General features: G+C 43.0%; 2 protein-coding genes, 1 long non-coding RNA gene and 1 other non-coding gene across 6 annotated transcripts; 1 reads left to right on the forward strand and 3 right to left on the reverse strand.

Annotated features, from left to right (window-relative positions):
* Positions 1 to 27,784: 27,784 nt before the first annotated feature.
* Positions 27,785 to 42,198, reverse strand: LOC132210130 (ral guanine nucleotide dissociation stimulator-like 1). The gene is made up of 7 exons (XM_059649560.1): positions 40,242 to 42,198; positions 39,543 to 39,602; positions 37,668 to 37,824; positions 35,661 to 35,876; positions 32,135 to 32,249; positions 30,594 to 30,708; positions 27,785 to 28,056 (listed from the first exon to the last, which is right to left on the reverse strand). The coding sequence occupies exons 1-6, from the start codon at positions 40,298 to 40,300 to the stop codon at positions 30,596 to 30,598; spliced, it is 720 nt and encodes a 239-aa protein (XP_059505543.1). The 5' UTR covers positions 40,301 to 42,198; the 3' UTR covers positions 27,785 to 28,056; positions 30,594 to 30,595.
* Positions 42,199 to 42,811: 613 nt separating this feature from the next.
* On the reverse strand, positions 42,812 to 95,134 carry LOC132210129 (MOG interacting and ectopic P-granules protein 1-like). 2 transcript variants are annotated; one of them, XM_059649558.1, is made up of 18 exons: positions 94,352 to 95,134; positions 88,700 to 88,830; positions 85,665 to 85,723; positions 84,232 to 84,305; positions 80,180 to 80,379; positions 65,859 to 65,921; positions 64,374 to 64,454; positions 61,946 to 62,023; positions 59,604 to 59,681; positions 58,690 to 58,770; positions 57,550 to 57,636; positions 56,816 to 56,893; positions 51,460 to 51,653; positions 50,702 to 50,829; positions 48,352 to 48,567; positions 46,229 to 46,332; positions 45,363 to 45,441; positions 42,812 to 42,898 (listed from the first exon to the last, which is right to left on the reverse strand). In XM_059649558.1, the coding sequence occupies exons 2-15, from the start codon at positions 88,819 to 88,821 to the stop codon at positions 48,418 to 48,420; spliced, it is 1,473 nt and encodes a 490-aa protein (XP_059505541.1). In that variant the 5' UTR covers positions 88,822 to 88,830; positions 94,352 to 95,134; the 3' UTR covers positions 42,812 to 42,898; positions 45,363 to 45,441; positions 46,229 to 46,332; positions 48,352 to 48,417. The 2 variants fall into 2 exon arrangements, with proteins under 2 accessions (XP_059505541.1, XP_059505542.1); XM_059649559.1 differs by lacking the exons at positions 80,180 to 80,379; positions 84,232 to 84,305; positions 85,665 to 85,723; positions 88,700 to 88,830; positions 94,352 to 95,134 and adding exons at positions 70,301 to 70,378; positions 72,636 to 74,795 and having other exon boundaries at positions 65,859 to 65,927.
* Positions 95,052 to 110,548, forward strand: LOC132210131 (uncharacterized). Of its 2 annotated transcripts, none has more exons than XR_009446336.1 (4): positions 95,052 to 95,263; positions 98,912 to 99,065; positions 104,041 to 104,137; positions 109,673 to 110,548. It is a non-coding gene; the product is annotated as an uncharacterized LOC132210131 (long non-coding RNA). The 2 variants fall into 2 exon arrangements; XR_009446337.1 differs by having other exon boundaries at positions 95,062 to 95,263; positions 98,912 to 98,953.
* Positions 110,549 to 113,749: 3,201 nt separating this feature from the next.
* On the reverse strand, positions 113,750 to 113,941 carry LOC132210290 (U2 spliceosomal RNA). Its single transcript, XR_009446517.1, has one exon. It is a non-coding gene; the product is annotated as a U2 spliceosomal RNA (small nuclear RNA).
* Between the last annotated feature and the right edge of the window lie 30,238 nt (positions 113,942 to 144,179).

Below are 144,179 nucleotides of genomic sequence, written 5' to 3' on the forward strand. Positions count from 1 at the left end.
GTTGGAAGGGATTCCCTGATTCATCTGCTTTCTGGAAACACTGATCTGCTGCCACTGGAGAGAGGTTATTCACCTGCTCTGAGATTTTTTTATTCATTCATGGAATGAGGGCATCGCTGGCTCGGAAGCATTTATTACCCATCTCTAATTGTCCAGAGGGCAGTTCAAAGTCAACCACATTCCTGCAGGTCTGGAGTCACATGTGTTGCAAATCAGGTAAGGATGGCAATTTCCTTCCCGAAAGGACATTAGTGAACCAGAATGGTTTTTCCAACAATCAACAATGGATTCGCAGGAATGATTAGATTCTTAATTCCAGATATTTATTGCCAAAATGGGATTTGAACCTGTGTCCACAAAGTGTTTATCTGGCTCTCTGAATGAATAGTCTAATACCACAGGCCATCACCTCCTCAATGGCAGTAAATTCTGCAGATAATTCACCCTGATGTATCACCAGTGAGTTCCCGCAGGGAAGAGGCCCCCTATTTGTTACGAGAATAGTAAAGTATTCTCACAGTTATCCAACCTGCACATGCATCGAGTTCACACTGGGGAGAGGCCATTTACATACTCAGGTTGTGGAAAAGAACTCACTCAGCCCCAGTAAGACACCAGCGCAACCATACAGGGGAGAGGCCATTCAAATCCTCCAAGCGTGGGACGCGGTTCAGAGATTCACCTGGCCTACAGGTACACCACCGAGGTCATACTGTGGAGAAGCCATCCATATGTTCTGAGTGTGGGAAAGGATTCAGTCAGTCATACAGTCTGGAGAAGTACAGGAAAGTTCACAAATGGTCATAAGAGTTGTATCTGCTGTTAATCTGCATTATATGTGCTGTTAGACAGCACATTTCAAACAGACAGCATCTCGTGTCCAGAAAAAATAAATGAAGCGATTACATGGGACAGTGAGCACCTGCATGTTCTTCTCGACCTTGCCCACCATTCCCATTAAGAGGATGTTAGAAAGGGAAGATTTGCAGACAGAAATCTCAACATGAAAACCGAATAGAGTCACCGAAATAACTGAGACTTCAATATCATAATCCTCCATATTGGCTGTTGCTTTACTCTCAATGATTCAAAATATAGGAACTTCTCCCAAACAACATTGTGGGTGACCCTACACCTCAAAGACTGCAGTCCCAGAAACCAGCATCTTCTAAAGGAAGACGACTGACATGAGCAATAAGTGCTGACCTAGACATTGATACTATATCCCATGAATTGATTTGAAAATGAGGGAAAATCACATCCAAGACTGAGCCACGTTCATTCTGACAGTGAGTAAAGTGGGAGGGTCAGAGGGTTCCTTCTGCTGGACTGGTCGCTCTCACCACTTTGCTCCCAATGGAGATAATGCTGTTTGAGCCTGGGTTTGCACATTCCCAAGGAAATGATCCCCAAAAGCTGATGAAGGAGATTTATTTTGACCTGGATATGAAATAATATTTTCCTCACCACTCCAATTAGATTAGAAGTAAATATGTTTGTCTTTGTTCTGCAGACTCTCGAGCCCAAACAACTCAATTAGGCTCCATCAGTATTAATGCTCCACATCCTCCCCTTTCATCTTCCCCATCAGCAGATCCTTCTATTCCTTTCTCCCTCACGTATGCATCCAACTTCTGAAATATGTTCCTCTGTTCACCTCCATCTTGTGCTCTTGGCGTGAATTGCACATTCTGACCTGTCGCAGGGTAAAGAGGTTTCTCATGCAATCTCTTGGATTTTTAAACAACAATGTTCAAATGATAGAGAGGTGATAAAGAGAACCACACCCCTTCAACGTGTGGTCTGTAAATATTCAGTTTTGGTTTTCTTGCTAATTAGCATATATTAATTTAAATATGATCAGTATTTTGTTTGCTTATAAGTCATTGGCATTACTGGGTAAGGCCAGATTTATTGCCCATTGCTAACCACCCAGGAGAGGATGGGGCGAGCTCGATCCCAAGTACTGTTGGTGGATCAACAGTGCCATTCAGGGAGACTTCCAGGAATTTGACCAAGCAACACAGGAGGAACATGATATTTAGCCAGGTCAAAATCAGAAGACACACAACACCAGGTTCAAATCCAACAGCTTTATTTGAAATCATAAGCTTTCAGAGTGTTCCGCCTTCATCAGGTGAAGAGCTACTTTATTACACATCATAAGAAAGTAATAAAGTCAGGTGGAGCATTCACAAAGCTTGTATTTTCAAATAAGCCTGTCGATCTATAAGCTGGTGTCATCTGACTTCTGAATTTGTCCACCCACACCATCACCAGCATCTCCACGTTATATTTCCAGGTCAGCACGGTATGTGGCCTAGAGGGGATCTAGCAGGTGGTAGCGTTCCCATGTGACTGCTGCCCCTGTCCTTCTGGATGGTAAAGACTGCAGATTCAGAAGGTGCTGTTGGAGGAGCCTTGCTGAGTCACTGCAGTGCATCTTGTAGACGGTACAGTCTGTTGCCACTGAGTATCAGTGGTGTGGGGAGTACAGGGATGTCATTGAGGTGCAAATCAAAAGGGCTGTTTTGTGTTCAATTGTATTAAACCTGATGGAAGGCTTTCGACATTAAAAAAAATGTTGTCATATGAAGCTGTCCACAAACTGAAATACTTGTTTTTGACAGTTACCTCTGGATCAGACAAGAGAACGGAATGTAGTCAAGATGGAAAATGATATCAAAGTGGAAAGAAAAGACACGTCCGGGCGACATCAGAAGAAAGTGATAAAGTCTCAGACGAGACTACTTCAGAAAAAAAATCTTCCCATTGACAGCACTAACCCCTCTTCATCCTTTCCTGGCCAATACATCTATGTTACGTGCCGATATTGAAAATGAAAATCAACATGTTGTCAACACTCCCCATGTCGTCAACGTTGGTGAAATATAATTTCTAACCCAGACCCTTCTCTCACGTCACCCTGGCGCATTCTGTGTGGTTACAGCAGAGGCAGGGACAGGCTGCTCATACCCCTGCTCCCACTGGGTCTCAGTGTTGTACGGCTACGAAACACTGCTTTATCTTTACCAATGTAGAAGAAACCCAAACCTGAACCTGATGGTTCACTTCCAGTCAGGAACAGGTCATTGATTTACACGAATCTCTGATTTGAAGCACATTTCCAGCATTCACCGTTGTTCTTTCTATGACTCTAAATGCAGTTGGAATTGAGATTCTGTCCCGTGCCTGGGAGCTGTGACCCATGGAAGACAGTAGCTGGGACACATTTCTTACACACAGCAGGATTAACCCACACTGTGGCTTGGCTGTCAGTGAAGAGAGACATGAAAGAGTAAAGTGCCATCTGACCCCCTCAGTGTGAGCCTGAAGGATTTGCCCCGACTGAAGCTCTATTGCTGTGCACGATTCCCCCTACCCCCCACCCTGAGATTGTCGTTTCTGAGCTCCAGGTGCTGTTCAACCCTCAGGACAAATACAACAATCTACAGTGATGTGCTTGAAGCAAAGCTGACTTATTTTACATTTCTCTCGGATACGAAACTCTAGCTCAATTTTAGGGTGATAACCATCATCAGAAACACAACTGCAAATGTCAGAACAAAAGTAACAGAAAATTACAGTGCAGATCGAGGCCTTTTTTAATTCATTTGTGCGATGTGCGTATTGTTGGCTGGACAGCAGTATTCACCCTTGGCCCATCATGTGTGTGTTGGCTGGAATAGAACGAGCCAGGCTTTACAGCTTTCTGGCCTCATCATTGAGATGAACAATTTCAGACTGTGAACTCTGCCCCAATTTGTTTACATTTCTTGTTTCAATTTGTGTCTGGGTCCACTGCACACATGGCTCCAGGCACATCTTTTGTTTATTTGTTTCTTTTCCAGCCCTAACTCCATTCCCTGCAGCCTTGAAGAACTAATACCATTTCTGCAATTTAATCTCTCCTGCCTTCCCCCGTGACATCTGCATTTTTGCCCCTGCCTCACCACCACCTTGCTCAGAATCTGTTACATTTCTGGTCCCAGGCCTCTGTCAGCTCACCGCGTCCCCGGGTCAGAGTTTTAAATTCGCTTCCTCCAGAGAGAAACTGAAATTGTTGTGGCTGCAGCTTTCCCTAGATTTTAATTTTGGAAACAAAAACCATGAAATTGTTTCAGAGTTGATGTTTTTATTTGAGCCTAAATCCACAATCTCGCCAATTTAGAGCTAAACTGTGATCATCCCATAGTCCAAATATGCAAGTTAGGTGGATTGGCCACGCTAAATGGTCCCCGAGTGTGCAGGTTCGGTGGTTGGGTTAGCTGCAGTAAAATGTGGGGTTCATGGGAGTAGGGTGAGATAGAGAACCTGTGCAGACTAGATGCACTGAATAACCTCTTTCTGCACTGTCGGGATCCTGTGAACGTAAACATTTGTGATGATGGTCAAACTTTCTTCATGACAGCCCACACATCACCATGTTCATTCAGCTCAAGCTTTCATACTGCCTTTGTGCTTTGAGAAGCTCTGTTGTTGGAATGGGAGCTTTCTTTGATGTGGACTCTCCTCATACTTCCACCCACTTCCCAGTTCACTGCATTAATTCCAGCTTTCTCTCATTTTCCCAAATGGGATTGTTGAAAAGATCAAAAGGCACGTGGACTGAAATTGAGAAATTAAACAGCCAGAATGAAAGTGGAAGTGGAATTTATAAACCCGTTTGGTAGATCCCAGGGGAGTGAGGAAAGGTCGCAGATGCTAGTCCTGCTGAGCTATTCCAGCAACTTTGTTTTTTTTTCAGAAAAATGAGACTCCAGGACCCTCCTGTTGTGACTGTTCACACAGTACTTTTTAATTAATTTGTGGGATGTGGGTGTCCCTGGCTGGGCCAGCATTTCTTGTCCATCAGTAGTTGCCCTTGGGAAGGTGATGGTGAGCTGCCTTCTTGAACCGCTGCAGTCCTCGTGCTCTGTGGTGACCCACAATGCTATTAGGGAGGGAATTCTAGGATTTTGACCCAGCGTCAGTGAAGGAACAGTGATATATTTCCAAGTCAGGATGGTGAGTGACTTACAGGGGAATGAGGAGGTGGTGATCTTCCCATATATCTGATGCCCTCATTCTTCCAGATGGAAGTGGTCATGTGTTTGGAAGGTGCTGTCTCAGAATCTTTGGTGAATTTCTGCAGTAGAGACAAAATTCTCTGACAAGAGTCAAACCCGGGCAGGCGAAGATGGAGCACTGAGTAGTAACAGACTTAGTTCAAACACAGGAGATTTGTTCAGCCAGTAATAGCGTGCAGTGTAACAGTCATGGATGTGAAGTGAGCAGTGAGGGGAAATATTGCCACTAGATGCAGATGGAAAACTTTTATTGGAACAGGAGTAGACCATTCGGCCCCTCAAGCCTGTTCTGTCATTCAGTCAGAACATCGCCTGATCTGTGGCCTAACTTTCAATTTTCAAAACCGACCAAACCTATCACTGAGGCTTCTCTGAAACAGACAAGGTCAATAATGAAAAACATTTAAAAAACTGCAAATGCAGGGAAATCAGAAACAAAACAGAAAATGCTGGAAAAATTCAGCAGACCCGGTAGCATCTATGAAAGAAATCCAAGTTACCCTTTCAGGTGCAGTGACCCTTTGAGTGACCAGATACAGTTGACATCCCCCCTTTCCTGAAACACTCTCTGGAACAGATGGTCGTGTGAGGGCCATGAGATTGTCAAGAACAACTGAGAAAACATCAGGGCATGCTGAATCAGAATAAAACCCATTTTGGTCTTTCACTTTTAAATCAACTGCAACAATTTATTCACTATTGTTTCAGAAACAGGACAAGAGACCAGAAAATCAAATCAGTGCCATTGGGTCTGGGGGCCATTGTTATTCTGACCTCCATGTGAATCCATGCTATAACCATTAGTTTGCTTCTGAACCATCCTCTGAGCAGTTAGAGTGGATGATAAAAGTTTTCTGAGCTTCTGATGCCATGGCCCCATGGACAAATAAAATAAATATCCAATTACTGAAGTTACTTGTGAACCCACTCGTGTTTCTTCCAGCTATATGACTGAGTGAATTTTCTTCCATACACAGAGTAGGTGAATGATCTCTCCCCGGTGTGTATTTGCTGGTGCACAGTGAGGGTTGATGATGCCCTGAACCCAGCCCCACAGTGAAAGCTCATGAACGGTCTCCTTTCAGTGTGAGCATGTTGACAGTACATCGGTCCCCTTGAGCTTTTGTGGCACTTCCCACAATCTGTACATTTAACTCTGTTTGATGATGACACAAAGGTTGGTGGCATGCTGGGTAGTGTGGAGGGCGGTTGGATGTTGCAATGGGACATTGACAAGATGCAAAGCTGAGCAAAGAAGTGGCAGATGGAATTCAACCTGGAAAAGTGTGAAGTTATTCATTTTGAAAGGTGGACTTTAAATGCAGAATATAGGGTTAATTGCAGGATTCTTGGCAATGTGGAGGAACAGAGGGATCTTGGGATCTGGGTCAATAGACCCCTCAAAGTTGCTACCCAAATTAATAGGGTAGTTAAGGTGTATGGTGTGTTTGCTTTCATTGGCCAGGGAATTTAGTTTAAAGGCCGCAACGGTATACTTCAGTTGCTTAAAACCCTGGTTCGGCCACACTTGGAATATTGTGTTCAGTTCTGATCGCCTCATTATAGGAAGGATAGTTTCCGTGTGGGTGCAAAGGAGATTTACCAGGATGCTGCCTGAACTGGAGGGCAGGTCTTATGAGGAAAGGTTGAGGGACCTCGGGCTTTTCTCTTGAGAGTGAAAAAGGATGGGCTGTGACTTGATATAGGTAAATAAGATGATGAGAGACATAGATAGCATGGATACCCAGAGACCTTTTCCCAGAGCAGAAGTGACTATTATGGGGATGGGGGGCATACTTTTAAGGTGATTGAAGGAAGGTATTGTGCAGATGTCAGAGGTAGGTTCTTTACACAGAGATTGGTGGCTGCGTGGAATGTGCTGTCGGCGGTGGTATTCGAGTCAGATACATTCGGGACATTTAAGTGAGACCTGGGCAGGTGCATGGATGATCATAAAATATAGAGTACGCAGGCTAGTTTGATCTTCGAGCAGAATGATATTTCAGCACAACATTGTGGACCGAAGGGCCTGTGATGTCCTCTTCTATGTTATATTTGTTCAATTCACCTAAGCTGCATACATTTAGACCGTGTGAAGAAATTGAAGCACTCAGACACGGACATGGTGACAACATGTAAACTCCACGCAGGCATCAGCTGAAGTTGAAATTGAAGCTGGGTCATTTTTGATGAAAGGCCCCAAAAATGCTTGGCTCAGGCCTGGTAGGAAATTGAACCCCGGTCTCCCTCGTGAAAGGTGGGGATACTAGCGACAATACTAATGAGGGCATGAGGTGCAAATGCCCCTTAAGCCCTTTACGTGTGCACAAATCAAATATAATTGCTTAAGTTTCCAAATTCTACTTCTGTTGCTTAGCCCACAGTCATCAATACCATAGCATCACAAATTCACATCTGAATGCTTCTTAATGTCATCACGATATCTGCCTCTGGGACACTTGCAGGCAGTGGCTTCCAGATTCCAAACACCCACTGGCTGAAAGCATTTTTCTGCAAATTTACTCAAAACTTCCTTCCTCTTACATTAAATCTATGGTCTCTGGTGCTCGATCCCTCCATCAATGGGAAGCGATTACATGAGTTTACCCAATAAATATCACTCATTGTTTTGTACATCTCCTCTGCTCTCAGGAAAATGACCACAGTCTGTTCGATCTCACTTCATAACGGAAACTCTTCAGCTGAGACAATATCCTGGTAAATCTCTTCGGCACAGTTTCTGGTGCTATCACATCCCACAATAATGTGAATTAATGAACTGCACACAGTACTCTGGCTATCGCCAAATGAGAAAATACAATAAATGATCCAGAAAGCCACAGAAACTGGTCTTTTCAGATGCAGTCCATGTTGCTCATTATTGCCATGGGTCATTTTGCTAGGCCTGATGTTCCAATAATCACTGGTCCATGTCAGTAAAAGCTGCTCCATGAGTCTTGATCTGACCGTCCCAGTATCTAAATATTTCATCTGGTTTAGAGTTCCTGGTGGTGAGACAGGCCACGTTCACTCAGCAACACAGACTGCAACAAGACAGTATGAACAATGTCAATGTGAAAATGGATGTTAGATTGTGCAGTGTCTCAGTGAAGTGTAAGGAGGGACGTAAAGGAGAGTTAGTGATTGTGGGAGGGAGAAAATTCTCTCAGTGGTGGGTTTGAATTCTGACACATCAAATGCAGTTATGTGAGAGAGCCGGGGTTGGGAGATGAAAAAAGAAATATTCACGTAAAAATGTTTGCTATTTGCCACATTGCTGTGGCCCATGGCACAAGGATTAAAAAGAAATACAGCAAGCACGCACTGCCATGACTCGGATTTGAACCGAGGTTGCTGTGGCCACAATGCAGCATACTAACCATTAAACGATCACGGCACCACATGAGTTCGCTGGCGTGCAACAAGCAATAACTACAGTGGCAGGGGATACGTTAGGAACAGCACCAGATTCACAACAGGAATTCTTTCCACCCAGTGCGCTGAAATGTGGCAATTCACAGAGGGCTGGAATCTGTAATTATGATGCTACCAGAGACTGTGAAGATTCCATCAATGGGTACATTGAAGACTGAGATTGATAGATTTCTACAAAATATCAAAGACTCAGTGTATAGTGCTGGTTATTGTTGAAATGTACCTTTCAATAGTAATCTAGTTTAACATTGGATATTTCATCAGATCACTCACACAAGGAAGTAACCATTGCTGCATATGACCATATAATCTCAGTTCCCAGGCCCCGAACCAGGGAAGTCAGTGTCCCAGCTGTGAAGATGTAACCGGAAATGGGGATGGCAATGAGCGTGCAGACATGTGCTTTGATAATAGATGACGGGATAGTCTGTGCAATATGAGCCAAGACAATGTGACAAAATCAAGATAGAGCCATGGGGATGATGTGCAGAACGATGAGAGATACAATGGTGAATCAGACAGTGACCAGGGTGATACAGACAGAAGTGACACAATCAGTGAGCGCGCGGTCCTTCTGTGACAGTATAGAGGTGCGTGAAAAACCGAGTCTGTGAGCTCCAACCTCACCCGGAGCAGCTTCGATTGACATGGAGCAGGGATTATTGGGACCTCAAGCTGTATGAAAAGATACACAGCAAGTTTAATCTGAGGCAAAATAGTTTTTGGAAGCACAGTTATTTGTGGACTGAGTGAGGATCTGTCCATGAAAATGTCACAATTATGATGAAAAATGCTACAAATATTCAACTTGTCAAGAGAGAAATCTGTGCTGGGAGAAATGGAGGTAACGTTTTTGCTCTCTTACTTTTGTCATATGGCTGACCCTGCACTGAGTTGAACTGTGGGAAGGGCTTTTTTTCACTCATTTCATATTATTCAATTTCATGCAAACATGCACAGGTCACTGAAGTCATCTAAACTTCCGAAAAAATATCGTTAATATATGACGTTGTGATTAGGCTCGAGTTTACGTCAGGTTACGGTGGAAAAGCAGGAAAGCGGAGTTGACATTTATCAGATCAGCAGCGCTCTCATTGACTGGCTGAGCAGACTCGATCGGGTGAATTGTAGCTTCCTGACGACAAATGGCAGTGAAACTCACTGCGTCACAAAGGGGAGACAATTGAATTGAAGTGGCGACTGTGATTATCTTTGCTGGTTGTTTATCTTGTGAATGTTACCCTCACTGCTGATGTCCCTGCTAACAACACAACACAAAGGTGAGTAGCCTGACTGAGCAGTGACGGCTAAGGCACCTTTCCCCTCTTTAAGCGGCTGGAATATGGACCTTGATGTTCTCGGGGACAGGAACTGACATTGAAAGGATTGCAGACAGAGCTGCACTGCCTTTGCGTTGTCACCATCAAGAAAAATAAAACTTGATTCCCTGACCGGGAATCAAACCCGGGCTGTGGTAGTGAAAGCGCCGAATCCTAGCCACAAGACCACCAGGGATAGTGGTGGATATGTGTGCATCGTTTCTTAATGATGCAACTCCTGGCTTTTTTTTTCTGCGACAGTAGTTTCTCCTCCAAAATGACTGAATCATCATGTTTTTACAGCACAGAAAGAGGCTCAATGACCCAGTTTCCAGCCTTTGCCCATAGCCTTGTGTGCTACAAGGCAATGGGCCAGCTGTTTGAGATATTCACGTTCCCTTGGGGAAATGGACCACATATTCACCCTCAGAAGGTAACACTCAGACACATTTCCCAGAAGGTGACAAAGGCCTCAGCAGAGACTAACCCCCAGAAAGTAGAGTTTCAAACATTTGGGTTCTACAGTCCCATTTCACACTTCAAAACCAGAATCTGATTACAGCAAAGAAATAAAGCATTCGGCCGCTCCCCTCTCCGTGTTGGTCCCCCATTGTTTCCTTGTCAACCTACAGTTTATAATACCTCACCACACCTCACTGCTGGCCTGTGGAGGAAATGACACTGGCATAATTTCAGACAATATTGAAAGTCCTCTTTTAGATGTTGGATGCCGCAGTTGGACAAACATTCTCATCTCCTCCAATTCGAAGTAACCTCATGACTGGTGCTTTACAAGACCATTGCTTTCAATACTGCACTACAGAGTGAAGGCTGTGCCCTGTAAGGTGGGGTTTCAAGCATTAGAAACTGCAATGTAATAGATGGCGGGATAGTCTTTGCATTATTAACCAAGACAATGCGACAACACTGTGATGGAGTTGACGGGATCATGTGCAGAAGGATGAGAGACACAATGCTGAATCAGGCAGTGACCAGGTGATAGAGATATACGTCTTCCCTCGCAGTCTGCTGATTAGGATTCAGTGCCATCACTGCCATGGCGTGTTCGTGGTTAAAATTTGCAATAATAACTATGAAATATTGACTGATCTTTGGAAGCAGAATTATGCCATCAACCAGGCGCTATCGCTTCAATCTATATCCCAGTTCTACATCAGCAATGACAGCTGCAATTGCCTGATGCACCATTTGTTTCAGACAAGAACTGCGGAGGTCAAGAAAAGTGCAGGGCAACGGTGGTTTGTGAGAGGTGACTGTGGGCCTCATGGAGCCAGGCTCAGTGTGGCTGCTGAAGCCTGGTTGTTCCTGTTTACCCTGGCATACAGATCACTCTGGAGCAACCAAAGTATGTCAGGATGGCTGAGTGGTCTAAGGTGCCAGACTCAAGGAATAGAGTCCCCCCACTATAAAGCTGGGTGTTCTGGTCTCTGACTGAAGGCGTGGGTAAGAATCCCACTTCTGACAATGACAGCCCTTTCATTTTGTTCCCTTTGCATATCTTACCTAGGCTCAGTGTCCTGATGGGGTCTGCCTCTTCCAAAGAAATTTTTACTCCGGTCAGTTTTGCAGCTTTATATCAACATCATGCATTTCAGAGGAGAAAGAGGCAACTCAGCCCATCAAGCCTGCTCTGCTATTAAATGAGTGGATAATCCTGACCTGATAATCCTGAACTGCACTTTCTTGGATTTCTCAGTAATCTCGGATACCCTTGCTGCTAAAAATCTTTCAAACTCAGCCTTAAATCTACTTCGTGGCCCAGCTTCGACAACACTCTTCTGTAAAGGAACCCACTGATTCACACCATCTCAGAGAATAAATTTTACCTCGACCCTGCCTTAAATGTGCGACCTCCATTCTGATATTAGATACTCCCTTCCCAGATGGTCCCAGAAGGGAACGAGCCTTTCTGCATCCAATCCGTTACATCACTAATAACACCTGTATGTTTCAATAAAGAGCATTAATGTAGTACTGTTTCTGAGCTGATGAAAGCAATGGATTTCAGTGCTTCCTCCCATTTAATTAATCTCTGATGTGACACCCTCACTGATTGTGACAGAGATTATCATTATCACTGAGGAGGCAGGGTTGGGCAAGGTAATGGGGCTAAATGTAGACATGTCTGCTGGCCCTGATAAAATGCATCCCAGGATATGAAAAAGAGGTGATGGGGACATAGCAAATGCACTAATAATTATTTACCAGAATTCACTGGACTCTGGGGTGGTTCCTGCAGATTGAAAAACAGCCAATGTGCCGTCACTGTTTAAAGAAGGAAGTCGACAAAATCAGGTAACTATAAGTCAGTTAGCTTAACTTCAGCAACGGGGAAAATGCTTGAATCTATCATTAAGGAATAAACATCAAGACATCAGGACTTAAATTGTCCCGTTTGGAAAACCCAGCATGTGTTCATGAGGAATAGGTCATGTTCAACTAATTTTGTGGAATTCTTTGAGGACATTATTTGCAATGTGGACAATGGGGAACCTGTGGGTGTGGTGTATCTGGATGTCCAGAAGGTATCTGACAAGGTGCGACATCAAAGGCTGCTATAACAGATAAAGTTGCACGGCATTACAGGTAAAGTATTGACATGGATAGAGGGTTGGTTGACCAGTAGAAAACAAAGCGTAGGGGTAAATGGGTATTTTTCTGGTTGGCGGTCAGTGGCTAGTGGTGTGCCTCAGGGATCAGTGCTGGGACCACAATTGTTTACAATTTACACAGATGATTTGGAATTGGGGACTAAGTGTGGTGTGTCAAAATTTGCAGCTGACACAAAGACGAGTATGGAGCAAAGTGTGCAGAAAACACTAAAAGTCTGCAGAGGGATATGGATAGTCTAAGTGAGTGAGCAAACGCCTGGCAGATGGAGTTCAATGTTGAGAAGTGTGAGATCATCAATTTTGCTAGGAATAACACAAAATGGACTATGTTTTAAATGGTAAAAAATGCAGCACGCTGCTGTGCAGAGGGACTTTGGTGCCCTTGTGCAGGAATCGCTAAAAGTAGGATTGCAGGTGCAGCAGGGAATTAAAAAGGCAAAGGGAATTTTGGTGAAAGGGAGAAACTGATCTGCAGCCAAAATGGTACAAAATAAAAAGTCAGAAGCAGTGTCGGTGAGAAAAGATACAAGAGTCTGAAGTACCCTTCCTGGAGGTGCAGCGGTTAGGATTTGGTGCTTTCACCGCCGCAGGCTGTGTTCCGTTTTCGGTCAGGGAATAGGAGTTCTATTCTGCTCGTTTATTGTGATGCCTGATTTTCAGGAGCAGGAAAGAAGCTCTGGAGCTGGTAGATGGGCTGATTTGTCTCAGAAATTATTCAAGTTAACAGAAGTCAAAGAACTGCAGATGCTGAAAGTCTGAAAGAGAAACAGGAATTGACCGAGAAACTCAGCAGGTCTGGCAGCATCTGTAGAGCAGAAGAGAGGTAACGTTTCAGGTCCACAGATCGTTAATTGGAACTAGATTAGTTACGCATTTCAATCGTCATCTGAGGCAAAGTTATCAGGTTTATCTGTCAAATCGAGATATTTATCAAAATTTCTCTCTCTGAGTGGCTGACAATTGTTAATTGTTACAGTTCACAAAACCGCAACAAACAAAACAGCCAGTTGGGTTAAGCTCAGGTAAGTGGAGTGGGAGCAGAGGAATAATAATGCACTGAGTTTAAACACAATAAACAAGCCATTTCAGCTTTCAGGAACCAAGCAACTGGCACTATTTACAAGAGGTTTGGACAAGATACCGTCAATCTAAGCCACAGGCACCTGTGGGACTCAAACCACAGCTATGCTGATTATTAGAAAGGCACATTAGCCAACTAAACCACAGCACCACACAAGCTGCTTCAGCACCACACAAGCTGCTTCAGCTCTAATCCATATGTTCATGAACTTAAACACCCGAACACAGAAACTTTTTTTCTATCTCAATGTTAATCAGTGAGAATTTAAGTCAAGCACCTTTTTTTTTAAAAGACAGGCAGTTCACAGCTGAACATTTCCGGTGAAAATGCACAGAAAGATACAATCTCCTCTTACACTGCTTTAAAACCGATATTTTCATAATTTAAACTGGCGGAATAAAGCGGATGTGTTCATCCTCTCTGTACCCATGAACCACGTTAATACACACAGACGAAACCTCACAAACTTGCATTCAATCTTCTTCTCCCTGCTCAAGGAAAGATGAAAGGGTTTACAAAGATGCTGCCAGGGTTGGAGCAGATGATCCGGAAGGAGAGGCTAAATAAAATCGGGGTCTTTACACTGGAGTGTTGGAGGCTGAGGGGTGACCTCATCGAAGTTATTAAAATCATGAGGGGTAGTGAGCAGGTCTTTTTCCCAGGATAGGGGAGTCCAAACTTGAGGTGATCGGTTTAAGGTTTAAGTGTAAAGATTTTAAAGGGACATAGGGTGTAATGTTTTGACACGCAGGATGCTGTGTGTATGGAATGAGCTGACACAGGAAATTGTGCAGGCTGGTATAAACACAACATATGAAAGGCATCGGCATTGATACATGTACAGGAAGGGTTTAGCGGGATATGGGCCAAATGTTGGCAAATGGGACGAGATAAATTTTGGAAATCTGGTCGGCATGGACGAGAAGGACCAAAGACGCTGTTTCTGTGCTGAATATCTCTTGGACTCGATAATTGCTTTAAGTTTAGAAATGGTTCACTCAAACATCCAACCTGCTACACACCAGTGAGATCACACTTAGCAGATTTAAATAAATGCTCCAAGTGTTGGAAGAGATCTAGCCAGTCTTTCCATCAGGTCTCACACCAGTGAATTCACACGGGAGAGAAACCAATGCATTTGTTCCGAGTGTGGGAAAGGATTGGATCAGTTATCCCACTTACTGAGACACCTTGGTAGCCACACAGATGATAAATGTTTTAGTGGCCTTGACTGTAGTTGTTCATTTTTATCAAATATTGTGTACACATTCTTTGGTGACTGGAGAACTAATAACTAGACACGAACAGACACAGAGCGGAGTAAGGAACTACACACCCATAATGTTGAACTCTGTAAATAATCTGTGCCAAGAAAAGAAGGGCTTCTGATTTTTGCTACTCTGTAAAGCCCCCTTTTTTAATGAAGGTGATAAATTTCAGAGAAAAATGTTTCCATAACTGTTCAAAGAGGCAAAAGATGCATTTGGGGTAGGATGTGGGATGTGGCTAATTTAGTTCCGGTAATGTACAATGTGGCAGGTTTATTGAATTACATCAAGTTAAAAGATCTCCGAGAGAACAGTGCCCATCAAATAGTGTACATTATAGTCCGATGGGTGAGTTGTGGGGTGTGGGTATTTCAACACGAAATATACCCTTTAATCCCGATTCTGTGTGTTCTGTTCATTAAACAATAGGAAGTCCATGCTCAGTTATTAGCCAACACCATGAACTCTGACCTTGTGCTATGACCTTTTTTGACCCCTTTTTGAGTGCTGTGGAAAATTCAAGTCAACTTCATCTACGGGCTCCCTTTATGAACTCTGCTGTTAATAATAACAAGCAACTCTTGGTTAATTGTGAAGGCAAAAAATTTCAAATCCATTGGGGTGTTTTTGCACGAATTCATATCCTGCTGACTGTGGGCAAAAGCTGGGAATGAATGCGAGGGCTGTTTGCTTCCTCTGTTTTGCTTGTGACAGGAATCAAAACAGCAGGAAAAAAAATTCACTCAGACTACCAACAGTGGCAAAAGGTAACTCACTGCCTGTCATGGCAGAACCAGCACAAACCTTCATAAAAGTTAAAGAGCTTTAAGATATCCACTAGCCAGGCCAACAGGTGAGGCTGTGAGCCATGTCCTGGGAAATAAGTGTAAACAGGCAGTTCTGAGAAAGATTCACCCAACCCAAAACAGTATCCCTGATTTTCCTTCACAAATACTGCCAGACGTATTGAACTTTTCCAGCAATTTTGGTTTTGTTCCAAGAACAATCAAGGTCAAGGGATTATGTTCAGGAAACTGTTTGATCCTTGGAATTCGTGAAGCATTGTGGGATGTACGTCACACAAAGCGAGTCCCAGCTGGTTGAGGATTGGCCCCTGTGGTCTACAGATGGCTCGTTGGTCCAGGGGTATGATTCTTGTTTTGGGTCTTACAGCATTTATAAACGCCAGAAGTCCCAGTTTTACATCTAAACAACCATACGTGTTTTGCCAAAGTACCCAATTAATTATCTCAAAAAGCAACTTCGTGAAATGAAGTTGAACTGCCTGACTTTGGTAGAGGTCCCATTGCAGCGAACACGGCCTAGGAATACACTTTTTCAAAGGAAGAACAAGAGTTTTAGAATGTTAACACAGGCAATCCGACTCTGAATGAATTCTTAGGCTGAAGCATTGCTCAATCATGAACATGAAACCTCAGAAAGTGGGAAAGTGAAGCGATTGGGGATAGTGCTGAACAGGCTCATGTGAATCGTAGACAAAGAGGAGACTGGAAGAACAAAACAGTCCAGGCCACATCAAAAGAATTGTTTCTGGAGGCAGTGAAGGTGTTGTGAGTAAGGAGCATCAAAGATGGGTCCAAATATTGAAGGTTTAAAATGTAGCTGTATGTCAGAAATGAAGATGGGTTGGAAAGTTGAGACAGTTCTCCTTGGGGAATAGAAGGCTGTAAAGTGATCCGAACGAAGCTTTCCAAGTCACGAGGGGTCTAGTCTGTGGAAATAAATGCGTGAAAGTTCTACCACACCACGCCTGAAGGGATTGAGAATGATTAGGCAGATATTTGAAGGCATGAGGAAAACGAAGTGAAAGCGACTTGAGGAAGAACGTTCTCACACAAGGAGTGGTTCGGGTCGGTAAATCACGATCTGACAGCAACAGAGGCAGATTCAATCAACAAAAATGCAATTGGACCGTTATGTTAAAAGTACCTGTGCAGATGTTACAGGGAGAAGGCAAAAGATTGATCCTGAAAGTGATAATCAGTTGCTTATTGGGGAGACGTGGCATAACTAAGGCAGGGTGTATGGCCTCCACCTGAGCTGTGACAAGTTTTGTGATTCTGAGTGAAATCATAAATCGACCAACAGAATGTGGGAAATTAGACAAAGCTTATATTTACACAGCTGTGACACTTCTGTGCACGACAGTGAAAAGCTTTGAACATCGTCATCGAATGGAAATGCTGCACTCCAGATGGAAAGCTGAATACTTGCCTGAGACACGCATCGCTCGTGGTAGCAGAGTGGCGCAGCGGAAGCGTGCTGGGCCCATAACCCAGAGGTCAATGGATCGAAACCATCCTCTGCTATTTTCTATTGGTCAGTGCTGTGGCTTGCAGTGAACTGCACTGTGCATTTTCATCAGTTGTCTACTTGCCTCAGCTTCATGTATCTGAAATAAATACCTCATGTTGATGCACTGGCCAAGGCCACACAGGAGAGCTGATACACTTGCGAAGATCTGATACACTTGCAAAGATCTGAATGGTCTTCTCCTGTTCTCAGTCGGTCTGCTCCAAACGGAACGTAAAACTTCCTCTCTGAGATGGGAATAAACCGGTGAAGTAGAAACACATCGCTTGCAATATTTTTGTCACAGCGAGTTTTGAGAAGATTTGTAGCTCAGGTTGAGTTTCTGGATGTGAGTTTGCTCGCTGAGCTGGAAGGTTAGTTTTCAGACGTTTCGTCACCATTCTGGGTAACATCATCAGTGAGCCTCCGACGAAGCGCTGGTGTTATGTCCCGCTTTCTATTTATCTGGTTAGGTTTGCTTGGGTTGGTGATGTCATTTCCTGTTCTTTTTCTCAGGGGATGGTAGATTGGCTCCAAATCAATGTGTTTGTTGATGGAGTTCCGGTTGGAATGCCATGCTTCTAGGAATTCTTGTGAATGTCTCTGTTTGGCTTGTCCTATGATGGATGTGTTGTCCCAATCAAAGTGGCATCCTTCCTTATCTGAATGTAAGGATACGAGTGATAGTGGGTCATGTCGTTTTGTGGCTAGTTGATGTTCATCTATCCTGGTGGCTCGCTTCCTGCCTGTTTGTCCAATGTCGTGTTTGTCACAGTTCATGCAAGGTATTTTGTAGATGACGTTCGTTTTATTTGTTGTCTGTATAGGGTCTTTTAAGTTCATTAGCTGCTGTTTGAGTGTGTTGGTGGGTTTGTGGGCTACCCTGATGCCAAGAGGTCTGAGTAGTCTGGCAGTCATTTCAGAAATGTCTTTGATGTAGGGGAGAGTGGTTATGGTTTCTGAGCCCATTTTGTCTGTTTGTTTGGGTTTATTGCTGAGAAATCGGCGGACTGTGTTCATCGGGTACCCATTCTTTTTGAATACACTGTATCGGTGATTTTCCTCTGCTCTGCGTAGTTCCTCTGTGCTGCAGTGTGTGGTGGCTCATTGGAATAATGTTCTAACGCAGCTTCGTTTGTGGGTGTTGGGATGGTTGCTCCTGTAGTTCAGTATTTGGTCCGTATGTGTTGTTTTCCTGTAGACGCTGGTTTGAAGTTCCCCATTGGCTGTTCGCTCTACTGTGACATCTAGGAATGGCAGTTTGTTGTTGTTTTCCTCCTCTTTTGTGAATGTTATGCCAGTAAGGGTATTATTGATGGTCTTGAAGGTTTCCTCTAATTTGTTTTGTTTAGTGATGACAAAGGTGTCATCCACATAGCGGACACAAAGTTTGGGTTGGATGGTTGGCAGAGCTGTTTGTTCGAGTCTCTGCATTACTGCCTCTGCTAAGAACCCTAATATCGGAGATCCCATGGGTGTACCGTTGGTTTGTCTGTAGGTTTTGTTATTGAAAGTGAAGTGGGTGGTGAGGCATAGGTCCACTAGCTTGATGATGTTGTCCTTGCTGATGAGGTTGGTGGTGTCTGGTGTATGTGTCTTCGGTTCTTCTAATAGTGTCATCAGTGTTTCTTTGGCCAGGTTGATGTTGATGGATGTGAACAGGGCTGTTACGTCAAAGGAGACCATTATTTCATCCTCTTCTATCTTGGTGTCTTTGGTGTTCAGGAATTCTTGGGTGGAGTGAATGGAGTGGTGGGAGTCTTCTACTAGGTGTTTTAGTCTTTGGTGTAGTTCCTTGGCTAATCTGTAGGTTGGTGTTCCAGGTAGCGACACTATGGGCCTGAGCGGGGGGCTTCTGGTTTGTGAATTTTTGGTAGTCCGTAGAGGCGTGGTGTGTTGGATCCATCTGGTTTCATTTTTTGGAAGTCTCTCTTGTTTCATTCTCCAGATTTTTGAAGTTTTTTTGAGTGAGGCTGTGATTCAGTTCTCTAGTTGTGGGGTCGGGTCTATCGCCACCTGTTGGTAAGTGTCGGTATCTGCAAGCAGTGCGTTCGCTTTCTCAATGTCGTCTGTTCGGTTTAAGATGACTGTCAAGCGTCCTTTGTCTGCAGGTAGGATAACGGTGTTTTTATCTTTTTTGAGTCCTTTCAGGGCTTTCCTTTCTTGTGTATTGAGTGTGTGTCCTTCCTTTTTCCTGCTTAGTGTTGGTGCGACTGTCTGTCTGATGGTTTGCTGGGTTTCTTCTGTGAGTTTGTTGTCTTTCAGTGTTGTTTCTAACGCTGCTAAGAAATCTTTCTTGTCCGCATCCTGGAAGTTGTAATTTAATCCTCTAACTAAGACAGCTTTTTCAGTGTCTGTTAATGGTCGGTCAGAAGTTTTTTTATCCATGTTTCTGTATTGTTATTTTGTGTGAGTTTGTCTGTTTTTTTTCGTTTTCTGTGTTTGCCGCTGCCTGATGTCTATGGCTCGTTGTGCTGTGCCTGTCCATTCATGGTCTGTCGCGTTAGTGAGTAAAGATTTTTGGCGCGAAATTTCCCAGTTGTATTTACGGAGTCTGTTGGCATCATTGATCACTTCTCAAAGCATTCTGTGGCTGTTTTGCTCTGCTATTCTTTTGGCTAGTGGGGTGTTAAGGGGAGGCTTGTATTTGAGACATTTAGGTAGTACCTGTTTCGTTAGGCATTCATGCAGCATGTACAGCTGTTCGCTGGTGGCACTCTGTCAGATGGCACTGGTTTCCCATCTTCGGGCCAGTTTTAGCATATTGCGCCCATAGGTGCGAGCGAGTTTTGAGAAGATTTGTAGCTCAGGTTGAGGTTCTGGATGTGAGTTTGCTCACTGAGCTGGAAGGTTAGTTTTCAGATGTTTCATCACCATTCTAGGTAACATCTGAAAAGATGTATTTCCAGTTCTCAGTCTAGCCGACATTACCACAATTCCCACATGACCAATTGGGAAATCTCAAGGAGGTGTAAATGACAGGAGGTCATCCAGGAAACTAAACTGTTTAGAGCATGCTGCAGAGATAATGGGAACTGCAGATGCTGGAGAATCCAAGATAACAAAGTGTGAAGCTGGATGAACACAGCAGGCCAAGCAGCATCTCAGGAGCACAAAAGCTGACGTTTCGGGCCTAGACCCTTCTTCAGAGAGGGGGATGGGGGGAGGGAACTGGAATAAATAGGGAGAGAGGGGGAGGCGGACCGAAGATGGAGAGTAAAGAAGATAGGTGGAGAGAGTGTAGGTGGGGAGGTAGGGAGGGGATAGGTCAGTTCAGGGAAGACGGACAAGTCAAGGAGGTGGGATGAGGTTAGTAGGTAGCTGGGGGTGCGGCTTGGGGTGGGAGGAAGGGATGGGTGAGAGGAAGAACCGGTTAGGGAGGCAGAGACAGGTTGGACTGGTTTTGGGATGCAGTGGGTGGGGGGGGAAGAGCTGGGCTGGTTGTGTGCTGCAGTGGGGGGAGGGGACGAACTGGGCTGGTTTAGGGATGCAGTAGGGGAAGGGGAGATTTTGAAACTGGTGAAGTCCACATTGATACCATATGGCTGCAGGGTTCCCAGGCCGAATATGAGTTGCTGTTCCTGCAACCTTCGCGTGGCATCATTGTGGCACTGCAGGAGGCCCATGATGGACATGTCATCAAGAGAATGGGAGGGGGAGTGGAAATGGTTTGCGACTGGGAGGTGCAGTTCAGCATCTCAGGAGCACAAAAGCTGACGTTTCGGGCCTAGACCCTTCATGAGAGATGAAGATGCTCTCTGATGAAGGGTCAAGGCTCGAAACGTCAGCATTTGTGCTCCTGAGATGCTGCTTGGCCTGCTGTGTTCATCCAGCTTCACACTTTATTATACTGGACTATTCGTTTTTTTTCCATGCAGTGTATTTCAATGGCAAATAACTGTGGACAGGACAGATACAAACCATGTGCAACCTGCCTTAGCTGCAGTGAATCTTACTTATTTTCTGATAAAAGCTTGAAACATATGTTGTTTGCTGTTCCAACTGTTTCAGCTGCCTCTGCAGAAATGGACAATACGTGCTGTGACAATGCGATCCTCTTCCAAATTATTTTTGGTTTTCAGTTCTTCATTCGTTCACTACACCAAATCACTATAGAGGCCAAACCAACTCTGTATGAAGAACTGAATATCCTGCTTACTGCAACTCACATATTCCAACAGAAATTTAACAGGGATGAGGAATGACTGTTTCAATAGTTAAGGGTCGGCTGTTGAAAGGCTGATGTTTTCCAAGCCATTTGATATTATTGGGACAGTTTTTTTTGTAATATGCAAAAAACAATTAATCAGGCCTTTCACAGGCCAACTCAACATAAATGTAATTAAGCAAAATACTACAGATGCAGGAAATCAGAATGTGGGGAAGTTGGGGAAAACAGAAAGTGCTGCAAATACTCAGGCAACATCTGTGAAGAGACAAAGCTAACATTTCAGGGTTCAATCCTTCACCCTGCTTTGGTCCTAGATGCATTTTCCAATAAAACAGCTGACCCACCTCAGAGCTCAGAAACTGCAAAAATGAACATGCAGCTTTTGTTTCAAGAAAAGGGAACAAGATGTAAGCAATGAGCATCAAACATCATTTTGATAAAGACCTTGTGACCAAAGCTTCTTCACCACGGGGTAGCTAATGCTCTAAACAGAGCTCAGTATACAGAAGTTATAAAGAGCAGAATTCAACTGCTAATCTTGAAGAATAATTTCTACTTTGCAGAAAATATTAAGGTTGTACGGACAGGGAGCCTTGCTGAGGAATTCAGTAATGAGCAGGAACTGGTTGGGGAGCTTTATCAAACATATTGTGAACATCTGATTTGACAAATACCATAATTTGCCTTCATGTACCTGCCATTTGTGTTCTGAAACTGTGCTGATGACTGCCAAGCGTGATGCAGCGGAGATTATACAAATACACCCATGTTGGAATTATTGATAAAGTCCCCCATATCAGCTGCCATGGGTCACCTTCACAACTTAAGCAATTAGCTGGTTCCCCTGTAGAACAGGACACATCACATTTGCCACTGCAGCCAAGTTAAATCTTTCAGTGGGGATGTCTGAGCTCAGATTTTTGCAAACATCTGTATCAGGCCATGGGAAACATACATTACTGAAAGCAAGTTTGCATTTCATATTTCCCCTTAAGGATTGCAGGAATATCCACTAGTTCCAATAATGAAGGGTGGTAATATAAACATTCAACCTAGAGCATTTATTAGAGTCTCAGAGTTATACAGCACAGAAATAGACCCTTCAGTCCAATTTGTCCGTGCTGACCAAGTTTCCCAAACTGTACTAATCCCATTTGCTTTCATATCCCTGTAAAGTTTTCCTCTTTGGGTAATTGTCCAAATGTCTTTTAAACTTTGTAATAAGCAGAATTCAGCTGTACATGTATGCGCCAATTCCTCTGGCAGTTCATTCCACATGCGATCCACCCTCTGTGTGAAAATATTGCCCCACAGGTCCCCGCTGCTTCCCTCATGCAAATAATGCGTTTGGGCCTTCAGAAAACATCAGTAAGATTTTGAAAAATATAATTAAATAGGTTATTACTCAAAATTAGAGCTCGGGATTGGGGTTAAATATCAACACTTGTTGGAAATTTCTTAAAGGACTTAAATTTGACACCAGGATTAAACAGTTTTGTTTGTGGATGATATGAGGGACTTAAGGGGAGGAAAGAGAGGAGGGGGAGTGGTGATTTTGGTTTGGGATAACATTATGGCTGTACTTAGGGAGGATTCCTGGGAGTTTGCCCAAGGAAATTATTTGTGTTGAACTATGAAATAAGAAAGGGATGACCATCTTGTTGGGATTGTACAAAAGGCACCCGCAGTAGTCAACGGGAAATTGAGATGAAAATATGAAAGGAGATCTCAGATATCTGTGAGAATAACAGGGTTGTAATGGTTGGGGATTTTAACTTTCCAAACATAGACTGGGCCTGGCATAGTGTTAAGAGGTGGGATGGGAAGGAATTTGTTCAGTGTGTGAAAGAAAACTTTCTTATTCAGTCTGTGGATGTACATACAAGAGAAGGAGCAAAACTTGACCTGTTGGGAATAAGGCACGCAAATGATTGAGGTGACAGGAAGGGAGTACTTTAGGGCAAGTGATCATAATTCCATCAGTTTTAAAATAGTTATGGAAAAGGACAGACTGATCAAAAAGTTAAATTGAAAAAAAAACAATTTTCATGGTATGAGGCAGGAACTTTCAAAAGTTACGAAAACAGAAATTGCTGGTAAAGCTCAGCAGGTGTTGCTGCATCTGTTGAGAGAAATCAAACGCTCTTCAGTGACATTTAAGCAACTGCTGGACATGCACATGGACAGCAGTGAATTGAGGGTAATGTAGGTTAGGTTATTTTATTTTGTATTAGGATTAATCCACAGCACAACATCGTGGGCCGAAGGGCCTATACTGTGCTGTACTTTTCTATGTTCTATGTTTCAGGTCAATTGACCCTTCCTGAGCTCTGAGGGAGTTTCAATCGATCTGAAACGCAAACACTGATTTCTCTCCACAGATTATGCGAGACTTTTCCAGCAATTTCAGCTTTTGTTTCCAATTTAGAGCATCCGCAGTTTCTTCGCGTTTTTACTTTCAAAATTTGACTGGGAGAGATTATTTGCAGGTAAAGATTGGGAATCAGGACTCCTTTAAAAAAGAGATAAGGAGAGTCCAGAGACAGTTTGTTGACGGTAATGTGAAGGGCAGGGCTGGTAGGTGCCGGGAATGCTGAAAATAGAGAAATTGAGGGTCCGCTTAAGAAAAACGAAGCAGATGTTGTGTTGTGACAGCTGGGATTGAGTGAATCCCTGGACGAGCATAGGGGCAATAAGTGTATATTTAGGAGCGAAATCAAGCGTGCATAAAAGGGACATGAAATAGCTTTGGCAAGTACAGTTAAGGAGCATCCAAAGAGATTCTAGAACAATAATAAGGGCAAAACAGTAATGAGGGAGAGAGTAGAATCCTTTAAAGATCAACAAGGCCGTCTGTGTGTGAAACCGCAGGAGATGGGTGAGATACTAAATGAATATTTCACATCAGTATTTCCTCTGGAGAAAGACATGGAAGCTAGGGAACCTGGGGAAATAAACAGTGATGCCCTGAAAACAGTCCATATTACAAAGGAGGTGCTGGAGGTCTTAAAATGCATAAAGGTGGATAAGTCCCTGGGACCTGATCAGGTGTAACCCAGAGCTTTGTGGGAAGCTCGGGTAAATTACTGGGCCCTTTGCTGAGATATTTGTATCATCAAAAACCATGTGCAAGGTGCCAGCAGACTGGGGGTTGGCGAACGCGGTGCCATAATTTCAGACAGGTGGTAAGAAAAAGCCAGGGAACTATAAGCTGGTGAGTCTGACTCCAATGGTAGATAAGTTGTTGTAGGGGATCCTGAGGGACAGGATTTACAGGTATTTGGAAAGGCAAGCACCGACTGCAGATGGTGAACATGGCTTTGTGCATGCGGAATTGTCTCTCACGAACTTGTTTGAGTATTTTTTAAAGAAGTAATGAAGAAGGTTGTTGAAGGTGGAGCAGTGGATGTTGTTTATATGAACTTGTCAGGCATTCAACAAGGTACTGCATGGGTAGACTGCTAAGCAACGTTTGATTACGTGGAAAACGGGGACAGCTAGCCAGTTGGGCACAAAATTGGCTCAAAAGTAGGAGACAGGGTGATAGCAAGTTCATTTTCGGACTGAAGGCCTGTGACCAGTGGTGTACTACAAGGATTAATGCTGGCTCCACTGCTTTGTCATTTATGTAAATGGTTTGGATGTGAACACAGGAAGTATGGATAGTAGAAATGTGGACGACACCGAAATTGGAGGTGTAGTGGACAGCGAAGAAGGTTACCCGAGAGTACAACAGGACATTGATCAGCTGGGCCAGTGGGCCAAGGAGTGGCAAATGGAGTTTAATTTAGATAAAGGTGAGGGTCTGCATTTTGGAAAGTCAAATTACAGCAGGGCTTATAAACTTAGCAGTAAGATCCTGGGGAGTGTTGCAGAACAAAGAGACATTGGGGTGCAGGTGCATTGTTCTTTGAAAGTGCAGTTGCAGGTAGATAGGATAGTGAAGAGGGTCTTTGGTGTGCTTGCCTTTATTGCTCAGTGCATTGAACGTAGGAGTTGGAAGGTCACGTTGTAGCTGTACAGAACATTGGTTAGCCTACTTTTGGAATACTGCATCCAATTCTGGTCTCTCTGCTATAGGAAAGATGTGAAACTTGACACGATTCATATACCTGTCATTACGAGGATTCATTACAAGGATGTTGCCAGGTTTGGAGGGTTTGAGCTATCAGGAGGGGCTAGGGATGTCAAAGACTGAGGGGAGAGATTTTTAAAAATCATGATCGACATGGGGAGGGTGAATAGCCAAGGTTCTTTTTCCCAGGGGAGGGCAGTTGAAAACTACAGCACATAGGTTTAAGGTGAGAGGAGAAAGATTTGAAAAAGACCTAAGGGGTAATGTTTTCACGCAGAGGGTGTTGCATGTATCGAACAAGCTGCCAGAAGAAGTGGTGGAAGTGGGTACAATGACAGTTAAAAGGAATGTGGATGGGTATATAAATAGGAAGGTTTAGAGGGATATGGGCCAAATGCTGACAAATCGGACTCGATCAGTTCAGGATATTTGGTTGGCATGGACAATTGGACCAAACGCTCTGTTTCGGTGATGTACAGCTCAATGACTCCATGAGTACCAGAGACCAAAGTCCTCCTCACCTCAGGCTTCGGCTGAGGAGGAGGACCTGTCCACTTCTTTTCTGTTTCTTCCCTCCTTTTTTCTTTTTGCTTCTTTCTTCTCAGTAATGTCCTGAATGTCATGCCTCAGTGTGGGTCCGGCAAGGTGATCTATCGGCTGACATGCCCTCAGCATGGACTTCTGGCCTTGAGGTGATTCCAGAGCAGTCTCCCGGCCTCGAGAGGCTCAAAGTGAAGCCTGGCATGGTCGGGTGTCAAAACTCAAACTGGAAGCTCGGTGCCAGCGCGAACTGGGTTAAAACGACTGACATTCCGAACTTTACATTTATATTTTAAAATTTGTTCGTATGATCTATCATGGTGATTTTTTTAAAATTTACTGTTCTCACTTGTTCCAGGATTATAGATCAGAGGAATTTTTCTTTCTTTATTTTTCTAATTGTCTTCCTGACCAAGAATTTGTACTTAAGAATCTTAATCTGGGTACCTCTGTACCTAAAATGGCCCAGTACGTGGCATTTGAGTATATAGGACAATAAAGCTACTTCTCAGATTCATTTCTAACATGGCACCTTATATTTGGGGACTACGCCCTCTGGTCATATAGTCTCCCATGAAGGGAATATCCTTTCAACATTCACCCTGTCAAGCCTCTTAAGAATCCTGTACAATTCAACAAAATCACATCCTCGTTTTTTTTTAAATTCCAGACAGTAGTGTCCCAATCTGTTTAGCCTTTGCTGATAAGGCCATCCCAACACATTGGAGATCATCTAGTGAACCTTCTTTGTGCTGCCTCCAGTAAAATGATATCCTTTAAATAAGGGAGGAAAAACTGCTGACATAGTCCAAATGTGTCCCACCAGCACACCTCCCTCGTCTTACATTCTAACCCCTTAAAGTAAGGGCCAATATTCGATTCGTCTTCATGTTTACCTGCTGCATCTGTGTGCTAGCTTCCTGTGTTTTGTGCACAAGGAACTCAATTACCTTTGTTGCAGATTTGTTTTTTTTTCATTTGAATAAAACAACTCCTTTATTCTCTTTCCAAAAATACCAAATTTGCACTTTCCCACATTATACTCCATTTGCTTTTTGTCTACTCAGATAGCAATATTTCATTGTGAACTGTTTGTATCTCTCTCACAACCCGCCTTTCTACTTATTTTTATGTTTTCTGCAAATGTTTGGCCTAAAGTTACCTGCCTTTTGCCTTCCTCTCTTTTTGAATAGGGGTGTCACATTGGCAGTTTTCCAGATACTTCCCCAGAATCCAAAGATGAGGAAAACTACAACAGTACACCCACTATTCCTGGAGCTAACTCTTCTATCTGTCCCACCAATGCTTGTGCCAGCACGAGTTGCCCCACAGCGCTGATGTGACAGTCACTGCAAACGCCATTATACAACAGTCTTGCACAGAAATTCTTTGAAAGTGCATCTAGGCCAATGTGGCCTTTGCACTGAAGCTTGCATTTTACAAATGGCATAGGGTCAGTGATGCAAGTGAGTAGATGGATGTCAGAGGCCATTTTTACTGGAGACACCTTTCCCACATATTGCAAACAAACTGTTCTAATCCTGGCAGAGCCATTATTTGTTCAACCAGTTTCTCCATCAGCTGCCCCCCCCCCCCACCAATAGAGATTTCCTGTGTGGTGCCAAGGTACCTGCCTTGCTCTCTAGGATTATGACTGTCAATTGCCCCAGATACATGGTTCGTGGAGGTGAGCTCTCAACACAAATTGCTGATAGGAGCTTATATTTAGTGAAGCAGCACTAATTAGAGATGAAGTATACTCCCTCAGCCCAGAATTTGTCTTCTACTTCAAAAGAATGAAACAAAAGATTGCAATTTAAGTTTTTTTTAATTTAAAACAAATGTACGAATATTGAAAACATTTACTGAACACTATTTTTAGAAACGAAACTTAGACAAAGAACTGAGATGATTTCCTCTTCTACCTGTGGCTGGCATTGTTGGCATAGTCTCGATGTTGAACCATTTTAGTTTTAAAGTGGTTATGTGTAAATGTCTAATTAGTGAATCCTATATCGAGCACCAAGCGATTTACAGAAGGAGAAGAAAATAAAATACATCCGACCTCTCAAAAATCAGGGCGGTGAGCTCCTTCAAGCCCTTCCTCACTAGAGCTCATTGATTCACATTGGGAAGGAGGCTCGAACATTGCCTGTGGAAGAAAGGAATGCCAGAAATGTTAAAGTGTTTGTTGTTCCTGGTGTTAATTTATACATAGTGCAAATGTGAATTTGATAGAGACGCAAATACTGTTTAAAATTCCTGACATTTTGCTACTTTGAATGGATTATTGTTTTGGATCCATTTGAAAAGTGAATATACATAACCAACGTCCTGCATGTGAGATGTGATTGCATGAAGATGAAAAGGTCAATGAGTGAGTTTCAGATTAGGCTGTTAAACAATGAGACCCACTTGAAACAATGACAGATCTGAGTAATGGAACATGAGCAGATAAACTGGGAACAACAAGTGTATTACAGTATTCATGTCTGAGGTGATCTGGACCCCTGTACGTCTTTTAAATACCTGCTATCCCCAAAATGGTTCGCACTTTACAAATATATATTCTCTTACACACGCGCGCACATCTCACAACATAACCATTCAAAATAAATTCGTTATAAAGCTGAGCATTAATTAAAGTCTCAAACAAGTGCGATACCACTAGCAATAATAAACAGTGCTGTTATTTCTTGCAGCTGCAGTGAGTTAAAAACATATCAATGGTTTTTTAAATCCAGAATTAGTTAAAACTGCTGGAAACAAAAGGTTGGCTGGAGACTTTAAAGGCCGAGCCAAACAGTCCAGCTGAAGTACTCATCATCCCCCCTAATGGTCTGGATAAATGGTTAGTTTGTTAGTTTTTTTTCCCCCTGAGATGGCATGCACTTTACTGATATATCCTCTCATACACACACTCTCTCACTCTTACACTCTGACAGTTTCATTCAGTCTCACACTTACGCACATCGTCTCACTCAGCCTGTTATAGTCACTCACACACACTCAGTCAGTCTGACTCACACTTCACGCAGCCTCACTCACACTCAGTTTCACTCAAAAATAATCGACTCATTCACACACGTGGACTGACTCACGTCCCACACACTCTCACACAGTCTCATTCACACTCAGTCTCACACAGTCTCAGAAGCACAATCTCACACACCCTCACTCATACAGTGTCACGCTGATTTTGCAGTTTCACTCTCAGAACTAAACGCATACACATCAGTCTCATACGTAGCCTCAATGACTTTTTCACTCACACACATGGTCTCAGTCTCACACATACAGTCCCATACTGACTTTGCACAGTCTCATTCTCACTTCCTACAGTCTCACACACGTAGTTTGACTCACTCCCACACAGACACTGACATTGTGTCACACGCACAAACTCAGGGTTAAACACACACATGCTCAATCTTGACTCTCACACACCAACTCAGTCTCACTCACACAGGCTGTCTCTGACACTCTTAGTCAGTCTCACTTTGAGTGCGCAGTCTCACTCGAACACAGCCCCACTCGGACTCTCTCACTCACACACACATTCTTAGTCACACACATGGTCTCACTCTCACAAATGCATGGTCTCATTCACATACAAATCCCGACTCTCTCTCTCAGAGTCTCACTCACACATATGGTTTCACTCACAGTCTCACTGACTTCATACAGTGCCACTCTCTCACACCCACTCACACAGAAACTCTCAGTATCGCTCACACACAGTCTCATACTCACTGTCATTCAGTCTGACTCACACACATGGTCTTACTCTAACTTCACACAGTCTCACTCTTCCACATCAGCTCACTCTGACTCTCACTCACACAGTCTCATTAATGCATACCGTCTCACTCTGACTTCCCACAGTCTCACACACTCACTCACACACAGTTTCACTCACTCTCACTGACTTGGCACTCACTCACACACATGGTCTGACTCGTACTCTCACAATCTCACTCACGTAATCTCACTCTCACACACTTGGTCTCACTACGTAGCCCGTATAATAATTTTATATTCAATTTCTGTAAAATTGAACATTAAGTAAAAACAGTTAAAGTCTCAAACAAGTGCAGTATCACTGGCAGTAATAAATAACTCTATTATTTCTTGTAGTTACCCTTTGTTGAAGGCATGTCAATGGCATTCTCTCCAAATTAGCTTAAATCACTGGAGAAATAAAAATATTGAAGGCAGGAATGGAGTACTGAAGAGTTTAAAGTCCAAACCAAACACTTCAGTTGAAGTATTCGTCATCCTGCCATTGGCTGAACAAATGGCTGGTTTGCTTTGTAACCAAACAACCATTGAGGAACCAAGGAAAATTCAATTACAATTGGTCAACAAGATTGATATGTAAAAGATTCTTTTTCTCATCCAACCAATTGATACATGACTGTGATGTTCATAGAAGACAGGTAGCAGGGTTCAATTCTCCAGCCCTCCAGAAAAAATAGCTGATGTGCAAGATGTTTGAAAAGAACAAACAAGCACTGGACTCAAAAGTTAATGTTAAGCAATTGTCTGAAGTCAAGTCACTCTATCCAAATTGTCCAATAATTTAAAGTAGAAAACTGCCAAAGTAATTTATTCATATATTGCAGGGTTTTTGATACTGAGCAGAGATTTTAGATCCAACACAGTCCCATGAAACATTATATTTCTTACAGCTAAAACTTGCATAGACATGAAGATCTTCTTTCGGTGAATCTCAGGATGAAGTCATGATTCACTTTCTTGTTCATTGCGTAATACAGGATGGCATCGGCCGGAAGTATGAGCACTGAAAAAGCAGAGGGAAAGCATATTATTATTCACACGTGTTTTCATCATATTGATTGTGCACAGGTCCAACTGCTTCCTGGATATGGAAATATCAATGGCTGGGAGGAACAGAACAAATGTACTGCAAGGATTCAGAATGTATTACAAAACACAAGAGAAAGTCTTGGAGTTATACCATCCTTAGGTAAACTCAATAACTGAAAACCATTATATCTGAGACCCATTCTAAGGATGAGCATTGTTGGCCAAGAATAAAATCCATTTCAAACCCCTCGCTCTCCGATGGCACAGGCCCTCTTCATGACAGTTTGTACAATTGACTGGCTTTATTAGGCTACATATGAGGCTATGAAGAGTCAGCCAAGCATACAGTAGCCCAGGTAAAGATGTCAGATTTTCCTCTCTTTAGAACAATGCAAAACCCCAACTGATTCACGAATGACCCAGCAGCTACAAGGTCACTTCTGCTGATACCAGCATCAAACACAAAAAGGTGCAGTGTGTTCAACGTGAAAACACTGAGAAAAGCTATCCTCTCCTTCAGCATTGTGTTGGAATCTTGAAATTAACACCACTGAGGGCACCTAAATCAAACACGAGTTAGTGATCCAGTGTATGGCCATTTTCTGAGGGCAATGATGGATGCAGAATAAATATCAGCTTTGTCAGTGAGACTTGCATCCAGGGGATTGATTTTTCTTTTCTGTGAAAACTGACAGGGATCGCCTGCTGCAAAGGCATTGGGACCTTCATTTTCATAAGGCATTCTGCTTAACACAGCCTGGATGGCACGTATTAAACCCATGAGTCCTCGTTTCTACTTTTCATCAGGAAATGGAGTTGGGGGAGGGTTGCGACAGATTAGCAACTTGACAGCAGGGACCCCATCCATGTTTCTGGTCTCTCAGCCACGGGCCAAAAAGAGGGGAAGAACAGATTAATTTCAGCAACAGGAAACATTTATTTTGGAATAGCTAGTTAAAATAAGAATGAACAAAGCAATGTGAATAATGCCACAACCAAATCCTGATGTACATCCTTCACTCAATATGGCTTTAAGTAGCTTTACAAAGGGGCTACTAGACTCCAAACACTAACCCTGACTTCTCTCTACATGTGCTGCCACTGCTGCTGTGCTTTTCCAGCAGTTTCTGATTTCCAGCATTTGCGGTTCTTTGTTCTGATTTGGCTTTAGGGCAATCTGATGAAATAATTTGCTTTTATTAGGTGCAGGTATTAGTAGTTTATTGGCTTTACATTCCTCGGACTTGAATCCTGTTGAACATGGTTGGATATGTTCAATGATACAAATTTAGATATCTTCACCTTTTTGGTGAAATCAAAAGAAAATATCAATTCCCTTGCAGTGGCTATGCTGTTCAGAAATAGATTTAACTTAAATTGAAGCAATTTCCACTGCTCACCTTTATTTGATTCAATGATCTGTGCTAGAGCAAATTGCTGAGGACGCTCGGGTTCAAATTTGAGCGCGGTCATGGCTTTGTTGAGAACTTCAGATACACGATCTTGATTAGTCACCTAATTAAAACAACATTCACTTTTCATTAATGCATTATACACACACACACACACACCAAATGAAATATGTAAAGCCTCAATTTCCAAAGGGCTTATAAATATAGCTGCTTTCACCCAGAAAACTAATTGGGACATTACACTGAAAGCTGTAAAAGTTACATTAATAAAATAATATCTGGTGGGACTGTTGTTGTAAAATCTGCATTCGATGCTCCATAACACAGTTACTGTGAACAGTAAAGGGTGGAATTTGAATGGAAACAGAGCCCAGTGATCAAGTTTACCTATACACACAGTTTGAAACAAGTAACTAGTGATGAAATTCATAAGTTAAATAATCTACTTCGATCCCCTCCCACCCAAAACCCCCATACCATTTGAGATAATGGGAATTGCAGATGTTGGAGAGTCCAAGATAACAAAGTGTGGAGCTGGATGAACACAGCAGGCCAAGCCGCATCTCAGGACCACAAAAGCTGATGTTTCGGGCACAGACCCTTCAACAGAAAAGCTTTGTTTCAAGGCTGAAGAGATTACAAGAGAGTTGCAGTGGGAAAGAGATCCACTGAGGTTTGTCCGGAGGGAGGAGGGTAACTTCTTCAGGTTAGGCATCCCTGGAAGAGGCTTCGCAATGAGGTTAAAATTGTATCAGAGATAATGGGAACTGCAGATGCTGGAGAATCCAAGATAACAAATTGTGGAGCTGGATGAACACAGCAGGTCAAGAAGCATCTTTGGTGCACAAAAGCTGATGTTTCAGGCCTAGACCCTTCATCAGAAAAGGGTCTAGGCCTGAAACGTCAGATTGTGTGTTCCTAAGACGCTAAGCTGCTTGGCCTGCTGTGTTCATCCAGCTTCCCACTTTGTTACCCCCATACCATTTGCCTGCTTTTAACATTTATTGTCATGACAGCAAATGGCTCAATGTTGTTTGTGAAGTCTGACATTTCCTAATGCAATGCTTATTCGTATAAATTATTCATAAAATTGCTTTAACAATTTGAAACATTTAGCAATTTGTGATTTGAAGACAGTGCAAATATTTAATATTCAATCAATGTGGCTGTACAGGAATAATATTTGATAGGCAGGATATTGAGAAGACCAACTTTTTGGGGCAATTGTCTGCTTTTGTTTAATTCTGTGTTATATTTGGAGATTGCTTTTCTCAGCTCAAATTTGAGCAATGACCTGGAAGATGAAATGCACTCGCAAATTTTCTGTTTCTTCTGGAGAACTCCAATGTTTTCTGGTTGAGCAGACTCACACTTAATTCTACTTTAATTGTGCTATAGTTCATGGTGAAAAAAATTACTTTTGCCACCCAGTCAAAAGCAAAGATCATAATAAATATATTAATGAATAACAAATCTGAAAAATCCAACAAATGTAGTGGAATTAAATTCCTGAGGAAGTGGCAGATGTAGACACAATTACAATGTTTAAATGACATTTGAATAAGTACATAAATAGGAAAGGCTTGGAGGGATATTTTGTTCGGTATGTCTCTACAATTCTATAAGTGGCAGAGTCAAATATAACACAACTAGAGATTAGATGAACTACATTATCTTTCTAAAGAAGAGTCTAGGCCCGAAACGTCAGCCTTCCTGCTCCTCCAATGCTGCTTGGCCTGCTGTGTTCATCCAGCTCGACACCTTGTTATCTTACATGAACTAACATCCCCTAAAGTGATCTTTTTTGAATAACCAATACCTTTTCCACTCTGTATGCTCACACTTTAAATGATTAATCACTAATTTTAGTGATTAATTAGTGATAAATTGGATTTTCTAAATTATGTTCGAAGAAGTGCCACACAAGTGTGCAAGCAAAATTGAAGCCTGTGGAATGAAATGGGCAGTGGCGGTATAGACACAAAATTGGGTAAGGATTAGAACATAGAATCATGAAGAACAGTCATTTACTCAGGCTAACTAAAGTAAATGAGGGAAACTGTTTACTGGTCCTTCTGACACTATGTACCAAGGTCAAAATCTAAGGTCATTGGTGGGGAGCAAAAGCAAAAAAAAGAATTCTGCTTTTTCCAAACCGCAATATCTGAATAGGTGGTTAAAGCAGATTAAACTACTTTCATAAGACGACTGAATAATTACATGGAGCAAAATTTGGTGGGCAGGGGTAAAAAGGGCAATGGTGGTGGTGGTGGGTGGCAAATTTAGCTACTTCTTACTGAGATTTAGCACAGACACAATAAGTCAAGCTTTTTTTTTGCTTTGTGATAACATTCCGCGATTCTCTAGTTGGCCTCTCATGACTGTGTTAGTTGGCAACAATTTGTTGCACATTCATCAGGAGACATTATTGTCATTTTGGTTGAGAATTTTGTTTTCTGTGTTTCATAGATGTCCAATTTAAATAGGCTGTTTGCCATTTGCTTATCCAAATTCTGCCTCAGATCTTAGGCTGGTTCTGCCCCATCTCCAGCTCACTGACAAGCTAACAAATATTCTCTTTACCAGAGTAAAGAGGCGCTGTTTGTCAACAATATTTAAACACCAGAAGCAATTTCCACGCATCACACTGACCTCTGTGGAGGCACAATCAGAGTATGACTGATCCTTTCAAGGAAAATACATGATCAAACAAAACAACCTATGTGCCTTCTAATTTGGCCAATATTTCTTCGGCTTTCCTGAACTAGCCAGTAGGCAACTATTCTGTTTTGGATTGCACTCTTGCTATTGGAACACTTTGCCTGCAACGGGAGTAGATTCGCCAACTTTAAGTACATTTAAGTCGACATTGAACAAGCATATGGATGTACATGGAATAGTGTAGGTTAGATGGGCTTCAGATTGGTATGACAGGTCGGCACAACATCGAAGGCCGAAGGGCCTGTACTGTGCTGTAATGTTCTATGTTCTTCTCCAACCCATTTTTGATGTGCTTTCTTCCATGTACCAGCCTTTTAAATTTCACATGAGCCAAAACCAGGAAAGAAATATTCAATATCTCTGCTAATATTACTCGATTAGTTCACAGATGGGCCAAAGTGCTTGTGGTCAGCTAACTGAAGATCTGGTACCTCCTTGCTGATTTATTGTACAGTTAATGATACGTGTTAATTTGTGATATTTCCTCTTCAATAGTTATCGGTTCATCCACAAAATGGGGCAACAAATGCTGCACCTTGCCAGGAGAAATGCAAGGAAAATGTGTTCAGGCCTAAAACCTAAACATTGCTAGTGCATTACAAAACAGTATCAAAATGACGGTCAAAGCACTCCTATTGACCAAAAAAGACTTCAGCAATGTGGAAAATACACAATGAATATGACTGCATGGCAACAAATAATTGGGATTAAAAAATCCTCTTGCGATACTGGCAGAAAGCAATGGCAATTATTTGGACCGAGCATGACGAGAGCAACCAGTCCAGGGCCTTACCAAAATCATTTTGATTTGTTGTGCTCTGTCCTCCTCTAATCTGACTCGGATGAGGCAGCTTTTCTCATTCTGGCGGTTGTCCCTCCGACGTGTTGCACACCAGCAGCTGCCCAAACCCGCACGCCTGCCAGACTTGGCTCTGTCATAATTTGGTTTTGCTGGTGCACCACTGTTGGATGAACCTCCAGAGGAGGCAGTATCCACGGATTTTAATGACTGTGGAATAATTATTTTGTTTAAGAAGACGTTTGTCAATTGTTGCATATTAGAAACTTCCCCCTTTCCAGTTATATTTATTATTACACAAAATATGCTCTCCTGCTGCCCACAAAGGTGAAGGCATTCTGCGCAGGACAGCTTAATTGCAAGAACATGATGTTGTACATGAATTCTTGGTCATTGCTGTCTTGTGAAATTTTTTACTTGCAGTTCTTTCCTCTACCAGGAAAGATCACTTCTGAGGAATTATACTCCCGCTTGTGTTTACTAGCTGTTCAGTCAACATCAACAATTCAGTACTTAGCATGCCCATAAATTACTAATTAGTTTCCCTCAGCACAATAACATTGTGGTCATTTCACTTGACCATGTAAACTGGTGCTTCAATTCTAGGTTTGTCAGATAAACCCTTTGGGGTTTCAGTTTGCACTCAGTATGTGAACATGCTTACATAAATATTTATTTGCCCACTTCACCCTGCTACGCACAGAAATCTTGAATACAACTACAATGTTTGAAGTTAAAACACACATTTATGAAGTGTGGGTGACTGCGAATGGGCCAACAAGTGTATGGTGCAGGTCAGAATGTGTGCGGCACAGCACCACTGGCAGAAAGAAAGAGAGAGATAGCAACAGCAAACCACACAGAGATAGAGAACTAAAGAAACCGGAAGCGAAATCATCCAAGTCACTGCAGCTCTTAGTTTATTATTAATATAGAGGCAGTCACAACACTAAACAGGAGAATCTATAAAAAGGAAGAGGGTATTTTAAAACAATAAATACCACTCCAAAACACCCAAATGTGACCTAATAATACTTAGCCCAATTCGTGGGAGAATACATTGCGAAAACATTCCTGGGACAAGTCCTAGACATATTCTAGAAACAATAACCATAACACAACTCTGATAATCATCCAGAATACAATGGTGTTTGGAAGAGAACACACTAATCAACAACTCAAAGCCCAAATATTGAAGAAAAACAAAACATGCAGTCACGAGAACTCCATGCAGAGAGCTGCATTACTTTGTTGCAATTGGTGGATCAAGACCTGGCCAACATACTCTAAATACTGTTTTTGTGGACTGTGCGCTTCAAGCTGCGACAGATGTACCCCATGCACTAGAATTTATTGTGCAGAAATTAAACATGCTGTGAATAATTAAAGATGAAATATTTTGGTTATTGATATGGCGATCTTTAAAAAAAACACGTACAGCTTCCTTTGTACAATTTTAAAACCATATAAAATATCTAAACAAAACAAAGCAAACCACATCTGAAAAAAAAAATCAGCTCTCACTTCATGAGCGAATAATACCTTTTCTGGAATCAAATGCTTCAGTAACCAGCACAAAGGTTGAATTTTGCTGGGAATTGCACAGCTGTCTTGCCTTTGTTCTGAAAGCAAGTAACCCAACTTTGGCAAGTGGGACCTCGGATGGAAAATTGCTGGCAGCAGCCAATTATGAAGATGCTTGATGGAACGGCATTCAAATTAAGGATTTCAGTCTGGCTGAAACATCAAAATGGCTATTAGGCTAATAGCTCTTAAAAGGAGAAGGAGATTGGCCAGGCAGTCATCCAGTTCCAGTGGCTGGGACGTATCACTGAGTACCCTTGTGTCCTCTTGACTGCCAAAGTGTAGTCAGGATAATAGACGGCAGGAAGACAGAAGAAAGGAAGGAAAGAAAGAAGAAAAAAAGTGTCTGGGCATTATTAAACAACCAGTGTCTCCAAGAACAACATATTTTATGTGATGAGTGCCTCACTGTCTCACCTTTTCCAGCGCTTTTTGCGAGGTGCTTGGCTCTTCCATTTCCAAGTGTCTGGCTGAGGTAATGCTCTCGTCTGAATCCTCATTCCGAAGGGATGCTGGCTGCTCAGAGCTTTTAGTTGGAGCGCTGTGTACTTTAACACCTCTCCTTGAAAACAGGCTGCACAAGGGAAAGGGGACACAACAAAAATATGGAAACGTCATTGCATTCTAGACAAACTGTCAAAAAAATTAAACTAGAATGAAGGTATATTGATGATGAGAGTACCAGGAGTTTGATGTTCGCCACATTTGACCTGTGAGAAATTAATAGTGGCACACTCATACCAAGAGCTAGCATTACTAGTATTGAATATTGTTACATTGCCTAATTGTTAAGGAGTATATGAATAGGTTACAATGTTTGCATATTTGAGTGGCACAAGAATCTGGACTTTTTGCAATGTTATTCAACCTATCAACCTCAATCTTATGAATGGCAAAATGTGGATTTGAACACCCACAGGGTGGAAAATTTCCCCCAACCTGGCCACATGCTAGTGTGTACATAATTTCTTCCCTAAAGCTGAAGTTTATTAAAAATAAAACATAAAACGTAAAACAAAGTAACACCATTGATAATTGATAGAAAACTGTACACAGCACTTTGTAAGGTAGGACAGTGAACTCTGAATTTGGCCTTCAGTATATTGGTACTGCAAACGTTAGGATTTCTATTCAGCAACTTGCATTTATATTGCACGTTTAACATAGAAAATTTTCCAAAACTCTCAAAAGAAGTACAGCAGATGGCATGATAAAAAATTCCCACACTGAAAATCCTGATTGTTGGTATATTGGGCATTAAATAGTACAGGGAGCAAGAGCAGACGGCTGCTGAAATGTGAGATTGCACACTAATGCTGCAATGTTGATTGCCTGCACTTCGAGAATCACAATTAAGCCGCAGAAGCCTAAATCACATCCATGTAACATCCACACTCATGTAAAGAGAAGATATCCCAGGAAGTGAATAAGTGTTTCCCTTCTCTTTCTTGGTTTCTATATAATAGTCACATGTCACAGTCCAGATCACTGCAAGGCACAACACAGCAACAACGCATGGTTTTTTCTCTGAAACTCTACATGGGTAGGTGGGAGAAAAACCTGACTTTGCTGAGTTCTGGTCAGTCCTTGCCTATTGAACAGAAATACAAGATAATATCTCCAACTCAGGAACATTACTGAAAACAATAACTTTGAAGTCTTTACACATGTATGCGTGACAACACAAACACATAATTTCATGTCAACTTCTACATGGAAAGAGATTTGAGTTTTGAGGTGGAGTTTCAAATGTGAGAAGCATGGCTGATAATTTTTCAACAGAAGATATTTCTGCTGCCTGCTGACCCACAAAGTAGCACACAAATCTGATTTTTCACTCAAAATTGTTAAACATTGCTAGTTTTCATTATACAGGCCCACAAATATGCAAATTTAATTCACTGCAACACCTTTTTTGCTTACTTGTCTCTCATAAACAAATTCATAAATTTAGCCACGGTGCAACAAACTTCTCAGTGGATAAATGAGAATCGCGAGGCAATACCAAGCTCATCACAGGTCCACATTCTACATTCATGGCCATAGCAAAGAATCTGTATCAATCAGTCTACACTAGACACATGCACGAGGTGAGAATAACACCACCACTCCTTGCATCGTCTCAAATTACTCGACCAGGTACTAAAAACATCCCACTCCAATGAAACAATAATGACCACGCATCAAATGTCTCTATTTGTCAAGGAACAGATGTACTTATCTTTCTGTCCAATCATCCCGATAAAAAAGGAAATAATGAGATATCTGAGGTGCTTAACATGGGATACTTACCAGCTGAGGCGCTTCAACACACTCTTTTTGGGCTTTGGCGGTTTCTCGAGTTCAGAGGAGCTGCAGGACAGCAGATAAACATGTTCAGACAAGATTCATTTAAAAAGAATCAGGTGCCTTTGTTCAATACTCTGAATATTTTTGGCAAAATGAATCATTTACAGAGAATTGAAACTGCATGAATGATAATTTTGTTTGCAAAAGGCACGTGTTTTCAGGCAAGAGAACACGGAACATTACTTTGACTAATGAGCAACAAAATCTCTTCTGTGGGCACATCAATCTTTTCTGCTTTATGAACAGCAGATCAAGACAATAAGAATTCTGAAGAAGTGTCACCAGACCCGAAAGTTAACTCTGCTTTCTTTCCACAGATGCTGCCAGACCTGCTTAATTTTTTTCAGCAATTTCTCTTGGTGTTTCTGATTTCCGGCATCTGCAGTTCCTTTGGGTATTTTTTTTTTACCAAGACGATAACCTTCTTAGTCTTTTTGCAGAACACATAGAATTGAAAAAAATTTGATGCAACACGACAGTATTGATTCATTGAGCAACTGGCTTTATCCTCATAGGTCAGAATTCATTGTCAAAACTTTGAAACCAAGGAAAAGGAAGACAGTAAGTAAACTGGCAGCTCACTAGCATTAAACAGCAATTATAGCTAGAGACGATTTCACACACAACCCTTAACTGTTTTACCTGCACACTCCTACAATACCAGTTACGTACTCGCTATCCTCACTTAAGTATTGTTGCATAAAGAACGAGTCTAGAAAATTCTCGTTTGAACGAAGGGTGTATGATGAGCAAGCAAACTGCAGGGATTTGATACCCAAAATTATTTCATATTCCTGAAAGAACACAAATAAATAATGAGCTGTTAAAGAAAGTTTAAACTGCTATAATTGTTCCTGCTAAATCCTAGTCCGTGGTATTTTGAACAGCATCGATAACTTTATTCAAAGTGCACAGTACATCATGTCACAAAAATATTTCTGCTTTGGAAATAAATGACACGAACGTGATTTTGAAGGAGATATTTCTGTACAAATTATCCAGGATGGTTTCAGGACACTAATTCCCAAAACAGTGTTTCAAAGATGGATTTTTTTTTAAATGATTCACTCAAGAACAATATGCTGATTTCGGGTGAAGACAAGAAAAGTTATGAAAGATCATTCATCGACGCAAAGGAGGTCTGCCAAGTACAAAATAAGTGGCTGATCTATAGTAACTGGTACCAAGACAGACGGGGAAAATGTTGAGTTAATTTTTCAAAGTTGCACCACCACGAAATTGAATGGACCATGAGCAGCTTGAAGTTACTGGACTATTTTCTTTCAACCACAGTGGCTTCTTGGTTGAATCTTGTCACAATTTGACATGTAAAAAGGGGCAGGCCTCTCTAAGTCAAACTCTGACAACATGTTACTGCCAAGTTGTAAAGTCCCAGCCAGTTTTCAACAGGTCAGTGAAAATAAACACTTCACTACATCCACATCAGCCACGACAAATGGCGGGCCATTTGACAGATTACATTCCGAGCTGGCGAATTGGAGTCACACAGCGTTGGATGCCTATTTTGCCACCCAGCTGATTTTACATCACATGGCCCAGTTTGGCAAATTCAGCATCAGCTGCTTCTGATCGGAACCTATTCTATTCATAGGGATCTCAAGTTACAGCTCTGTTTGTCATAAGGTCAAATTCCTCTCAAATTAATATTCCCAGGTTGCCTGCTGAATGTTGCAGTACAAGACGAAAATACAATCTGTGTGGGTTTCCTCTGGGTGCTCTGGTTTCTTCCCAAGGTCCAAAGATGTGCAGGTTAGGTGGGTTGCCCATGTTAAATTGCCTGTCGTTCCCAGGGATATTTACGTTCAGTGGGTTAGACGTGGGGAATGGGTCTGGGTGGGACGCGCTTCAGAGTGGCCATGTGAACTTGTTGGGCCACATGGCCTGTTTCCACACTGTGGGGATTTGATGATACCTTCAACAGTAACCATGGCAACAGGGATGTTTGAGAATTTGGTATTACCAAATTCAGAAATATGGAGTAAAAAATACTGCCCAGTCAGTGAGAACCCCAACAGCTGCAATCCCTCAATTTTTTGACATCCCATGACGAAATGATGTCTCTCATCTAAAGGAAAATACTAATATGGAGAGATTGTTTACCCAGTGTCTTCAATAATGAAACAGCTTCCATGACACTGAGATTAATTGAACAACATCTTCACTCACATAACGCCTGGCATATCCTGTACGTGGCTGTGACTGCTCAAAGGTAAATTGCAGCACATTAGCAGCGCAAAAGCAAGCCATTTGGCTGAACTGCTCCATGCTGATCTTTACACCTCTCCCACCTTGATTCAACTCTTAATATGCCTCTTTGTGTCCTTTCTGACATCTAACTTTCTCTCAAACTCATCTGTGCTCATCCTCTCAACGAGTCCTGGTAGCAGCAGCTTCTGCAATCTGGCTGCTCTGAGCAACAAAGCATCTCCTTAATTCTTTATTGGATTTATAAGTGACCATATACATTTAGGATGCAGTTGTAGATCCACCTACACTCCCATCAAGCAAATAAAGCAGCACATGAGTGAAAAGCATGCTTTTCCCCTTTCAGACAATTCCAAACATTTTGCACAATGCAATTTTCAGTACTAACTTTTTGTCTCTTGTCAAAGTAGATCCAGCCATTCTGTAAGAGATAGACAAGGACAAAGAAAATTAATTCAATATGGACAAAGATCAAATGGTACTACACGATCATGAAATTTAAAAGATCAGAAGTGAAATACAAGCTCTGTAAACTTGGTTCCATTTTAGGATATCGTCAAAGGTCAATCACAAATGATCTATCATACCACTAGGTCCAACTTTGGACATTACATAGAGCCCTTTGCTCCAGTCAAGTAGGTCAGTGCCAAGCTGGTGGCATTCTCAGCTGCTTAACTGCTCAATAGGCAGGGACATCCAGGTACCAAATTTAGCTGTACAGAATAAAAATGATTTGCAACTTATCCAACTTTTTGTAAAACTAAACCCATATTCAATTAACTGCAAAATGAATTGAATGTTCCTTTGTTAACAAATTGTTTGATTCACAGCACAAAGCATCAAATTATTCTGATCAGGGTGATTAATCAAACTCAATTGTTTTTTTCTTGTTGCTTTGATTCTCATCTACAAGCAGTTTGCAATGAAACTGTAACAATAGTGGTCATCAGCAAATAAGGAATCCAAATCTTGTAAAAGAGACTTACTGAATGGTAATTAGGGAAAGCTGAATCCAGCACTGAAAACTCTGTTAAGAAAGTTCCCAGGTACGGCACAATTCCCTGAACTATATCCTAGAAAAAGAGAGGTGAATTTGTTTAATCCATTGTGAATTCAGTGTCATATTTCCCAAACATACGACTCCATGTCTTATTTATTCCCTTGATCATGCAACTAAATCTATTTAGAATCAAAACTTAGAACTCAAAATTTCAGACTGTCATACGGTGGAATGCAAAGTTGGAATTATAAAGGCCAGACAAGTTCAACATTTGATCCCTGATCTGTGAACTGTAAACCAAACTCAATATTTGAGTAACTTCATCATTTGGAGATTGGACATTTTCTACGTAATGTGCAATTTCGCTTGAAGATAAAAACAATTTACCTCACCAGATCTCCAAAACTTTGTCTCAACAAGTTTAAATGTAATTTTTTTCTAAAGTCAAGAATATAATTCTTCTCAATGTCTTTTCATAGGACACCTCTCTTACCCAAAGAAATAATCTAATGGTCTCAGACGGTGGGTTGGTTCAGAACCTAAGAGCCTAGGAGATTGATCGGAATTTGCAAATTGGAACCAATATTGGGTTTGTGGCAGGAAGTAAATGCGATTTTTGAGGGGCTTTTCGGCAACTTGATGCTTTCATCCAGCAGCATACCAGAGGGTACAGTAATAGTTCTTACTGTGCGTACATTAATGTTGAAGACACGAAAGTTCCAAGTATGAACAGCCAGTTCACAGATGACACAAGAATTGGACAGGTGTAAACAGCAAAAAGCCTTAGTCTCTCGGGTTACACATATGGGCTGGTTAGAAGGCTTGAACAGAGGCAAATAGAATTCAATCCAGAAAAGTGTGAGGTGAAGCATTTTGGGAGTCTAATAAGTCAGGAGAATATATGTTCAATGAGATAATAAGATGTGGAACTGGATGAACACAGCAGGCCAGGCAGCATCAGAGGAGCCGGAAAGTTGATGTTTTGGGTCTGTATGAGAGAAGATCAGAAGGACCTTGGTGTGTGCATAAACATATTCTTGAAGGCAGGAGGACCTGTGGATAAGTTGGTAAAATATTGGATACTTGCCTGAATATAACAGCAAAGGGGTAATGATGGAACTGTAAATAACATTAGTTGAGCCACAGCTGGAACAATGTGTGCCTCAAAACTAAGGCATTTTGCTACTTACTACCGCTCCAATTCTTGTGTCATCTGTGAACCTGCTGTTCATACTTGGAGCTTTTGTGTCTTGGACATTAATGTACACACAGCAAGAACTACCACGGTGCCCGGCACCACTGCCAAAACACATTTGTGTAAGATGCTGAAAGATTAGCAAACGATGCACTGTAATTCACTGCATAATCTGGGAGAAAGCTTTATGGAAGTTATACAACTGTCCAATCATGAACTCACATTTTCCCCTGTATACTTACAGAATTTTGCACCACAAAAACAATCATCATGCAGAGCACACATTTTTGATTATAAAAGCAAACCTACTTTTAGATTCAATCTAGATCAGAAAAATATGTTGAAATTCTGTACAGTGCACCAATCACAACACACAATAAACAAAGTGTGACAGCAGGGCAGTAGAAATTCTGGGGCAAACATCTGGAAAGCTATGTAAAAATATAGTTCACTGCAACTAGAACATTGAGCAGTTTGAAACATGGAGTGTCTGTCAAACTGACAACATGCTAGCATGATTACTGCATTTCTCCCTCTTCAAATATCAGCTTTAAAATGCTTCAATTCCATCTAAGAATGATTTAGAGAATAAGAAAACTTTGACTATTTTCTGAGCTGGACAACTAGTTTGGTAAAGTGGCACCAAAATATTTATATCTAACCAACTATTTTGTTATTTTGTCAAATTCAGGAGCAAAATGAGTGGACAAAGAGCATGATAAAAGGAGTGAGGAGGAATGGCTAGAAACTTGTCAGTTTTCGTCCAAGCTAGTTGAAACTAGATAGTTGATGTCTGAAATATTGAACAAACAAAGAGATATGAATATCTCTCCATTCCTACGCAGCAAATAGTTCTTACTGCAGAGAACAAGAAAAGGAAGACATGGTAATTGAGTAAAAACACTTATGAGAACCAGTTAAATCTCTTAATGTTTTGCCTTGGCCTTTATTAATTACAAGGCCCTTGAAGTGTACAAAGCAAAAGAAAAAGAAATTGACACATATCGCACTTTAGACATTGCTTCAGTTCAAATTTCCAAGATAATGAACACTGAGAAAGATAATCTATGAAGGCTGCATCACTGCAGCATAACCAAATTAGATGTTGATTAAAATGTTAACTGCAATATCATCAGCAATTATAAGAATCATGACAAAACAATCTTGGAAGACTTGAGCCAAGCCAGACCACCTGGACTGCAATACATATATTCCTGTTGCAGTATTGATTGACAGAATCTGTATGCATTCAGTCACCAACTGAGTTCATTGCAGATATTTTACTAGAAACTATTGATCATGGCCTGAATATAGTCACACTGGGCCAAGTGCAACACCTTACCTCCATTAGCAGCTCTCTACTTGCTATAAAGTTATCTTCTTCATTGTTTGAAAGGTCTTCAAATGTTATCTTACTGCTCCTAGTCAAGAGAATGAGACAAATTACTCATGGCAGAATAGAGTCAAGATAACAAACAGCCGACATAGAATCTGACAAATAAGCAAGTAATACAGAGAGTGAACGGCAGTGAAGCATTTTTACAATAAGTATAGTTATGTTAACCAAATTGTTCAGAAATGTTTTGGCAATCTCTGGGGCAGGTAGAACTTGAACCCTGATTGTTTCAACCCAGGGATGGGGATACTGCCATTGTGCCGCAAAAGCTCTTGAGTGCAGTCGTTTTCGTGAATCTCATTGCAGCAAGAGAGATTTCATTCCCAAGCTGCCTACAAAAAACAACCATGATCAAATGGTCTGAGGCACACGAACATAAACTACAGGTGTGCACTTCAAAGTGTTATAGAGTGCTTTCTTGGGAGATTAAAATAATTGTTGTCTTTGTATTTTAGTATCCCACACAAACCTCCGGCTTATATCACCCCATCACAGCATATCCACAGGAAACTGTGTTCCGTTACATCCAACAGCAGATCAGTTTTGGAACACGATAGTTAAATATTTCAAGTTGCCAAACAGTTTTCTTTTTCCACTTAAACAAATTAACTCTTCGCTCCTTCGTGAAAGAATGAAAGATTCTGCCAATTAGCCAATTGTTAGGATTGCACTGTAGTGCCTCTGGTAATCCTGTTAATGCACCGAGCGTGTGAAGATCACTTGTGCAAGTAAACCTGGAGGTCAAACCTGCAATTTCCTACCTCATATTTATTAAATAAATATTACAAGGCTCTTTCTGAACAATGACTTACTTTGACACGGCTGCCCAAGTCTTCTTCAAATTGAACACACTATTCGATTGCAATGCAGTGGTAATTGCATGCACTGACGAGAAATTCTGCAAAGTTCTACATTCCTGTCAGAGAAAAAAAGCCATGAGTTCTGTGGAAAAAGCAGTGACTCCCCATTACCCAACACCTCAGACTTTTTAATAAGGTTCTATCAGAAAAATGTTAGCTGAGAAAATAACAGCATTAACAAACAAACTTTTTGAGGGAAAGAATTCCATGATTCTTGGCAACTCAAACCTTGATATTCGTTTTGTATCCCTCTGAGACAACCTTTTCAGTTCACTTGCTGCCAGCCTGTGACTGGTTAGATTTGATTACTGACACCAAAGGAGAGCTCAAAAAGAGTAGGATTGACACATGGACATCTGAGTGGTAGAAGTGGCGAAGGTAGGGGGGTGGGGGCGGGGTAATCATCTTTGTTATATCCATCACATTTAGCTCATAAATGAATGATAGGTTGTATTATCTGTCAGAATAGGAGGGCAGGACCAGTCAAGTGAGATACTCATTCGAGGGGAAACAGACAAATCAGGAAATTGGGTCTACTTTTATGAATCACTACGTTATTGATACTGAGTTAACTAATCTTACCTAGATTAGCAGCTGAATGTCCTTCATCTGTTTCCACCACCCCCCCAACCTGTTGGAGGTAGGGAGAAAACTGGATCAAATCAAACCTCCCAAATGTGTACTTTGGGGTGTGGTGGAGATGAGGAGGAAGCCTGCGAGTGTTTGTTATCAGGTCTCAAAGCCACATCTGCTTGGGGAGGAAGGCCAGGGAGGGGCAGGGTGATCACACCATTTGGGATTTCTTTGAAGGTGCGTCAATTGGCATAATCATAAGAGCCTTATCTGATTAAGGCCAGCAGGTAGGTTCTCCAGCCCAGAGTCTTCCGGCTTCAGGGAAATAAAGCTGCTGCAGTAAAATGGAAGTAATGGAGGGCACTTCAACATGGAAGCCACTCCTTGCCAACTATTGTAAAAACGCAACATCAGAACTAGAAAAGTCAGCCAAGTGATCAAAGTAAGGTGGTGATTCCTCTTCAGAATAGCCTTTGATAGCACCAGTGTATATGTCAGCAACTCTTTCATCCATGTCTACTACTGGGAGTCAGCCTACATTCGGTTGAACTGCTCCATATTGTAAAACTGGAGACAGACTTTCAAATCCCCATCAAGGTCCCATTAATGCCTCAAGACTCTTAACAAGTCAAAACTGATGCAGGCAGTGTTGCCAAGACCCAAAGCAGACTTCTCTAAATTAGCTGGCAACAGAATTATTGTGAACTTTCATTCCAAACCTTACTAATGAATGAATATTTTGTTGTCACGTGTATACGGGAAAATACATTGAAAGTACAGTTTTGTTGCAAAATCCAGTGCAATTTTGGATTATAAAATCAGTAAGAATCAATTACTTCCTTTACTTAATTAGTTAATTACTCGGTTCCTATCCTGACCCTTTCCAAATGTACGAGTGGGAATGCCACATGTTGGCGACAAGTACAAACCTGGTATCAGATCTGACAGCCCTTCCTCACTCTTTTCCCGATTGCTGACTAACATGCTGAGACAAATTCCTTTGGCAAACACATAAGAAACAGACAACCAGGCAAGTTACTGGAGGGCCATCATGTAGGCACACAGAATGCAGAACATTGGGAATAAAATGTACACTGTTTCATAAACTGACTACAGCTTGGAAGGGAGGCAAATAACACTATGTAATGCCCAATAACTAACTTCATTTTTGAAGGGCCAGTAAAACTCTGAAATCAGTTTGCCTTTTTTATCCACATAAATATTTTTGATTAGAAAAAAATACATTAATATTTCAATGCAACTGTAAACTGAGGCAAGAACTATTAGCAGCCAGCACTACAGAAATTATGAATGCTAGGGTTTTCCATGAAGCATTCAACTCTTATTCAGAAAAGTATTCTGCTCGCCAATTCAAGAGGCTTTCAAACCTTGGACATATCAACACATACTGTTCATGGCTTGCTCTCTTCCACCATGGTTGTTTCATGCACTGTGGACTTTAACATGTCACAAAGGCTAAAAACCAATAAAGAATAGTGTACCTGGGCAACATCAATCCATTTCTCAATGATTTTAGCCGTCTGCCGTGGTTTCAGCTGTTGAGGTCTTCATATGGTGCTGGTGACACATTTTGTAACATTATTGAACTGTGTAATGGTGGCCTGGACGGTTGATACCAGATGCTGTTTTTCTTCCTTCCCTCGTTGAGACCAGATGGACCCTAAACATTGGCTGGGCACAAGTTTCCGAAAAAGATCCTGATCAAAAATAAAAAGGAAACAAAGGTTAAAGGTGTCAGTCGTGCCATGTTTTAAGCAATGAACGACAAACAAGATTTGTCCATCCATGGGTACATTCGTCCTGCTAGTTTGCAATTGTACATTAAAACTGCATGCTATATTGTCAACGACTGGCTACGTAATACTCACATTGATGCACAAGGGCACATTGGCTATTCAGACAAATCAAAACCCTCAAATTTTCAGTCATCTGCTTCCTATTTGTATGTTAGATTTAAAATTACCGGTTATCTCCACCCAACTCCGACTGTTGGCTCCACGCACACCATCAATGCACGGCTCTGCTGGCAATAGTCACTGCTCCAGATGCTCAGCCCTGGTGGCCCACAGGCTAGACAGGCTGGGCATCAGTATAGCGGCCCTGCATCATGTCTACTTCTCGCACCAAGGCAGGTTGACAGAACACGATGGCAGCCCGGCCCTCTGTTGGTTCAACAGACCTGAATATCAACACTTCCCCACTATTGGTTTCATGCTGAACACAAATATTGCCAAACATCCAAGCTTGTCAACTGGCCATTCAGATTGCATCATGTCCTTCTGTGTCCCTCTTCAAGATGAGCAACTCCCATCAACAATTATGCTCCGACAGTGGAAGTTAACACAACCGGCAAATAGCTCCTTCAGATCCCCGTAAACTCATTCAGAATGGAGAAATTTGTCAGTCTCATCACTTTCAAAGCCAGAGTTGGCTGTGACAGGTTGGAGTAGAAAGGAATGCTCAGAAACCATTGAGTGGGAAACTGTTGCATGTTTATGCAAGCATGGTGGGCTCTCACTTTTAACAGTCTGATCACGTCACAATGATGTCAGCGATCATTTCCGGCAAGGAATAGCTTAGGCTAACCCTGCTGCCTCGACAGTAAACTACATAATAAAACTCCTGCTGTTTAACATTCAGCCCCCTGGCCCTGCATGGTAAAGAAAAAAACTAGCGATGAGGATCAAAAAAACCGCTTTGATATTCACCAGGTCAAACCACTGATTTGAAAAAGACTCACAGCCCTCACTGCAGATCTCGATGGTTCAACAAAAGAAAAGCAGCTACATTCCTCAACAGACACCCAGCTAGGTTGCTTCCCACCAAAAATGGCTGTTGTCATCATTATGTCACATGATTAGACTCTAAGTGCCTGTCGGTATATACATACACATATGCAACAGAGACTGCAGTGAAAACAGACTGTTACCTTTGGAACTCTGTGCAGAAAAGCAGCTGCCCCTTAACAAACTGAGATAACAAAGTGTGGAGCTGAAGGAACGCAGCAGGCCAAGCAGCATCTTAGGAGCAACTGTGCTCACCCAGCTCTGCACTTTGTTGTCTCGGGTTCTTCTGCATCTGCAGTTCCCATTATCTCTTATCCCATAACCAAAACCTACTTTTGACAAAGTGGTCACTTCCAGATGAGATCGCTGCACCCCTGTTCTGAACACTAACATATGCTTGGGATTTTTGAGATTGAGAGGACTACTCACATTCTAGAGTCACACCCAATGCTGTCATACAGACCACTGAACTTCCACTTCAAGCCTAAGCCTATGACCAGACTTTGACATAACTCAAATTTTGATTCAGCAACCACGAGTCTCATTTTGTAGAGGTAGGCATCAAGCCACCTCGGAGACTAGACTGGAATACCCCATGGCTGATCCCACTCCAGAAGATTCTGGGAAAACAACAAAATTGCCATACTGGATACTTCAAACAAAATCAGTGGACTCTTGAAGAAACAGTGACTGTTATGATGAAACAATTAAACTTTTACCCTGAAATACTATTCATTTTGTAAAGGTTCAACACTAAGTTACAAAGGATTTTCAGTGCTCTCTCGGGTCACTTATTTCACATGGCGTTCATTCAAAACAAATGACAAGTGCTGAAGTTTTAGTTGGCAGGTATTTCAAGCGAGATACTGAAGTTACACATCAAACAACACATTTTAACATCTTGGAAGGCTGCATTTTTAAGGGAATTCAGTTATAATGACTGGTGGAACAGTAATAGCAGTAAATAATAGAGAGATTCAGATGCATACTGCTGACTGAAATATCTTATTCAGAATGACTGGGCCCCAGATTCCTGTTTACTCACAGCATCCATAAAAGTCAGCTGCTCTGCAATGAAGCGTGATGGGTAGGACAGGAGCTTTTCGTCAACTTGTTCGATGGTTTGGTCGTGTTCTTCTCCCACACAGAATCTGACTCTTCTCCGGTAGCCTTCTGTGCAAGTGAAGATAGACATTTATTTTGTGCCCAAAGTTCACACTGCTCTAAAATATCTCACAAACTTGTGACTAGAAATCATGCATTGGTTTACAATAGTTATCTAATATTCATACTTCTAAATCTAGACTTGGTGAAATTAATATGATATTGCACTGAAATCCTCTTGTTGGGAGCATCTCAATTGCAAAAGAAATTGTATTTAATGAAAGATTCCCATCCCAATTTCTGGCTTTAGAAAATCTTCTGAATCACAATCTATTGTTTCACAATAACTTGCAAAACTATTACATCAGATTATAAAATAAAATGTCATCGACGGCAACAGTTCAAAAGGAAATTGTCCAGAAAGTTGGATTACATGCTGCTGGGTCTTATCGGACTATATTAGAGTATCAATTCTATGCAGAATTTGGTCTTGTACATCATGCAATTAGTACAGGGGTAATCACTCAGCCATAATTTTAATTAACTTCGTTTAGCCAAAAATTTGGAAGTAATTTTGAAGCTTGTCAAAGGAAACCAAAATGAACTAAATCCTGAGACAAAGGGGCAAGCCGCACACAAACTTGTAGGGAGGCACCCTGAATTAAAGCCACATTTTTGCAACATAATTATAAATCTTACTGAACATCTCTTTCTCCGCTGTTTCCTCCACCAAAAAACGACTCAGGAGTTTCTGGGCCCGTAGTTCAGCATCTGACCCTGGCACTGTCTGGTTCAAGTAGGAAAGTACCTTCCGCAGACAAGAGTAAGTTGGAACTTGACGAAAGTCTTCGGCAGACTCTTCCAGCCAGATTTCGAGAATTTCAGGTATAGCACTGGAAATAAAGTCAGAGTTAATAACAGTTCATCGGGGAAGCTAAACGTGTGGGGAAAAAAGCTTCTAATTCTACAAATGTAAATGCAACAGATTAAAGTTGGAATATGGGGTCATCTTGTTCGCACAGGAGATGAGCTGCCACCTTGAACTGCTGCAGTGCACATGGCAATGGTGATTCTGCTGTGCCATCAGAGGGGGGCTGTGTGGCACTTTGACCCAATGATGAAGAAATGACTGTCCAAGTTAGAATTACACTGGCCATGGATGGAAACCACAAGTTGGCCATGTTTCCAAGTTTTCTTCTTTGTAGATTGCACAGGTAAGCTTAAGGCTCACGTATAAAGTGATTTCACATGTGTCTGAGGTTACTTATTACACCAGCAGGACCTCTTGGTGTTTAGAGTTTGCTGGTAAAGAGAAAGTGAGCTTTAACAAAAAATCTTCTTTACAAAAGTCAAATGGGACAAATCAGATGAACAAAGAAAAACACAAGGATAATGATGATTTGTTTGTCTTTGTTCTGGGAGTTGCATTGCCAGTGCTTGGATACCTCGGTAACATGGATAAATTGGGTCCAGCTGAGGATGAATAATGAAATACTCCAACATAGTCAGCTTTCAATTCACTTATTTTAACTGCCTGGCTAATACTGAGAGGCCACGTAGCATTATTTCACAGGTAAATCAATGGTTACTTTTTTGCAACAAGACATCAGCTGCACAGAGAAGTCATCACACCACTGAAATCGAACCCTATGCACAGAAAAACTCCCCAGGGCACCTCACAGCAGATTAACCAGACAAAAACTGACAAAGGAGGCGATATTCAAACAGGTGACCAAACATTTGGTAATAGTGACTCTTCATGAGTTTCTTAAAGGCGAGAGATGGTGATGTCTCGAGGAAGGAACTATACATCTGCAGGAAGTAGCACTAACGGTGGTGGGCTGATGAAGAAAAAAATCAAGTAGTACACAGCACACTGGACTTGGCAGAACAGAAAAGTTCCAGGCAAAGTTTGGGACCTAAAATAATTCCAGACAAAAGCAAAATAAGAACATGAAAGGATGTGAACACAAGAATTGAAAGTTTTTTCGAAAAAAAATCTAAAGTTCAGACACTGGTCAACCGAGAGACAACGTGGGCCAGCAAACATCAGAATGATGAGTCTTGTTGTGAATTGGGAGATGGACTGAGTTGCAGCTATGGTCTATGATGCAATAGGCAGGAGAAACCTTTGACGTTCCAAAGACTCCAAAAAGTAAACATTTGTTTGATTAGCATCCCCAATTTACATGGAATATTTTACGCTGAAAGTGCTGTTCTAGTTTTTAATTTGGAATTTCCTTATCTGCAGCCCTACACTGAAACAGATGATCACCTATTTGAGTCCGTTCATCATAGATCATTACAGCACCGAAATTATATGATGTGAAACATTACACACAGACATTGGGGCTTGACTCAGACTTTAGCAGATCCATTCCTGTTAAACAGTGGTTGGTGTAGGAAGTGCTAGGCAGCCATAGTGCCATATGCAGCAATAGCCTCTTGTTGTTTGAGAAAGATATACGACTTAGAAATAGTTTACACTGGAGGGACTATTTTGAGTTCATCTGCTTTCAGATCAGTTGGCATAGGTCGTACTCTTTTGCAATGATTCAAAAACACAGCTGGCCCACACTGTTAAGGTGCTGAATGATATTAACTGGTGAACATGGCAAATTATGAAATGAAGTGACTCATTTTTGGAAATGTCAAGAGATTGTTTTTCAGTGAGGTCAGAAGAATTATGAAAAGCTTGACAAAAGGTGAAGTTTTTCATCAGCTTTTTTTAAAAAATGGAGAAAAGCATGCTGTGTATTTCAGATTTTAGAGTCTAAACAGCTGAAGCCATGGCTGGTAACAACAGGACAAACGTAATCTGGGATAGGCAAAAAAGTGAAACTGGACAGGAAAAAAGAGAAACGTCTGAAGTGGACACAAGGAAATTGCAGAGATGGAGGGACAAGGCTGTGGAAATGTTATTTGTTATGTTACCTCTCGGAAACAGTGACTAACTGAAACACACTGGAAATGTGACCTAAGGAAGTTGCCTGGGCTCATTTGGTCCTGAATCTTTCAGAAATGCTTCGATCACATTACAAACACTCGAACAGTAACCCTCCAAAAATGTATATAAAGAAAAATCAATTCAAAAGATCACAAAACCAAAAAATTCCATATCCTACTGAAAGCCTTCGTGACTGGGAAATAAGTTGCTGAGCTAAAGAGCCTCTACCCTGCTGACAATATGGTAGAACTTAATTAGTACTGTGCAGAGTCCAAAATTTGACCCAAAACACTTTTCTGTCGTCCCACTAGAATTAAAGTCTCTGTTTCCAATAGATTCATTAACTAGTTACTACATCCCTATCGAGTAATCTGAAACCTCTAATCAGCTGCAGTGTACAACATCATTTCATTTAATTACTCATTATCATCCTTCCACCATCTAAAAGGATCATTTCCTAAAGCGAGCACAACATAATCTTAGATTGCAATGGCACTGGAGAGAAGTGTATTCTTAAAGTATTAGAGTATTCCAGAATTGAAATAATTATGTATGGGTGCACTTTTGTCTTTCTTTTCAATTCTGGCCACTTGCGCATCTGAGATTAATTGTTTCATCGATGACAACTTCACTGGATATATTTCTGCCTCTTCTGCCCTCACTCAAGATGTTCCTTTAAAACCATGTTTGGACCATGCTTTTACTCAACCCCTCAATATCTGTGTTTTCTTCAATGTCAAACTGACAGGTTGTAAGCTACTATTCTGTAGAAAACAAAAATGATAATTTTCTACTTTACTCAACCCAACAAAACTTGAATTCAAAAGGAGATTAACATACCAAATAACATGCCAAAACAGCACATTACTTTCATGAGGATTACACTGTCCTCAATCGGGGATCAGGATAATTTAGGTTCCTTTATACACTTCATCCCTATATGTCTCTTGAGACATTAGTACAGGAATATTGTGAAATTAATCAGGACCAATTTGGTATCCACAATTAGCTGTGTTCATCCAAACACAAATAGCTAGGTGTTGGAGAAGAATTTCCAGATAACCACCAAGCTCTGTGGCTTAGATTTCTAAAACTTTGTTTCATTTACCCAAAAAGACAACTGGGTGGGTTAGAGTGAATAGCAATGCACAAGGCATCCCAACTGTGTCCTGAGTTAGTAGGTACTGCTGATGCTGGAGTCTGAGATAACAAGGTGTGGAACTGGATGAACACAGCAGGCGAGCAGACTGGGGGCTCAGGAAAGCTGGCATTTCAGGTCTGGACCTTTCTTCAGAAAATTTCTGCAGGAGGGCCCAGACCCGAAACATCAGTTTTCCTGCTCCTCTGATGCTGCCTGGCCAACTGTGTCCAATTTGTTTGATTAACGAGAGGGATTTTCCTTTGCTGCATTTTTCATAAATTGTTTGAGCTTTATTTCAAACTTCAGTGCAGCCCAGTTGTGAACGCTTGCTATTGTATCTGAAGTAAAAATATTCCCTGAAAATCCTCACTCCCTCAAATTGACCATTTTTCTCAATGCAATACTGCAAAAATTTGCCTTTGTATTTGCTCACAAGTAATTTATCTGTGCTTGGCCCTTCAGGCATTGGCTTTCTTGATTATAAAAACGACAAACAATATCAACTCAAGAAAACAAAATAAATGAATAAGCAAACCATGTACAAAAGAAAATAAATCACTGTATATATAAAGATAAGAATTTCAAACTTTAAAGTCCCCAAGTCCAGTCCAGCACTCAAATCTATTGGATAAATGTTCTTTCGTCTTAATCAAAAAACACAGAGCTTAATCGAACGGCCAGACAAACCAGAATAATCCCATCTTTAATCCCATGCTGCCAAAGTGTCATGCAGGGCAGCATGGTGGCTCAGCGGTTAGCACTGCCACCTCACAGCTCCAGGGTCCCGGGTTTGATTCCAGCCTTGGGCGACTGTCTGTGAGGAGTTTGCACATTCTCCCCATGTCTGAGTGAGTTTCCTCCAAGTGATCCAGTTTCCTCCCACAGTCCAAAGATGTGCAGGCTGGGTGGATCAGCCGTGTGCTAAATTGCCCTTCGTGTTCGGGGAATGGGTCTGAGTGGGATGCTTCAAGGGACAGTGTGGACTTGTTGGGCCGAAGGGCCTGTTTCCACACTGTAAGTAATCTAATCTTATTCAGTGCAGTAAAACAACCTCAGCAATCTGGTATAGCTCAAAAATAACTAGAATTCCTGTGAGAGATGCATTTGTGTGATGCTTTCTACAGTCAAATATCTTTGAAAGCACTTAGTTAACAAACTTCAAACATGAAAAATCATTTCACAAGATCATTTAGATTTCATAGATTCAGGAAGTATTAATTCAAGATCGATTACGTGCAAAACGTACAACAGCAGCACAGAGTGGGAGGGCTACCAAAGTCAGGACACCACAAACAAAACACTTGCCAAGTATCTGACTGCTCTAGATAGCGGTATAATTCGGTTTCAACTATTCACAGGAAGTTTGCAGGATAACTTCTAATAAAGTGGTGTGAAGAGGAAAACCATTCCTGCAATAATGCATCATTATCACAAACTAGACTAATGACAATCTGAGATAAACAACCCCAAAAGCGTGATCATGTAGGACAAACAATTCCAAAAGACAAAGAATTTTGGATGATTTACACTGAAAAATATTAACAAGCCAATCTCTAGGAATAATGCAATCATTGGACATGCAAGACAAGCAGCTTCTTTAATGCAAAAACAGAGTTAACATTTCGGGTCCAGCGACCCTCCCTCAGAACTGGAAGGGTCACCCGGACCTGAAACATTAACTCCGTTCTTACCTTCACAGATGTTGCCAGAAATGCTGATCTTTTCCAACAACTTTGTTTTTGTCCCTGAGTTGCAGTGTCCGCGATTCTTTCGGTTATTATTTAGCTTCTTGGATGTGATTGTTATGGGTTGGAGTGCTGTTTGCCATCCTGTTCTGGGTGCCTTATATCCTCATGACAAAGGCTCTACATTATTTTACAGGTCTTTCTGGCTCTCCAGCAATTCTTCTCACATTCTTAAATTTCACATTGAAAATACAATTTCACTACATGTCAGATCAAACTTACATTTTCATTGGTGTTTCCTTTTCTGCAGGACTGAAATTATATTCTTCTAGAAAGCTTGATCTGTTGAAGTCTATGCTTCTGCAATTGATCATAAACCACAAAAGAAAAAGCAAATTAAAATGGTGTTTGGGTCTACAATTGCTTGCCAGCCATAAAATAAAAAATGAAGTCTCAAAATTCAGCATCCTAAGCCGGGATCAGCTAACTTTATGAAACAAGGTCACACTCGAAATGTAAAACTGCATAACATAGTGAATACGTTCTTTAAATTTCCTCAGGAAGTTTACCAGAAATGCCCTTGAGGGCCTAAGCAGCTCGCCAGCAGTGGTGGTGGCTGGTGGTAACAGGGGAAAGGAGTAGGTGCAAGGAGTGAAGCCACTTCTTCAATAGCTTACATTTGCTATTAGTCCAGAAATTTCAGTCTGAGATAAACTCAACACCTTCACACGCAACTGCTGCTTGTGCTTTCTATTGCTTGTCCCTCAGAATTAGGGAGAGAATAGGCAAAGAACTCAGAAGCTGTTTCTTCATCCATGTGCCATGATCTGGAATGATATCCGTGTTTTTGTTTCTGTGGTATGTCTTACAGAGTCATACAGCATGGAAACATCTCTGCCTTCATGAAGAGATTTCTGATTATCCAACCTATGGCCACCAGCTCTCCAGCCATTCCCTTTACACACTACTGTATTGCAAATGAAGCATAATATGGTCACATTTTGGATCAAACTCACTTCTTGACTGTCGCTCCCTTCTCCGGTGAACTTAAATTCTGAATTTCATCAGAATTCGGACAGTGTTCGGACTCAACGCTTTCACAGCTGCAATTGAACATGAAGAACAATTTAAAACACATCAAGCAAACCCTTTCATCTTCAGTTAAATCCATTAAAATACCCATGAAAATTGAAGATTCAGAATTACAAGCCTCCATCAGATGGTTTTATTAAACAGGTTACACACCAGATGGTGAAGATTTCTGAGTCAGCATAAAATGTTAGCCCATATGCTCCCCAAGTATTCTTGCTTGAGACTGGGATTACAGTTCCTGTGATGCTGTCCCACCAATAAGATGAATCTAGTTGCTGGATTTATCCACACACTTTTGAACATAAACACAGTACATGTTGTAATCCTCCAGTCCTCTGATACCACCCCTGCATTCAAACAGCATTAGGTTGTTGTGCAAAGTGCCACTGCAGCCTCAAGCTATTTTTTTCTTTCTCAGTATCCTCAGTTGTCTGCAATTCACTTCCTTCTGAGTTCCCAACACCAAGGACAACCAGCCATTCTAATCAAAGCAGAAATTGCTGTAAAAGCTCAGTGGTTCAAATTACTCAAAAATGTTAACTCTGCTTTCTCGCCACAGATGCTGCCAGACCTGCTTAGCTTTTCCAGCAATTTCCATTTTCGTTTCAGATTTCCAGCATCTGCAGTTGTTTAATTTTCACATTTCTAAAATGCTGTCTAACCTCAGCTCATCCTTGTCTCAACTATTTAGTTTTCATCGTGAATTGGACATCAACTTCTTCTGAATAGTATCTCAGCCAGGCCCTTACGTCTGTGAAGATTAAACAGTGGATTTATGATCATTAGCCCCACTTTCGCTACCCTTTCACTGCTCACAATGGAGGACGACATTCGGATTCCCTTTTAATATTAGCTGCCGGTATCATTGAGTTCAACACTTCCTTTCTGAACTACTTATAATTAACTCGGTACACATTGGGGTCATCAATAATCCTCATCATTTGTACCATTTGCCACTCTTTCCTGCTTGTGGAAACATTCTGACACTGTCACTAAACAACCTCCTGCTGTCAGACGGACTATTGTTTCATTGTAGTTTTGCCTAAAATTGTGTTCAAACTTACTTGCTGCAAACGCCTTCTTGCTCCTTTTGAAGTTGGACCTCCTCCAAATCAAAATTATTCTGGATTGTTCCTTCCTCTTTTCTGGAACCAGAATAAATATCTTGTGATATGGTGCTTCCTGAAATGATCCATGTCTGATATTTGATCGATCGTGTGTGTGTGTATGTGTGTGCACAATAATTATGGAAGTGGTAGTGCAGGTTGAAGATATCATCAGGATTCTGAACTTTAAAAATTGGAGCATTGTATGAAAAACAAGTACATTCAGACAAATTATGATTAAAAAAAAACTCTTGATTTGCCCTCAACTCTGGTATTTATCAACCACACTTCAGGAAGGGATTTGAGAGGGTGCACAAAACATTCACAAAAATATTACCAGAGATGACAAACTAGACAGCCCTGTGGAGAGGCTGAAGAAGCTCGGGCTGCTCTTGGAGAAGACTAAGAAGTGATTTTAAAAGTGTTCAAAATCATGAGGGATTTGGTTAGAATGGATAAGAACAATCGGTTCCTTGTGACAGAGGGCTGAAGAAGAAAAGGACACTGATTTATGATGATCAGCAAGAAGAACCAATGGTGACAAGGAATTCTTTTTTAAATAGCATCACTAGGAACTGGAAAGCTCTGCCTAATAGTGTGGTGGATGCAGCTTCAATTGAGGTCTTCAAAAGTGAACTACAATTTTCTAAAGGAGAGGTTTCGCAGTGTTACACAGTAAAAGGACTTAGGAGCGAACGTAAGCAAGTTCCTCTTTGAGTGCTGGTACAAACATTATCAAATCATTGTCTCTGGGCTATTACCAATTGATGGCTGTACAACATTGCACAAACTGCTAGCTCCCCAGCTATTTCCTACAGCTTTGTCATATTCTGAATAATGATTCACTTTGTCATGCATGCAATTAAACTTACTGAGCAATTATTTCGCTTGATCCTGAAGAACCACAACCTGCATTTTCCTCACCATTTGCACTGTCAACATTTCCAGAACTGCAATTGATCAAAGAGGACAAATTAAGTCATTTGGAATAGGCAAACTCGTCCAGAATTAAATCCAACTCAATTCAACAACAAAAAATCACAGTCTTGAGAGAGGGGTTCTTTGGACTTCCACAGGATGCCCACAGGCCTTCATACTGAGGCAGTGCTGGGGTGGGGGTTGGAAGAGACAGAGCAGGGCAATGAGGAGAGAAAACCATTTCTTCAGTATTTCACCCTTGTTGAAAGCCGTTCCTGCGCTGTGCAAGAACTTGATACTGAAAGACAAGCAAAATTCAATCTACCATTGAAAAGCTTTGAAAGCTTTATGCCAATTCAACATTATCCCATCTCTCAAAATAAGCCAAACATTGCAGAAGCAGTCAAGCAGTTGCTTCATGTGATTGCTATTGTCTGGATTGGTGCTTACTGCACTGCCAATTGGGGTATCTTCCTGAGGCAACCCTGACATAATCTTACAGCAAATCCCAACAGTTTCCTTTCACAGTATTAGATTCCAAATACCATACAACAGGTTTAATCTGTCGTCACATCAAATTTACTTGTCAATTACTCTTTCAGTTTCTGACAAACTTAGGTTTCCACCCTCTACACAGTGTGACATGTCAACATTTTCACAGCTGCAACTGGTCACAAAACACCAAATAAATCACTTTACTTGTGCATATGATCACAATTTTAATTTCTGGCACTCTTATCAACATTGGGATTTTTGTCTGTGGGGGAGCCAGTGGGTAGATGAGGAGTGAAGATGTCAAATAAAGAACGTCTGCACTGGGACAGACAATAAACATCCCAAAAGAGAGGATTTAAGTTTAACTTCCTCATCTCTGAAAAAGAAACACAAGCTCTTTACAGACTATTGACAATTCAACCCTCACAAGCACAGCTTGTTACTCATAGTTTGATTCGGAGCACTGATGTCGGAATTTGTCATTGCTCAAATTCACTGAAGCTGAATGTCAGATTAGTCACCATTGGCTGTTTTGCTGAAAAAAAATCATTTTTCTTTCCTGCTCCTTTAACAGTTCTGAGTTTCATTAAAGACCTGGACGGAATAAACTCAGGATTAATTCCAGGTCTCTGCCTGACCCCATGGATACAAATGGCAGATGGCCAACTTAGATAATTCAAAATGCAAATTATTCAATGGCAACATTGTATGGGAGAAATACCAAGGCTCGGACATGGGGAGCAGGTCACATTCTTAATTGAAGACATATTTCTTCAAATGTCACAGACGTTTGGAGGACACTTCAATGAACTTGGAGGAAGTTTGTGGGGAGGGTGCAGCTGAAGCAGGAAAGCGGAACAAAGAGAAGTGCTGAGGTGGAGTAGAGGAGATGAACCCATTTCTTTAGTATTTTTACCAGAGCCACATTGTCCAGAAATATAACCTAATATTGATCTGAAAACAATTTCCCATCTAAGTGTTTTGGATGCTTCAACGGTGATGCTATCATTTAAGACAACTGTCTCTGTTATAAATTTTCTCGGGAGGCAGCCCAGCAGACACTTTAATGTGAGTGCTATAGTCTGGAGTGGCATTCATCACATTGCAACAAAAATTTTGAAGAAATCAATGATTCTCCATCATTCCCTTTTCACACTGCTGCATTCCAAATGCAGCATAATGAAAACATATCAAAATTATTTCCGATCAACCTTGCTTCCTCTTGGTTACACAGATGCCTGGCAAACTTTGATTCCCACCCACCCGACAATCTATACGGCCAAAATATCTGCTGCTGCAAGTGCTCATTAAGCACAAATTAAGGAAAGGATCTGCATCTACAACTGACTTGTAAACATTGAAAATAAATTTTGAATCCCAAAATGCTATGTATTTCAAGTCCTCGTTCAGTCAAAGTCCAGATGAATGACTACACTAGATGGTTTGCTTTCCAAATTTTCAGAGAAAATATGTAGGACACTCCAGTTACATAGGCTGGTGCATTTGACAGGAGGTGGGAGGTTTCACAGTTTAGCATTGTTGCAAGTTAGACCACCAAGGTCTGGATGTTGAGGGCCAATCAATTTTTCACTGAACATTTTTAAATGACTTCTGTCGATCAAAGGCTGAAATGTGTCATTGACTTAATTACTGTCAATGGCCTCAGAGGGAATAAAGCTGTTTCTTTAATGTGATTTTTTCCATCTTAAATGACGACATAATCTTTCAAGAGCTACTATATTCACAGCAATTTCTTTTCATGTTATGTACTATGAATGAAGCACAGAAGGATGAAGCTTACTTTGAAATTTCTGCCATCGCTTTTGGTGAACTTGGTTCTTCAGCTTTATCAGAGTTTGGGCTGTCAAAGGTTTTGGACCTGCAATTAGTTAAGACCATAAGACACTGGAGCAGAAATTAGGCCATTCGGCCCATTGAGTCTGTTCTGCCATTCAGTCATGGGTGATAAGTTCATCAACACCATTCTCCTGCTTTCTCCCCATAACCCTTAATCCCCTTGATAATCTGTCTCAGTTTTAAATGTACTCAATGACCTGGCCCCCACAGCCTTCTGTGGCAGTGAATTTCACAGATTCAACACTCTCTGGCTGAAGAAGTTTCTCCAAATCTCCAATTGAAAAGATCTCCTCTTTATTCTAAATGTGGGCCCTTGGGTCCTAGTCTCTCCTACCAATGAAACCATCTTCCCAACATCCACTCTGTCCAGGCCATTCAGTATTCTGAAAGTTTCAATTAGATACCCCTCATCCATCTAATCTCCAATGAGTATAGTCTCAGAGTCCTCAAACGTTCCTCATATTTTAAGCTTTCCATTCCCTGGACCATTCTCATGTACCTCCTCTGAACCCATTCCAGGGACAGTGCATTCTTCCTGAGATAGGGGGCCCAAGTCTGTACGCAGTACTCCAAGTATGGCCTGACCAGAGCCTTATAAAGCCTCAGAGGTACAGCCCTGCTGTTGCATTCAAGTCCTTTCAAAATAAATGCCAACATTTCATTTGCCTTCCTGACTATATAAGGCAAAAATTAAAGACATTATAAACAAGCACTTGCACCCAGAAATGGCTTCCTTACAAAATGAACATTGAAAAATTTCATGTGGAATCCATAAGACCATAAGATATGGGGGCATAAATAGCTCATTCGGCCTACTGAGTCTGTTTTGCCATTCGATTCTGGCTGAGATCTTTCTCAAGCCCAACTTCCAGCCTTCTTCTCGAAACCTTGATCCTCTTATTAATCAAGTACCCTTCTCTCTCTCTATCTTAAATAGACCTAATGACTTGGCCTCCATGGCTTTCTGCAAGGTTTTCCTCAGATTAGCCACTCCTTGACTGAAGAAATTCTTTCTGACCTGAGTTCTAATGGTTGGTCTCTTCACTCCATGACTGTGCCCGCATGTCCTAATCTCTCCTACTCGTGGAAGCATCTTCTCCGTTCCACGTGCAATCATTCCAGGCCTCTCAGTATGCTGTAAGTTTCAATGAAATTCCCTCCCATCCTTCTAAACTCCATCCTGTACAGAACCAAAAACCTCAACCACTCTGCAGATGACAAGCCCGCTCAGGTTTTCAAGTGCTTATCAACTGGATTTGTTAAACAGGCAACATTTTTTGATGTACGCAACTACAATAGATCGTGATTTGTTTTTCCCCCTCCAAGTTTTAACTGGTGGTATACAAGTGATTGTGATTAAGTCTGGAAGAGTAGCTGGGGGAAGCTGCAAGGAAGAAGGAATTTCAACTTTCACACAAGTTTTCTGAACACCACGGTCTGTTTATTTTTGGGCAATGGTGGGAGGTGGGGCATGTAATAACACTGGAAAGCAGAGAGTTGGAGAGTCAAGTTTTTCAATACTTTTATCTGCATTGCACAGTCCCATGTTTGGAAAAGAAACATTCTATTAAAGACCGTGTGTAATGCATGCCCAATTATTCACTGGCAATTAAATTGGAGGTGAGAGGATTAGGATAATGGCAGGGAGGGAGTTTGCCACCAACACATTGCAAAGCCAAATTGACATGGGCCAGTTCTCTTTGACACCTGGACTCTCCTTGACTTCTAAGGACGGCCTCCCTCATTTCCCTGATGGTGCCCACTTACACAACCTCAGTGACAATCAGCACTAACAGTTGGGCTGAGAAACATGCTGATCTGCCATCCCCTTCACTGGACTAGCAGCTGTCAAAACTGAGCCAAACCGTCAACTGGTGAGTAACGCCGGCCGCAATCTCTGTATTGGTCACCGCTGGAATCGGCCAAGGCCTCCAGGTTTCAGATCCAGCAGATGGCCTGCAGCAAGAACCACAAGCTTCCATCTAAAATTTCTTTTTACAACACTCGGAACAGAGCAAATATTAGAACAACAGCCAACTGTTTCTTTAATGTAAAAAAAACAAACTACGGACACAGACAACCTGAAAGAAAAGCAGATGTTTCTGGAGAAACTCAACAGGTTTTGCAGCATCTGCAGACAGAAAACAGAGTTCAAGTGAAGCCAGGTGACACTTCATCAGAGATGTGAAGTTCTGAACAGGGGAACCTTAACTCAAAGCGTCTACTCTGCTTTCTCTCCACAGATGCTGCTAAGTTTCGGGAGATAGCCTCTACGTAATGCTCCGGAAAATGCCAGACCTCCAGCAATTGCCCTTCACATAGTTGTATTCCGATTATAGCATCATTTCCTCACACATTGGATCAATACTTACTTTCTGATCTCAGCAATTGTCTCTGGACAAATTGGATTTTCAAGCTCCTCACAGCTCGGAATGTTATCATTGTTTCCGCTGCTGAAATTAGTTGTGAAGAATGTCATTTTAAACAAATACTTGTACCCAGTAATTCTTAGCTCATCGGCAGTTTCCTTTGTATTCCTTGTACTCTGAATAAAGCAAAACCTTAACCACTTATTGTATTCAAACTTACTCTTTCATGACAGATTTTAGAGTGCACGGTCTCCCATCTACCTTGTAGTTTGCACTTTCAGGTGATCTGCAAATGGTCTGAAAAGTGTTATCAAGTAAATTTGAGCAAACATCCACATCCACCAGAAAATTATCTCCATACACCTGAAAGACATTGAGTCGGCATTTTGTGCCATTGACAGCTAATTTTCTAACAACGGGTCAAGACGCAACTACAGAATATGGTCATTGGTCTCCCCGAAACCCCCAACGGTAGTTTGCAAGATAAGACCATGAGACTGGAGTGTGGAAGTAAAGAGAGAGAGAGAGGGAGGGAGAAGGATGCAACAAATCCATTTCTGAAACATTTTATATTTGTTGCAAAGTCTAAAAATATCTCAAACAATGAGCTCCAGGCCCAAATATAGAAAGGCAACCAACTTTCCAGTGAATAACTTCAGACAGCGTCTCTACGTACAGGGCTGAATGTCTCAAGTCAACTGGCCTTGGCCTGAGACATGAAATTCTTGGCAAAGTGGATGGGAGTTCAGGAGGAAAGCTGAACTCTCTTCTGCACCATTATACTGTATTGTCAGAGGTGGGCAAAGTAGGTGGTTTAATGACTCACTGGGCATGAATCACGTCACCAGCTGACAGCCACTTGCGTCTGTCTGTCTCTCTGGTAAATATTAGAGTTCCTCAACTCCCGCAGTGGACATTGGCCTGCAAATCTCTTTTCTATAAGCTCGGCAATGACAATTGTAATGACAGCAAAGAAAAGATTGCAGCTCTGCCTCTATTTCATCATTTTGTCAACTGTTTTTATGAAGAAAGATCACCCTCCAGATTTAGTGTGTTCATGGACAGCAGTGGGTTTTTCTTCAAAACCTTCACAGGAGATTTGAAAGACACCACAGGCAGACTGAGGGTAGGGGATGAGGTAGGAACCTCAATTCTTCAACATGTTGTATCCTTAATTCAGAGTTCAGCTATCTAAATGTTTGGCGACAAATGAAGATCTGAATAGTGAATGGATGAGCAATTTTTTTTCACTGAACACTTTTGGATCTTTTCTGTTGATACAGCTTTTCTTTTTAAACAAACAAAATCTGTGTAGATTTTTGATACAATCAAGCAACTTTGTTAATGTGACTGCTGCTGTCTAGTGTTTGCTGCATTGCTGTGGGAGGAAGGCCCTCCACAGATCTTACAGGAAGTGCCAGCAGGTTTTTTAACATTGTTGTATTTTGGATGAAACTTAATTAAGTCACACATTAGACTAAAGCTTACTTTGTGCTCACTGAATCGATTACTGGAATCTCTTCTGCCTCTGAGGTGTCAAAGCTTCCATATCTGCAACTGGTCAGACAGCACAAACTCAGTGATTTTCAACAAGCTTGAATCTACAATTTGCATTCAGCCACTGAAAAACATCTGAAGGTTTGGGATTTCGGCATTTGAAGCCTTGATTACCGAGTTTGTTAATACTTTGCATTGAAACTCCAATTTGGCATTTTACAGCATACCTGCCACATCCCATACAACAGAGAAGAGTAAAACATTCAATGTGGTTCTGTCTCATCTGATCGTAACTTCAAATCTACATTCCTGCCTATCTGAGTGACCTTTCACTCCTTTGCTCTCAACAAGTATCTATTTATCTTTGCATTTACAGTATTCCAGCGCTCTGCTTTTACCATCTTTTCAGGAAGAAAACTTAAAAGAATACCCACATTTTGAGATATTTTTAAAAACCACTGTTTTAAGTTGACAACCACTGAATTTTAGACACTCACCCTTCATTCCAGTCTCTTCTGTAAGAGGAAACACCGTCTGCATATCTACCCTGTACAAATGCTCAGGTTTTTTTCTTTCAATCACATTGCGCCTTCCGCCCTAAACAACGACTGATGCAAGCCTTGTCTGTACAAATTTTCCTTGTGAGGCAAGTCACTTAGTCTCGGTATTATTCTGGTAAACCTGTTCTGAACTGCCTCTCATATATTTACTTCCATCCTTAAATAAGGCTGACCACCACAAAGAAAAACATTCAAGATATGGGCTCACCAGTGATCCCTAATTTTGTGTTTAAGTTCCTTCATGATAAAATGAAAACATTTATTTGCTTTCCTAATTACTTAATGTATCTGTACATAAGCAATTTGTGATTCATGCATGAGGATACCCAGAATCCACTGTATCTCAGAGCTATGCAATCTCCTTCAACAAAAAAAAACTGCTATGCTTCCTGCCAAAATGGACTTCAAATTTACCCATGTACAACTGCCTTGGTCAGATCTTTGACTACTTGCTCAACCTCTCTTTCTCTGCAGTATTCCAATGTCCTCTGAGGTTAATTTTTTAATGCATCTTTGTCTCTTCAGCACATCTGTCAGACATAAATTCATTCCTTCGTAAGTCATCGACTGTTCGTCAATACTTCAAAAACTTGGCCAGAAACAGATTATTAAAATTATATTGAAATTATGTGATCCGAACAATTTTGAGCTCCAGTTAATTCTCTGTCTCAAATAAACACCTAAGTAAATGAGAACACTCATGCAAAAAGGGATGAATTCCTTGGATCTAATTACAGAAAACTAAAATAACTGTAGCATTGAGTCAGCCTGTTTCTCCCTTTCACTACGGATATAGGAAAATCTTGAAATGTAGGATGTGTGTAAGGTGAATGGATACTATTAGCATCCGTTGAATTATGATGATCTTTTAGCCGAATTAAAATGGTTGGCTCAAACACTAATCTTAAACACAAAATCTGTCCAATTGGTAAAATGGGTTTGAACTTTTGAATGGCATGGAAGCCATTTTGTTGTTGACTTTTTAAAAACTCGCAAGGATCTCCCTGCAAATGGAAACATTCACCAAAAGACAATAGACAAGTCAGTGATCTAAGCAGCCAAAGTAATAAACAGTTACACTGTGAAAGGAGGAGATAGTAAATATAACAGATGATTGTCTGAACCAGAACTATCTCAGAGCTTAATGAGAACCAACCTCCTCAAATTTCAACAAACCACATTTTGCTGAGATTCCTTCGTTTTACAAATTTTTTCGCTTGACCTTTAAAGGAATACCATCATCTAAGATGACTACAGGCACAACACAAAAGCAAATAAAAAAGTAATAACCTGCGAAGAATCTTTATGCACTATTGAACCTCTGAGAGATAATGTGAGACACATGAGTGAGCTGTCATGTTTAAAATTCAAGGGCAAGTATGGGTCATCTTTTTCTTTAAAACTCAAAAGCTTATTGCTGGAATTATTCTGCTGGAACATTTATTTACTTGGGCAAAGAAAGAGAATATTTTGGCCACAGGCAAAAAGAGAAACCCAAATTCACTTTTGAAAGGACCAGCTGGATCATTTCTGCAATCCATTGGGTTCATGAAAGCCAGCTCATTAGCTTACTGCTTTGAAGAAAAATCTAATCACCTCTGGTTATTTGCTGATCTTCTCAAATTTTATAAGCATAGCACATTTGTGAAACTTTTCCTACCCAGGGATATCCCTATAATGTCAGAGGCACATCAATTGAAGGTCAGCAGTGGTGAGAATCGCTTTGTCTCTGAACTGAGTTTTGATCAGTTACCCCAAAAAACCATTTGTGAATTGCATAAGCTGTTAAATACTCACCGACATTCAGAAAACTAATGTATTAAAAAAAACTGAGGTGACAAGAGAAACCATCACTAATGCCATTTGAAAAATATGCAACCCATTATTACAGAATTGCGGTACTCCTGCATATTTCAGTGGTAAACAGACATTCATTTGACCAACATTTCAGTTTTGCAAAAAGGCTCCTCATACTGCATTCAGCTTCCAAACTTTTATTGTTATGCCCAACACAGACTTACAGAAATTGATAGATTTTGTTCAATTAAAATAGCACTCTTCCATTCACTACATGCAGAAACTTAGACATCCCAAACATTGTTTCAGGAAGCTCCAAACTACATAAAAAGCATTGAAGCAAGTCAACGTTACATTTTATCCTTAATCTCAAGGTCTAGTCATTGTCCTAACACATTCACCGCACTTATTAAACTTTGTGTTGTACTGGGTCAAAATCATTTCATTATTGCGAAAAATTAATCAAAAATACTTTGCCACCTGTCTCTGTATTATGTTTTGTGAGTATGTTTTATTCACTTTTGTCCCAAACCACTAGCGGGGTGCTTAATCATGATTTGTGCCACCATTTGGGATCAGGGATATTGGAAGGGGATAGGGGCACAAAACAGGAGAACTGAAGGACTGCTTTGCCTTGTTGTAAACAAACAAGTTCATCACAGGATGTTGTCAAGGATTCCTGCAGGAAATGGGAGAGCCCAAAATAGTTACAAGTTCATCTTCGAGAAAATAAAATCTAATGTAAATGTCGGGGAAGCAGAATGAACGTCACACACTGGATTTCCACGTCTCTTTTCTTTTCATTTTGAAAATTAGAACAGTTGTGTATTGCCCGTGAAATCATTCTGACTGCATTAATATGGCACAATATTTTGTGGGTCCTTGAAATCTCTTATGCATGCAAATCCACATTTAGCAAGAGATTACTGAATGCTGCAAGGCACCTGAAAATGTTTGCCAGTCTCCTTTCCTTCTACACTTCCCTTCTGAAGTACCTATATTTAACTCTGTACACATTGGGGTTATCAATAATCCTCATCATTTGTACCATTTGCCACTCTCTCCTGCTTGTGGGAACACTCTGAGACTGTCACTAAACAACCTCCTGCTGTAAGACAGACTGCTGTTTCATTGCAGTTTTGCCTAAACTTGTGTTGAAATTTACTTGCTGCAAACGCCTTCTTGCTCCTTTTGAAGTTGGACCTCCTCCAAATCAAAATTATTCTGGATTGTTCCTTCCTCGCTTCTGGAGCCAAAATAAATATCTTGTGATATGGTGCTTCCTGAAATGATCCATGTCTGATATTTGATCGATCGTGTGTGTGTGTATGTGTGTGCACAATAATTATAGAAGTGGTAGTGCAGGTTGAAGATATCATCAGGATTCTGAACTTTAAAAATTGGAGCATTGTATGAAAAACAAATATGTTCTGACAAATCATTATAAAAAAAACTCCTGATATGCCCTCAACTCTGGTATTTACCAACCACATTTCAGGAAGGGATTTGACAGGGTGCACAAAACATTCACAAAAAATATTACCAGAGATGACAAACTAGACAGCCCTGTGGACAGGCTGAAGAAGCTCAGGCTGCTCTTGGAGAAAACTAAGAAGTGATTTTAAAAGTGTTCAAAATCATAAGGGATTTGGTTAGAATGGATAAGAACAATCGGTGCCTTGTGACAGAAGGCTTAAGGAGAAAAGGACACTGATTTAAGATGATCAGCAAAAAGAACCAATGGTGACAAGGAATTTTTTTTTTCAATAGCCTATTCAGGAACTGGAAAGCTCTGCCGAATAGTGTGGTGGATGCAGCTTCAATTGAGGTCTTCAAAAGTGAACTAGAATTTTCGAAAGGAGAGGTTTCGCAGTGTTACACAGTAAAAGGACTTAGGAGTGAACGTAGGCAAGTCCCTCTTTGAGAGCTGGTACAAACATCAAATCATTGTTTATGGGCTATTACCATTTGATGGCTGTATAACATTGCACAAACTGCTAGCTCCCCAGCTATTTCCTACAGCTTTGTCATATTCTGAATAATGATTCACTTTGTCATGCATGCAATTAAACTTACTCAGCAATTATTTCGCTTGATCCTGAAGAACCACAACTTCCATTTTCCTCACCATTTGCACTGTCAACATTTCCAGAACTGCAATTGATCAAAGAGAACAAATTAAGTCATTTAGAACAGGCAAACTTGTCCAGAATTAAATCCAACCCAATTCAACAACAAAAAATCACAGTCTTGAGAGAGCGGTTCTTTTGACTTCCACAGGATGCCCACAGGCCTTCATACTGAGGCAGTGCTGGGGTGGGGGTTGGAAGAGACAGAGCAGGGCAAAAAGAAGAGAAAACCATTTCTTCAGTATTTCACCCTTGTTGAAAGCCGTTTCTGCGCTGTGCAAGAACTTGATACTGAAAGACAAGCAAAATTCAGTCTACCGTTGAAAAGCTTGGAATGCTTTATGCTAATTCAACATTATTCCATCTCTTAAAGTAAGCCAAACATTGCAGAAGCAGTGAAGCAGTTGCTTCATGTGATTGCTATTGTCTGGATTGGTGCTCACTGCACTGCCAATTGGTGTATCTTCCTGAGGCAACCCTGACATAATCTTACAGCAAATCCCAACAGTTTCCTTTCACAGTATTAGATCCCAAATACTGAACAACAGGTTTAATCTGTCATCACATCAAATTTACTTGTTAATTACTCCTTCAGTTTCTGACAAACTTAGGTTTCCAACCACTACAGAGTGTGACAATGTCAACATTTTCACAGCTGCAACTGGTCACAAAACACCAAATAAATCATTTTACTTGTGTACATGATCACATTTTTAATTACTGGCACTCTTATCTTATTTTGGCAGTGAGGGGGAGCCAGTGGGTAGATGAGGAGTAAAGAGGACAAATAAAGAACCTCTGCACTGGGACAGACAATAAACATCCCAAAAGAGAGGATTTAAGTTTAACTTCCTCATCTCTGACAAAGAAACTCAAGCTCTTTACAGACTATTGACAATTCAACCCTCACAAGCACAGCTTGTAACTCATAGTTTGATTCGGAGCACTGATGTAGGAATTTGTCATTGCTCAAATTCACTGAAGCTTAAGGTCAGATTAGTCACCAGTGACTGTTTTGCTGAAAAAAAAATCATTTTTCTTTCCTGCTCCTTTAACAGTTCTGAGTTTCCTTAAAGACCTGGACGGAATAAACTCAGGATTAATTCCAGGTCTCTGCCTGACCCCATGGATACAAATGGCAGATGGCCAACTTAGATAATTAAAAATGCAAATTATTCAATGGCAATATTGTATGGGAGAAATACCAAGGCTCGGACACGGGGAGCAGGTCACATTCTTAATTGAAGACATATTTCTTCAAATGTCACAGACGTTTGGAGGACACTTCAATGAACTTGGAGGAAGTTTGTGGGGAGGGTGTAGCTGAGCAGGAAGGAGGAACACAGAGAAGTGCTGAGGTTGGGTAGAGGAGATTAACTCATTGCTTTAGTATTTTTACCAGAGCCACATTGTCCAGAAATATAACCTCAATATTGATCTGAAAACAATTTCCCATCTCAGTGTTTTGGATGCTTCAATGGTGATGCTATCATTTAAGGCAAATGTCTCTACCATGAATTTTCTAGGAAAGCAGTCCAGCAGACACTTTAATGTGACTGCCATAGTCTGGAGTGGCATTCATTACATTGCACAATAAGTTTAGAAATCAATGATTCTCCATCGTTCCCTTTTCACACTGCTGCATTCCAAATGTTGCAGAATTAAAACACATCAAAAGTATTTCTGATCAAACTTGCTTCCTCATGGTTACACAGATGCCTGGCAAACTTTGATTCCCACCCACCCGACAATCTATACGGCCAAAATATCTGCAACTGCAAGTGCTCATTAAGCACAAATTAAGGAAAGGATTTGCATCTACAAATGACTTGTAAACATTGAAAATAAATTTTGAATCCCAAAATGCTCTGTATTTCAAGTCCTCATTAGGTCAAAGTCCAGATGAATGACTACACTAGATGGTTTGCTTTCCAAATTTTCAGAGAAAATATGTAGGTCACTCCAGTTACATCGGCTGGTGCATTTGACGGGAGGTGGGAGGTTTCGCAGTTTAGCATTGTTGCAAGTTAGACCACCAAGGTCTGGATGTTGAGGGCCAATCAAATTTTCACTGAACATTTTTGAATGTTTTCTATGGATCAAAGGCTGAAATGTGTCATTGATTTAACTACTGGCAATGGCCTCGGAGGGATTAAAGCTGTTTCTTTAATGTGATTTTTATTGTCTCGAATGGCGATATAATCTTTCAAGAGCTACTATATTCACAGCAATTTCTTTTCATGGTATGTATTACGAATGAAGCACAGAAGGATGAAACTTACTTTGAAATTGTTGCTGTCTCTTTTGGTGAACTTGGTTCTTCATCTTTCTCAGAGTTTGGGCTGTCAAAGGTTTTAGACCTGCAATTATTTAAGGCCACAAAACCGTAAGACATAGGTGCAGAAATTAGGCCATTCGGCCCATTGAGTCTGTTCTGCCATTTAGTCATGGCTGATAAGTTCCTCAACCCCATTCTCCTGCTCTCTCCCCATAGCCCTTGATCCCCATGATAATCAGGCACCTGTCTGTCTCAGATTTAAATTTCCTGGCCTCCACAGCCTTCTGTGGCAGTGAATTTCACAGATTCAAAACTCTCTGGCTGAAGAAGTTTCTGCAAATCTCCAATTTAAAAGGTCTTGTCTTCATTCTAAGGCTGTGCCCTCAGGGCCTCATCTCTCCGACCAATGGAAGCATCTTCCCAACAACCATTCTGTCCAGGTCATTCAGTATTCTGAAAGTTTCAATTAGATCACCCCTCATCCTTCTAAACTCCAATGAGTACAGTCTCAGAGTCATCAACCATTCCTCATATTTTAAGGTTTCCATTCCCTGGACCATTCTCGTGAACCTCCTCTGAACCCGTTCCAGGGACAGTACATCCTTCCTGAGATATGGGGCACAACTCTGCACACAGTACTCCAAGTATGGCCTGACCAGAGCCTTATAAAGCCTCAGAGGTACAGCCCTGTTTTTAGATTCATGTCTTTTCACAATAAATGCCAACATTGCATTTGACTTCCTGACTATAGAAGGCAAAAATTAAAGACATTTTAAACAAGCACTTGCACCCAGAAGTGGCTTCCTCACAAAAGGACCATTGAAATATTTAGTGTCAAATCCATAAGACCATACGATTTAGGGGCAGAATTAGCTCATTCGACCTCCTCAGTCTGCTTTGCCATTCAATTCTGGCTGTGATGTTTCTGAAGCCCAATCGCCAGCCTTCTTCTGAAACCCTTGATCCCCTTATTAATCAAGAACCCATCTCTCTCTCTATCTTAAATAGTCCTATTGACATCGGCTTCCTGCAATGTTTTCCTCAGATTAACCACTCCCTGACTGAAGAAATTCTTTCTTACCTTAGTTCTAAAGGTTGGCCTCTTCACTCCGCGACTGTGCCCGCATGTCCTAATCTCTCCTCCTAGTGGAAACATCTTCTCTGTTCCATGTACAATCCTTCCAGGCCTCTCAGTATTCTGTAAGTGCCAATGAAATTCCCTCCCATCCTTCTATACTCCATCCTAAACTGAACCAAAACCCTCAACCACTCTTCAGATGACAAGCCCTCTCAAGTCCTATTCAACTGGATTTGTTAAACAGGCAACATTTCTGATGTATGTAACTACAATAGATCAAGATTTGTTTTTCCCTTCCAAGCTCTAACAGGTGGTTTGCAAGTGACAGGAGTTGAGTCTGGAAGAGAAGCTGGGGGAGTTGCAAGGAAGAAGGAAATTCCACTTTCACACAAGTTCTCAAAGCACAATGGTCTGGGGTTTTTTTGGGCGATGCGGGGAGGTGGGACATGTAATAACACTGCAAACAGAGTTAGAGAGTCAAGTTTTTCAATATATTTACCAGCAGTGCACAGTCCAATGTTTGGAAAAGAAATATTCCATTAAAGACTGTGTGTTAATGCATGGCCAATCATTCGCTGACAATTAAATGGGAGGTGGGAGGATTAGGAAAATGGCAGGGAGGGAGTTTACCACCTACACATTGCAAAGCTATGTGACATGGACCAGTTCTCTTTTTCACCTGGGCTCTCCCTGACATCTAAGGACTGCCTCCCTCATTTTCCTGATGGCGCCCACTTACACAACCTCAGTGACAATCAGCATTAACAGTCGGGCTGAGAAAGGTGCTGATCTGCCATCCCTTTCACTGGACTAGCAGCTGTCAAAACTGAGTCAAACCGTCAACTGGTGAGTAACCCGGCAATAATCTCTTTATTGGTCACCGCTGGAATCGGCCAAGGCCTTCAGGTTTCAGTTCCAGCAGAAGGCCTGCAGCATGAACCACGAACTTCCATCTAAAATTTCTTTTTACAACACTAAGAACAGAGCAAATTTTAGAACAACAGCCAACTGTTTCTTTAATGTAAAAGAACAAACTACAGAAGCCGACAAGCTGAAAGAAAAGCAGACATTGCTGGAGAAACTCAACAGGTTTTGCAGCATCTACAGACAGAAAACAGAGTTCAAGTTGAGCCAAGCGACACGTCTTCAGAGATGCGAAGATCTGAACAGGGGAACCTCAACTCAAAATGCCCACTCTGCTTTCTCTCCACAGATGCTGCTAAGTTTCAGGAGAAAGTCTCTAAATAATGTTCCTGAAAATGGCGGCCTCCAGCGGTTGCCCCTCACATAGTTGTATTCTGATTAAAGCATCATTTCCTCACACATTGGATCAATACTTACTTTCTGATCTCTGCAACTGTCTCTGGAGGAATTGGATTTTCAAGCTCCTCACAGCTCGGAATGTTAGCATTGTTTCCGCTGCTGAAATTAGTTGTGAAGAATGTCATTTTAAACAAACACTTGTACCCAGTAATTCTTAGCTCATCGGCAGTTTCCTTTGTATTCCTTGTACTCTGAATAAAGCAAAACCTTCACCACTTATTGTATTCAAATTTACTCTTTCATGACAGATTTTAGAGTGCAAGGTTTCCCATCTACCTTGTAGTTTGCACTTTCAGGTGATCTGCAAATGGTCCTAAAAGTGTTATCAATTAAATTTGAGCAAACATCCACATCCACAAGAAAATTATCTCCACACACCTGAAAGACATTGAGTTGGCATTTCGTGCCATTGACAGCTAATTTTGTAACAGCAGCTCAAGACGCAACTACAGAATATGATGATTGGTCTCCCCAAAACCGTGAACGATAGTTTACAGGATAAGACCGTGAGATTGGAGTGTGGAAGGAAAGAGAGAGAGAGAGAGAGAGACAAAAGGATGCAACAAATCCATTTCTTCAACATTGTATATTTGTTGCAAAGTCTAAAAATATCTCAAACAATGAGCTCCAGGCCCAAATATAGAAGGGCAACCAACTTTCCAGTGAAGAACTTCAGATACTGTCTCTACATACAGGGCTGAATGTCCCAAGTCAACTGGCCTTCGCCTGAGACATGAGATTCTTGGCAAAGTGGAGGGGAGTTCATGAGGAAAGCTGAACTCTCTTCTGCACCATTATACTGTGTTGTCAGCGGTGGGCAAAGTAGCAGGTTTAATGACTCACTGGGCATGAATTAAGTCACCAGCTGACAGCTGCACATGTCTGTCTCTCTGGCAAATATTGGAGCTTCCCAACTCCTACAGTGAATATTGGCCTGCAAATCTCTTTTGCATAAGCTCAGCAATACCAACCGTAATGACAGCAAAGAAAAGATTGCAGCTCTGCCTCTCTTTCATTCTTTGGTCAACTGTTTTTATAAAATAGATCACACTCCAGATGTACTGGGAGTAGGTTTTTCTTCAAAACCTTCACAGGAGATTTGAAAGACAGCACAGGCAGACTGAGGGAAGGGGAGGAGGTAGGAACCTCAATTCGTTGACATGTTGTATCCTTAATTCAGAATTCAGCTATCTAAATGTTTGGCGACAAATGGAGGTCTGAATAGTGAATGGATCAGCAATTTTTCACTCAACACTTTTGGATCTTTTCTGTTGATACAACTTTTCTTTTCAAACAAACAAAATCTGTGTAGATTTTTGATACAATCAAGCAACTTCGTTAGTATGACTGCTGCTGTCCAGTGTTTGCTGCATTGCTGTGGGAGGAAGGCCCTCCACAGATCTTACAGGAAGTGCCAGCAGGTTTTTTTAACATTGTTGTATTTTGGATGAAACTTAATTAAGTCACACTTAAGACTAAAGCTTACTTTGTGCTCACTGAATCGATTACTGGAATCTCTTCTGCCACTGAGGTGTCAAAGCTTCCATATCTGCAACTGGTCATACAGCACAAACTAAGTGATTTTAAACAAGCTTGAATCTGCAATTTGCATTCAGCCGCTGAAAAACATCTGAAGGGTCAGGATTTCAGCATTTGAAGCCTTGATTACCGAGTTTGTTAAAACTTTGCACTGAAAATCCAATTTGGCATTTTACAGCATACCTGCCACTTCCCATACAAACAGAGAAGAGTAAAGCATTCAATGTGGTTCCGTCTCATCTGATCGTAACGTCAAATCTGCATTCCTGCCTCTCCTAATGACCTTTCACCTTATCTCCCTCAACAAGTATCTGTTTATCTTTGCATTTACAATATTCCAGAGCTCTGCTTTTACCATCTTTTCTGGAAGAAAACTCCAAAGAATACCTACATTTTGAGAGATTTTTTAAAAATCACTGTTTTAAATTGACAACCACTGACCTTTAGACACTCACCCTTCATTCTCGTCTCTTCTGTAAGAGGAAACATGGTCTCCATGTCTACCCTGTACAAATGCTCAGGTTTTTTTTGTTTCAATCACGTTGCCTCTTCCTTCCCTAAACACCAACTGATGCAAGCCTTGCCTGTGCAAATTTTCCTTGTAAGACAAATCATTTAGTCTCGGTATTATTCTGGTAAACCTGCTCTGAACTGCCTCTAATATATTTACTTCCATCCTTGAAATGCACTGACCAATACAAAGAAAATCATTCAAGGCATGGGCTCACCAATGATCCCTAATTTTGTGCTTAAATTCCCTCATGATAAAATGAAAACATTTAATTGCTTTCAAAATTACTTAATGTGTCTGTACATGATCATTTTGTGATTCATGCACGAGGATACCCAGATTCCACTCTATCTCAGAGCAATGCAATCTCCTTCAATAAAAACAAAACTGCTATTCTTTCTGCCAAAATGGACTTCAAATTTACCCACATACAACTCTGTTTGTCAGATCGTTGACTACTTGCTAAACCTATATTTCTCTGCAGTATTCCGAAGTCCTCTAAGGTTAATTTTTTAGCCCATATTTGTCACATCACCAAATCTGTCAGTCATCAATTCATTCCTTCAGAAGTCATGGACTGATCGTCAACACTTGGAAAACTTGGGCAGGAACAGATTTTTAAAATTATACTCATACGATACGATCCTAACCATTTTGAACTCAAGTTAATTCTCTGTCTCAAATAAAAACCTCAGTAAATGAGAACACTCACGTTAAAAGGGATGAATTCCCTGGATCTAATTACAGAACACCAAAATAACTGTAGCAACTAGTCAGACTGTTTCTCCCTTTCACCACGGATAAAGGAAAATTTTGAAATGTAGGGTGCGTGTAAGGTGAACGGATGCTATAAACATCCGTTGAATTATTATGATCTTTTAGCCGAATTAAAATGGTTGGCTCAAACACTAATCTTAAACACCAAATCTGTCCAATTGGTAAAATGGGTTTGAACTTTTGAACGGCATGGAAGCCATTTTGTTGCTGACTTTTTAAAAACTCCAAGAATCTCCCTGCAGATGGAGACTTTCACCATAAGACAATGGACAAGTTAGAGATCTAAGCAGCCAAAGTAATAAACAGCTACATTGTGAAAGGAGGAGACAGTAAATATAACAGATGATTGTCTTAACCACAGCTACCTTAGAGTTTAATGAGAACCAAACTCCTCAAATTTCAACAAACCACAGTTTACTGAGATTCCTTGGTTTTACGAAATTTTCGCTTTACCTTTAAAAGAATACCATCATCTAAGATGACCACCGGCCTAACACAAAAGCAAATAAGAAAGTAATAACCTGCGAAGAATTGTTGTCCACTATCTCACCTCTGAGAGATAACGTGAGACACATGAGTGAGCTGTGATGTTTCAAATTCTACGGCAAGTATGGGTCATCTTTTTTTAAAAACTCAGAAGCTTATTGCTGGAATTATTCTGCTGGAAGATTTATTTACTTGGGCAAAGAAAGAGAATATTTTGGCAACAGGCAAAAAGAGAAACCCAAATTCACTTTTGAAAGGTCCAGCTGGATCGACTTCTGCAACCCATTGGGTTCATGCAAGCCAGCTCATTAGCTTACTGCTTTGAAGAAAAATCTAATAATCTCTGGTTATTTGCTGATTTTCTCAAATTTTATAACCATAGCACATTTGGGAAACTTTTCCTGCCCAGGGATATCCCTCTAATGTCAGAGGTACATCAATTGAAGGTCAGCAGTGGTGAGAATCGCTTTGTCTCCGAACTATGTTTTGATAAGTTACCCCAAAACACCATTTGTGAAGTACATAAACTGTTCAATGCTCACCCAACATGCAAAAAACTAATGTATAAAAACTGAGGTGACAAGAGAAACCATCACTGATGTCATTTGAAAAACATTTCACCCATTATTACAGAATTGCGGTATTCCTGCATATTTCAGTTGGAAGCAGACATTCATTTGACCAACATTTCAGTTTTGCAATGAAGGTTCCTCACCCTGAACTCAGCTTCCAAACTTTGATTGTTATGCCCAACACAGACTTACAGACAATTGATCAGAGATAATGGGAACTGCAGATGCTGGAGAATCGAATTAACAAAGTGTGGAACTGGATGAACACAGCAGGCCAAGCAGCATGTTCGGAGCACAAAAGCTAGGTCTCGGCCTGACACTCAGCGTGTGTGCTCCTAAGATGCTGCTTAGCCTGCTGTGTTCATCCAGCTCCACACTTTGTTATTACAGAAAAATAACATTTTTCCATTCACTACATGCAGAAACTTAAACATTCCAAACATAGTTGTAGGAAGCTCCAAACTACATAAAAAGCATTGAAGGAAGTCAACGTCACTGTTTATCTTTAATACCAAGGTCTAGACATTGTCCTAATACATTCACCACACTTTTTAATCGTTGTATTGTACTGGTTCTCGATCGCTTCATTATTGCGGAAAAATAATCAAAAATACATTGGCACCTGTCTCAGCATTATGTTTTGTGAGTATGTTTTATTCACTTCTGTCCCAAATCACTAGCCGGGTGCTTAAACATGATTTGTGCCACCATTTGGGATCAGGGATATTGGAAAGCGATGGGGCCACAAAACAGGAGAGCTGAAGGACTGCTTTGCCTTGTGGTAAACAAACAAGCTCATCAGTCCCACTGCAGTCTCTCTTTATGAAGGATTTCAAGTCTAATTACTTTTAATCAAGTTATTCAAACTTATTATGACACATGACATAGGAGATAGAATTTGAATCTGGACCTTTTGGGCAGAAGGTGGAGGATAAAACCATCTGTGTGGAGGATAAAATCCTCCAGAATACTTTAAAAAATGTGGACTTTTCTGATGAAACTGGATGAAAGTTAAAGCCCAAATTTGCAGAGCTTAATGTCCAAGGGATTGGGGTGCAGGTAAGTTCGTGTCTTCAATGAACAAAAAATAGTCTCCCTTACTGAGGGTTGGATGGAGATTCTCAGTTTACTGAGAGTTGTTTCCATATGGCTAGTTTCAGCGATTCCTTGCCAGAAGGATTAATAACAAAAATTACTCAACAGAACATACTTTTCTATGATTACCATTAAACAAAGGAGATGCTCATAAGATTTATGCTCACTTGTCCAGGAGGATGTACAACACACTTTCAGCAGTGGTATATGCTTTGTATGTCGAAAAGAATGTGCGGATGTAGAAACGCTCCTTGTTCATGAGAGCGATTACAAAATTTTCGACGAGTCTTTTTGAGGTCTCAGAGTTAAGAATTTGAACGTTGGAGGTATCGACAGTGAGATGGGATGGAAGCTCATCTCCTGATGCCTACAGAGCATACAAATTTAAAAAGTAAATGTGATGCAGGAACGTTTATTTGTATCGATCTCTGACATGGTAGAAATATTTCAAAATGCTTCACATTTACATAATCATTTAAAAATCGCTCCAAGATTCATGAAGCTAAAACTAGGGCAGGTCACCAAAAGCTTGGTCAGAAAGATTGGTTTTGAGGACAAAGAGGAGATGTTTTGGAACAGTGTCCCAGAACTGGGTAGCTGAACACACCAATGACAGAATAAAGAAGATCAAGCATGCAGGCAAGATCAAAGTGGCCGGAATTAGAAGTGCAAAGATATGAGCATTGAAGGGTTGGAGGGGAATACCATTGATGAGGAGATACAATATGTTCAATCCAATGATAAAGCAGCTGGTCACTTCATGTATTGCTTGAACCATTAAAAAAAACACAAAGTTAAAGTCAAAACATCATCACAGAAACATGGCCAGCTAGATTCAGACAAAACAGAAATTTGAGCCTTGGAGTTATTTTGTATCGATCTCAAGAATATTAAACCATCATTTTAAGTAAATAAACATTTAATATTAAATCCCTTCAGCTGACTACCCACTATTTCTCAATTTCTACTTTAATCCAGTCATCAGACGGGCCAGAAAGTTTCCACAACAGACAAAATGTGGAATTATGTGCAGCAACTTCTGTCTACAGCTCGAGGCCACAGCAAGCAACAGGAAACAGAACCTCACCAGGAAACATGACAGTCTGGCTTCAATCCTGTTTGAATTCTCTGCTAACAATATCACTGACTTCACATTTCTGAACAATATTGTTTTGAGGAATCTAATTACTCTTGAAAGCAAGCTTACATAACTGCAAGGAAAGCAGAGAGGTGTAAAATGTTTGCTGACTTGGCGGAAAATAGAAGGAGGGAGAAACTGAAGAAAAAGGAAACCTCTGTTTTTTTTGTTCCACAACTCGTGTCATGCAAGGTTTCTTCCAATGTGCTGCCTAAGGTTTATCATACTTGATACTGTGGAGTGTGCAAAAGAAATTAAGAACTCTCACAAAGAACTTCATAGTTCAAATCACATCAAGCACCCCTATATCAAATTCACTTTCCTTCATGTCAGCAGATGAATATACCTTTGGGATTGGGCAGGGGTCCGGGTGGAGCATGTCAGCAAAGGAGGGAATTGGAGCACTCTTGAAGGAGCCTGATTTGAAATTTGAAATCCAATGTGAACCTCTCAACTTTGCCAGAGTAGCTGGCCGGTTCTGTCAGAATTATGAATCGTCTGTATTCACAGGAAATGTATTTCCAAGACTTGTTCCAAGTAATAGAAAATTGTACAAAATGTGTTTCAATTAAATGAAGTTGCCGTTTTAAGAACTTTACCCCACACAAGTATAAAAAAGCATGACTGCAGAAAAGCATAACCTTCAAACAAAGATAACAAAGTGTGGAGCTGGATGAACACAGCAGGCCAGGCAGCATCTTTGGAGCATAAAAGCTGACGTTTCGGGCCTGGACCCTCCATCAGAAAAGGGGGAGGGGGAGAGGGTTCTGAAATAAATGGGGAGAGAGGGGGAGGCGGATCGAAGATGGGTAGAGGAGAATATAGGTGGAGAGGAGACAGACAAGTTTCGAGGCAGGAATGGAGTCAGTAGAAGTGATTGTAGGTGGGGAGGTAGGGAGGGGATAGGTCAGGCTGGGGAGGTCGAATAGGTCAAGGGGGTGGGATGAGGTTAGACAGAAGAAAATGGGTGTGTTGCTTGGGGTGGGAGGAGGGGATAGGTGAGAGGAAGAACAGGTTAGGGAGGCGGGGACCAGGTGGGCTGGTATTGGGATGCGGTAGGGGAAGGGGAGATTTTGAAGCTCAAATTGTTTATGTGTCATCATATTTTGATCCAGTAAGACAAATAACATTAAAAATAAATTGATGTTTTATGACCATGATGACAATCTCAGTAAGAGAAATTATGTAATGTCCATGTTTAAATATTAAAAGAGCAAAACTATTGAATGTTTGCAATACATTACTAAAATAAAGGCTACCAGCTGTCAATACATTGCCTTCAACATTTTTAATGGTGAAATCTCTGTTCCTTTCTCTCTCACCCTACTACTCATTCCTTCCATCTGTTCTGCTGTTGTGGTAAAAGGCTATCAGCTCCCCTACTCAAATTTACTTCCTAATCATTCTTCCCGCTCTTTTCCTTCCCATTCATTGCACGGTGTAACAGAAGAAAGGGCAGGATATCTATGGAAGGATGTGCCCTCCAGTTTTCACAAGTTTTCACAATGCCAGCAAAAAGGAAAAAAAATACAATCGAGCGCAGTAAATCACGGTCCCTCAACGCACAGTTTTTGCGGCGATAAATCAAAACTGTTGTGTTTTCTCAGTATATTGTACACATGCAGTCAGTAAGCAATCAACAGGCATGGAGGAAATCTCTCAAGCAGATATTAATATGTCAATAAAAGCAGGATGGAACAGTTGAAGTTAATTATGCAGCGGAGAGAATCAACTGAAGTGTGCACATTCAGGTTTCAAATATTAAGTAGAGTTCCGCATGAACATTGTTTTATTTCCCTCTCGTCGTCAAAATGCCACAACACACTAGCTTGCCTGACAGATGACATGTTCTTTTCTTGTTTCGAATTCAGGAATTGGTTTGCAAATCTGGTTCAAATTTGGACTTTGTTCACTGAAGGTTGCCAGGCACAGCATGTTCCAGAGCAGTGGAAAGTGGCCAGTGATTGAATCACCATCTAATGCCCACTCTTAACCCCTATTAACACACTCCAGTTTGTGGCTATAAGTTAGTTCTAGTCATGATGATTGTCAAAAATTTATGAAAAACATGACAGTTATTTTCACCAAACCCACTACACTACATCAAAGGACACAATTCCTCTTCATGATTATATCGTTGCTCTATGTTCATCACGAATGTAAATTGGGTGACTATTCTATCTCAGTCTTAAATTGAAAAAAAGAATTTGCACGTCGCTTACTTAATTAATACCAATTAGAAAAGTTTGAACAGATCTCTATCCTACTACACAGCATACTTTTGTTACTCCATTTGTCTTACAGTTTGCTTGCTGAATATCTCAGAACTTAAACTATATTTTTTGAATTCATAGGAATAAGGTCTCTTGAGCTTGCTCCATTGTATCACATCATGATGCATTTCTTTCTTAACTCCACTTATCCATTTACCGTGAATACACTAGCATAACATAAATGGCAGTCTTGAAGTTCTGAATGAACCCAACAGAGTCCAACTTCAGAACCTCCAATGGACAACATTTTTTGGAAAAACGTCTGTCGCCAGATTTCACACCCATCGGACGTAGCTCGGATTTGAAAAGTGCAGCAACAGATATTTCCTGACATAAACAGTCAGTGATTATCACAAAAAAACCCAGCTTGTCTGTTCCAAAGTGACCCACCTTCGAAAAAAAAGTCACCATTACCACACCACATCATTGGGCTGTGCTCACATGAGCAAGAGAGAGAGAGACAGCTGGTGATTGTTTAACCAGCATGTCAGGCACGGGGAGACGTTGATAAGGACGAACCCTCATGGTCAACACAAATGTTTATTTACTCTTTCAATATCACCTTGCTCTTCCTTAGAACGATTGAAACTTTAAAAGGCCAAGTGAGCAGATCAGAGCATCAGCCTTCAAACATTTCAGCTCCCTCAAAATGAAACGGGACAAACCTGTGACCAAATATATAAAACATCTTGCACATCGTGGAAGAATGTGCGAGTGAGTGAGTGTTGGATGGTATCTAGGAATATGAAGAATAAGTAATCAGGGGATTGGAATTTGTTGTGTGTGAAAAAGCAAGGATAGTACATACCATTTTTATTCTGAGTAGTATGACGGAAATCTGACTGCTTCGGCAAGCTGACTGACCGGAAACAACAGTCAAATCTGTAAGATAAATGAAAACATCATGGGAGACAAAACCAAATTCAACATGTAAAGAGAAAGGCTGCCATAAAAAAATTAAATCCTGGACCAAAAAAGATAAAATGCTGACTTCAGTGTAGTTACATGTGTCCATGATCTATTTGCTCTTCTGATACCATGTTGCTCTTGCTCAGAAAACAAAACTTTAAAATCCTAACTGAGCCAACACGGACGTCAGGATTCAGACTTTTTAGGCCACTCAAAATAAAAATCAACAAAGCTTTCACATCAATTATGAATAAAAAATCACTCTACACACCCTGGAAGCACTGTCTCAGAATCTAAAGGGAGTAACCCAGAGTCAAAGCAAGGGAGGCTGCCTTCATGCAGGATAGGTTCACCAAGAGCAGTCTCTGGCATTAATACAGGGTAATGGGCTCTGCCAGATGGACACCCGAGGCAGTCAGCTTCTCAGAGTCCACACCTCTGCAGTCCAGTGAGTGGGACACAGTCAGCCCAGTGGGAGACTGAACCCGGTGTGGGGAGTGGGGAGAAAACAGCTGGGAAACTGTAGAGACATCAGTTAGATGTCGGGTCACCTATTGTTCAGTCTGTCAAGGTCGCAAAAGGGGGCTGCCACATCAGTCCTCATTGTGCTCAAAGATATTACACTGAGAACTGTCTGACTCCAGGGTCAGGCTGCTGTCATTGATGCAAGGCTGACGACTACTACTTTTCACAGGTGTCATGGACCGCTGCTGTTTTAATCTCGTTGGATACGGGAGGCACGGTGGCTCAGTGATTAGCACTGCAGCCTCACAGTGCCAGGAACCCGGGCTCGATTCCAGGCTCAGGCTGACTGTGTGGAATTTGCATATTCTCCCCGTGTCTGCATGGGTTTCCCCTGGGTGCTCCCACAGTCCAAAGATGTGTCGGCTAGGTGGATTGGCCATGCTAATTTGCCCGTAGTGTTGAGGGGTGTGTGGGTGAAAGGACGATGCGTCTGGGTGGGATGCTTCAAGGGGCGGTTTGGACTTGTTGGGCTGAAGGGCCTGTTTCCACACCGTAGGGAATCTAATCTAATTTAATATGTCACAGATGAGTATGAGCAAATGGAACAAAGGAGCAGGAATATTTCCAAGATAACAAAGTGTGGGGCTGGATGAACACAGCAGGCCAAGCAGCTGCAGTTCCCTGCTGTGTTCATCCAGCTCCACACTTTGTTATCTTGGATTCTCCAGTATCTGCAGTTCCCATTGTCTCTAAAGGCAAATTTCCATGTGAGGTCTGGAATAAGTGAGTCGATGCCTGACTGAACACAGGGAGACAAGGAACTGGATTGAAGCTTGTGCTTTGTAAAAAATTAATGATAACTCATACCTTTCAGAATCAAAGTGGGTTGGAGTCTGAGGAATGAGAAAGGTGAAGTATCGTCAAACCTAAAAGACAAATGAAAACACCATAAAAGTAAAAACCAAATTCAACATGAAAAGAGAAAGAGTACGATCACACTTAAATACTGGACCAAAAAATATGCTGACTTCAGCCTCATTACATGTGTCAAATATTCATTTGCGCCTTCACTGTCTACTTGGTCTTCCTTCAACAATTTAACATTTTAACTTGTCAACTGAGCAGCCAGGACATCACCCTTCAGATACTTCAGTTCAAAATGAAACTCAACAAAGCTTTGCTCTAATCCAACACCTTGAACATCTGGAATGATTTCCCAAAGGGCCTTTTTCATCTAAATACTATTTTTTGGCTGCTGTAATGTAGGAAAGGCACTGGTTAATGTGCAGAAAGCACGTTTTCATGAATAACAATTGGGAATGATTAGCTTTTCCATTGAAACAACATTCACTGAGGGATAAATAGTAGATGATTTATACGGGAGAATTCCATTCTTGTTTTTTTTGCGAATTGTTGTGATAATGGGATCTTGTGGTCATCCGAGATGAACATTTTTCCTGCTAATATCACCTTCAGCAAAGACCAGAAGAAACATTTTGCTCCATCAAACAGCGGACACAAAAATGTGGCCAATATAATTTTGGTTTTGGCAAGTACTGGAACCATTGCGACCCACAACATACACGCATTAATTCAATCGGGTTACCCCAAATTCACATCATTTTTCCAGTTTTCCCGTCTTTGAAATTCGTACTAAAATCCAATTTCTTTACAAATAGTGTCCAGTATATATTAAATTCAAATTACCTCAAAACTCTTCTCACAACCAAGAGTGATACCACGAAGGTATTGCTCCTTTCCCTCCGCTTCAATTAATGTTAGTTCTAATTACACTGATGAGGGAGAGAAAAGAAATAAGCGATTCGCACTTGAAACTGCAGAGCTACAAGTCTGCAATGTTCACCTCACGCTGTCTCAACATGAAGTGAGGACACACAGCAGTTATTGTTTATTCTTGTTTGTGTTTATGACATCACAGGCAAACCATTGTGACGTCACTGGGCTTATTCTTTTTTAAAAGAAAACCTTCCCGAGAAAGAACACAAAACCTGTTCGAGCAGTTACCTGCTGTTTTCCACTTCATCTCCGTGTACGCGGTTGTCATGTGGGGAGGGCTTGTTTGTAAACGTGGGCATCATGTCATGGATGCAGTTTCCCATCTTCACCATCTTCCCTTAACAGCCTTCCTGGTATATTGCCCATGGAGGTGAAGGCACCAGGAGGCCTGCCCACATGTGACCAATACGTCCATCAATTTATTTGGTGGCCAGACTGGCTGGTCAGCTGTCAAGAGGATGGATGGTCTCATCCGTCCTGAAAGTCCCTTAAAAACATCCCTGAGGTTAATTTAACCTTTATATTCACCTTCGAATACTTTGCACTCCTCTCATCACAGTCACAACAACACTTACTGTTATGTCCTGCATGTTCACCAACTCTCTATTCATGCTCATACATTACCTTCAGTTCCAGAGCCCTTATCTTATCTATTAGCCACCAGTGTGACACCCTACAAAATGCTTCTTGGGAATCCAGGTGTTATGCAGCTGTTGGTTTCCTCTTTGCGACCTCACTTGTTTGACTTTCAAAATGGAATGAAATTGTCAAACATGCCTGGCCCCAGGGTGACCTTGAACTGACCTGCAACTGCCCTGTCTCCATCATGGAATGTCTTCTTCTGGATTGACCACGACGATTTAATCAGATGATACGATTTTTGTTTTAAAAGCATTGCTGAAACATACTTAATGAAGAGACATTATTAAGCACTTTCCCAACTGATTGAAGTCATGTTAACTGGCTTTATTCCTTATTTTTGCTCCTCCTTCTTTCTTACATAGCAGTGTTACAACTGCTAATTTCTACTGAACTCAGACTTTTCCAGAATCCAGGATGTTTTGATAAATCAGAAACCAAAATATCTACAATGTCTGAAGCTGAGCTCCAGGAGTATTCAGTTTCTTGGAAGGACTGACAAGAAGGAGGAGGTAGGTCAGCATTGCTGGTTACGGAATAAAATTAATATGGTAATGACAATGGATATTAGTTCTGGTGAAATGGAGTCTGGGTACAGTTTAGAAACATCAAGGGACAGAAATTGACAGTGGTCAATGTATATACACCCCAGTCAACTCGAGTGGTAATTTTAGCAGAAGGCACTAAAAAGGAAATTGAAGACACCAGCAGAAAGGGAGAGCTCTAACTTTGATGAAAGGTCACTGACTTCAAGATTCAGGTGACTTCAGTCTGCATAAAGATTGGGCAAAGCAAATCAGTTATCATTCCATACAGGAGGAATTCCTGACGTACTTTTTGAATTCATTCACGGGATGAGGGCATCACTGGCTAGGGTAACATTTATTACCAATTCCTAAATGTCCAGAGAGCAGTTAAGAGTCAACCACATTGCTGTGGGTCAGGAGTTACACGTAAGCAAGAATGGCAGTTTACTTCCCTTAAAGGACAACGGATTCATGCTCATCATTAGACGCTTAATTCCAGGCTTGTATTGAATTCAAATTCCGCCGTCTGCTGCAACTGGATTCAAACACAAGTCCCCAAAGTACTATCTGGGTCTCTGGATTAAGTGTCCAGTGATAACAACCTCAGGCCACTGTCTCCCCAATGAAGTGTGTGCTGTGCGGGTTTCTGGATCAACACTTTGAGGAACCAACAAGCAAAACTGAAGTTTGAGGTGGGAAGACTGTGTCCATGCCCCCTCGGGGAAGTGAACCTCATTTTCACCCACAGAAGGAAACTAACAAGGAGACCTTCCACCGAGAGTGCCAGCGGCTTTCGGAGAGAGCAACCCCCAGAAAGCAGAACTTCACTCACTTGGCTCTATTGTCCCATTCCAGACTCCAAAACTAGAACCTATTTACAGCAACAAATGGAAGTATTTGATGGATGCCCTGGGTTTGTGCTCCTCCCCCATTGCTCACCTGCAGTTTTCCTGCATCACCTTGTACTTCCAGCCAAACATCACTGATGTCAGCTGCTTCCTGTCATTCCAAATGCTCCTCCTCAAGTGGAAGGACAAACAGCAATGTCGAATTTCAAACATATTTCCGACCTGTGGAGGAAATGATACTGTTATAATTTCAGATAATTTTTAAAGGGCTCTTTTTGACCTTTGAAGCAGGGGGTGTACAAACACTATCACAGGCTCGAACTCACAACCACTAGTTTCTGAGACCAGTGCTCTGACCACTGAGCTGTGGGGCCAGGCGCAAGACATGGAAAGAGGGTCTCATGTATTGGAAATAACAAAAGAATAGATAACTGGAGACTATTATATATCAAGACGTAACAAAACCGAAACAGAGCAGAGGGGCATCATGTGCAGAAGGTTGGGAGAATGCAAGGCCGAATCAGACAGTGTCCTGAGTGCCGTAAACTGATCTTTCCTGCTGGTCCAGAGATTACGATTCAGTGCCTTCACTGTCGTAGCCTGTTCATGGTTATCATTTAAAGTAATAAATCTGAAATACTGACTGATCTTGAGAAGCAGAATTATGTCATTGATCAGTCAAAATCGATTCACTCCATGTTACAGTTCCACAGCAGCAATGCCAGCTGAAACTGCCTGGCGTGCAATCAGTTTAAAACAAGAACAGAGGGGAGGTCAGGAAAAGTGAAGGGCAATGGTAGTTTGTGAGAGGTGACTGGAGGCCAAGTGGAGCCAGGTTCAATGTGGGTGTTGAAGACCAGTCTTCACTGTTACCCTGGCATACAGATCACATTGGATCAATCACACAAGGATCGTCCTTTGTGTGTTGTCCTTTGCACATCACAACTCGGGTCAGTGCCTTGAGGGGCTCGGAAATTTTTAATTTGTCAACTAACTCAGGTCAGTGGTGCACAAACTAAGCTGTGTCGGGACACTATTTAAATGGGTCACCACTCATTGCAATGACCCAGAACTATGCAGAAAGAGGAAGAACACCAATACAAAATCTTCGTTTTGAATGGCTATCCCTGCAATTTCATCCGCAGGTACTGACTAAACAGCAACACGAAGAGGACACATTATACCCTAACACACTGGACACACTGCCACACATCAAGAACATATCAGAACTGACAACTCCTATGACCACTAGGAATTACGGTAGCACACAAGCCCAAAGCCATGCTACGACAAACATTCTCAAGGATTAAAGACACCATACCCACGACATGCAGAACTGACAGTGTTTACAAAATACTGTGCAACGATTGCCACAAACATTATATCAGACAGACAGGAAGGAAACTTGCCGTCAGTGTACATGAACATCAGCCGGCAGCAAAATGACATGACAAACTTTCCCTAATATCAGTACACCCGGATAATGAAGGCCATCAATTTAACTGGGACAACATAACCGTAGTAGTGCAATCCAAACATAGCCACACATGGGAATTCCTAGAGGCATGGTTCTCAATCCATCATGCAGTCGGCAAACATATAGAATTGGACCCCATATGCAACCCATACAGAACAGAATGCGAAATGACAGAAGTTGCCGGAACAGACCGGGCAGTATAAATTTCAAGTGGAGGAGAACAACATCGCTTCTTCGGAAGTCTCACTCATGACGTTACCTTGCGTGGTGACGAAAAGTCTGAACGAAAACAAGCCAGCTGGGCGAGCAAGTTTACAACTTTACTTGTTATCTTTACCGTTTAATGTGTGGCTCAGTGTCAGTCTTATACACACAGTGTTCTACCCGCTTCTCCTGCTGTACACAAGGTTTCCCAGCAAAAGGCAGCTTTGTGTGGAACACATGCAGTTTCTCCTGACAATGGGTACTGTTGCCATGAGCTGGGATATGAAATATACAATGAGCTGAAGTAGCCCCACACTCAAGTTACTCATTTACCTTTTAATTTCAATTTTCAATTTCCAAAACCCAGCAATCCATTCACTTAAGCTGCTGGGAACCTGACAAAAACAGCGTTGGCCAGACATTCCTCTTCGGGAGTGTCTGTCAATTTGCAAGGGTAGAAAAGCTGTCAACTTCACTCGAGTGAGAGAGGATACAATATTCCAAACTTCCAATTCAAAATCAGATGCCGTATCAATTACACCACTGGCTCCACACGTCTTGCTGCAGCTTTCATCCTGTCGATTGCGATGTAATCAGGGATACTGGCGGAAAAACCATTTGCAAGGTGAATATCCTGCAAAATAATCACCGTCGCTGCTGCACTTCAACGTTCTCCACTTTGTGAAGCGGTGAATGTCACTGGCAAACGAAACACATTAGCCCTCACATGCCTGGTTCACTGTCACCTGTTTCTTTGCCACCTGTTTCTCTGCTGGAACTTGCCATTGCTTTGTTCACAGTCACTGCAAAGTTCTGCCTTGCATATTTTTTTATTAAATTATCTCCTCCCAACTTAAAAGCATTCCCTAGTATTGAAATCTCCCATCCTTGGGAAATGACGACCACAATTCATACTATCTACATGTCTCATTATTTTATGAACTTCTAACAGGCCACCTCTCAACCTCCTAAGCACCAGCAAGAAAAGTCAAAGTCTATCCAACCTTTCTTTATAAATCAAAGCTTCCATACCAGGCAACATCCTGGTAAACCTCTTCTTAACGCTCGCCAGCTTCATGATATGCCTCCTGTAATTGTGTGACAGAAACCGCACATTGTATTCCAGAAGAGGTCTCATCAACATCCTGTGCAACCTCAATATGACTTCCCAACTCCTAAACTGAAACAATTGAGCAATGAAGGCTGCCGTGCCAAAAGACTGTTTAACCACTGTCTAAATGGGATGGAAACTTCAAATAATCATGTACCTGGATCCCCTAAGTCCATGAATAGGCACCTTAACAGTGAGAGAAAGTCTGTGGGAGGATGAGGAATAGTTTTGAATTTCTTTGGCCTCACATCTGAAGAAATTTATTGCACACATGCAGCTGAATAAGTTCAACAATTCATACTCCGTGAAGAACTATAAATGAACCTGAAGATTTTTCAATTAAAAAGTAAAGTTAGACCCTCTCGAGTCAGAAGGAAGCCATCGCTGTTCTGTTTCTGAACTTCTCTTACCCAACAGGTTCTGCAACATGTCCATATGAAGATGGATAAGGGAGAACCAGTGGATGTAGTGTACCTGGACTTTCAGAAAGCCTTTGATAAAGTCCCACATAGGAGATTGGTGAATAAAATTAGGGCACATGGTACTGGGGGCAAAATGGATTGAAAATTGGCTGGCTGACAGGAAGCAAAATGTAGTGATAAACGGGTCCCTTTCAGAATGGCAGGCAGTGACCAGTGGGGTACCACAAGGTTCAGTGCTGGGACCGCAGCTGTTTACGATATATATTAATGATATAGACAACGGCATTAGAAGTAATTTTAGCAAATTTGCTGATGACACAAAATTGGGTGGCAGTGTGAAATGTGAGGAGGATGTTATGAGAATACAGGGTGAGTTGGACAAGCTAGGTGAGTGGACGGATACGTGGCAGATGCAGTTTAATGTGGATAAATGTGTGGTTATACACTTTGGTGGCAAGAACAGGAAGGCAGATTACCATCTCAATGCAGTCAAGTTCGGTAAAAGGGAAGTACAACGAGATCTAGGTGTTCTTGTACATCAGTCAATGAAAGCAAGCATGCACGTACAGCAAGCAGTGAAGAAAGCTAATAGCATGCTGGCCTCATAACAAGAGGAATTGAGTACAGGAGCAAAGAGGGCCTTCTGCAGCTGTACAGGGCCCTGGTGAGACCGCACCTGGAGTATTGTGTGCTGCTTTGGTCTCCAAATTTGAGGAAGGACATTCTGGCTATTCAGGGAGTGCAGCGTAGGTTCACGAGGTCAATTCCTGGAATGGCGTCCGGGACTATCATATGTTGAAAGATTGGAGCGACTGGGCTTGTATACACTTGAGTTTACAAGGATGAGAGGGGATCTGATTGAGGCGTATAAGATTATTAAGGGATTGGACACTCTGGAGGCAGGAAGCATGTTTCCGCTGATGGGTGAGTCCAGAACAGAAGACACAGTTTAAAAATAAGGGGTAGGCCATTTAGAGCAGAGTTGAGGAAAAACTTCTTCACCCAGAGAGCGATGGATATATGGAATGCACTGCCCCAGAAGGCAGTGGAGGCCAACTCTCTGGATACTTTCAAGAAAGAGATAGATAGAGCACTTAAAGATAGTGGAATCAAGGGTTATGAGGATAAGGCAGGAACAGGATACTGATTGTGGATGATCAGCCATGATCGTAATGAATGGTGGTGCTGGCTCGAAGGGTCGAATGGCCTACTCCAGCACCTATTGTCTATTCATTCACCATATCCAGATACATGAACGTTGGATCACTCTCCAAAGGTATCAGTAACTATTGCCAATCCTCAGTTACATCTGCAGAACTTGATGTTTGACCTTTCTGAACCAGTGCAGGTCATGTGGTGAAGTCGCACTTGCAATGATTTTAGGTAACGAGTTCCCAAATGATCGTGAAGGATTAGTGATGTTTTCCAAAAGAACAATTTAAATGTTTTCACATTTTTGATTCAATCCAATGATCTGACATATTACACAAGGTTGTCACAAAACAATATTTGATACCAGGTACTTATTAGGACAAGTGACCCAAAACTGGCCAAAGAAGTAGGTTTCAAGGAATATCCTGAACAAACAAGGGGACTTTGAAAACCAGGGATGTTTAGGGAGTAAATTCAAGAGCTTGTGGCCTTAGGAACTGAAAACATGAAAAAGGTGGGAGTTAAAACCAGAAATCCACAGGAGGTTGGAAGTCAGGGAGAACAAATGTCTTGAAGGAAAAAGCAAAAGGACAGTAGATGCTTGAAAGTTGTAACACAAGCAGAAATTGATGTAAAACTCAGCTTATCTGGCAGTGCTTGTGGAGACAGAGAGCAGCATTACTGTTTTGTGTCCAGTGTCCCTTCTTCAGATATATCTCAGAGGGGTTTGCAGCTGGAGGGACTATCAAACGAAAGTGGTGTGATGCCAAAATTTCAAAATAAGGATATGAATTTCAAAACCTTGGTGCTTTGCCACTGAGAAAATGTTTATGTTAGTGAGCACAGAATGGCAAAACTTGAAGATGTTAAAATCGGTGAGAATAAACACATGGGCAGCAGATTTTTGGATCAGTTCAAGATTTCAGGGAAGTAGTATTAAGAAGCTGGCCGGGAGTGTGTTTGGGGAGTTAATTCGAGAGGTAGCAAAGGAATGGATGAGAGTTTCAGCAGCAGATGACCTGAGATGCTGTTGAGGTTGAAATTGTATGTGGTCTTTGTGATAATGAGTGTGGGGGTGAGTAATGTGGTTAGAAGCTCATCTTGGGGTGAAATATTGCACCCTGACTGTGACCAGTGTGTTACCTGCCAGTTACCAGGGGCAGGGATGGAGTCAGTGGCGAGGGAGTAGAATTTTGCTCCCAGCCTGGATTGACATTTTTCATTGTCTATTTAAATGTGATCTATACCCCTTTTCAAACAAGAACGGACTTGGTAGCAGAACTAATTGGTGAACCAACTGTCAGCTTTATTGAGACAAAGTGTGGAGTTTATCTGTTAGGAAGTAAACTACAGTGACAAACTCAGACAGCTACTTACAGTTGAATGTGGATTATACTGCTTAAGTCAATAACTAGGCAGTAGAGCAGTGAAACAACTTGTTGGAGTTTCTGCAGCCGCGGTCTTCAAACTTTTTCTTGTGTTGGGCTTTTATCTTCTTATTCTCGTTGCTTTCCATTGCACAGACCTTTCTTGAGAATCTCTTTTCTGCTTGTTCTTTTTTGATTAACCTCCCTCTCTGCCCAATCACAGTTCATATGAACAACACTCACCTCACTTCACCACGTGATGTTCTTCATATTCATAATTATTCCCTTTACATCTGACCTGAGGACTGCTAGGCCTGTATTTATTACCCTTATTTCACCGCTATTTCTCTATTGGCTGACAGAGCGGTATCAAGAGTATCTTTAGCTTTGAGCTGCAGGAAGCCTTTTCAATCGCGACTTATTAAAAAATAACAAAAGAACTGGGATGTTGTCAATCAGGAACAAAAACAAAGTTGCTGGAAAAGCTCAGCAGGTCTGGCAGCATCTGTGAAGGTAAAAAGACAGATCCAGTTTTCAGTCTCATTCGTCTCAAAATGCAACATTGCGACGACGTTCATTTGCTTCTGACAATAACACAAAGCACTGCGCATGCTCCAGCTCACAGTGAAGTCTGGCTGATTGATGTCAGTGCGCGACCAATAGGAGCACAGGTGTGCCGTGCATGACCGGACGGATGTCGCCCAATCGGAATGAAGGGAGGGCGGGATCAGTGAAAACCACGTGATCATCCACGAGTGCGGTGCAGAGTCGCTGAGATAACCGGAACTGCAGATGCTGGAGAATCTGAGATAACACGGTGTGCAGCTGGATGTACACAGCAGGTCAAGCAGCATCAGAGGAGCAGGAAAGCTGACGTTTCGGGCCTAGATCCTTCGCTGAGACCAAGATTTGTGCAATTTAGGTAAGAGCAGGCCACAGTAAAGAAAGCAAAACGGTAGAAAGCTGGAGGGAAGTGATATTCGTATGGGTTTGGAAGTTTTACAAACAGTTGGTGCACGTCGGAAAACACACGCATTTGAAACTCCCAGACTCACGTTTGCAGAAAACAAATCAACGCCTCAGATGGCGATAGGCCCGTGTGACCGTCACCATCTTTATTGGGGGCAGTGATCCGCGGGGCGCATGCGCGACAGCTTTGTAACTTTAAAAGGGCCGGGGGTGAAGCTGGAGGAACACAACAGGACGGGCAGCATCAGAGAAACAGGAAAACTGACGTATTCGGGCCCACACCCTTCAGAAATGGGGGAGGGGAAGGGGATTCTGAAATAAACAGGGAGAGACGGGGAGACAAGTGGAGAGGAGACAGACAAGTTAAAGAGGTGGGGATGGAGCAGGTAAAGGTGAGTGTAGGTGGGGAGGGGATGGGTCAGTCTATGGAGGACCAACAAGTCAAAGGGGTGGGATGAGGTTAGCAAGTAGGAAATGGGGGTGTGGCTTGAGATGGGAGGAGGGGATAGGTGAGAGGAAGAGCAGGTTAGGGAGGTGGGGATGAGCAATTGTTTATTGCGAACTGAGTGTAGGTGTTCTGTAAAGTGGTCCCCAAGCCTCTGCTTGGTTTCCCTGATGTAGAGGAGGCCAGAACGGGTGCAGCGGTGCAGTATACCACGTTAGCACCTGCATACCCCATACAGATGGCCTCAAAGCCCTACGCTATTTCCTGTCCTGCAGGTCTGACCAGTTCCCCTCCACTGACCCCATTATGTGCTTCGGTGAAAACGTCCCACTGCCTACAGACAAAGGGGGTGGCCATGGGTACCTGCATGGGCCCAAGCTTTGCCTGCCTCTTTGTTGGAACAATCCCTCTTCCGTACCTCTTCCTCCAGTACATAGATGACTGTATCGGCGCTGCCTCGTGCTCCTATGAGGAGCTCGAACAGTTCGCCCACTTCACCAACACCTTCCACCCCAACCTTAAGTTCACCTGGACCATCTCTAACCACCTCTCTCACCTTCCTGGTCCTCTATTTCCATCTTGGGGAACAATCTCAAAACCGATATATATTTCAAGCCCACTGACTCCCACAGCTACCTAGAATACACCTCCTCCCACCTGTCAAGTTTGTTTTCGGAGACCCTCACGGACGTGCTGCAATAACAAGACACTGACCTGTTTAGAAAAACACCAATCATTTTCTTACCAAGCAAGTACAAGCTGTGAAGAATCACTGTACTCAACCCGGCACACAGTGCAAAGTCTCACAAGGAGTTCTCCCCGGACAGTCCCTGCTTTTTATACTTTACAAAAGACATGATACAGAAAACGATTTCACAACCTCCAATGACATGATACATAAAACAATTACTACAACAGACAAAAACAGGATACCAAGCAATTATTACATCGACAACATAAAAGACCAGGATATAGTATCGATTGCTTGTGAAGTAGCTGCTCATGGCAGGAGGTGATTTTGAGTTGTTGTCCGGGACAGATTGTGATTTCAAGTTGCCAGTGTGTCTGGCTAGGACAAAGTCAGTGCCCTAGCCTCTTAGTCAGCGACAGAAGTTACATGCTTTAGAGGTTTCACACCTTTACAAAATTTCCCCACCTAACCCTATTTGATACAGATTGATTCTAATTTCAGTTCAGTCAGGAAACTTAAGACAGTGTCTGCATGCCGATGTGTGAGAAGATAAGGAGTTACAAAAGCTTTACACTGAACTCCTAGCTGGGCAGGAAGCTTCAGGGCAGTGTCTGCATACCGATGTGAGTAGATAAAAGACTTTACTTCTATAAATCAAAGTCTCTGTGTAGGAATCAAATGCAGATGAAAGACTTTGATTTCTATACTTCTTTAAATTAATGGGATGTTATCACATTAACATCTCACACCCACCCACCGTCCTGCAAAAATGCCATCTCCTATTCCCAATTGCTTCACCTCTGCCGCATCTGCTCCCAGGATTCCACTCCCGTACATCTATGATGTCCTTGTTTTTCAAGGACCGCAACTCCACTCCCCACCTCCCCACCGGAGTGGTCAAGAACACCCTTGACCGTGTCTCCTGCATTTTTCTACAACTCCTCCCTCGCACCCTGTCCCTGCAATAACAACTGAAAAAGAATCCCCCTCATCCTCACATACCACTCCACCAATCTCCGGATCGAACACGTCATCCTCTGACACTTCCGCCATCAGCAATCCGACCTCACCATCAAAGACATTTTTCCCTCCCCACCCTTGCTTGCCTTCCGGAGAGACCAGTCTCTCCGTGACTCCCTTGTCCGCTCCACACTGCCCTCCAACCCCACTACTCCCAGCACCTTCCCCTGCAACCAAAGGAAGTGCTACACTTGCCTCCACACCTCCTCCCTCTTCTCTCCCCCCCCCCCCCCCCCCATCCCAGGCCCCAAGAAGACTTTCTACATCGAGCAGATGTTCACCTGCACATCTGCTAATGTGGTATACTGCATCCCCTCTACCCGTTGTGGCCTCCTCTACATTGCGGAAACCAAGCGGAGGCTTGGGGACTGCTTTGCAGAACACCTACGCTCAGTTCGCAAGAAACAACTGCACCTCCCGGTCGCGAACCATTTCAACTCCCCATCCCATTCCTCAGATGACATGTCCATCCTGGGCCACCTGCAGTGCCACAATGATGCCACCCAAGGGTTGCAGGAACAGCAACACATATTCTGCCTGAGAACCCTGCAGCCCAATGGTGTCCATGTGGATTTCAGAAGCCTCAAAATCTCCCCTCCCCCAACTGCATCCCAAAACTAGCCCAGCTTGTCCCTGCCTCCCTAACCTGTTCTTCCTCTCTCCTATCGCCTCCTCCCACCTCAAGCTGCACCCCTATTTCCTGCTTACTAACTTCATCCCACCCCCTTGACCTGTCTGTTCTCCCTGGACTGACCTATCACCTCCCTACCTCCCCACCTCTCCTCATCTTTACCTGCTCCATGCCCGCCTCTTTAACTTGTCTGTCTCGTCTCCAAATATCTTTTCTCTCCATCTTTGATCTGTCTCCCCCTCTCTCCCTATTTCGTTCAGAATCCTCTTCCCCTCCCCCATTTCTGATGAAGTGTCCAGGCCCAAAACGTCAGCTTTCCTGCTCCGAAGATGCTCCTTGGCCTGCTGTGTTCATCCAGCTCCACACCTTGTTATCTTGGATTCTCCAGCATCTGCAGTTCCTATTATCTCTTATCCAAGAGAAATGTTTGTTTCTTATGGATTTTTTTTTCCCAGACTGTTGGATCATAGCAGCTCACACTGCTCTTGCTCACTTCTGTGCTCCCTGATCACCTTTGTCGGTGTCTAATCTCTTCAGTCTCTAATGATGGATAGATTTGATCTCTGTAGTATTTTACTGTAATTTCCTTGTACCTTTTTTGTAAATAAATTTTCCACTGCTGCCCACCCCCTGACCATGTGCTGCTCTCTTACCAGATTAATTTTTGAATGGTATCTTTCACAGTCAGGAAATATTTTCCCAGAAAGAGAGTGTATTTTTCTTCCATTTCAGACCACCAAATTCTACAGCGTTTTTATCTGTGTCATTCATTTTGCACTTCTGCAACATTTACTATGTGTTTCTCCTTCCACAGATACCAGCGATCGTTGCCAAAGCCCTGTTACCTGTGGAGAAGGTGATGTTTAACTTTCGTGTGCTACTGCAGTTTGTATGATAAAGGTGCTCTCACAATGCTCCATTTGAGAAGTTACAGATCATTCATCCAGCGATACTGAAGAGCTAATGGTGTATGTCCAAATCAACAAACTATTTGTATTTTTATCATGTTTTATAATTTCACAAAAATATTATCAACAAACTTTTGACGTAAGGCCATATTAGGTCAGGTGACCAAAAAGTTACCAAATCTACAGGTTTTCCTGACTCTCTCAAGGAAAGCAAACCTAAGAGGTTTATCAGGGGAATTCCAGATCACGTTTTCTGGCAACTTTAGAAACAGCCTCCAATAGTGAAGGGATGATTAAACGCATTGTTGGAGTCTGGAACTAAATGAGTTATCGAAGTCTTGAAGGTTGTTTGGTGCAGGGAGATAGGGCTCATCACAGCCAGGAATTAAATCAAGGATGAGAATTTTAAATTGTTGCTTATAAATAGGAGCCTTTGTCGGTCAGGGAGCACAGCAGTGATGGTGAACAGGTCTTGGTACAAATGAACTTGTGTGCAGCAGAATTTTAGGTATTCTTGAGGTTGCAGGAATGTTGAATGTGGGAGGCCAACTGGCAGTGAATTTTGGTAGTTAAGCCTAGAGATAACACAGGAATAGATGAGAGGTTCAGCAGATGAGCTGAAACTAAGGTGTCACTGTCAGTCATTGTCACTGAAGTGGAAGTACGTGGTTTTTGTGCAGGGCTCTGCTGTTTACCCTCACCTCACCTCAGGAATTCAGCTGTTTGTGAATTTGCGGATCAAGTCTGTAATAAGATCAGGAACCGAGTGCCCACCATGGCCCAAACTGGGTGTCACTGAGCAGGTTTCTGCTGAGTAAGTGCTGCTGAATAGTGCTGTGACAACACCTTCTATCACTTTACTGATGATAGAGAGTAGATTGCTTGAGGGGAAATTGGTCCGGTTCGATTTTCAATGTTTTTGTGCTGAACAGACCTGGGCAGTTTCCCAAATTGTTAGTAGATGCCAGCGCTGTAGCAGGACTGAAATAGTTTGGCTTGGATGCTAGCAAGCTGTAGAGCACTAGTCATCGCTACTATTGTCAGAGTGTTGCCAGGGCCCATAACCTTTGCACTGTTCATTCATTTCTTTAATATTATGTGAAATGAATCAAATTGGATGAAGACTCACATCTCTGATGTTGGGGACCTCTGGAGAAGGCTGAGTTGGATCATCCAGTTGGCACTTTTGGCTGAAAGGTTGGGCTCCTGTGTCGGGCAAAGATGGGGATTTTTGGCATTCTTCCTCCAGTGAGTTGTTTAATTGTCCATCACTGTTCACGACTGGGTGTGGCAGAACTGCAGAGCTTGCATCTGATCTATTGGTTATGGGGTGGCTTAGCTCTCACTCTTGCTGCTTATGCTATTTGGCATGCCGATAGTCCTGTTTGGTGGTTTTACCAGGTTGGCACCTTATTTTTTAGGTATGCCTGGTGCTGCCCTTGGCGTGCCCTCCAATACTCTCCGTTCAACCAGTGTTGGTCCCCTGGATCAATGGCAATGGCTGTCTGTAGGATATGCTGGGCCATGAGGTTACAGATTGTGCTGGAGAAGGTCTGCTACTGTTGCAGTCTCTCTCAAAGCCTCATAGATATCTGGTTTTGAGCTCCTGTGTCTGTTCCAAGTCTGTCCCTTTTAGCCGAAGTTAGTGCCACCCAACGCAATGGGGGGTATTCTCAAGTTAAAGATGAGGCTTTGTTTCCACAGGACTGTGCGGTGGTTGCTGTTAACAATCCTGTCATGGACAGATGCCTCTGCAGCTGGGAAATTGGTGATGATGAGATCAGCTATATTTTCCCCGTTTGGTGCGTCAGCACCTGCTGCAGTCCCAGCCAAGCAGCTTTGTCCTTCAGGACCCGACCAGCCTGATTGGTAATCCTCCTGCAAACTACTCCTGATGTGGACATTGAGTACATTTAGTGCTATTCACACTCGCAGTGCTTTCTCCAAGTGCTGTTCAACATGATGGAGTTTTTTGTTTCTTAAAATTCCCTCTTGGGATGTGGAAATCGCTGGCTGGACCAGCGTTTATTACCTGGAAGGCAGTTAAGAGTCAAGCACATCACTATGGGTTTGGAGTCACATGTCATCCAGACCAGGTAAGGATGGCACATTTCCGGAAAGGGCATAAGTGAACCAGATGGGTCTTTCCTGATAATTGGCAATGGTTTCATGGTCATCATGAGAATCTTAGTTCCAGATCATTATTTAATTCATGTTTCACCATCTGCCATGGCAGGATGCGAACCCAGGTCCCCAGAATGTTACCTGGGCCTCTGGATTAATAATCTAGCGATAATACTACTGCTGATTTATCAACCAAGGGAGGATGGTACATGGTAATCAGCAGGAGCCGTGAGACTTCCAGGCGTCAGAGTCAAAGTTGAGTACTCCCAGGTCAAATAATCTGGTCAGAATAGCACTGTGCTGTCACGTCTGCTGGGACAGGGCTTCACTAAGGACAATGATAGTGGTGTGTGTCATTGTTTGCCAGGTATGTTTCCATGAGTCTGACACTGTTCCTTGACTCGTCTTTGAAGCGGCTCTCCAAATTTTGCCACGAGCCCCCAGATATTATTAAGCAGGAGTTTGGGGGGCCGATAGGGCTGATTCTGCAGTTGTCTTTCCTAGTTCCCTGGTAGATGCCAAATGGGCCACCCAGCTTCATTCCTTTGTTGAAACTTTGCAGTGATTTGCAACTGAGTGGCTTGCTGAGGTTGGCAAATTTCTTTCCCCGAAGGACATTAGATTTTTTTTTCACTCTGTCATCAGCAATTGTTGCCATGGCAACCAGTTGATTCTTCCAGTTTTTTTTATTGAATTCAAATTCCGCCATCTGCTGAGATAGGATTTGAACCTGGACTTCTGTTGTACATTTTAACATTCTGGATAAAAGTTAGTCATCAGGTTTGTTCACTCATTTTTAAATATCACTAACACAGGCATTGTTTCTTTGCAAAACACTGTCCATCATCCTGTCTCCTCCATCCTCCGCTCCAACAGCAAGTGAAGGAGACACATGCAGTTTCTATGTCACTAACATTGAGACAATCCAATCAGCTGCCTCTGCTGCTTCCCTCTCTTCCACAAGCCCACCAAACCAAATTGCCTAGCATGTTGCTCCTCGTTTTAGGCTTAAACTTGCATCTTTGTCCAGTTTCATGTCAAGCCTTATCAGAGCTCATCTTAACCCTTTGCCCTATTCTCACTAAACTACAAATATTCCAACTCTTATTTCTCCTCCTCCTCCTCCTCCTCCTCCCTGCCTCTTCCCCCATGCCAATTCACAGATATTGTTACTTGTTCTGTCTGTTTCTCTTTTCTGGTTATGTCCTTCTCACCCATTCTGTTTAAAACCAATGTTCGACCTCACCGTCACTGGAAAATCCCACTCCATCTCTCTTTCCTGTCTGAAATCCATGTAGTAAATGTCCCTCAAGGATCTATCCTTGGCCCATGCTGTTTCTCACCAACATACTTCCAGGAGGTGAGATCTTCCACAAGCACTGTGTTAACTTTCACATGTATTCTACAATGTTCAGATCTAACTCGTCTCCATCACTTTGCTCCACTGTTACTCAATTATAAAACTGCTTATCATGCTTCCACTACTTGATTAGCTGAAATTTCCTCCAATAACACTTTGTGATAGTAAAACACATTGCCTTCAGTTATTATTACAAATTATTTTTCCTTACTATTGTACTGAATCCATCCCTCTCATTGGGAACTGTCTGAGGCTGAACTGCACCCTTCTCAATAATGCTCTCATATCTGGTCTCAAGATGAACATCTTACCGTACATTTCAATCACAAATGCCAGAAATTTCAATCTCTAAAATGCTCCTTCTCTCCACCTCACTCCAGCTCATTCGCGACTGAAACCCCTTACCCATGTCTGTGTTGCCTTAAGCTTGACAATTCCAAAAGAGAACCCTCTCTTCTCTGCCTTATCGAGAATCTGCTCCCACGATGAGAAATATTTCCTCAGCATTTATCCTGTCAACTCCCTTGAGAATCCTCTATTTTTAATTAGAACATCTCTCATTCTTCAAAAAAATCTAGTTAGTATATTCCAGACCTGTTTAGTCTTAGCTCAAAACATAATCCCTCCAAACCAATGATCATCTTAGTTCATCTTCTTTGAAATGCCTCCAGTGAAGTGATGTACTTGCTCGAATAAGTGGACCAAAAAAGCTGCTCACATTCTTCCAGATGTGGTCTTGCCAGCAAGTTGTACATTTGTCCTAAGACATGTATTCCAAACTCTTCTGCTGCAAACACCTTGACATACGGATAACATCCCATGACCCTTCCCGATTACCTGTTGCAACTGTGTGCTCGCTTCATGCTTCCTGCACAATTATTCCTGAATCCCTTTTGTATTGTAGTTTTCCACAGTTTTTACATTTTTAAATAACACTGTCCTTTGGTCATGTCCTCAAAAAATAGCAACTTCTCGTTTTCCCAAATTATACTCCATTTGCCGACTTGTCGCCCATTTATCAATATCTCTCCATAAACTCTAACCCTCATGGAACTTGACTGTTATCCCTTTTTATGAGATCCTCCCTCATTCTTCTCATCTTTTTGTTGGGAGCACTGGGCAACATGACACATATGTAATTGCTGCCTTTTTAAGGGGCGTTTTTTCAAATGACTGGGAGAAGCTTACTGCCCATTTCTCAGAATCGAGACAACTTGTTCATCAAGTTGCATTGGGCCGGAAAAGCTGATGTCTCATTGTGGCAGTGCAGCAGCACAGAAGGAAAGAAAAGGAAGCAAATCCTGCTGCCTGCATCTCACTAAATCTTGGCCATTCTTTGCCTTGTGTCAAACACCTGTTGTTCTGTTCAGTGACATGAAGCCCCAATGTGGAAATTCCGAGAAACCCAAATAGAAATCCCTCGAATCAGCTGCTGACTCCCACAAGGAATAATGTGCAGCAGGAACAATGCACAGTTACCCTCGGCCAGGAGGAGGGGATGTTGTGGATTTCTACTCTGACAGTGATGGATTTTCTGAATTTGTGTTACAGGATATTACAAGTGGACTTTCAGGTAGGAAGCTCAATTGTAACACCAAACTCTGACAGAATTACTCAATTCATCAGGACCTGGATATTCCCATTGTGTGTGAGTATTGTGTTCCTGCTCATTCCCATTTGCCATGTAAAATTTCTCTCTCATTACTCCATTCTCTCAATAGATCTTTCCTACAACTTTCAATATATGTCCTGTAGTCCTTTTTTATGGCCAGTTGAGTGTACGTTTTACCATTCTAATGTTTATCTTTTGTAAACACCTCCTATCAAAGGTCCCCTCAAAATCCTTTGTTACAAGGAGATCAATCTCCGTTTCCCCAAGCACCTGATTACCCAATGACGGTTTGCTTCTTGTGTGTAAGGCACTCATCCACTTTTCATTTCCACTTACCTGCGTGAGTACAGCCCCAACAATATTAAAGGAAGTTAACATCCTCCAGATGAAGCAGTGTCGGAGTGGTGTCCCATCCACCACATTCAACATTCCCCTCTACACCACTGAGGCAAAGTGGCATCACTGTGCCTAAGGTGAAGTCACCATTATCCTACCTGACCATAGGGCTGGTTTAACCTGAAGATTACCACACCCCAGGCAAGAGGAGAGGTTGTGAAGGAGAGTCCATCTATTGTCGATGGATATTCTCAATATGTACCAGCAATACCTAAGTCACATGAAATTATAACTTTAAAAAAAAACCCTACCCATGCAACTAAAAACCCTCTTCCTACAAACCATTGTTAAATCTCCTCTGCCCCCTATCAGGGACCCCCCCGTCCTTCTCAGTGTGTGTGGGATCTTTGGTTTGCACAGACTCAGCTCGTCTCTGTTCCTGTCTGTGATGTCATCATGCTGTGACAATGGCACTGAACCTCACTGTCTGTGAGGGTGGTAGGCACTGAGATCCTCATAGCGTTTAAGGCACATTTAGATGCACACTTGTGATGCCAACGCAGACAAGTCTATGGGCCAAGTGCTGGAAAATTAGATTAGAATAGTTAGGGTGTGGTTTTTAACCAGCCCAGGCTCGATGGGCCACAAAGCCTTTTTCTGTACTGTAGACCTCCGAGACTCTTCACATAGGAAGATGCCCAGCAATATTTCAAGTTATTTCAGAAAATGAGATATTAGAATAAATGACTCATGATTGGTCAGTGTTTTCGGGAGAAAAGTGAGGTATAGAGGTAAAGCGGTTGACTTCAATTCTGGGGCCTGAAGCCCAGGAAATTGAAAGTACCGCCATCATGTGGATGAATAAAAATAAGGATTGTATTAGAGGAAAGAAATATCGTTCTTGTATCATTGATCTGTGAGGCTGGATGATATGTGAGACAAGAAGGGTTCTGAGACTGGAGAAGACTACAAAAGTAGAGAAAAGTGAGCTTGGAGGAGATTACAGAAATGGGGAAGATTGTGAGGCTGGAGGAGACCAGACAAAGGGAGGTTTGTGACGGTAAAGACAATTATAGAGCTAAAGAAGTTTGTGGGCTGGAGGAGATGACAGATAAGGTGGTCTGTGAGACTGGAGGAATCTACATAGATGGTGTGAGTTGAGGCTGGAGGGGGATTCCACAGATGTGAAGGATGTTGAGGCTCGAGAATGATGCCTGCAACAATGCAGGTAGCGAGGCTTGAGGGCATGATCTGGAGGGTAGTGAGGTCTGAGGTATGATTCCTGCAGTCGGGAGGGTAGTGAGGCTCCAGGGTGGATTATCATCATAACAGCACAGTGGTGTACTTCCAGCAGATGGAGTGCAGCAGTAATAGAAAGTACCACTTTCTCCAAATCGAATAAAAGTGGAAATCAATATTTGCCTGTGCAGCAAAGGCCACGTCCCATAAGTCAATTAAAATTGATGTGTCTCTGGTTTGGAGAGAGTGAACAGAAGCTCAGGTAATTCTCCATTGTAGCAATGTTTGGTAACCGTGGAGTACAACATTCAGATAATTGGCAAAAAATGCAGAGTGAAAATGTGAAGAGTGTTTGACTCCGCAAGTTCCCAGGATCTGGAACAGTCTGAATGGCAGCTGGATGCAGATTTAGCAGTTATTCTCAAGAGAATTGGGATTTAACTTTTCAAGGAATGATGGGCAAATGGTGGGGGAATTGTTTCAGTTTTGCAGCACCTCCCAGAGTGAGAGTGAAGCCTTTGACATGATTCCACATGGTAGACTGATGCGTAAAGTTAGATCACATGTGATTCAGGAAGAGCTTGCTAATTGGAAGCGGAATTGGCTCAGTTGGAGGAGAGACCGTGGTGATGGAGGATTTTTCAGAGTGGAGTTCTGTGACCAGCATGTTCCACAGCATTTGGCACAGGGTCCACTTTTGTTTCTCATTTATTTTGATGATTTGGATGAGAATTTAAGGGACAAGATTAGTAAGTTTGCAGATGATACTAGAATTAGTGATATGAAATGTTGGTATAGTGGTCAGTGAAGGTTATCGAAGATGACAGCAAGATCTTGATCAATTATGTCAATGGGTTGAGGAGTGGAGGATGAAGTTCAATTTGAATAAATGTGAGACATTGTATTTTGGTAAAATGACCAGGGTAGGACTTGCACAATTGATGGTTGCACCCAGGGTAGTGTTGTGGAACAGAGAAATGCTGAGATTCAAGTGCATAATTCTTTGAAGTTTATGTAGACAAGTAGACAGAGTGATTAATAAGTTGTTTAGCTCACTTGCTTTCATTGCTCAGACCTTAGAGTCTCAGAGTTGGGATGTTATGTTGAGGTTGTACAGGACATTGTTTTGGCTTCATTTGAGGTATTGTGTGCAGCTCTGGTCGCCCTGTTACAGGAAGGACATTATTATTAAACTGGAGACAGTTCAGAATAGACTTGCTGGGATGTTGCCAGGAATGGAGGGCTTGATTATCAAATAGAGGGCCAAAGCTGGCACTTTTCTCACTGCAGCATAATGGGTTAACGAGTGGCCTTAGAGGTTCATAAAATCGTGAGGGCACAGATTATGCAAATAGCAAGGGTTTATTCCCGAGGTTGGCTGATTTCAAGACAAGCGGACATGTGTGTAAGGTGAGAGGAGAAAGACATATATTTAAAAAGACATGAGGGAAACTTTTATTTTTACGGAGTTGTCCATGTGTGGAACAAACTTTCAGAGGAAGTGGCAGATACAGGTACAGTCACGTTGTTTAAAAGACATTTGAATTAGGACATAGACAAGAGAGGTTTAGAGGAGTATATGCCAGATGCAGGCAGATGTGATCAGTTTAAAATAAAACTTATTTATTTAATATACATTTCAAAATTCTAAATTGGAGTAAGGCCAACTTTGACATTGTTGGGCAAGAACTTGCAAAAGATGATCGAGAGGGGTAATATGCAGGTCAAGGAATGCTTGGAAAGTGGGAGGTCTTCAAAACTAAAATAAGGAGAGCCCAGACACAATATGTTCCTGTTCATGTGAAGGGCAAGGCTGGTAAATGTAGGGGATACTGGCTGACTGGAGAAATTGAGGCTGTGGTCAAGAAAAAGGCGGCAGCACATGTCAGGTATTGACAGCAGGAATTGGGTCAATCCCTCGAAGTACAAGGGCAATAGGAGTATACTCGAGAAATCAGGATGGCAAAAGGAGACATGAGCTATCTTTGGCAAATCAAGTTAAGGGGAATCCCAAGAGATTCTGAAACTTCATTTGGGACAAAAAAGCAACTAGGGAGAAAATAGGGCCCCTTTAAAGATCAACAAGGCTGTCTGTGTGGAACTGCAGGCTGAGATAGTGAATGAGTATTTCACATTAGTATTTACTGCGGAGAAGGATATGGAAGCTAGAGAACATGGAGACATAAATAATGAGTCGTGAAAAGTGTCTATATTACAGAGATCTAGGTGCTGGATGTCTTAAAATGCATAAAGGTGGATAGGTTCCTGGCACCTGATCAGGTGTTACCCACAAACTCTGGGAGAAGCTGGGGAAGTAATTGCTGGCCCCTTGCTGAGGTATTTGTATCACTGACACTAGTGAAGTGCCAGAAGGCTGGGTGGCTAATGTGGTGCCATTCTTTAAGGAAAAGCCACGGGATCATCGACCGTTGAGCCTGATGTCAGTGGTGGGTAAGTTGCTGGTGGGGATTCTGAGGGACAGGATTTGCATGTGTTTAGAGAAGCAAAGACTGATTAGGGATAGTCAACATGGCTTTGTGAGTAGGAAATCTTGTCTCACTTAATTGATTGAGTTTTTTGAAGAAGGCAAAGCAGTGGACATTGCCTTGCTGAAGTCCATAATAGACATTCACCAAAGCTCCACATGACAGATTTGTTAGCAAGATTAGATCAAATGGAACCCAGGGAGAGTTAGCTATTTGAAACAAAATTGGCTTGAAGGTAGGAGACAAGATTATGGTCAGCCGGGGGGGGAGCGGATTCAGGCTAGATGACTATGAACAGCAGTGTGCTGCAAGGATCGGTGCTGGGTCCACTGCTTTTTTAATCATTGATGCAAATCATGTGGAATGAATATTGGAGGAATGGTTAGTAAGTTTGCAGATGACACTAAAATTGTTGTTGTAGTAGACAGCAAAGGCGTTTACTTCCCAAGCACAATGGGAACGTAATCACATGGGTTGATGGGCCAAGGAGTGATAGAAATAAGTTTTAGTTCAGCTAAATGTGAGCGATTGCATTATGGTAATGCAAATCAGCGCAGGACTTAAACAGTTAATGATGAGGCTCTGGGGACTGTTATGCAACAGGGACTCCTTGGGGTGCATGTGCACAGTTCCTTGAAGGTGGATTGCAGGGTCAGAAGGTAGTGAAGATGATATTTGCTATGCTTGCATTTATTGGTCAGTGCATTGAGCGTAGGAGTTGGGAGGTCAATGTTATAGGCTGAACAAGGCATTGATTATGCTGCTTTTGGAATACTGTTCAGTTCTGGTCTCCCTGCTATAGGAATGATGCTGTTGAACTTGGCAGGGTGCAGAAAAGATTTACAAGGATGTTGCAAGAGGTGGAAGTTTTGAGCTGTAGGGAGAAGTTGAATATGCTGGGTCTATTTTCCCTGGAGCATTGAAGGCTGACTGGTGACCTTATAGAGGTTGTTAAAATTATGGTGGGCGTAGGGTGAATGGCCAAGATTGTTTTCCCAGGTTAGGGGAGACTAGAACTAATAACATTGGCTTAAGCTGAGAGGGAAAGTCTTAAAAGGGAACCAAAAGAACTGCAGATGCCTTAAATCTTAAAAAAAAACAAATTTGCTGGAAAAGCTCAGCAGGTTTGGCAGCATCTGTGGAGGAGAGAAGAGTTTCGGGTTCTGAGGAAGGGTCACCGGTCCTGAAATGTTAACTTTTTTTTCCTCCTTAACAGATACTACAGGCCTGCTGAGCTTTTCCAGTGAATTTGTTTTTTTTTAAAAGGGAAAGTGGGTGGTGCCTGTGTAGAATGAGCTGCCAGAGGAACTGGTGGAAGCTGGTACAGTTACCCATCCAGATACCTTTTAAATGTTGTATGTGAATAGGAAGGGTGTAGCAGAATATAGGTCAAATGCTTGCAAATGGGATTAGATTAATTTGGGATATCTAGTCAGCGTGGACAACTGAGACCAAAGGGATTGTTTTGTGCTGTACAACGCTGACGAAGCATTTTTTGTTTTCATTTCAGATTTCCACAATTTTACTTCTGCACTATTCTTAGTCTTTCAGAGGGATCGAAAGGTTGAGTTACAGATCTATACAATGACTGTCCTTCCTCGCTGGCTCCCCCACCTCTCTCTTTTGGTAGTTTTATGCAAACACTGACTGGATCCCTTACCTGGAGGATATTTATGAATGAATTTGTTCTAATGGTGATCCAGCATTTTCCCCAAGTATCGCTCCACACATGCCCAGAGAATTTCTCAGTTTCACAATCTGTGTCCTTCTGGTTTCTTACTCGCTACGCTTAACTTTCTGTTTGAAAGTATAGTCTGCAGTTGGAGAATTTAAACAGGTCCACATCCAGGTCTGACAGTCACTTTGTTTATCACAACCCAATTATCTCAGGATTTTGAACAATGAAGGAAAAAGCAGCACTCACATTGGGGAGAAATGCACATGGTGTGTGTGTTGAAGAGTCTGTGAAGATTCATCTGAAATGTCCGAACACCAGTGCAGTGACACTGGGAGACAGTGTGGAAATGTGCAGATTGCAGGAAGGAATTTCTCATCCATCCCAGCTAGAAACTGACCACCAGAGTCACACTGGAGAGAGACCATTGACCTGTTCTGCATGAGGGAAAGGCTTTGCTGATTCGAATTCCCCGCTGATACACCAGCGAGTTCACTCTGGGGAGAGACCTTTCATGAGCTCTGAGTGTGGGAAGGGATTCATTGTCATCCAAACTGTTAACACACCAGTGAGTTCACAGACAACCACAGTTGAAGAACTTTGCTGTCACTCTCACTATCAAATGAACCATGGTTTTGGGCTGTTTGTACAGATGTTACCGATCCCTGCTCAATTAAAGGTGCTGGTATTGTGAATAAAATGTCACACTAACAGTTGTGTAAGGTAGAGCTTGGAAATAGTCACGTTGTCACAACACGTCGACACATTCGCACTGACTAAAGACTATCCACCTGCACGATATGTGAAAAGGGATTTCCTGGTTCATCAGGACTGGTTAACTACCAGCAAATTTCTGAATAAGTTGATTGGTTTGAATATAGCTAACAGTAGAATCAAAAATAGTATCAGTGATAATGGGAACTGCAGATGCTGGAGAATCCAAGATAACAATGTGTGGAGCTGGATGAACACAGCAGTCCAAGCAGCATCTCAGGAGCACAAAAGCTGACTTTTTGGGCCTAGAGAAGGTTCAAGGCCTGAAACGTCAGCTTTTGTGCTCCTGAGATGCTGCTTGACCTGTTGTGTTCATCCAGCTCCACACATTGTTATAGTAGATTCAAAAACCATGTGTTTTGGGCTTGTTGCTGGAGATCATAGAATCCCTCCAGTGTGGGAGCAGACTATTTAGCCCATCATGTCCGCACTGACCTGACAAAGAGTGTCTTACCCAGACACTGTCTGCGTGAGTTTCCTCCAGATGCTCTGGTTTCCTCCCACAGTCCAAAACTGTGCAAATTATGTAGATTGACTATGCTAAATTGCCCATAGTATCTTGTGTGCAAAATGGAGGCATAGGGTAGGGTGTGAGACTGGGTGGGATGCTCTTTGCAGGGTTGATATTGACTGAATGGCCATCTTCCACACTAGGAATTCGGTGATGATTTCGATGGCCCTTTATTTGTTAGATAGGTCTGCACACCTTTACAATGACGGATTCTGTTGCTCTCCACAGACATTTGTTTATTGGAAACAATGTAATCTTTCATTTTGTGGATAAAAATCAAAGGAAAGCTTTAAATCCAAACATAGGTTTGGGATGAGTCATGTCCTATAATCCCTGATTGCATTTTCCCTGTCGGCTATGAAACCTGGTGACCGCTGTGACTCTGCCTGGGGGCATTGCAGTCTCTTCAGCTCTTTACCTGGTGTCCATAGCAGCGATGGATCTCATGATGGAAACATAAACCAAGACGTTGTATGATTTCTAGTACATATTTTCTATTTAGTCTTCTGTCCATCACTTCCCTAGAGGCTGAGATACTGGTCTGGGGACCTAGGTGTGAATCCATCTGGAAATAAGAATTTGATGATGACTGAATCCATTGTCTTTGTTGGGAAAAACCCATCTGTTCACCGATGGCCTTTAGGGAAGGAAACTGCCATTCTTATCCAGTGATGTGATCATCCCATTATTGAATTTTTTTTTAAAAATGTAAAAAAAAAACTCCTGCAAATACGTTTAACTCTGTCTTAATTTATTTGACAGCTGATGGTTCAAACTGCTTGATGGTCACTTTTTCTCTTTTGATCAAGTTGTGGCCATTTCGTGGTTGAAACCGTAGTAATTCTCGTACAAATAGTGCATGCTCTGACATGCCACTTATGAACCAGACATCCACGTTGACCATATCCTGAGGCTGTGTACCATGAAAGCGAAATTTTTCACCATCTTATCTACTTGTGCTGCTGTTTCAAGGAGCTATGGACTTGAACCTCCCAAACTCCCGAAAACCTTGAGCATTTCATCAAACTGACTTCCAATGGCAGGAATAGACAGGGTCAGCTTGGATTGATGAACATAATTCAGGCTCAACAAGTCTATTGCAGCATTTTGAGAATGTAATTAGTAGTGAGTGTGGCCACCTCTCTGTACTGTAGTGATACAGATTCCCTGATCCTGATTGCCCCAATGGCTGACTGACACTGTCAAAGTCCCTGGGCTGATATCAAATGATTCCTTGGACATGCTGTGTCAGGATCCCCTGACTGAATCCTGTCTCCCTTGCCCTGACTGAGAACTGTTTCCCTGAGACTTGTAGACGTGACCATTTGGTTGAAAAAAAATGCATTAGTTGCCACAGCTGCTGACCAGCCCTTGACTGACTGCTGGTAATAACGATGCTAAGCTGCCTGACTTATGCCTGTGATAAGCAACCAGGCAAGACAGGAGCACTGTGGGACATTAGGTTCTAGTTGAGACATCAAAGTGCAAAAATGCCAGGGAAAGGCAGAGATATTGTGCCAGGCCCTGAGCAGAACATGCCTCAGGTGCTGAAAAGCATGTAGAGTTCTGACAGCAACAATGTACTTTGTGGGCAGGCAATTCTGCATCTTGACGTAGCATTTTTATTTCACTCTGGCTCATTTTGCTAGATCCGCAAGTATCTATTGGTCTGGCTAATGTGAGAAATGGCTTTCGGCGTAATATGCCACTGACTTGGTCATTCACAGTTGTGTCCCACATCAGTGAGTCAGTAATCTGATTAAACTCACAGGCCTCGACTTGCGAAAAATAAAGCAGCCACATGCACATCTGTTTGATTGGTTGCTTTTGCACTCAAATGAAAAATGTGCATTGTATACACCATATCCTTTCCTGGCTCACAGTGTTCCCAAAATATCTCATTCAATACATCCAAGTCATCATCATCAAATTCAAAATTAGTGAATACTTTGATAGCATTTTTTTCTGAAATGCTATTTGTAATGAGGTAGTGTTGGCAGGTGATTTTCTTTTACTTCTGATGCCATGTGTGAATATTCAGGGATGGTGTTGGTGGGAAGGTGCAGCATGTACCAGGGATGAGGCAATAATATTCAGAGCAAGTGCTGAACATGCAGAAAAGGAGAGATTAACGTTTACCTTGGAACAAGCATATTTAGAGAAAGTTGGGTGAAAGTACTGAGAGAAAGCATTTTAGTGGCACGGTGGCTCAATGGTTAGCACTGCTGCCTCACAGCACTCGGACCCGGGTTCGATTCCAGCCTTGGGCGACTGCCTGTGTAGAGTTTGCACATTCTCCCCATGTCTGTGTGAGTTTACTCCCACAGTCCAAAGATGTGCAGGTTAGGTGGATTGGCTGTGCTAAATTGCCTGTTGTATTCAGGGAGGGGTACATTAGGAGGGTTATAGATCTGGCTGGGATGCTGTGAGGTTTGGTGTGGACTTGTTGGGCTGAAGGGCCTGTTTCCACACTGTAGGAATTCCATGATTATGGTTCCAGAGCATTGAGCATATCCCAGCATATCAAGGATAGTAGGAACTTCAAATGCTGGAGAATCTGAGATAACAAGGTGTTTAGACCTAGGATTTTTCAAGTTTTGATCAGTCTGCTTTTAAAATTGGTTTAATAAGACTTCATCATTCCTGGGAACACTGCAATACCACAATAATGCATGGAGAAAGTTCGTATTCCAACTCCCTGCTCCAAAAATCAGTTTAATATAGGGTCCTTAGGCAAAGGACATATCAGATATTAAAGCTGATAGGGACAAATGCTTTTTCTGTGGTGTTGTCTTCACACCAAAACCACTAAAACCAAGGCCATGTTTCCACACATGAGATAGCCACCAACTGTGAACACTTGGTATAATAAACACTTGATCCTATTTTCCACCAGCCTGACTGTGTGCAAAGACTTGTAAATCACTGCTGACAGTTTTTACTGTTGTTTCCAAACTCCTGGGCTTCTTAACCAGGGCAAAGAAGTCAGTTTGCACCAGTGCTTTTTCATCACTTTTCTCGAAAACATCTTCGTAGTGAATGTAGATCATCGAAAATGTACCAATCAGGTGAGGTAGGGCAGAGCTGACGTCACCAACAAGCCTCATCAACCAGCTCCATGACTAGCAGCGGGTCAGTGAGATTGCAGCAACGATCGGCAGAGAACGGCACGCTCAGAGAATGTCCCAGCACAGAGGAAGGTGCTTCAGCCTGTCACTCTCTGCATCAGCTGTCTGTACGGGTAACTTCAGCAGTCCTTCCCGATGCCCTGTAAATCTCTCATCATTCAACTCTCTCCTGAGGGCCATGAATAATTCTGCTTCCAGCGCCCTCTCAGGCAGTGCACAGCCGGCAGGAACCACTCGCTGAAGATGGTGGGTCCACCTCCCTTGATAAATGTGACTCTTTGTTACAAAAAAAAGGCGAATCACTATCCCCTCCCTCCAAATCCATCCCACCCCGTCTGTTTCTTTGGAATGTGTAACTGCCTGCAGTGTCAATGTGCCTGCAGTTGCTAAAAGGGTCTGATTTTTGTGCCATCCTATTCTGTGCACCAAGCAAACTGAACTGTTAGCAATGCATAAAAATGCCTGCCTCTTCCCAAATCAAATCAAATACTTGAAACAAATTCTAATTCTGATCAAGTAATATCCCTGTCAGGAAGTACTGGGTCACAGTTACAAACAGAATTTCTTAGACTAATCCATCTGACCTGGAATATATGAACTCTGGTCCCCAAACCACTCCAACATCCCTCACGTCACTCCCCGCCCTTCATGGAAATGAGCAGTGTGATGCTGCTGGATATTAAGTTCAGTACCTTGAAAAGTCACAAATGGTTTGGCTTCGACTCCAAACATTCCAATTACAATCTGGTAATTTAGAATTGCAAATTAAGATCCAAGAGCTGCAGAGATATAAAGGATGGAAACAGACTGATTGCTGCAACTTGTCTATTCGAACCAGATATCCTAAGTTATTTTAGTCCCATTTGCCAACATTTGGCCCCTATCCCTCTGTCCCCTTCCTATTCATTTACCAATCCTGATGCTGTTTAAGAGCTGGGATTGTACCACCTCCTCCATACATGCAGCATTCTCTACATGTAAAACTGTCCCTCAGGTCCCTTTTAAACCTTTCGCCTGTCAGCTTAAACCATGCTCTCAGGTTTGGATTCCTTTCCTTGAGAAAAAGATATTGACAATTCACCCCATCCAAGCCCCTCATGATTTTATAAACCTCTGTAAGGTCACGCCTCAGCCTATGACGTTACAGGGAATCAGCTCCGGCCTATTCAGCCACCTCTTCCTGTCGCTCAAACTATTCAATCCAAGCACCACTCTTGTAAATGTTTTCTTTCCTGAAACCTTTCAGTTAAACAATTTTCCTGTAGCAGGGATATTATAACTGAATGCAGTATTCAAAAAATGGCAATGTTCTGTACACCTGCATTATAACGTCCAAACTCCGATACTCAATACATTGATCAATAAAAGCAAGCATGCCAAATGCCTTCTTCACCACCCTGTCTAACTGTGGCTCCGCTTTCAAGGAATTTTGCATCTGCACCCCAATGTCTCTGTTTGGTGACACTCCCCAAGGCCTTACCATTAACTTGTAAGTCCTGCCCTAGTTTGCCTTACCAAATCGCATCACATCACATTTTTCTGAACTCTTATCTGTCACTCATAGGCCCATCTGATCAAGGTCCCGTTGTACTCTGAGATAACATTCTTCACTATCCACAACAACATGAATTTTGGGGCCATCGGCAAACTTACTAACCAGCCCTCCTATGCTTCCATCTAAATCATTTATATAAAGTTATGGCTAAGCAGTGTCCCAGCACTGATTTTTGTGACACACCACAGGTCACAGGTCTCCAGTCTGAAATATAATACTCCGCCATCACTCTGTGCCTCCTGCCTTCAAGCCAGTCTTGGATCCAAACCATTAGCTTCTACTGGATTCCATGTGATCTAACCAGTCTACCATGAGGAACCTTTTCAAACACCTTTCCAAAGTGCATCCAAACAATTTTTACCCGCTCTGTCTTCACCAACCTTCTTTGTCACCTCTGCAAAATCCTCATGTTAGTGGGACATGATTTACATCACACCAACACCAGAGTCAGATGACTGGGAACAGTATGTGAAGCAAAATGTGTACATGAGATAACAAAATGTGGAGCTGGATGAATACAGCAGGCCAAACAGCCCACAGCCTCCACAGCCAGCAGCCCCAGAGGAGACAGCCACGCTGAGCCCTGCCGAATTTTCACCATCCCCCAGACCTCCCACTGACTGAGGTCAAATGGTTAGTCCTCAGTAAGGGGCTCACCTTTGTCCTCATTCACCCACACATCCACGAATGACAGTCACGTTAGGACATTGAGCAGTTTTTCTGCCACCTTTGCCTCTCCAGCTATCTTCTCCTCAATCCATCTTTGATCCGCCTCTCCCTCACTCCCTATTTATATCAGAACCCTCTCCCCATTCCGCTTTTCTGATGAAGGGTCTAAGCCCGAAACGTCAGCTTTTGTGCTCCTAAGATGTTGCTTCGCCTGCTGTGTTCATCCAGCTCCACACTTTGTTATCTCGGGTTCTCCAGCATCTGCAGTTCCTATTATCTCTGATCTAAAATGTGTACATTACTGGTTGAAAATAATGAAATAATTTCATTGTCTTCAACTTTAAAATCAAATGCTGGAGTCTGCAGCTCAAAAGATATCAGAACCACTGGGATCAGAGGAAACCCACAGTTCATGAAATGCCCAGGATTCAGGGTGATGTCACTGAGCAATTGCCCGTGTGTGATAACATCACCCACTTGAACACAGAGCATTCGGGTCTGCACAAACAGGTGGTGTGCACAAAGGATGTGACGGTCTGTGGAGTGATTGAAAGGAGATTGATCAGAATGATTCAGGAACTGAGGGATATTAATTGTAAGGTCAGGTTGGTGAAACTGAAGATGTTCTGCACAAAGCGAAGGAGACTGATGATCTTTGACAAAGATATCTCAGTCTATGATACTCCCAAACATCCCAGATGTCCTCTTTTTTCAAAAACCGCAACTTCCCCTCCACAGTGATCAAAAATACCCTCGACCGTGTCTCCCGCATTTCCCGCAACTCATCCCTCACACCCCCTATTCGCAATAATAACCAAAATTGAATACCCATTATCCTTACATACCACATGACCAACCTCCAAATCCAATGCATCTTCGTCTGACATTTCTGCCATCTGCAATCCGACCCCACCACCAAAGACATTTTTCCGTTCCTGCCCTTATCTGATTTCCGGAAGGACCGCTCTCTCTGTGACTCCCTTGTCCACTCCACACTCCCCTCCAGCCCCACCACCCCGGGCATGTTTCCCTGCAACCGAAGCAAGTGCCATGCCTGCCCCTATATCTCCCCCTTCACCCCCATCCCAAGCCCGAGGAAGACTTTTCACATCAAACAGATGTTCACCTGCACATCTGTCAATGTTATACACTGTATCCGCTGTTCCCATTGTGGCCTCCTCTACATTGAGGAAACTATACGGAGGCTTGGGGACCGCTTTGTGGAACACCTATCCTCTGTTCGCAACAAACAACTACACCTCCCAGTTGCGAACCATTTCAATTTCCAACCCCCCCAACTCCTTGGATGGCATGTCCATCCTGGGCCTCCTGCATTGCCACAATGATGCCACCTGAAAGATGCAGGAACAGCATCTCATATTTCGCTTGGGAACCCTGCAGCCCAAGGGTATCAATGTGGATTTCACAAGCTTCAAAATCTCCCTTCCCTCGACCACATGCCAAAACCAGCCCAGCTAGTCCCTGCCTCCCTAACCATTCCTCCCTTCTCAAGCCCCACCCCCATCCCCTATCCACTATCCTCACGCAACACCCTCCCGACCTATCCATCCTCCCTGGACTGACCTATCTCCCCTTAACTCCACACCTACAGTCACCTTCACTGGTTTGAACCCCAACTCTTTGACCTGTCTGTCTCCTTTCACCCTATCTTCTCCTTTATCCATCTTCTATCCGCCTCCCTGTCTCCCTATTTATTTCAGAATCCCCTTCCTCTCACCCATTTTTGAATAAGGGTCCCGACCTGAAACGTCAAAATTTCCTGCTCCCCTGAATCTGCTTGGCCTGCTGTGTTCATCCAGCTTCACACCGTGTTATCTCGGATGCTTGGAGACTGCTTTGTGGAGCACCTACACTACCCCCTCACTGACCAACCCCCACGCCCGCTTCCCACCTACACTAACCTCACCTCTACTCGTCTCATTCCTGCTTCCTCGACCTGTCCGTCTTCCCTCCCACTACTCGCCCCTCCCTCCTCACTGACCAACCCCCGTCAAATCTCCCTACCTGCCTCACCTTTACTGGCTTTATCCCCAACTCCTTGACCTGTCCATCCTCTCTCCACCTATCTGCTCCACTATCTACCTTCTATCACTGCCTCCCCCTCTCTCTATTTCAGAGCTCTGTTCCCCTACTTCTTTTCTGAAGAAGGGTCCAGACCTGAAACATCAGCTTTCCTGCTCCTCTGATGCTGCCTGGCCTGCTGTGTTCATCCAACTCCACACCTTGTTATCTCAGCCTTCAGCATCAGCAGTTCCTGCTGCCCCCATCACCATTCATGACTGGTTGTAGCAGGATAGTTGCAATCCTTCCACTCTGTCTGTAATGCGTTAGTTCTGCTGTTTGTAATGCAAGCAGTTGAATGCAGTAGCTATAATGGGTTGGCATCAGTTTCAGGTACGCATGGATCTGACCCCGGCATGTTTGCCTGCACTCGTCACTGAACCATTGATCAGCTTCATGGGAATCATAGACTGAGGGATTATCCGGGACAAAGAGTCACAGATTCTGGTGGAATACAATTCTGCTTCTGCTGCTGCTGCTGTGGTTTCCATCACGACATGGATGCCCAGTTTTGAGCTGCAATAAGTGCAATGTAATGTTCCCCAGTTCAGACTGAGTCCCCATTGCCCTTGTACGCAGTGACCTACTCTATTTTCTGATGTGGTAACACTTACATTTTAATATTCTCATTCTACTGACAGTCTCTCCATGGTGTCACATCTCCAACTTGTCACATTGCTCAAAACCCTTTAACATATTCATCTGAACCTTTTCCTTTCCAGTAGGGACAACTTTGGGTGGCACAGTGGCTCAGTGGTTAACACTGCTGCCTCACAGCCCCTGTGATGTCGGCTCAATTCTACCCTCAGATGACTGTGTGGAGTTTGCCTGTTCTCCCGTGTTTGTGTGGGTTTCCTCCAGGTGGTCCACTTTCCACCCACAGGCCTAAGCTGTGCAGGCTCGGTGAATTGCCCATGCTAAAGTGCCCATTGTGTGGATTAGGTGAGTAATAGGGGGCTGGGTCTGGATGGCATGCTGTGAGGGTCGGTGTGGATTTGTTAGGCTGGTGGGCTTGTTTCCACACTGTAGGAAGGTTTTTAAAGTGAATGTTTCTCTCCCTGACCATGATTAAGAGCTCTGTACTGTCAGTGAGGCTAGAGTTGTGTAGTTTCAGAACCAAGTAATTTTTTCACCTTGCGCTGTCACTCAATTCTCAGTGTTTGGTGATCCATGTTGGACAGGGTGTTTGAGCAACTTTGACACACGTTTTTGGGATTTATTCAAAAACACAATTTGCTGAAGAAACTCAGCAGGTCTGTCAGCATCTGCAGAGTGAAAGCAAAGTTAAGCTGTTGGACCCAGTGATGCCTTTTCAAAGCTCCCAGTTTCTGCAGCAATTTTTCATTTTTCAGATTTCCAGCATGCACGGTGCTTTGTTTTGTTGAAAATCCTGTCAGTGCTGATTCATTTCTGGAGAAATTCAGCAGGTCGAGATGCATCTGTGGAGACGGAGAAACAGGGTTCAGGCTTTAAGTCCAGCAAGACCCTTCTTCAGAACTGAACAGGTTCGGGAAATGGCCTTTTTAATACCTTACCAGAGGTGGAGGAGGGCTAACAGAAAACAGAGGGTGTTGGGGTGCGGTGCAAAATACAAATCGGCTTTTAATTGTGTTGAAAGAGAAACAGATGTACAATGGGAGTAAATAAAGTTATGAATGGGGGAGATGGGTTCCCTCAACTGAATGCAATGTTAACAAGACACAAACAAGACAAGGTCACATCGTCTGTGCCATATTGTGTTAATCATATCTTCATTAATAACCCTGAGTGTGTTGAGCATATGTGAACAATCTTATATGTCTACACACATACGCTGATTAAACAGTGTATATAAAATCATTTCTCCTCCGTTCCGTTGCAACCTATCGTGTTTTGTTCACCTTGTCAGTCGCCATTAATTCAGCCAAATTTATTCTGTCTCTTTCTCTGCATTTTATTTTATTCTGTCTTAGAAGAAGAAATTGCCTACTGGGCAATATCAAGTTCATCCTGTCCAGGCTGCACAGCCACTGTGCCCTCTTCCTTACTGTTTCTTAATCAATCACATAGATATTGTCTCTGACCCTTTCCTCCCAATAAGCGAAGCTATTGGAAATGTAATGTTTACTTTTGGGCTCAGGCTAAAAAAATTGGTCAGGAAAGGCTGTATAAACTGCAAAAAAATTGTTTGCAACTTTAGAAGCAAATTATTGAAAATATTGTGTTAAAGATAAAATGTTGCTTTATTAGGGCAGTGAGAGGAAAGTTCAGCAAAACCCACATTTCCTGTCTTTCTCCAGGTTGTTGTGGCCAGAGACAGTGTTTAGATTGGCAGTTGTTGTGATGGAGGAGACTTCGGTGAAATAACAACCTCTCATTTGGCTCTCAGGAAAATGGTTACATACGTCATCACAAGTGGATAACACGGCAGAATCATCGAGCCTGTGCAGAGAAAGTATCAACTTTCTCCTCTGTCTCTATCATTGTGAGAGGAATTGGAGATGGGCATTGAGTCCAATAGCAGGCAATGTCACCCAAACCAGGTAGTGTTGTTACATTAAAAGTGTCAGAGTGAAAGGGGTTAACGGGAGCTGTTTGTTCAGTGACTCGAATTAATGTCAGTCTCCATGGATACTAACTGTGTCACTGGAGGGTTTCCCTCTTCTATTAATAAGGGGTTTCTCCCAATGCGTTATCCCACAGTATCTGTGGCTGTGGCATAATCAACACAATTGGGATCAGCAGCTCCAGAGATGTGGAGAGATCAGAATCTGTGAAGAGCAGATTGGGATGTTCCAAATTATGGATCAGAATCTCAGAACCACAGCCGGGAATGTTACAACAATGTGCCAGCATCTGAGAGGAATAGATTGGAATGTTCCAACAATGGACAGGGGTTTATCGGCTGGCCTTTACTATCTTTCTATCAATTGGGCGCCATTAACATTGTGGATAGAAGCTGTACTGATGGTTATTCAAGCTGGTTACTATCCCATCCTCGCTATTGTTGGTGTTCCCGGTAAGTCTCTCTATCTCTGCCCATTCATTTATTCTGTAAGCCTTTGTGACCAGCATCTCAATTTCTGAGCTCTGTAGTTGGCAAAGAAGGAAACTATTGTATTCACTTTCAATTACAAACTCAATTCTTATTCGAGGGTTTTTTTCACCTTCACTTACAAACCCCCGAGGAAGAATAAAAGTGTTCATAACCACCATTGGCCCATTTTGTCCTGAGCTGATTTATATCACAGTATTCCCTTTATCACCAATAATATTCCCAGTCTTCACTTCTGCCTCAGTGCTGTTTATGATTAAATCATAATCTGCTCCTTTCCAGTCGCATTTCTCTTCTGGCCACACTTGCAGTTACTAAAATTTTGATTGTGTACTTATTCTTATCTCTCCCTCGACCTATGCCAGTTGTAAAGTGTGGAGCGAGTTTGATTCTAAAATGAGGTGGTCACAGCTTTGTGTCAGTGGTTTCAGCATAACCCGTCGATGGCCATCAAATGACAGTTTCATTGAACTGTTTAGATTCTAGAACTTTCCAAGTAGCAGTGGTGCCATGTCCATCATCTCCTAAGTGCAGTGCTCTGATGTGTTCACTTGTTGACAGAGGCCGTCTCTCTTCACCCCAACCCCCACTGACCCATTGCTGAGTGAATACATTAATTCTGTCTCCACAGAATAAGATATAGGAAATCTTCCAGAAATTCTACAGGACAGTGACTGTGAAAATGAGAAACTGTGGGAGATTAGAATTAATAAAGAGGAATTGCTCAAAACTAATTGAACTGAAGTTTGGTACTTTGCTCTGGTATGTCCCAGAGAATACATGGAGGTGGGAATAAAGCTTGTGAAAGAGTTACAGGGTCAGACAGCTCTTCAGTCCAACCAGTCCATGTCAAACATAATCCCAAACTATCCTAGTCCCATCTGCCTGGGCTTGGCCCATATCTCTCCAACTGTTTCCTGTTCATGAACTTGTCCAAATGTCATTTAATACTTGTAACTATGAGAAAGAATTATTGATTACCATTCAGAATTCTTCAGATTCGGGAATTGCCAGTTCCTGCAGAATGGAAGTAACTGTTGTAACGCACATTAAAAAAAACTGGACTGAGAGGGAAATCAAAATAAAAATACATTTTGGACAACTTGATATCTGTTATGAGGAAAATATGGAACCTTTTTTGAGGGCTTTAAAAACTAGACACTTGGGAAATCATGATATGACTTAGCAGAGTCAACTTAGATTCAGGAAATGGAAGTTATCTTTGGTAAACCTGTGCAGTTTATGTTAATTGAAACATCCAAAAATTTCAGATGTGTGTCCAAATTATCCCCAGAAATGTCTTCCATTGCTACTCCACCATCTTCCCTAAGATTCTATTCCTATTAACTCTAGCCAGTTCCTTCCTCATGATGTTTATTTTAGTTTCATCACTCAATTGTCATCATGTCACATCCAAATGCAAACAATACATTTAAACTGAAAGAGGGAGCTTTGAGAGATAAAACATGGAGAAAGATTGGAGTATTCATTAACTTTATTTATGTCATGTATATATGAGATAGAGAGAGAATATGGGTGATGAGATGTAAAAATAGAAAAAACTAGATTATCGACTGAAGTTGATGTACTTTCCTATTTGTTTTGGCAATTCCTGTGTGTTGTGATGCTTTGTCCACTGCATGTACGACTGAGTAATATGTATATAATAGTTGAAGCATCCACACATGAGAACCAGTGGGAGTGGTGTATTTGAATTTACAGAATACTTTTGATATGGTTGCACAGAGGTGAGTGAATAAAATTAGAGTTGAGAGGTAAGGTGGAATATACTACATGAATTGAGAATTGTTTAGTTGAGACAATACAGAGAGTGGAGCCCTTTTCCAGGCTGAATGCTGCTACTTATGGGATATTACATGAATCAGTGTTTGGACCACAGTAATTTGAAAGGCATACAAACAATTTGAATGTGGCCAGCAACAGCATACATCTCATTTTGTAATGATTAAATGATGTGAGGTTGGGATGTGTTGTGGTCACAAAAGGGCCTGTATGTCCTTGATCATAGGTCACCAAAATTAGTACATGCAGGGGTATCAGTCATGAGGGAAGTAAATGGTATGTTGTCCTTCATTGTAAGATGATTCATGAACATGAATAAAACCATATGTCTGCACATGTACAGCCTTGATGAAAGAGTATTTACGGGCACTGTGCACAGGCTTGATCTCTTTTGTAAGGAAAGATCTCCTTGCCACAGACACAGTACAAATGGCCATCACCAGTCTAATCCCTGAGATGGTGGCACCATAAAGAGCGAGTGAACAAAGTGAGTGTTTGATATGTTGTGCTGTGAGAGAATCAGAGATTACTGCATTATAATTTCAAAGTTGGTGATGAATTCTTATATCCATAAAAGAAATTGATAGGGTGAGAAATCCCATACGTGACCCATGTAAATACATGTGGATTTTACATGTAAAATGACATAGAGCCCCACAGTGATTCAGAGAGAAGCGCAGGCTCTGAATGAACTCTCCCCACATTAATCTGTGACCCTACACTGAACGCCATGTTGTTCACAATCCTGACAGCAGGCATAATACCCTCTTTGTGACATTAGCCAGACCAACCAGATTCTGATCTCCATAGAGAATGCAAGCATGTCTTTTCAGAGGATGCCACTTGTGATTTTGCACAAAGCATTAGGCTTCCCACCACACTACTGTAAAACTGCATTAAAGTACTGCATGTGTACCATGAACAATGGAGGCACGTTGAACAGCGTGAAGCAGACTATCTGTACAGCCTAGCTCCATTTGCTTGTCATGTTACCTCAGTCTGTTTTCATGTCAGTGACTGTAGGGTCTCAATGGCCTTCTCCTTTCAATATGTAGGGGCTCAAGGGGCTGTATAGCAGGGCCAAATGCTGAATTGATCCACCCTGGGTTCCTAAGGAACAGTTGGATGTGTGAACTCATGTGACATTGCTGTAACTGTGAGATATTATTTTATGTTGGTTTCTTTTAAGAGAAGGATTGAACGAGAGGCACAAAGCTGTTTAGTTAAGACCATTGAGTAAACAGTCTTGAGAGGCCTTGGGTTTTTGTTTTAATGCAGCCTGAATGAGTGTGACGAGCTCTCACAGATCAGAATTTCTGAGTTTTGCTTTTCAGTTGCATCAGAAGCTACTGGTGTCTCAATGGAGTTGGAAGCTTCAGTGAATGTCTCCTGGCTGCAGAATTTTCTTTGGATGATTGGTTCCTCATCCTGAATTGGAGAACTGCATGTGAGAACCTGTGAATGAATTTTATTTCTTACCAAAGTGTCTGTTTATGGGCTGTTACTATGCTGGAACAGCTAATTAGTAATATTTGCTGTAGCTATTATACTATTAGGTTATCCACCAGAGCGAGGTTATTCTAAGTTCCTCTTTTTTGGTTCTACTTTGACTACAGTGTTTAAATAAATCATGTTTTGTTTAACATCTGTCAACTATTTCATTAACGTATCTCTGAATAAATGTCAACAGAAAGGCACCACAGACCTCTGGGGAAGAGATTTCCCACTCCAAATGCCCTTTTAGAATTTCTTCTCGTCCACCTGATGGAATCAGAAAGTCACACAACGCAGAAACTGATTATTTTCCCCCACTGACTTGATATGTAATCTGATCTATTCCCATTTGCAAATATTTGGTCCATATCCCCCTCAACTTTTCCTATTCATGTACCAATCCAGATACTTTTTTAGCTGTGTAATTGCACACACCTTCACCACTTCTGACAGCACTTTCTGACCACACATCTCTCTCTGCGTGAAAACTTTGCCCTAAGTTCCCTTCTAGGTCGTTCCCCTCTCACATTCAACCTTAGCACTTTAATTTTGGCCTCCCCTCTCCTGGGAAACAGACCTTGGTTATTCAGACTATTCATGTCCCTCATGATCTTATAAACATCTGTCATGTCACCCTTCAGCCTCCAGCACTCCAGGGGAAAACACTTCAAACTGTTCAGCCTCTCCTGACAGTTCAAACCCTCCTGTCCTTGAACATCCTTGTAAATCTGTTTTTTCTGTGCCTCTCAAGGTTAACAATATCCTTCCTTTAGCAGAGCCAACCGATATGTGCACAGTATTCTTAAAGTGGCCTCATCAATGTCCTGTACAGGAGCAACATGCCATCCCAACCCCTATACCCAATGCTCTGACTGATTAGGGCAGTCATGACAAATGTGTCCTTCCCTACCCTGTCTCACATGCTACTCCACATGCAAGGAACTATGTGTGTGCACTAAAGGTCTCTTTATTCAGCAACAGTCTCCAGGGCCCTAGCATTGACTGTATAATGATAGAAAGCAGTGAACTCAGAGCTGCTACTTGCGGCACACCGCTGGTCACTGGTCTCCAGTCTGTAAAACAATCCTCTGCATTCAAGCCAATTTTGAATTCAATTGGCTAGCTACTCGTCTGGATCCCACGTGAGCCACCATTACTAATCTGTTTACAATTCCGAACGTTACCGAACACCTTCCTGAAGCCCATATAGAAAATGTCTACCACACAGCCTTCATCAACCTTCTTTATCACCTCTTCAAAATAATCAAGTTAGTGAGACACGATTTTCACTGCACAAAGCCATGCTTACTATCCCTAATCAATACTTACTTTTCCAACTGCTTGTAAACCCTATCCCTTAGAATCCCCTCCAACAACTTACCCAGCACTCATGTCAGCCTCTCTGGTCTATGGTTCCCTGGCTTGGCTGGTCACTGTTTCCTTTTCCAGTCCCACTCCTCCACTGGTCACAGCAAATTTTATATGTAACCAGGTTGGTGATGTGGCCGATGATATAGGGCTCAGACTGCGTCAGGGTCGGTGTAAGGAGCAAGTCAGGCAGTTTTCTTTAATCTGCGAAAACAACATATTTATGATCAAAACAAATTTACTCAAAAAATGATAATAAAATGTGAGGCTGGATGAACACAGCAGGCCAAGCAGCATCTCAGGAGCACAAAAGCTGACGTTTCGGGCCTAGACCCTTCATCAGAAAGGGGGATGGGGGGAGGGAACTGGAATAAATAGGGAGAGAGGGGGAGGCGGACCGAAGATGGAGAGTAAAGAAGATAGGTGGAGAGAGTGTAGGTGGGGAGGTAGGGAGGGGATAGGTCAGTCCAGGGAAGACGGACAGGTCAAGGAGGTGGGATGAGGTTAGTAGGTAGCGGGGGGTGCGGCTTGGGGTGGGAGGAAGGGATGGGAGAGAGGAAGAACCGGTTAGGGAGGCAGAGACAGGTTGGACTGGTTTTGGGATGCAGTGGGTGGGGGGGGAAGAGCTGGGCTGGTTGTGTGGTGCAGTGGGGGGAGGGGACAAACTGGGCTGGTTGAGGGATGCATTAGGGGAAGGGGAGATTTTGAAACTGGTGAAGTCCACATTGATACCATATGGCTGCAGGGTTCCCAGGCGGAATATGAGTTGCTGTTCCTGCAACCTTCGGGTGGCATCATTGTGGCACTGCAGGAGGCCCATGATGGACATGTCATCAAGAGAATGGGAAGGGGAGTGGAAATGGTTTGCGACTGGGAGGTGCAGTTGTTTTTTGCGAACTGAGCGGAGGTGTTCTGCAAAGCGGTCCCCAAGCCTCCGCTTGGTTTCCCCAATGTAGAGGAAGCCGCACCGGGTACAGTGGATGCAGTATACCACATTGGCAGATGTGCAGGTGAACCTCTGCTTGATGTGGAATGTCATCTTGGGGCCTGGGATGGGGGTGAGGGAGGAGGTGTGGGGACAAGTGTAGCATTTCCTGCGGTTGCAGGGGAAGGTGCCGGGTGTGGTGGGGTTGGAGGGCAGTGTGGAGCGAACAAGGGAGTCACAGAGAGAGTGGTCTCTCCGGAAAGCAGACAGGGGAGGGGATGGAAAAATGTCTTGGGTGGTGGGGTCGGATTGTAAATGGCGGAAGTGTCGGAGGATAATGCGTTGTATCCAGAGGTTGGTAGGGTGGTGTGTGAGAACGAGGGGGATCCTCTTGGGGCGGTTGTGGCGGGGGCGGGGTGTGAGGGATGTGTCGCGGGAAATGCGGGAGACGCGGTCAAGGGCGTTCTCGATCACCGTGGGGGGAAAGTTGCGGTCCTTAAAGAACTTGGACATCTGGGATGTGCGGGAGTGGAATGTCTTGTCGTGGGAGCAGATGCGGCGGAGGCGGAGGAATTGGGAATAGGGGATGGAATTTTTGCAGGAGGGTGGGTGGGAGGAGGTGTATTCTCTATAGCTGTGGGAGTCGGTGGGCTTGAAATGGACATCAGTTACAAGCTGGTCGCCTGAGATGGAGACTGAGAGGTCCAGGAAGGTGAGGGATGTGCTGGAGATGGCCCAGGTGAACTGAAGGTTGGGGTGGAAGGTGTTGGTGAAGTGGATGAACTGTTCGAGCTCCTCTGGGGAGCAAGAGGCGGCGCCGATACAGTCATCAATGTACCGGAGGAAGAGGTGGGGTTTGGGGCCTGTGTAGGTGCGGAAGAGGGACTGTTCCACGTAATCTACAAAGAGGCAGGCATAGCTTGGGCCCATGCGGGTGCCCATGGCCACCCCCTTAGTCTGTAGGAAGTGGGAGGAGTCAAAAGAGAAGTTGTTGAGTGTGAGGACGAGTTCAGCTAGGCGGATGAGAGTGTCGGTGGAGGGGGACTGGTCGGGCCTGCGGGACAGGAAGAAGCGGAGGGCCTTGAGGCCATCTCCATGCGGAATGCAGGTGTACAGGGACTGGACGTCCATGGTGAATATGAGGTGTTGGGGGCCAGGGAATTGGAAGTCCTGGAGGAGGTGGAGGGCGTGGGTGGTGTCACGGACGTAGGTGGGGAGTTCCTGGACCAAAGGGGAGAAAATGGAGTCCAGATAGGTGGAGATGAGTTCGGTGGGGCAGGAGCAGGCTGAGACGATGGGTCGACCAGGGCAGGCAGGTTTGTGGATTTTGGGAAGGAGATAGAAACGGGCCGTGCGGGGTTGGGGAACAATGAGGTTGGAGGCTGTGGGTGGGAGGTCCCCTGAGGTGATGAGGTCGTGAATGGTGTTGGAGATGATGGTTTGGTGCTCGGGTGTGGGGTCATGATCGAGGAGGCGGTAGGAGGTGGTGTCGGAGAGTTGGCGTCTGGCCTCGGCGATGTAGAGGTCAGTGCGCCATACTACCACTGCGCCACCCTTGTCTGCGGGTTTGATGGTGAGGGTGAGGTTGGGGTTGGAGCGGAGGGAGCGGAGGGCTGCCCGTTCTGCGGGGGAGAGGTTGGAGTGGGTGAGAGGGGTGGAGAGGTTGAGGCGGTTAATGTCTCGACGGCAGTTGGAGATGAAGAGGTCGAGGGAGGGTAGGAGGCCTGGGGGTGGTGTCCAGGAGGAGGACTTGTGTTGGAAGCGGGTGAAGGGGTCAGTGGAAGGAGGGTTGGGTTCCCGGTTGAAGAAGTAGGCATGGAGGCAAAGACGGCGGAAAAACTGCTCTATGTCCGACCGTGACTGGTATTCGTTGATGTGTGGTTGTAGGGGAACAAAGGTGAGCCCCTTGCTCAGGACTGACCGTTCGTCCTCAGTCAGTGGGAGGTCTGGGGGGATGGTGAAGATGCGGCAGGGCTCAGTGTGGCTGTCTCCTCTGGGGTTGCAGGATGTGGAGGTAGTGGGCGGAGCGATGAGGTCGTCGGCCGTGGGCGGGGTTCCGTCGGCCGTGGGCGGGGTTCCGTCGGCCGTGGGCGGGGTTCCGTCGGCCGTGGGCGGGGTTCCGTCGGCGTCGGCCGTGGGCAGGGTTCCGTCGGCGGTTGGAGGATCGGGGTGGGCGGCAGCAGCTGCGGTGAGGGTGGTGTGTGGGCTGTAGTACCTGGACGTGGAGGTGGTGACTGCAGCAGCGGTTCCGGAAGTACTGTGGCCGGCGGAGGCGGATGTGACGTCATCGGTGGGGTCTCCGGCCGTGTCCTCATGGTCAATGGCGGCGGGTGCGTGGTGGGGGAGGCGCAGGAATCCTCTTGTGGGGGGCAGGGGCCAGTGAGTTTGTTGTACTTACGATTTTTGGTGTCCAGTAAAGCTGAGTGGAACTGGGTGTTCAGTCTGTGGATCCTGCGGAGGATAAAAAACAGCAGAGGTCCTTTGCAGGTCTGGGAGAGGGAGGCTCTGAGCTGGGGCAGGCTGGATTGCAGTGCCTGGAGGTGTCGGCGCATGGCTGCGAGTGTCTGTTTCAGGACTCGCAGGGAGAACCGCTTCTGAAGGGTCTGAATATTCTGGGTGTAGAGGTGGTCACGGTTGGGGCCAAATTGGGAAGGCTGAAATGTGGACTGTCGTCCCTTTGGGATGATCTGGTTCCGTAGGCAGGTGCTGAGGAAGGTGATGTGGCTGTGGTACCTGGTTTGCTTCAGGACATGGTCGAGCACTTTCAAGGCCGAAGAGATTACAAGAGAGTTGCAATGGGAGAGAGATTCCCTGAGGTTGGTCCGGAGGGAGGAGGGTAACTTCTTCAGGTTCGGCATCCCTGGAAGAGGCTTCCGAGGGAGGTTAAAATAGTATCAGAGATAATGGGAACTGCAGATGCTGGAGATTCCAAGATAATAAAATGTGAGGCTGGATGAACACAGCAGGCCAAGCAGCATCTCAGGAGCACAAAAGCTGACGTTTCGGGCCTAGACCCTTCATCAGAGAGGGGGATGGGGGGAGGGAACTGGAATAAATAGGGAGAGAGGGGGAGGCGGACCGAAGATGGAGAGTAAAGAAGATAGGTGGAGAGAGTGTAGGTGGGGAGGTAGGGAGGGGATAGGTCAGTCCAGGGAAGACGGACAGGTCAAGGAGGTGGGATGAGGTTAGTAGGTAGCGGGGGGTGCGGCTTGGGGTGGGAGGAAGGGATGGGTGAGAGGAAGAACCGGTTAGGGAGGCAGAGACAGGTTGGACTGGTTTTGGGATGCAGTGAGTGGGGGGGAAGAGCTGGGCTGGTTGTGTGGTGCAGTGGGGGGAGGGGATGAACTGGGCTGGTTTAGGGATGCAGTAGGGGAAGGGGAGATTTTGAAACTGGTGAAGTCCACATTGATACCATATGGCTGCAGGGTTCCCAGGCGGAATATGAGTTGCTGTTCCTGCAACCTTCGGGTGGCATCATTGTGGCACTGCAGGAGGCCCATGATGGACATGTCATCAAGAGAACGGGAGGGGGAGTGGAAATGGTTTGCGACTGGGAGGTGCAGTTGTTTTTTGCGAACTGAGCGGAGGTGTTCTGCAAAGCGGTCCCCAAGCCTCCGCTTGGTTTCCCCAATGTAGAGGAAGCCGCACCGGGTACAGTGGATGCAGTATACCACATTGGCAGATGTGCAGGTGAACCTCTGCTTGATGTGGAATGTCATCTTGGGGCCTGGGATGGGGGTGAGGGAGGAGGTGTGGGGACAAGTGTAGCATTTCCTGCGGTTGCAGGGGAAGGTGCCGGGTGTGGTGGGGTTGGAGGGCAGTGTGGAGCGAACAAGGGAGTCACGGAGAGAGTGGTCTCTCCGGAAAGCAGACAGGGGAGGGGATGGAAAAATGTCTTGGGTGGTGGGGTCGGATTGTAAATGGCGGAAGTGTCGGAGGATAATGCGTTGTATCCGGAGGTTGGTAGGGTGGTGTGTGAGAACGAGGGGGATCCTCTTGGGGCGGTTGTGGCGGGGGCGGGGTGTGAGGGATGTGTCGCGGGAAATGCGGGAGACGCGGTCAAGGGCGTTCTCGATCACCGTGGGGGGAAAGTTACTCAAACTATGATGGAATGAAGAATTACATATGCACTTCACAAACACACACACACACAGAGTCACACAAACACACACACACACACACACACACACACACACACGTATATTTGATGACAAGCTGAAATATTAATTTGAAAGAACTTTGTCCATGTAACAGTTGAACTCATGATAAAAGGAAGAATGTGAGAGATTGTCCCAACTATTATTCTGCTTCCAAAATTTATTCTGCTCGCACAGGTTGTTGGCAATGGGATTATTTCCTGGAACTATTAGATTTGGCTGAATTCCCTTTGCTACAGGCAGTGGGAGATTCCAATTAATCCTCGTCATGAGTCCTCCATGAGTGATAAAGATGATTGGTGCGTTTTCAGCTCTCATACATTGATGCGATGAGGAACAAGGAAATAGAGAGGGAGCGATAGGCTGTTGCTTTTCAGGCAGGTTACTTTTTCCCCTCTGAGTTAAATCGCACAATAACGCTAGCCAACCCCCAAACTGGAACGTGTGAGATCTCCTTGAACATTGTCTCCATTATATGCTTACATCACATTCGCTGCTCCATGTAGTTATATCATTGCTGCTGTAATACACAGAGCAACATATGACTGCACTCGTTTTAAAGGTATGTTTATATGTGCCTGCATAATTTAAAAATATCATGTTTAAAATATGTTTAATACATATATAATTTGTGTTAACAAGAATGTGTCTTATTCCTAAAGAAATACAAAAATTACTGGAAAAGCTCAGCAGCCTGGCGGCATCCATGAAGAGAAATGAGAATTAATGTTTTGGGTTCAGTGGTCCTTCCTCAGAACCTGTTTTATTTTTAAAATTATTTCCCCAGTTTTATTCTCCCGTACAAGAGGAAATATCAGTCAGGTCTTCACCATTTACACTCACCTCAAGTTCTTGCATAGTCAAGAGCATTTCTCGTTGTCAGGCCTAAACTGTTAATCCTCCAGAAACTGAATGTCTTCATCACAGGACGGTATATACAAGTTAGCCAGGAAGGAGCTGAAGAAAAGGCTTAGGAGAGCTATAATGGGGCATGAGAAACGTTTGGTGGATAGCATCAAGGAAAACCCCAAGGCTTTTTTACACGTATGTGCAGAACAAGAGAATGAACAGAGAAAGGGTAGGGCCAATCAAGAATTGTAAAGGGAATTTGTGCACAGATCCTAAAGAGATAGGAGGGGTCCTTAATGAATACTTTTCTTCAGTATCCACACCCGAGAGGGACCTCGTTGTAGAGGAGGACGTTGTGAAATAGGTAGGCTAGAGCGGGTGGATGTTAGTAAAGAAGATGTACTACGAATTCTGAGGAAGTTGAAGGTAGATACGTCATCCAGCTCTGATGGGATTTATCCAAGGATTCTGTGGGAAGTGAAGGACAAGATCGCAGGGCCTGTGGCGATGATCTTTTCATCCTCACTCTCCACGGTTATATTGCTGGAAGATTGGAAAGAGACAAACATCATTCCTTTGTTCAAAAAAGGCAACAGGAATAACCCCAGAAATTATAGAACGCTCAGTCTTACTTCAGTGCTGGGCAAATTATTGGAAAGGGCTCTGAGAGATAGAATTTATGATCACTTGGACAGGCACAGTTTGATTCGTGATGTGCAGCATGGATTTGTAATGGTTAGATCATTCCTCACAAACCTTATTGAATTCTTTGAAGAGGTGACCAAACACGTGGATGAAGGTGGAGCAGTGGATGTGGTATATGCGGATTTGACCCAGGCCTTTGATAAGGTTCCCCAGGGTAGGCTCATGCAGAAGGTAGGGAGACATGGGATATGGGGAAATGTGGCAGATTGGCTGACCCTTCTAGGACAAACGGTGGTAGTGGATGGGAAATATTCAACATGGTGCTCTGTTACGAGTGGTGTACCACAAGGATCTGTTCAGGGTCCTCTTCTATTTGTGATTTTTGTAAATGATTTGGATGAACGAGTGGAATAATGGATTAGTAAGTTTGTGGATGATATAAAGGTGGGTAACTGTGGACTGTGTGGACGGCTGCTCTAGGTTACAAAGGGACATTGATAGAATTCAGAGTTGGGCTGAGAAGTGGTAAATGGAGTTTAACCCTAAAACGTGTGAGGTGATTCATTTCTGAAGGACAAACTTGAAAGCAGAATACAGGGTTAACGGAAAGATTCTTGGCAGTGCAGATGAGCAGAGGTTCATGCTCAAAGTTCCCTGAAAGCAGGTGGATAGAGTTGTTAAGAAGGCTTATGGTATTTTAGCTTTCATTAATAGAGGGATTGAGTTCAAGAGCCGTGAAGTTATGCTCGAGCTGTACCAAAGCTTGGTTCAGCCACATCTGGAGTATTGTGTTCAATTCTGATCACCTCATTACAGGAAAGATCTGGAAGCATTGTAAAAGGTGCAGAGGAAATTTTCCAGGATGTTGCCTGGAATGGAGGGAAGCTCTTCTGAGGAAAGGTTGAGAGATCTAGGGCTTTCCTCTCTAGAATGACAAAGGATAAGAGGTGACTTGATAGAAGTGTACAAAACGATCGGAGGTATAGATAGAGTGGAGAGCCAGAGACTTTTCCTGGGGTGGAGGTAGCTTTAATGAGGGGACAAATTTTTAATGTGAGTGGAAGTAGATATAGTGGAGACGTCAGAGGTAGGTTCTTTACTCAGAGAGTGGTAGAGGTGTGGAATGCATTGCCGGAGAGGGTAGTGGAGTCAGCCTCATTAGGGACATTTAAGTGGCGATGAGGCATGTAACAATGTGATAGTATAAGGTAGAGGTGGAGGTTAGATAGACCTTAGGTTTAGGGTAAAGGTCTGGCACAACATTGTGGGCCTAAGACCCGGAACTGTGCTGTACTGTTCTGTTCTATATAGAGACCCATCTTTGAAAAGTTTCAAAGGCCATCGCTTTTTTTTATTAGTTTAGGGCATGATACCTACAGACAGTGCATTGGGTAGAATCTCAGCAATGTCCTGTAGAAATGCAGGGAAATATGCCTAAGATCATACCCAGCACCCTTTGCAGGAAACAGCACCATTCCATTTCCTTTCCAAATCACTTGTGACATCTTCAGATTAACTTTATCTGATTTATGTACCAGGACACACAACTCCCTCTTTCACACGCAAGCTCTGTGTTCTCCCTCCAGTTAAATAATTTACCGCCGTTTTACCCTTTCCCCAAAACACAAACTTCCCATAACCCACACTACTGTTTTATTTGCAATGCTGAAAGTTTGCTCATTATCATCCCCTGTCTACAGCCCGTTATAGATGCTCCGCCTCCACTTGACATCTTATTGAATGACTGTCCTGGTGTACTAGCAAATTGAGCTCCAATCTTGTCAGACCTTCGTCCAAATCGTTAACCTAGATTGTGAACTGGTGATGACCTCACACATCCCCGAGGAATTCCAGTCATTGCAGCTTTCCAAACTGAAAATAAATAATTATCTCTACTCTGCATTTCCTGTTAGCAAACCAGGGCTCGCTGTGTAGCAGCCGAGAAAGGTTGCAGGGCCTCTACTGCAGTGTTTAACTGGTAGACGAGGTGTATTTGAGCTCAGCAACACACCATTAGGGCTATTTGTTGTCGGATCATCATGTAGAGGTTGTGCTGTCAATGATTCCGATTCTTGAGTGTTTAAAGAACAAGCACAGAACATAGACTGACATTTGAGTAGAATGCTACACGGTCAAGAATGCTGTCTTTCAGATGCAGCAATAAATCTTGTCTGCACTCTCAGTCAGGTGCTCAATTTTCCCCGGACACATATTGAGGAAGAGGGAAGATTTCCTATCAGTCTGGTTAACATTCGCTCCTTTACAAACACCACAAATACAGATAATCTTAATAATTAATTTCATTTCTGGCTGTAGGTGCTGTGTGAAAAATTTGCCACAATAAAATAGAACAAAGTCTTTGATGAGTGACCTTACAGACGTTTGCAAAGTCATAAGGGGCACAGATGTAAACAGCCAAAGTCTTTTCCCCGGGATGGGGGAGTCCAAAACGAGGGGGCCCAGCTTTAAGAGGAGAGAGGGGAAATCTTTAAAAGGGACTTATGGGGCAACATTTTCATGCAGAGGGTGGTGTGTTTATGGCATGAGCTGCCAGAGGAAGTGGTGGAGGCTTTTACAATTACAACATTTAAAATGATCAGGATGGGTATATGTTTTGGAACAGTTTAAAGATGTATGAACCAAATGCTGCCAAAGGGGCCTGGATTTCTTTGGGATATCTGTACGGCATGGACGAGTTGGACCAAACAGTCTGTTTGGATGCTGTATATCTCGATGTCTCTCTGAATCCATGTTTGAGTGCTCCATTTGTGTAACTCCTGAGAGGGAAAGAATGATCCCCTATCTCATTATAACTTTCTTTCCCCCTGCAACAGCTTTGATGGCTGGAGTGAGAGAACAACACACAGGATAGGAACTGCAGTTGGCCGTTCAGACCCTCGAGCCTGCTGCTCAATTTAGAAAGCTCATGGCTGATCTGTTTGTGGCTGAACACCTCTTTCCTGTTTACTCCCAATAATAGACCCTCTTGTCCATTAAAGGTCGGTTGAGCTCTGCCTTGAATATCTTCACTAACCCAGTCTTCACTGTTCCCCGAGGATGAGAACACCACAGACAACACAATATTAAAGAGAAAGATAAATTCTTATCTCAATCTTAATCGGGAGAACCCTTAAAGTGGGTTACATCACAGCAAGTTACCTCCTCTTTAAAGAGCAGAACACTTGGGAGCAGATGTAGGCCATTCATCCCCTCAAACCTATTCCATATTCCAATTGACTCTGTTCAGTAAAGTGTTTATCAATCTCAGCCATCACTGTTCTCTTGGGAAAACATTTCCGATACCTTCAGACCAGACAGCATAAGACGTTGGAGCAGAATTAGCCATATGGCCATCAAGTCTGCACTGCTGTTTGATTATGCTTGACAGGTTTCTCAAAAAAATAGTTATCTCGCCTTCTCACCATAACCCTTCATCTGCTTATTAATTGAAGGGCATCTGTCTCTCTCTTAAAGACATGGCTGTGTGTGTGTGTGTTTTTGCTTTATGGCAGGAGACAGGGTGTTCATGGAGGATTGTCCTTTAGACTGGAAGCCTGTGATTAGCGGTGATCCACAGGGATTGGTGTTGGATTTGCATCTGTTTTTCATTTAAATAAATGATTTAGATGAAAATTATAGAAGGTATGGTTAGCAAGTTTATGGATGACAGTGAGACTATTTGAGCCGTAGACAGGGAAGGTTATCCAAGATTACAAAGAGATCCTGATCATGTGGATGAATGAATCATAAAAATGTACAGTATGGGAACAAATCATTTGGCCCAACATGTCCATGCTGACCAGATATCCGAAATTAATCTTGTCCCATTTCCCAGTGTTTGGCTTATATTCCTCTGAACCCTTCCAATGTATATAACCATCCACGTACCTTTAAAATGGTGTTTTCACAAGCCTCCAGCATGTCATCTGGCATTCATTCTTATGTTTCTTAAATCTTTCCCCTTGCAACTTAAACCTGTCCCTTCTAATGTTTGACTCCCCATACTCTGGGAAAAAGACCCTGACTATTCATTCTATCCATGCCCTTCATGATTTTATAAACATATATAAGGTGCACATTTTGCTCCAATCAACACGAATGGCTGTGCTTTCTGTTATCCCGGGCCTGAATTCTGAAATTCAACACTGATACCGCTTCCTTCTCCATCAAGTCACATTTCTGGAAAAAGTTTAACCAACTTTTTCAGACATTTTATGAAAAACATCTGTGGGATTTGATTCTAGACCTTTGGGCCCAAAGGTGGAGACATTACCACCACACTGCGATGGCCCCTGAATCTGCAACCTTACTCTCCTGTATATTTGCTCATCAACCTGTTCTGACAGGCTGTGACACACCTCTGCGACTGGCAGGAGTTGGATCCAGAACTTCTGGCCCAGAGCTAGTGACATTGCCACAGGTTCAAGGATGGAAATCGAATCCAGAGCTCTGGCACAGAGGCATTTTATCCATTACACAAGACCTAAGTCATGCCCAGATTTTGAGTCACATTTTGCCTGCCAACTGAGTTTGAGTTTATCAAATTCTGGTTAACTTTACTGAAGTACACAAGGAAGATTTTTCAGTGTTGACCAAATGCAAGGTACTTGCCTCAACTATAGCATGTTGGGTGCATGTGCTGTGCCATTTAGATAAACTAATAACATCTTGAATTGCTTGGCTGTGATTTCCAACCTTAATGGTTATTATCTGAAACCCTCCCTCGACTGACACCTTCTCTCCCTCCTCCTGGACACCACCCCAAGGCGTCTTACTCTCCCTGACCTCTTAATTTCCAACTGCCATTGAGACATCAAACACCTCAACCTCTCCAGCCTCTCAACCACTCCAACCTCTCCCCCACAGAGCATGCAGCCCTTTGCTCCCTCCGCTCCAAGTCTGACCTCGGTATAAAACACACGGACAAGGGAGATGCAGTTGTAATATGGTGCACTGACCTCTCCATCGCCGACGCCAGGACCAGCTCTCTGAAATCTCCTCCTACCATCCCCAGGATCATGACCCCACCCCGACCACCAAAACATCATCCCCAAGACCATCCAAAACCTCATCACTTCAGGTGGCCTCCCACCCACAGCCTCCAACTTCATCGTTCCCCAACCCCACACCACCCGCTTCTATCTCCATCCCAAAATCCACAAACCTGACTGACCTAGTCGACCAATTGTCTCTGCCTGCTCCAGCCCCACCGAAGTTGTCTCCACCCTTGTAGACTCAATTTTCTCCCCCTTGGTCCGGGAACTCCCTACCAATGTCTGTGACACCACCCACGCCTTCCACTGCCTCCAAAACTTCCGACTCCCTGGTCCCCAACACCTCATCTTCAGAATGAACGTCCAATCCCTACATACTTGCAGTCCCCATGCAGACGGCCTGCAGACCCTCTGCTCCTTCATGTCCCGCAGGCCCGACCAGCCCCCCGCCACTGACAACCTTGTCCATTTAGTTGAACTCATCCTCAACCTTAACAACTTCCCCTTCAATTTCTCCCACTTCCTACAGACTAAGGGGGTGGCCATGGGTAGCCGCATGGGCCCAATCTATGCCTGCCTCTTTGTAGGGTACGTGGAACAGTCCCTCTTCTGAAGCTACACTGGCCCTATCCCCCACCTCTTCCTCCGTTACATTGATGACTGTATCGGCGCAGCCTCATGCTCCCACGAGGAACTCGAACAGTTCATCCACTTCACCAACTCCTTCCACTCCAACCTTAAGTTTATCTGGACCATCTCTGACAACTTTCTCTCCATCCAGGACCTCTCTGTTTCCATCTCTGGCAACCACCTGGAAACCAATATCCATTTCAAGCCTACTGAGTCCTACAGCTGCCTAGAATACACCTCCTCCCACCCACCTTCCTTGCAAAAATGCCATCCCCTATTCCCAATTCCTTCGCCTCCGCCGCATCTGCTCCCGAGATGAGGCATTCCACTCCTGTACATCTCAGATGTCCTCGTTTTTCAAGGGCTGCAACTTCCCCTTCAAGTGGTCGAAAACCCCGTCGACAGGGCCTCCCGTGTTTCCCACAACTCATCCCACACAACCCCTCCCCGCAATAACAACAAAAACAGAATCCCCCTTCTCCTCACGTTCCACACCATGAACATCCAGACCCATTGCAACATCCACCGGCACTTCCGCCACCTGCAATCGGACCCCGCTACCAAATCTGCTTTCCGGAGGGACCACGTTCCTCGTGACTCCCTTGTCCGCTCCACACTCCCCACCAGCCCCACCATCCCCGGCACTTTTCCCTGCAACCGCAGGAAGTGCTACAGCTGCCCCGACACCTCCCCCCTCAAACCCATCCCAGGCCCCAAGAAGACTTTTCACATCAAGCAGATGTTCAACTGCGCATCTGCTAATGTGGTATATTGTATCCCCTGTTCCTGATGGGGCCTCCTCTACGTTGGGAAACCAAGCGGAGGCTTGGAGACCACTTTGTGGAACACCTACGCTCGGTCTGCAACAAACGATAGCACCTCCCAGCCGCAAACCACTTCAACTCCCCCTCCCATGCTTTGGACGACACGTCCATCCTGGGCCTCCTCCAGTGCCACAGTGATGCCACCTGAAGGCTGCAGGAACAGCACCTCATATTTCGCTTGGGAACCCTGCAGCCTAATGGTATCAATGTGGACTTCATTAGCTTCAAAATCTCCCCTCACGCTACTGCATCCCAAAACCAGCCCAGCTCGTCCCTGCCCCCGTAAACTGTCTGCCCTTTCTCCCACCTATCCACTCCTCCCACCTCAAATCCTACCCCCACCTCATACCTCCCAGCATCATCCCTGTTTCCTTGAACTGTTCTTCTCCTCTCCACCTATCTGATCCTTTATCTACCTTCTATCTGACTTCCCCTCTCTGTCTATTTATTCTAGAATCCCCTTCACCTCTCCCATTTCTGAAGAAGGGCCCAGACCTGAAACGTCAGCTTTCTTGCTCCTCTGATGCTGCTTGGCCTGCTGTGTCCATCCAGCTCTAAACCTTATTATCTCCAATTCTCCAGCATTGGCAGTTCCAACTATGTCTGTAAACTGCAATGTTAGCGAAAGAAATTCTGCAGACATATTCTGCACTATGAAGAATCTCAATTAGACATTACTGAACACCAGACATGACCAAAGAACATAATTTCGAACCCCAAAAGATCATATTGCAGATCACTATTTCCTGCCTCTAATGTGTGACTGCCCTCCCCTAAAACCATTAAATGTTACAAGGCAACAAACTATATTCGAGGAATAAAAGCAAAGTTGCTGGAAAAGCTCAGCAGGTCTGGCAGTATCTGTGAAGGAAAAAAAAACAGAGTTAATGTTTGGGGTCCAGTGACCCTTCCTCAGAAGTTATGGTCACTGGGAAAATGTCAGTTTGTCTGCCGAAAATAGGGGGGTGGGTGGGGTAGGGAGTAAACAATACGACAGGGCCCAAAGAGCGAGAAAGAAGTTGGACAGACAAAGGAGTTGCTAATAATCAGCCTGGGAGGGTGAGTAGTTGCTAACAGGGACTGTTAGTGACTAACAACAGGGAGTGTGTAATGGCAGGGTATGTGGTAACAAGGCCTGGTGTGTGCAGTGGGGTGTGGGACATGGGAGAGTTTAGGCCCTAAAATTATTGAACTCAATATTGAGTCCGGAGGGCTGTAGGGTCTCAAGCAGAAAATGAGGTGTTGTTCCTCCAGCTTGTGTTGGGCTTCACTGTAACACTGCAGCAAGCCAGAGACAGAGCTGTTGGCCAGGGAGCAGGGTGGTGCATTAAAGTGGCAGGCAACAGCAAGATCAGGGTCTTTTCTTGGGAGCAAAATGTAGATGTTCTACAAAGCGGTCGCCACGTCTACGTTTCGTTTCCCCAATGTAGAGGAGACCACATTGTGAGCAGCAAATGCAGCGGACTAGATTCTGGGAAGTGTGGGTGAAGTGTTGCTTCGCCTGGAAGGTATGTTTGTGCCCTTGGATACTGGGGAGGGAGGGAGTAAATGGGCAGGTGTTGCATCTCCACTGGTTCCAGGGGAAGGTGCCGTAGGGCTGTGGGGAATTGTTGGGGGTTTGGACCAGGGTGTCCCAGAGGGAACGGCCCTGCAGAAGGCAGACAAGGAAAGGGAGAGGAATATGAGTTTGATGCTGACAGCTCGCAGAAAGTGGCGGAAATGGTTTCTGATGATCTACTGGATGTGGATGCTGGCGGGATGGTCGTTGAGGAGAAGGGGAACCCTATCGCTGTTGTGGGAGGGAAGAGAAGGAGTGAGGACAGAAGTGTGGGAGATGGGTCAGACCTAGTTGAGGGCCCTGTCGACTACGGAGCTGGGGGATCCTTGATTGAGGAAGGAGGTGGACATGTCGGAGGCTCCCTTGTTGAAGTTGGCCTCATCTGAACATGTGCGACAGAGACGGGGGCCCTGAGAGAATGGGATGGAGTCTTTACAGGAAGTGGGATTGAGGATGTATAGTCCAGGTAGCTGTGGGTTTGTCATGGACATTAGTGGCCAGTCTATCCCCAGGAATGGAAACAGAAATGTTAAAGAAGGGAAGGGAAGGGACAGAGGTAGACCAGATGAAAGTGAGGGCAGGGTGAAAATTGGAAGCAAAATATTTGAAGTTTTCTAATTCCAAATGAGAGAGAGAAGCAGTACCGATGATATTAATGATGCATTGGAGAAAGATTAGTGGGTGGAGGCTAGAATAGGACTAGAAAAAGTTCCACGTACCCCATGAAGAGGCAGGCATAGCTTGGGCCCATCTGAGTACCCATGGCAACCCCTCTTTCCCGAAGAAAATGAGTGTCCTCATTTGGTCTGCAGTCCATCCCCCATCTGGCTCCTCCTGCCCGCACAAGCACAGAGACTTTGTAAAAATAAAGACCGGAGTTTGTAGGCCTTCTGGAGACGGGAGGGCCTTTCAAAACATGTCAGGGTTGTTTGGGGGGTGGGTGTGGTGTGGGAATATCCCTCACTGGGCTGTGGTGTGGCAGATTTTGTTTAATTTGCATAAATATGAGACATTGCCTTTGGTAAAACAAACAAGGGCAGGACTTACACAATTTAAATTAGGGCCTTTGGTCATGTTGCAGAACAGAGACGAGGCCATCAGGTATAATTCTTTGAAGTGTGAGTCACACATAGACAGGCTGGTTAAGAAGGTATTTAGTTCGTGACCTGCTTTGCTCAGACCTTTGAGTTTAGGAGTTGGGGTGTCATTTTCATGTTGTACAGGATGTAGGGGAGGCATCTTCTGAAGTACTGTGTCCACTTCTGGTCGCACTGTTATAGGAAGGATAATATTAATCTGGAGAGGGAACAGCAGAGATTTACCGGGATGTCGCTGGGAATTGATAGTTTGAGTTATAAGGAGAGGCTGGACAGGCTGGGACTTTTCTCAGTTGTGCATCGGAGATTGAGGAGTGACCTGATTAAGGTTTACAAAGCTTGAGGGGCACAGATAATTTGAAAGTCAGTAATCTTTTCTTGGGGGTGGAGGTTTTCAAGACAATGGGGATGTTTAATTTTTTGAGGAACAAATATCTTAAAAGACATGAGGAACAATTATTTTACAGAGAGTTGTTCGTGTATGGAACAAACTTCCAGACAAAATGGTGAATGTGCAGACAGTTACAACGGTTAAAAGACATTTAGGCAAGTACATGAAGAAGAAATCAGTTTGGATGGTGTTGTGAGCTGCTGCCCTCCCAGTCCCTCTCTCTATAAATCCCTGATGGTCCCCATCATCTGCTGCTGCCTGTGTAGTGTCATGTGGAGACCAGCAGAGGGTGGCATTGCATCACATCAAACAGTACAGAGACTGTCAGACCTGCCCCACACAGAGACCCACAGAAACACGTGCAAATACACCGATACTTACACAAATAAGGGGAGCCTATCAGAATGTCTCTGTCTCTGTGGTTTGTCAATATTTCATTCATTCCATCTGGTGTGTGTCAGGATTCCTGTTATTCCGTGGACAGCATTTCATTATTTGAGTCACTCCAGGAGAGTACATCAGTATTTGCTCTCTCCAGTGAGTGTGACAGTATTTCAGTTGTTCCATGGGGACTGTGACTCTGTGAGATTTTCAATGCTTGATTATTGAAGATGTAAGGACAAGTTGGGAGACTAGTAAATATTACAGGTTAGTTACAGTATCTGAGCTGTCTGAAGGACGAGGTGTCGGAGGGAGACTCCGTGCTCCCTTCCTGGGAGCTGGTGGGGACGATGTGTTGTGAGCCCACCCTCCTGCCCGCCGAGACTGTGGGGATTCCATTTGTACCAGCTCGATATGAAAGGGAGATGGCATCAGGGGCACGGTTTCTAGGCTGTGCCAGGTGGAAATGGAACTGACAGTGGGGTTAAAGTGAGAATTGCCCTTCACTGAACATTGCTCCTTGCTCGGTCTCGGTGGGACGTGGATATTTTGGAATCTCCACACGGGCCGTCCTGGTTCTCTCCGGCTCATTCCAGGACCCTCCCCATGCGGTGGGGTAAGGTGGGTGAGGGAACTGATGTGGGAAACACCACCTCCCTGCTTGGCCCTTTCTGTCCTATTCCAGGCTGTTTCTCCTGGAATAAGGGAAAGGGAGGGAGGGAATGAAGGTGAATGTGCATGGCCCTGGTGTTAGTGATGGTGTAGGTGAGGGGGAAGTGGTGAGGAATCCGGATTGAATCAGTCCACAGTGTTGGATCCATGCAGTGTTTTCAGTGTAGGGGAGTAGCGGAGGTGAGAGAGAGAGTGAGAGAGAGAGAGAGAGAGATGGAGCAGAGAGAATACGGTGATACCTACCCTGACACAGCGGGGAAGGTTATTGTTGCTTGTCCTGTGTTGCTGGACATTTCTTCAGACTGCAGGCACTGCACTGAGCTGGGTGCTGAGCTCAGGCCATGCTCGGTGGGTCTGGTGGTGTGGTTTCCTCTACGAAAAGAATGGTCCTCCTTTGTACTAGCCCATACACCAGAAACTCTGTGTCCGTTTCGATAAATCTTGGTGCAATTGCCCCTTACCTGCCAGGCTCGAGGTAAACTGTGCAGGCTGGCTCCGAACTGAGAAAGTGCAAATGTGTGCCCATTGGCCTTTTAAAGATGGTATCTGCACCAGGGATCATGGAATATCCAGGCGATGGGAACTATTACCAGCCATAATGGTTGGGAGAATCGGGCTGGCATTGAATGGGAGGAATGGCATGGTCTGGGGTAGGTAGATAATGAGGGGACTTTGATAAGATAGCATCCGAAAACTAGCTCGGCCTCCTGCAGACTATCCCTCTGTCACACTCAATTAAAATATCACTGAGACAAATTATTGTTAAATTCAGCCCAATGAGCCAAAGAGTGTGCTCACCTT

Source organism: Stegostoma tigrinum, chromosome 11, assembly GCF_030684315.1.
Source record: "Stegostoma tigrinum isolate sSteTig4 chromosome 11, sSteTig4.hap1, whole genome shotgun sequence".
In the NCBI taxonomy this organism is placed as follows: Eukaryota; Metazoa; Chordata; class Chondrichthyes; order Orectolobiformes; family Stegostomatidae; genus Stegostoma; species Stegostoma tigrinum.

Bases quoted from the DNA above. Each gene is read 5' to 3' on its own strand.
- LOC132210130 (XM_059649560.1), bottom strand. From the start codon at position 40,300: ATGCAACAATACTTAAGTGAGGATAGCGAGTACGTAACTGGTATTGTA. The intron at 37,825-39,542 runs GTAAGTATCCCA...TCCCTTGTGCAG, and splicing joins GTGTTGAAGCGCCTCAGCTG to CCTGTTTTCAAGGAGAGGTG. The intron at 32,250-35,660 runs GTAAGGCCCTGG...TGTTTTAATTAG, and splicing joins AACAAATCAAAATGATTTTG to GTGACTAATCAAGATCGTGT.
- LOC132210129 (XM_059649558.1), bottom strand. From the start codon at position 88,821: ATGTTTGAAATTCGACATTGCTGTTTGTCCTTCCACTTGAGGAGGAGC. The intron at 85,724-88,699 runs GTGAGCAATGGG...TTTGTCTTTTAG, and splicing joins GTGATGCAGGAAAACTGCAG to GTTTGACGATACTTCACCTT. The intron at 65,922-80,179 runs GTGAGCATAAAT...GACCAGTTGCAG, and splicing joins TTGTACATCCTCCTGGACAA to ATATGGAAGCTTTGACACCT.